The sequence below is a fragment of the Anticarsia gemmatalis genome, chromosome 7, assembly GCF_050436995.1.
Source record: "Anticarsia gemmatalis isolate Benzon Research Colony breed Stoneville strain chromosome 7, ilAntGemm2 primary, whole genome shotgun sequence".
NCBI classification, from domain to species: Eukaryota; Metazoa; Arthropoda; class Insecta; order Lepidoptera; family Erebidae; genus Anticarsia; species Anticarsia gemmatalis.
The window spans coordinates 8,763,617-8,879,901 of NC_134751.1; the positions used below are offsets into that span (position 1 = coordinate 8,763,617).

The 116,285-nt window shown below is 34.7% G+C and overlaps 8 protein-coding genes across 14 annotated transcripts; 5 read left to right on the top strand and 3 right to left on the bottom strand.

The window, feature by feature from the left end:
- Positions 1-39,025: 39,025 nt before the first annotated feature.
- On the top strand, positions 39,026-54,818 carry LOC142973941 (uncharacterized). Of its 2 annotated transcripts, none has more exons than XM_076115966.1 (4): positions 39,026-39,397; positions 50,340-52,048; positions 52,367-52,792; positions 52,935-54,818. In XM_076115966.1, exons 1-4 carry the CDS (start codon positions 39,226-39,228, stop codon positions 53,118-53,120), a joined length of 2,493 nt encoding a protein of 830 aa, XP_075972081.1. In that variant the 5' UTR covers positions 39,026-39,225; the 3' UTR covers positions 53,121-54,818. The 2 variants fall into 2 exon arrangements, with proteins under 2 accessions (XP_075972081.1, XP_075972082.1); XM_076115967.1 differs by having other exon boundaries at positions 39,027-39,397; positions 50,340-51,991.
- A 1,651-nt stretch (positions 54,819-56,469) lies between these two features.
- LOC142974168 (uncharacterized) lies at positions 56,470-63,139 on the top strand. Its single transcript, XM_076116332.1, has 2 exons — positions 56,470-56,589; positions 62,675-63,139. Exons 1-2 carry the CDS (start codon positions 56,502-56,504, stop codon positions 62,929-62,931), a joined length of 345 nt encoding a protein of 114 aa, XP_075972447.1. The 5' UTR covers positions 56,470-56,501; the 3' UTR covers positions 62,932-63,139.
- A 3,912-nt stretch (positions 63,140-67,051) lies between these two features.
- Nadsyn (NAD synthetase) lies at positions 67,052-87,485 on the bottom strand. Its single transcript, XM_076115968.1, has 13 exons — positions 87,365-87,485; positions 74,914-75,073; positions 74,115-74,370; positions 73,702-73,847; positions 73,151-73,400; positions 72,578-72,782; positions 72,127-72,273; positions 71,672-71,820; positions 71,175-71,330; positions 70,613-70,827; positions 70,018-70,240; positions 69,477-69,653; positions 67,052-69,113 (listed from the first exon to the last, which is right to left on the bottom strand). The coding sequence occupies exons 2-13, from the start codon at positions 75,057-75,059 to the stop codon at positions 68,985-68,987; spliced, it is 2,199 nt and encodes a 732-aa protein (XP_075972083.1). The 5' UTR covers positions 75,060-75,073; positions 87,365-87,485; the 3' UTR covers positions 67,052-68,984.
- Positions 79,304-86,511, top strand: Nna1 (Nna1 carboxypeptidase). Of its 3 annotated transcripts, none has more exons than XM_076116314.1 (17): positions 79,304-79,663; positions 81,184-81,359; positions 82,075-82,227; positions 82,296-82,540; positions 82,616-82,762; positions 82,943-83,201; positions 83,278-83,442; positions 83,523-83,638; positions 83,714-83,873; positions 83,947-84,266; positions 84,339-84,453; positions 84,530-84,607; positions 84,674-84,853; positions 85,088-85,236; positions 85,595-85,771; positions 85,964-86,134; positions 86,211-86,511. In XM_076116314.1, exons 1-17 carry the CDS (start codon positions 79,594-79,596, stop codon positions 86,509-86,511), a joined length of 2,982 nt encoding a protein of 993 aa, XP_075972429.1. In that variant the 5' UTR covers positions 79,304-79,593. The 3 variants fall into 3 exon arrangements, with proteins under 3 accessions (XP_075972429.1, XP_075972428.1, XP_075972430.1); XM_076116313.1 differs by lacking the exon at positions 79,304-79,663 and adding an exon at positions 80,156-80,482; XM_076116315.1 differs by lacking the exons at positions 79,304-79,663; positions 83,714-83,873; positions 83,947-84,266 and adding an exon at positions 80,156-80,482.
- A 145-nt stretch (positions 87,486-87,630) lies between the features above and the next one.
- LOC142973944 (uncharacterized) lies at positions 87,631-89,366 on the bottom strand. Of its 2 annotated transcripts, XM_076115970.1 has the most exons (7): positions 89,279-89,366; positions 88,947-89,036; positions 88,749-88,849; positions 88,528-88,639; positions 88,322-88,405; positions 88,148-88,246; positions 87,631-87,973 (listed from the first exon to the last, which is right to left on the bottom strand). In XM_076115970.1, exons 1-7 carry the CDS (start codon positions 89,315-89,317, stop codon positions 87,662-87,664), a joined length of 837 nt encoding a protein of 278 aa, XP_075972085.1. In that variant the 5' UTR covers positions 89,318-89,366; the 3' UTR covers positions 87,631-87,661. The 2 variants fall into 2 exon arrangements, with proteins under 2 accessions (XP_075972085.1, XP_075972086.1); XM_076115971.1 differs by lacking the exon at positions 88,947-89,036 and having other exon boundaries at positions 89,279-89,362.
- A 991-nt stretch (positions 89,367-90,357) lies between these two features.
- LOC142973946 (piRNA biogenesis protein EXD1) lies at positions 90,358-92,363 on the top strand. The gene is made up of 3 exons (XM_076115973.1): positions 90,358-91,089; positions 91,174-91,290; positions 91,463-92,363. Exons 1-3 carry the CDS (start codon positions 90,502-90,504, stop codon positions 91,703-91,705), a joined length of 948 nt encoding a protein of 315 aa, XP_075972088.1. The 5' UTR covers positions 90,358-90,501; the 3' UTR covers positions 91,706-92,363.
- On the bottom strand, positions 92,356-94,983 carry Vps36 (vacuolar protein sorting 36). Its single transcript, XM_076115972.1, has 7 exons — positions 94,758-94,983; positions 94,460-94,655; positions 93,809-94,170; positions 93,334-93,498; positions 93,147-93,247; positions 92,925-93,039; positions 92,356-92,758 (listed from the first exon to the last, which is right to left on the bottom strand). Exons 1-7 carry the CDS (start codon positions 94,851-94,853, stop codon positions 92,585-92,587), a joined length of 1,209 nt encoding a protein of 402 aa, XP_075972087.1. The 5' UTR covers positions 94,854-94,983; the 3' UTR covers positions 92,356-92,584.
- Positions 94,984-95,853: 870 nt separating this feature from the next.
- On the top strand, positions 95,854-103,113 carry HisRS (histidine--tRNA ligase). 3 transcript variants are annotated; one of them, XM_076115974.1, is made up of 9 exons: positions 95,854-96,128; positions 96,358-96,624; positions 97,339-97,551; positions 97,924-98,145; positions 98,462-98,668; positions 98,999-99,293; positions 99,810-99,910; positions 101,434-101,616; positions 101,942-103,113. In XM_076115974.1, the coding sequence occupies exons 1-9, from the start codon at positions 96,036-96,038 to the stop codon at positions 102,170-102,172; spliced, it is 1,812 nt and encodes a 603-aa protein (XP_075972089.1). In that variant the 5' UTR covers positions 95,854-96,035; the 3' UTR covers positions 102,173-103,113. The 3 variants fall into 3 exon arrangements, with proteins under 3 accessions (XP_075972089.1, XP_075972090.1, XP_075972091.1); XM_076115975.1 differs by lacking the exon at positions 96,358-96,624 and adding an exon at positions 96,869-97,051; XM_076115976.1 differs by lacking the exon at positions 96,358-96,624 and having other exon boundaries at positions 95,855-96,128.
- Positions 103,114-116,285: the final 13,172 nt, after the last annotated feature.

The following is a 116,285-nucleotide window of genomic DNA, read 5'->3' on the forward strand; positions in this document are numbered from 1 at the left end:
TATTTGTAGATCGCACAAATAATTGCTCCGTGTGGGAATCGAACCCACGACCTCCCTACGCAATGATTTTCGGCGTGGCAACCTAAACCACTGCGCCACGGACGCAGTCATTCGACTTCACCTTTGGCCGTTTATTGTCATGGAACATACCTAATATATCCTTAGTTAAACCAACCTGTATATAAGTATAAAAAAAAATGTTTTGTAAAGTTCAAGTTTTTATTTTCTTGTAATTACGGTGTTAAAGTATGAATTACAGTTAATTATCGCGTGGTTAAGTGTAAACTTGGACTAATAACCCTTTTAATGCATTAGTCGTTATAAATACGTAATTAAATAATGAATAATTTTAATGTCTTATTATATACTATTACGTTTTTACATATTTTTTTAGGTTTTTCAGAATTGTACTGGTCTTATAAATAAGTCAGTATTTCTACAATAAAAAAGGACATTTATAACTCAAATTGGCTTCGTAGATACATACACTTCATAATCCGATACGTTATAATTATCAATACATATAATACATTGGTAATAAATAAGGAAGAGAATGGGCAGATAGAGTCAACGAACATCATAATATCACGTACAGCAATAAATTTTAATTTCCAAGAACTACACAAAGATTTATCGTAAGCTTGGCTCGTTCATCTCAGATTCAAAAAGGTAAACCTATCTACTTGTTCTTGCAGTAATACTCGTATTTAAACGCACTATGAAATATTTTGATATATTTATTATAACATAATGATTTGTTTAAAGTCCATTGAAATTATGCTGAATTTATGTTCAAGTAAACTTGTAAGCTTTTTTATCCAACTATCAATTTAATATTAAAATATTCGTTGACATTCGTACGTAAATCTTCGATTTACTAGAAAGATATTTTTTTTTACCGTACTGCAGATTGTATTGTATAAATCACTTTACGGATTAGTCGAAAAATGCAGTCGATCAAATAAAATCAATATAGAATTCTTCACACGTTTAGCAAAATATTATTAGCCACGCATAAAATATACAAACGATTCCTCCGCGTTAAACATCGCTTAATTCAATCAAGATAACAGTGTAGCTAAATATGGACGTTAAAAATATTTATTGAGTTAAAAAATTAGAATGAAATCACTCGGCAGCATCTAGCAATGACCTCGGCGTCTAGGGACCTTCACCGAAATGTTATTGCAGTTCGATAACCCGAGCCATTGTTCCACGCGAATCATTCCCATTTTATATATCACGACTGCTCCATGATTTCCGCGTCATGACGTTCGTAATTATTAAATTAAAGTTTACGATACTCGAGGATTTATGGCGTTTTGGTCGCACAATCCCCACAAAACAGGTACGCGCAGTTTATAGGGCGTAAACAATAATTGTTCAATCATATTTAACTGGACATGTCGGATTTATGTCTGCCGCATGTATTTCTGCTCAGCCTTTTTAGCGAGATATTTATAGCCAGAGTAAATGTATCTAAAGAAAGAATAAACCAGGGTTAATTCAGTTACTTGAACATCTTTCAAAATATTTATTAAAGTTTTTTATATCCATGTTTTATTATATCAAGACTTCTAAAGTACTTTCTGTAAATAACTGTAAAAATTTGCCCAGTCAACTATCAAGATCCAACTACTCAAACTTAATCCACAAGATTATCTATTGTTCCATATCCAAATATTTGAGTCAGTCGTGCTGAGCAGTTCAAAGCCAACGTTTTAACATTGACATAAGGCACCTATTGTGATACAATATAACAAATTAGCTTGTACGTTTTAAAAGTGATAGTTTGCCCATGGCCCCCGACCACCATACCACAAAGTTAATAAACGAACGAAATAGGCACCAAATTGGAGGTCAAACCATTTAAATGTATTAAGTGCGTACATTTTCTAAAAAGGCTGTATAATGGCCGCCGCCGTTAACTCCGATATATTTCCGTTTCCACGAGCCATTGTTCAGAACTTCCTTGTGCTTTTTAAATATCATTCAACACAAGCGGATTTTGGTGCACTGCTTTAGTAACGTATGGTTCCTAATTGAAAAAAATAATTAATATTAATAAGTCTATGAATATTTATGCGAATGCATGATAATATTTTAATAAGACATTTACCGGTTCTCGCACTCAACACGTGGCTGAAGTAACGTAGAGTAATATAATTAGTAGATTTTTTATCCACACGGTTTTTACAGTGTATTATTACTAAATAATTAAACCGTTTCTTATTCTAACCTAACAGGAATTCTGTTCAAGAAAACATAAATTTTAAATTGAAGACAGCATTGAGATCACTGTGTGAACAACAGAAAAAAATTCTGCGTAAACGACCAGTGTCCACAAGTTTACAATAAAGGTACTATTCAAACGTTACTCCATTTAACATTAATACGGGCTACTGTATGCCTTTAACGTATAGTCAACGGTCATAACGTATTTCTTATAGCACCTTGTACGACTACCTGTGCGAGATTCACCCCCAACCTTTTGAATAGCGTTTATGAATTGCGGGGGATGTACAATGGTGAATATAACTCGGTCGTGGGAACGATCGAGATGAATGGGACCGTAGCACCTGTGGCTCCGTGTGAAGTTTAGCCTTATGGTGGGTTTGACTGCCTTCATTTGACGTCACTTTTTATGAGTTGGGATAATATGAATTAGTATTTTCTACCGCAACTTTAACGGAAATATATCCTTAAACAAAAGACCTACATTTGATCAATTTAGATTTGGTTTTGACTCATTATGATAAATATTTGATTTTCAATAATTCTGTTATTTAAAGAAATTAGGATTCTACGTGCCGAAACCTTGTACTTTACTGTATAAAATTATAGACATATAGTTTAGATATCTAGTTTCAAATAGGGTGGTAATAATCATTAAAATGTCATCAATATCCAAATATGGCATTGCGAATGTTAATGACCTGTGAACGTTCAAATATTTCGCTAAATGTCACGAATATTATATTACTAATACGAATTTTAAATTTGTTACTGGCAGTCAAAATTAAGGCACAATGCACTTAACACGAAAAAAAGATGATGACGTCCACAAGTGAGTTGTAAAAATATCTTTTACTTTTCAAGTTGCATCGCTAACGATAATTTGTTAGTCAAATAACATGTTACACAAATAAAAGTTCGGTACCTGTTTATTCGGAATTTTCCAGAGTAAAGTCACATGAGACATGAATCGGGGTGAATTTTGAATAAGTGGTTTATATCTCATCATTGTTTCAAGGTTTCATATCAGTCGTATAACATATTCTGAGTATGGACTATGAAGTAACGGTGACATAAACATTAGTCTAACACAATTCACGTGTGATGAATATCGTATGATACATCATACGCATGTTTGAATACTGTTTTATACCTATGTATTAACCGGTTCATGGCTAAGTGGATGTTGCATACACACTAAATGAAGAACGCGGTTAAGTATGGCATCTACAAAGCGCTTTAGATTACCTAATTAGAGATTTGCGAAACAGTAACATAATGTCAAATAAAGAAGAGTTGTACATTTGTCGACAAAAATGATTTTTGATTTTACAAATCAAGAAGTAAAAATTATTTTAGATTGAAGTGCGTGAACGCCCAATGAGTCAATCTATAAAAAATGCCTTATTCTTCTGTTTTACGATACTAAAAAATACAAAACTAAGCTTTGTTTGAATGCAATATATTGCAATTAGTCATTGCAAATAAAATATTATTGCTAGAAGATTAATATTAGAAAAACACTTTAAGAAAAAGAAAAACACACTTATTTTTGGGCCGCTCACATCAAAATTACATCAACTGGGATATCGATCAGTGAACTATTTTCCGACTCGTGTAGAGAAGAAAATATAAAGTAGTTACTTGAATCGAGTCGAACTACATACGAGATGTACTGATTTATCACATCGAGAAATTTCAAATCCTGAATAACTAGTACACTGTTGTCGCAATAGTCCCTTGGTTCATTTTCATGAATACAGTCGAAAAGTGAAATCAACATAAATCGGACGCCACATGAATTTGGGTAACAAATATGTTTGTGATGTAATAACATTCGTTTGTCACATGTTTGTCTCCTGTATAACACACTATCACGTGTATTGTTCTACAAGTCAATTCTATTAAGCATGCTTATAACGACTGAAGGCAAACGTTTGGAGTACCGTAATTGTAATCTCATATTTATGGGGTCGCTGTTAACATTGCTCCAGAAATAAATATATTCAGTAAAACAAACTCATTACACGAGATACTAACAACATCACGTGTTGTTGACATATAAGCATATCTCTTGAAACTGGAGACTCAACATCAAATAAATAAAACCTCCGGTATGTCAGAAGAAATTGCCTCAAAAATTACAATAAATTACGTTGTTAATCACGAATGAGCTATCGCTATGTCATAATTTCGAGGAGTGTTAATTTCAGCAAAAGAAAATTTAATTTATATCTATATTATTTATGAGACAGCAATAAATAACATCCTTGTAAAGAACTCTAAGTAAAATAGCAACATTTTAGAAATGCAAAATTAATAGAAGTTGTCATGTAATAAGTCAAAGGTGTAATTAAAAATGATTTAAGTTTCATAATTTGTGAAATTATAATTACTTATTAATAGGGATTTCCTAACTAGTTATGGCATTTAATCATTATATTAATGCGGTTACCGGTTTAACAAGTTATCTAATTAAAATAACTGTTTATTGTATTACGTTACAAGATATATTCGCTTTAAAGACTGCTCATTTTCATAATTAGGCATCTCTTATGTGATTTACCGTTAACGACCTGATGACAATATTAAGGCAGTCGGCTTGCTACAAACAGTCCAAATAAGCGTTAACAACAATATTCGCCAATACTCTTCAACCTCTTTATCCAAAAAAACTTTTAAAGTTACAATGTTCAAAATTAATTAGGAATTGTTGTGGAAGTTAAAGATGAGTCATTTAAGAATTAAGACTTGATTTAAGCACACGAAGAGCATCTAGTGACAAAGTGCTTAGGCCGGGTAATTTGCTTTTACGAATAAGAATATTAATCGTCGCTTTTGGAATAAGCCTAGAATGGCGTTAAGTTATACTAGTGCATTCATTTAGATGAAAATAGTGCATATAGTGCAATAGTGCACGTCATTTTGACGTAATGCACTATTTTCATCTAAAGTGCCTGGATTTTTTTGTCAAGGTATTATTTCGGACGGTATTACCTCTGGTTGTATAGTAAGTTAGCTCAATGAGTACAATTTTGGATCAATGTTCCTTACACTTGCAACTCTGAATGTTGAAGATAGTTTATCCTTATACGGGAAAATAGGTTCTCCGATTATTACAAACGTGTCAACTGCGCATCAACAGGTTAACACAGAACATTCCCCATTCATCTATCGGCCCGATACTCTATTTTAGTGTTGACAGAATTGATTATATAAGTATTCACAGTTGAAATAAATACAAATGGGGTCGGTAATAGCCACGTGACTGGCCTGTTTTGTCAATAATCCCACTTTATACAGTAGTCCACATACTTGAACACTATATTATGCAATCCAACATCAATGTTTATTGTAGGATATCGACGGAAATAACTATATTACGTATACATACTGATGGACAAAAACATATTTAGTTTTTATAAGATATTTTAATGTTAATAACAACTTATTTTACATTCAATTTTATGTTAAACTTATAAATATTTTATTTATGTACAGTTTTCGTACTCGTGCCTAGTTATTAAATTATCATTCGGATTATTATGACAATTACTTATTAGTATGATCCAACAGTTGCAAGAAAACTTAGGCGAGTGAGTAGTTCACAGACATTTGATAATAATTATTTAGAACTTTTAATACTCAGATGCGTAGAGTTTGTCATATTAAAGTGTAAAGGGCAAAGCATACATAATTAGTACATAACAGTAATAACTCTGATGAGTTGTGGTCAGAAAAATATAAAGTAAAAATACAATAATGCAGAAATATTAAAATAATTTCATATTTTAGATCGAACTTATTTATCTCATATTTAGAAATGCATAATACACAATAAAACAGAACTATGAATAATAGGGCAATTTTAAGGTCAAAGTAAAAATTAAAACAATTGAAATCTTTCAAGATTTGTTTTAATTTACAACACAATTTTGGTGTCAAAATATAAATAAATCCATCATAATTACATTAGCTCTCTGGCCTACTAACTTATTTTACAATTGCAACCAATATCTGCGAGTGTATTTCATAAGAATATATTATTATATAAATACTGAATCTTATAATTTATTCAATTGTATTGCGACAGCACCCGTGCGTCCCCGGCAAGCTGTTATTTTTCTGGATTGAAGGAAATTTTAACGAAATTTAAAAGGTCATAGTAAAACGTGACTATTATCCTTGAACAGGGTTGACAAACGTATTTTCAGGTGTTATTGTGCAAATACAGGATTATTTCAATAACTCATCAGTCAAAGAAACAGATACAACAAATTGCATAAATGATAAACAATGCATTGATGTTTACTTATCAATAAACATGAAAATCTTAAAGCGATTACAGTATAAGTTCTCTTCTACTTTTGCAAACTTCTCGCTATAGCTTCCATACAGCCCTTATCTATATATGTCAATATATCTTAATATTTGAATGGTTTTTTCCATGCATGTTATCATTTAGACACCCCTAATAGACCAACGCTAGTCGCACGTGAAACACGTGAGTCGAAAGTGTTGCGGATATTTTTCACAAATCAGAAATTCAAAGTTCATACACATTATAATTTTTAATTTCACCTTTTCACCGAATTATTGTTTCAGTAATGAGACATAAGATTATATTGTTGATTCAATTCCCCAAGCCAATGTCATCTGGGGAACCATAATATTGTTTGTAGGTTTTGTTTGGGCTCTCCATATGATGAGTACCTACTACTACCTACACAGTCAAATAGGACAAAACGTATGTATAAATCTTCATCGTGATTTCATTGAAATGTGAATAGAATACTAGAATCCGCTCAGTACCTAAGTATATTAGATTAAATATAATTATGAATGTATAATTTATTGAAATAATAATTCCCTTTCATCAATGTTAGTTAGCTATAAGTAATCTGACCTTCTACCTTAAACGTGAAGAGAGATAATGTGGCAAAAAAATATGTTCCGAACCTAAAGTTAAGTGCTTTAATTCACCTTATTGAAGTCTTGGAAATCACGAAGAATCATTATCAGCATCACTGAATACAGATAACTCTAAAATCCGGACACTCTTACATATGGATACCATGGTCGCTTCACAGCAGACTAATTAATACTTCAGATTTTAATATTATACTCCAGGTGTTGATTGTCAAACAGTGTGTTAAGCATTATGCATACATTAATATAGATGTCTTCATGAAAAATCATTTCAACGCAAATGACATAGCGGAAAATCTACAAGAGTGTATTCTGATGGTGCATTCATGCAATGCCCTGAGAAGATAACACAAGTCTAGGATTGTTTAAAGTAGAAAAAGGCAAATTGACCGAAGCACTAACTAATTGAAGGCAAAAATACGAAAGACCGAAGAAAGTCTAAAGCAAAACTCCTAAAGAAAGTAAAAACTAGATAATGTTAGAATTAACAATAGCACTAGAAACAGTTTAACGTTCCCTCGTCTATATGCTCCATCGGATATTTGTAACCAATAAAATTATTACAAGTCCTACCTACTACCTCACTACTATACTAAAAAAGGTTCTCTATGGTAAAATTTTCATCAGCTGATGTCCACATTAGGGTGACCGGGCATCACTGTCGATTACGGCGACCTAAATGTATATTCTAGAAGGTGTTCTACAAATTAAAAGATAAATAAATATACTCACGTGTAAGCAGTGAGGACGCCGGCTAAGTTTTCTTTTAGCATTGTGTTACCATGCCGTTTTGTTTTCTTCCAACACATCCTTTCACGTGACTCAATGGTAATATGTTCTTCTATTAATACATTTTAAATTAAACGTTCTGGACTGGTGTTTCGACAATTTTCCTATGAGTCACGTGTGCCTGTACGTTGTTTTACACGTAAATTACTATAAGGATCTGTCCCCACTTTTGCCAAACTGAGCTGCGATGCAGCTGTGAAAATCTTGAAATCGAACGATTACTTAAAAGTTTCAGTATAAAGAACGCCAGAGATCTCATTATTTCACTTGTATTACAATAAACTTAAGTCCAACATAAGTTTAGTGTATGTAACGATTAGCAGTGAATACATGAATGATAAAAAAATGAAATAGGCTTTCAATCAGCCATTCATCAGCCGGGCGTAAAATTTTGAGAACTTCTTTAAACACAAAAATATTCAACTTCAAAATCTTTTGATACAGTACCAATAATAATTGAAGAAGTGCACGTCATACCCAGTAACTTGTCATAACAAGTTGTTGCTACGAATGACAAATCGTTTTAAGCTTAACGCCCCGGAGTGCTATATACAGAAATCTTAATATGGTAAGTGGGGAAGGAGAGGTACTTCCGCTAATGAAATGGAAAGAATATGTATGACTCACTTAATATGTAATTATATTTTTATGTTCGTGCTTCTTTTAATATAAAGTTAAGATATATTTTGTTGCAATGTGTCAAAAGCCTTAAAAATAAAATGTAGTCTAGAGTTTTCTCTTGCGTCATAATAAATAATACTGTGGAAATTTCACAAATACCTTCTTATTGTTTTCATTTGCTTGTAATATCGTCTAAATAATACATGAAGTACATAAATGTATGAATAACTAGATTATCTGATCCTTACTCTTAAAACTTAGAGGGGATACAATGAAATTTAGACTCTATAGCTAAAGAAATACATATTATAATCGGTTATATAAGGATTAATGTTCGAGCGATCAATTGAAGCGACTTGTATTTTGAATGGAATTGATGACTTATTTTCTTGTTTACCTGCGAGGTGAATTGAGCTTTCTGTACTTGATGTTAGTATTGAATTTTGTTTAATATGTTCTCGTGTTTTATGATCTGTTGGATGGTGGTAGGGTGTATTGCGCGGAGGCCGCAGAGGGTCGATGGCTTTGCGGAGACACGTGAGCGATACCGTTAGCCTGCACACGCTTGGGCCTCAAACACATGGAAAGGAAAATCTGTAGAAGTGTAGCGTTAGCATACAAATATTTTGAACAAACAAATATTTTAATATTATTTTCAACGTGTGCACAGACTACTTATGCAAGCTTAAACATCTGGAATAAAATACTATAGGTACCAATTACAATATTTTATCGATAAAATTGATTTGTCACTGCTGATTATGATTGATTATGAGTTAATTTGCATTAGTATGCAATTTCTTCCTATAATTAAAATTACAAAATACTGTAGAATGCACGTGAAACAATTGCAATAATAATTATGGGTTAATAACAGCGCAGAATGCTACAGAATACTTATAATTTCAGCTATTTTTATAAATTATGGCAGTATCTATAGCTTACAGTATTTTTGCTTCTAGCTCAATAATTATAAAATAATGAAACTTAAATATAACATTGTACGGATACATTTTCGTTGTTGCTAACGGTACATTTTCCGCGGTTATTCAATTCAATTAGTAATTTCCGACGTTATGTCCATATAAACAAAGCTTAAACTTATTCTATCTGGATTTTGTATGTATGTGTGCGTGTGTCATACGTTTATATTCGCCAACATATAAACTTTGTTGTTTATGTCCTTATACGACCGAGATTTGGATACCCTGAATTTTTTTCTTTTAATTTGTAAATAGAGCTACATTTAAAAATAAATGTTATTTATTTTTATTTATTTATTATTAATTTGTAAATAGAGCTACATTTAAAAAGGACAATAATTAAATTTTAAAACAGGTTGATTTTATTAACTTTTATCACCTATTTTCATAATTAAATTAACTTATTATAAACTTTGAACTCAATACAGACCTGCAGAGTTGGCCAGAGGGGTGGACTTAAAGACTTAACCTAGACTTTTGCGGAAGAAGACCCTTTCCCAGTACCTAAAGAGACAAATATGGGTTAAAAAATATCAGAAAAAACGTATGGTGAAACCATGTTTTTTCTGACTACGATAGAACAAAAATTGCTATAGCAAAAAACTAAATTTTAACAAATAAGCCTAATTACTAAACGAACATGCTACGTAAAGTGCATCTTGTGTATAATTCTAGGGGCTGTTTGCAGATCACTACATTTATTTAAATGTCACCGCCTGCGATATAATAGGGAGGTTTGAAACTAGTTCTGAATAATAATAGATATGCCAATTTAATATGGATATGAGGCACGCATTAATTGAATATCAATTAATGTCTGCACTCTTTAGGCGTATGGCCTTAAAGGCTGCACGCTGATAGAGATATGAATGATTTTATGTTGCAATAGTTTGACGGCGGAAATATTTGATTTTATAAACATCGTGTAACTGCTTTAAATTATTGTGAATAATTACACGACTGTTTGGCAAAAGAATTGCCACCTAGTATAGAAGTTAAAATAATAAAGCATTATTTTTTCGTAATGAAATAATATTCAGTAAAAAGTCTGCAGACGTGTCCTTAATTAGTCAGTTTTGAATTTATTAATATTTAAGGCGAACCACTAACATTGAAAAATGGTTAATAAAATTACTTTTTCCTCTAAACCTAAATATGCATCTTTTGCTCAATCGTTGCTACGCGTCTGCATCAAGAATAAAATCTAAAAAATATTCTAAGTAACGCAATCACCAAAGTTTGTAAGAAATATAATATAATATAACGTGGTTCAAACTCGCTCTTCGTCCTGTTTATTAGTTTCGGAGGTAGTCTTATTAACCGGTTGTTAACTGACGTCACCGGCGAACTTTCAAGTGGAAATGAGGTTTGCCATTATTATAATGCCTAATGCTAAAGACGGTTTTGTTTATCTATTCGTCAATAGATCGTAGGTGTCTCGTAGGAGACGAATAATGAGGCCCAAAATAAGCAACGATTACAAGATAAGTGATGCCTACGTACTACTTTATTCGTAGTTGTTAACGAATCGATTGGTTTTTAAAACTTACAACTTACACGCAATACAATTTTTCCTATACTTCTTAATTTTCCCGTAAAATAAGACTTAAAACACACATTACAGTATGACTGCCGCGCGCCGCTTTTCCGCTGCAAAAAGAAAACTCGAGAGCGCCTTGACTTACTGTCCGCGTCAGCTTGAAAACTCGCATTTTCGTCAATTTTCTGTTGTCTTTCTTTGTTTTATCCTCATCTTCATCCTGCACATTGCAGCATTGAATTTTTATTAATTTGATCGATTTCAACTACACATTTTTGCCAAAAATCATCTACCAAAGCACAACAATTTAGCTTACATATTTCATTCTCAAAAACATTTATAGTAGCAACCAATTTATTCGTTAAAATATGCAATGCCGTGTTCAGGTTTTTTGCACACATTGCCACATTGAACAATGTCAATGAACTATCGATTCATCATTGTTATAGCCCTTATAACATCATTTTGCAAAACATCACGGAAGTAACGGTCTGAGACTAATGAAATTAGCAAGTTGTTCCGTAGCAAATGTACTACGTGTATGAACATCTTATTCATTCTACAATATTATATTGAGGTTTTCCTCAAGCTCATATATTGGTATTGTACGTGATCGGCCGAGCGCCCTCGTTGATGTCTTTCAGTAGACACGGTTGGAATTGCGCATTAATTTTGCTAGATACGATTTTATTTTGTTATTATGTGTTGATAGCTAGCGTATATCGATGATTAATTTTATGTACCAATGTAAGCTGTAGTGCGAACGTAATAATAATACACTTTTTGAAACAGCGGGATCCCACAACGGACCCGAACCGAAATTAATCACTGATATTACTTTTTATAAGGTACCTGCCAGGCTAATCTTAAAAATCATTAACGCAATTGTGTTTAAGATAATTTTAAACATCGGGCTTTCTTCTCTTCACAATACAGGGTACAGCTTTTATTAAACCCTAAACACATTTGTTATAATTTTTTTGATAAGCATCTTAACGTAAACATGTCAGTCATATCGAAATGCAAATGAAAAAAGGCTCTATATTTTTAAACGTCAAAATGTTTATCTTATACGTGGCCCAGACAGAAGACCGTCGCCATTGCGCATGCACAGATCGATGAACTGGAAATACTGAGTCGTTTTGACCACGACTCGCTGTCAGACACTAATTTGATACATCGCATAACATATCATGCAGTACCTACTTTTTTGATACTGATTTATGAATGTGCAAGATATTAGATGCTTGGTGCTTATGCATATCTAGCTTAACGACATCATATTTTTAAAATAACAGTTATGATGACTCATTGTATTCAGAGCTTTGTTAGGACCCTACTTCGCAAACTATTATAAGTTTTATAAACCAGATTGTTATTTCATTGCTTCTCAATTTTAAAGTAAATACAATACAGACTTAATTCAATGTCACCTCATGTAGCGTTATTTAAAAAACAATAAAATAAAAATACTCTACCCGTTTATTAAACATGTATTCAAACTGTCTAAAAGGATGAAGCTTATTATACACAATCGTAAGTCAAGAATCTGAATTGCCGTCTTTCAATAAGATGCAAGTAAAGTTGAATTTAGAAATTTGAATATCCTTTTTGTTGTTCGACCTTCATAACAGGAGTATCGATTGCGCAACATGTTTGTCATGAAATACGGAAAAAAACAAATCCAAGAATCGATAACTCGCCCCTGACTTCCCAAATCAAAATCAAGGTTTTTGGCACGCTCTTGTTTACAATCTTGGGACGTTTTGTTTCCATTCTGAATACGATTTTAAGGTCGTTGTCGTACTCTTCAGCGAAGTGCCGTATTAATAGGTCGCTGCGAGAATTCATAATGACATGTACCGACGATCTCATATTCGCACAGAACTGCCGCGGTCAACGTGACAGGTTTATGTTTCAACACGATGTCATGTTGGAAAAACACAATTGAATTTTCCTCCCACTTTAGTTTTAAGGAATTTATTCAAACAATAATTCTTCATCGTCATTTAAGACCTGTCTGTAGCGCAGATACTCTACCTGAACAAACACTAGGGTTACAGGAATATTTTAAGGAATTTGAATACCGATATGAAATGGAACAAATTTTGAAATTCAAAAACCATTTTGAAATTTTGTTTTGAATTACATACCTATAGTTCTTTGTTGTATAACTACAGAGTCGTGTCAGATAAATATATGAATATATAAAAATAAAAATAAATTCATACCTTGCATCATAGAAAATACATGTATGTATGTATGAAACGCAATACATGTCATCCATCCGGGAAAAACGTATCACAAACTATGCAGTGACACCTCCTACGTTAAAAATATATTATTTCGTCAGCAAAATGTAAATACCCAATTCATCATCATCACTATTATTTTTATTATTTTCTTCTGTAAAGTTTTCTTCAACTTGCATAAGGCATTGCAATGAAAATATAATAAATGAATTGTTAATTTGCTTTATTTTTCTCACGCTGATTCATAACTTAACCAAAATAAGTGAGCCGGTCTCTGTGTCCCCATTTTTTGCCACAAACAACTTCAGAGGGCATTACCCTCTTACACTCTCGAATGGAAACATCTAGCCTTGAGGCGAATGGCCAATCTATCGCTTAAATGTACCCAAAAATATTGCCATTTTATTTTTCAAAATTGCATCGTACAACTTATCAGATTAAGCAAATAAAATCCGATATTTTGCCAGAAAGTTCGAGAAGAAATTTGCAAATTCATTACATTAACGCAATTTATTTTGGTCTTTCAAATTTAAGGTGTTGAATTCTACATAAATATTAATTAATTTCATATTAAAATTAATTTTGCAACTTTAACTGTTAGAATTATTATATTCTAGGTATTTATGTACCTATAATCTAATAATTGAAGTAGCTTAGACATAATTTATTTATGTTTTAACAATTAAAATACATAAATATCTAAAATTCTGTGAATAATACTTATGCATGGTTTTCACAATAGCAAAAACGTGGACAAACACATAAAAACCTGAAATCTCGGAACACGTTCCTGATAACTGAAATTATGCAACCTCTTTTTGCATTCGACGAAAAAACCGAAGCGTGTCGAACCGCCCACGGAAACGTACCAATGGATACGGCACTCCACTTCGGGTCTATCCCACTAGTCCCGTTGAGTTGTCCCGTGACGGGACAACTGGCACTATTTTGTCCCATTTGTCCCGTGGCGGGACAAGTGACACTGTTTTGGTGCCAGTTGTCCCGTTGCAGGAAAATCACGGGACTAATGGGACAGTCGGAAGGGTCAAAGCAACTGGTTCCATTGAGTTGCTCTGTGACAACAGGTACTTGGTACTTTGGTAAGATAGCAGACGTTAAGCAAACTCGTACATTTTAACAAGGGTAGATATCTCAAATGGAATATCCACTATACTTGTGTAGATAAATTGTAAAATCAAAAGTATTTAAACCTATATCTTAGTAATAATACTCATAGTGTACACAGGGATTGTTACCGGATTGTGTCCCATTACATCTTTGTTATACTAAAACTGTCTAAAAGGGTCTCTGCGAGTTGGCTTCGTACGTGGGGACTGCCTTCCAAAAGTCCGGAACTCCATAGTCCCGAGATGGAAAGGACAAACAAATAATATGAAATTTTTTGTTTCTTAAATGTGTTGTAGTACATTTTTACTTAATTTCTAGTAGATAAGTTGAAATTACATTGTTGGGCCTGTTAACAAGACATTTTTAGTTTCCTTATATATTCCGGATAAGCATTTTACATTTCTGAAATGGACGGTCATAGATATAGTCACTCTTGTCAATTTAATTACAAAGTGAAAAGCCTAAATGGTAAAAAAAAACTTCTTGTGAATTTAAAGTTTACATAGAGTAGCGTACAATTCATCATCTGCTATCTTACCAAAGTACCAAGTACCTGTTGTCACAGAGCAACTCAATGGAACCAGTTGCTTTGACCCTTCCGTCTGTCCCATTAGTCCCGTGATTTTTCTGCAACGGGACAACTGGCACCAAAACAGTGTTACTTGTCCCGCCACGGGACAACTGGGACAAAATAGTGCCAGTTGTCCCGTCACGGGACAACTCAACGGGACTAGTGGGATAGACCCTCCACTTCGGGTCCGAGGACCTTACCCTAGACATTGGCTCATGGCACAACGCAATAAGGTTGTCGTCGGTCAACGGCCGCCCCCTCCCGCGCCCCCGCGACCTCTTTTCGCCACAATCCAACAACTTTATAATGCTCACCTTCGCCAAGAATGAGCATACTAACGAAGTACCATCTCACAATAGCAGCTTTATCTAACATAAGCGCGAGAGAATGTATGGCGTTCGCTCTATACCAAATTTAGTTGAGCAAAGCAAATCGAAACATGTATTGGGCGAAAAAATACTTTTTATTGACAGCTACACGTAAAACTACGTGTTTCATGAATTGCAGTGTACGCATATCTTTCACCTCTTATTAAAAAATGCAATTACGGGCATTACTTCAACAAAAACACCAAATGATGAGCAGCAGATTTATAGACAAAGCAATAAGGACGTAGGCTCTGGCCGCGCCACCTTTAGGAAATCTTTCACTATTACTTTATGTAGGCTTACTCGCAAATATAGTTTGGTAATTACTAATACTGAGACGGGCACTAACACAAACCTCAATTCTACTAACCTGCAGTTACAGGTGTAAAAACGAGAGTTGTATTTGAGTTCTCTCCGTTTTATACTTACATTCAAGGTTCTCGAGAAACCATACTTACGGAAGGCTTCTAATTACAGTATTTAGATCTCGAACTCTTGTTCTTGTTTATACATACGTAACTAGCGCGTAGGTATTGTAACATATGTATGTTGGCGTGTTAGCGTGGTTCGCGTTATTTAGTGGTCATTAGACTCCCCCAATATGCGCGGACACATCTCTATTCACAGAAATTAATGTTCCGGTGAATAACATTTGTCATGAACAATTTAGGGTAAGTGACTTCATAGTCTTTCGTGACTATATTGGGTATCGAATATTGCACAATATTGTTTTTAATTGGCGTTCCACAATTAGTGCGCTCACCTGATTCGCTCCAGTTGTTAACGATTAAGTTTTTACAATCCTCTGGCTAAGTCAAGTTTACAGTTAGCCTCACGGCCTGTTACCAACCTATGGCAAGAATCTGACGGCAACATATCATTAGTGGGATAAAGGACGACCAACTCGTCTCCGCTATATTTCACTGTTACCCTGAGTAGTGGAATCATTACAGTAATTAACGTAGTAATATTACACCGCCGTAATGGCGCATAATAATAATCTGACATCATTATGAAAACATTCATGAATTAACACTCATAATTGTAAAACTTGTTGCCGTTACTTTATCTCAACTTTAACCCCTAAAATATTGATCAATAAAGTGTGATTACGTGTTTCAGGAATATCTTAAAATGTAATCAGATTAACTGTATGTTTAAATAAATAAAACTTTATCCATGCAACTTTATATGAAGTAAATTCTGCTTAAACACACACATTATTTGCAAGAACCTTTTTTTCCAATATCATGGATTTTGTTTACTTACACGTGTACGGTATTTCACAAAACAATACGACCTATTTAAATGTATTTGTAACTAAAAACATACAAGAGAGAGTCATTTGTTTTGTCGCTAATCGTCAATATACATATTGTAAAATAATATAAATATACACAAAATCTTTAACGCGTATTTCTGCGCTACTGAACGCGGACTTTGAAATAACAAATATGGTATAATTTGTAGAAATGAAGCGATGAACAAATTAATTAGAGCAGTGAATTCGTAACACATTAGCTAATTACGCTATTTTCCAGGTGATAATTTGTCTTATGTAGTATTTAAAGAAACACCTGGCAACTAAAAATAAATGGTCATTAAAAAATTGAACTGAAATAGGAATATAGACGAGACATTAACATCGTCATTCATTACAAAACAAGACACATATTTTGAACGAATAAAAAATAGGTTTGCTACAAGTCATCTTATTTTAAATTGTAGAAAATAAAAGACTGTACCATCGATAGCGACGACCACCCACAACAATTCTGTACATTCTTCCAATTACTTTGTTTAAAAAAACAAAGCACTGAAGAGCAAGAAACATGTTAATTTAAATGCGCAGCACGAACTTATTTAGTTCAATGTATGTAGTTGCCGTTCTAATATCTGCATATACATTACTTCCGTCGGTTCGTCAGGGCACCCGCATCGCCGAACATTTTCACTCATGATACTATTTTTACGATTAACACTTTGTCCTTCTAGATACGGTAGTTCTTTTTGTGTGAATTCATTAACTCAAAGCAATACATTTTAAACGTAACGCATATCAAATCAGAGCTTAGGCACAGTCCACGAAACATTTACTAGATCGGCTGAAATCAGGATAATGCATGCTGTGATTTGCTTTGATTACAAGATACTTAATTTTCCCATATTCTTAGAATTTCTATTGTATTGTTGAACACAAATATTTCATAATATTCGCACACACATTGTATTGAATCAATTAGTGTTTTTAATTATTCAATTACTGAATAGCCTTAGTTAACTCGACATTGATATTGGTAGGTCGCAAATATTTTTACATACTTATGTCATTGTGTTTATTTCGTTATATAAAAGTATAATTGAATATGTAATCGAAGTTAAAGAATACAACAGCTGAAGACACAAGCAATGAAAGGATTTTAACCGTTTTTCCTCGCGAAAACAAGAAAATTCATAAAAACGTTACTATACAGTTGAATAAATTGAATAACAAACGCAACTACTAAATCTTTTCGAGTTTAATTTCGGGTGTCTTGAACTCATTTTAATTTACTTGATTAAAATCTGAGTAAGCTTTTAAATGATAAGATTTCATGGGAAACTTTGCATTTAATTGCTCGTGGTCATCCACGGACTTGAAAATTATGAGTCACCGCGACAATCGTGAGAATGAGAAAATATGAGAGCGTTTTAATGTTCATTTGCTTCTTATAATACCCTAAAATTAAATGTATGAGATGAGACTACATGGGATATGGGATAATATGGGAAGTTACGCCTCCTTTCTACGAAGAAGTAAGTAGAGCTAACAGAGATCCACTTTCCGCTAATGTTACCAGGCACAATTCCACAAATGAAAATTGTGTACTCCGGTAACGTTTTGATTGATCGAAAAATAAAACTTATGAGGACTTTTAGACAATGCAATCGACGAATCTTTCCGTTGACCAATGTATATATGTCAAGAAATAATTTATTCCTCTAAGACATAAACAATGAATCAAAAATAATTCAGGTTGCGTAGAGAAGTGCTCTTGCGCGGGCGCAACAGGTGACACCGGACGCAATCGCGTCGCTTCCGCCGGTCATTGTCACGTGAACGTGCAGTGCTTGCATCCATTACTGCTTTTTTATTGGATAGCCTGTTAGATTTTGACTTGCTTTTTACAAAGCTAACAATGGACGCAAAATCACTTCCAATTTATTTTACGACAAAAAAATAATTGCTACCAAATATTTTTGAAGCTATTCTTATTTTTGCCACAATGATATTGTGGTCAATCCTATTTTATTGAACTCTCACAATCTTTAACAATAATCTATCCTGAAGTCTGAGAAGTTGCATCAAACAATTTATTGAAATTATATTATTTTTAGTCTTGAATGCACCAGAGCGAAATGTTGCAAATGCGGAAATTTCATTTGTAAGAGAGTAATCAGTAAAACTGCCGAATCTCTTCTAAAATATACTTTTCTAATTATAATAAGCAATAATTTCTAAGTAAAATTAAGATTTTTTTGTAACGATTTTGACTTAATGTCGGAAAAACGTGAAGCAAAGCAAGTTTGTTGTAGCTATTAATATACCCATTGTCGGTATTGATAAGTATGCATTTATTATGAAACTTTAAACTTCATGTTTTTCCTAAAAAAATATATTATTATGATACAATTTACAAAACAGTTTTCGAATACAGTAAAGAGGTGTGTTGAAACTGCGTTCAAATGTCCCGGACTTATGATCATAGTTTTGCATCATCAATTATGATCGTTTCGCGAATTTTTTGTCTATATTTTTAGCAGTACTCACGTGTTGTTCTGTACTTCCACGTTAAATACGAATACACGTGAGGGTTTGACATTAACATATTCAACAAACACTCGTATGAATATGTACGTACATTCTTAATTCAGCTGTTACGAATTGCTTTATTTCATTAACGTAATAATAAATATAAATTTAACTAATTAATATCCCACTGCTGGGCAAGGGTCTTCTCCCATAATGAGGAAGGGGTTAGGCCTTGAGTCGACCACGCTGGCCAAGTGTGATTTGGGGACTTGCGACGGACGGCATGCCCTCAATAACTGTATTAAACACCGTGAGGAAACCTTGCATGCCTAAAATTTACGTAATAAGTAAATAAAAATTATAATGTGCAATGCGAAACATCTAGTCTTAATTAGATACTAGTAACTTCATCTTAAGATTACTAGTCCGCCAGCCAAGCGTAATGCGAACCGTAAATCCTCATCCAAATCGTTCGTTTGAGTAATTCACAGTGTGAGTCCGTAAGTCCGTATTATTTTTAATGGGTGTTGATCACTGGTTTCCGACAATGATTACGAATTTACGCTTGTTTATTCCACGGCTTCATCTATCAAGTAAGACCTGTTGGAAAGTAATATCGTTCTGTAAGTTTTATTTAAAAACAAAAATGCATCACTATTCATGTTACCTACAAGCTGGAACGTAGCAGGAAAATTGTTGCATAAAATTAAATAACTGATAAAATAAATAAAATAAAATTAGGTAGGGGTATTGAGTATCAGTATTTTTCCCGTTGGCAGGAGATATTACAACATAAACGAAAAGATTCAAATATATGGAATAAAAAAATATATTTTGTACTAATTTACATTATTATCTAATTTTCTTTCTAATGTACTTTTACCCAATAAATATTTGTGACCTTGGTAATGTGGAAAAATAGGGAAATACCGCAGCTCTGCGAAAATAGTCTTTAATTATTCTCACAATAATTGCTAATTTGCATTAAATTGTTTATTCAACGAATTAATGTCTCGTCACGAAAATTACAGCAGCGAGTTTGTTTTTAATCGAAAATATACTTTCAAAGATTTGATGATTAAATTCCAGCAAAAAAATGAAGTACATTACATACATTTTTGATAACATAATTCGGATAAACAGATAAGCAAAACCAAAAAAGTGACTTAGCCTACGATGAAATATAAAAATATACCTCTTAAATTAAATTTAATAAACCCTATCAGCTTTGTGCTGCTTTTTTGTGTTCTAAAACATAAATCTAAATATGCTTTAGATTAAAAATAAGCATGGTTGCAACGATTATCGACATACCAATCTTAGCAACCTACAGGATGAGTTCGTTAGACAGAACTCCATAACCCGGTAATTTTACAGAGAACAGGAACCATGAAACTGAGATTCTACTACCTCTATATTAAGCTAAAAATAATAATTAGCATGAGAACGCAATAGTTGTGTTCCGCCATCGCAATAAGTCGACGTCACATCGGTCATTCATCGCGTGATCCCTTCGCAGGTCGTTGCCATAGCTTGTGGCCAACGACCATTGCATTTCACAAAATAAAATACCTACCTTTAATTGTACAAAAAGTACTCGCACAGAAAGTAGTGAGGAGGGGAGAAGATCCGGCGAATTGCGAACCGATCACTACCTTGTGTTAATGTGCTTCTACAAAGAGGTACCACAAGGATGTATTGTGACTGCCAGTGTTAGTATACGGAAGATTTACTTTCCTCCTCTTCTGTCTCCTCCATCTAAGTAAAATCATTCTTTAATATTACCACGAGGTTCTTGTGGTTTTCTTCTCAAGAGAATTCCGAATTTTTGAAGCGGAATCCGAATCTGTTCTGCATCCTGACTGTCAGTTTCGCTTGACGAACCGCTGTGCTGATTTGATGAAATTTTGTGTCCGTGTTGTTAAAGACCTGGGAGATTTTTACAAGCATTCTCTCACCGGTCAGCCCGAAGATAATATTTTGATTTGAATTGTGTATGCATTGATCTATGATGATTTCATTGAAATCTAATAACATTTCAACATTCAACATCCCTAGAACTTTCGATACAATTGTTTAGTAAGTTACACCAACAAAAGCAAATGTAACGTAAACGTTCATTTAATATTTTAGTGTGTTGAATGTTACAACAATAGAAATAACGGTGAAAAAAAATACGTATAAAACATTTTTAATCGATTAGTACTTCGGTAACGTTCATTAGCTGATTTATATTCATGAAGAGCATATTGTATAGTAAATGTAAGGCAATGCCCTAATTAGAAACAGGCCCGTACACTTGAGTCCATTGTTGTCTCACAAACGTTAAATAAAAATGTAAAAGTAGTATTTCCAAAATAGCATATTTAAATGCGGGAATGTATAGTTCAATATAGCAGTTAGCGATTCAATAACAATAATATAATTAACCTAACCTAACCAAAACGGAATATCTGTCTCTTCTCCGTTTTATTAAACGTCTCTGTTCACCCTGAAACTTCTTTAACCGATCGTAATCGAAAAAAAAATATCAGGAAAAATAAATAATTAAACGAATAAATTTTCTTTATTATAATATGACATTATCAATTTTATAGTAGACTAGCGGACCCGACAAACGTTGTCCTGTTTAATAAATAAAAAAATAATTAAAAAACATTGTCCAGCGGACAAAATTGTGAATCTAAACCATTCTCAGATCCTCTTGAACACGCACAAAAAATTTCGTCAAAATCGGTCCAGTCGTTTAAGAGAAGTTCAGTGACATACACACTTACAGAAGAATTATAAATATAAAGATAATCAAGAATGATTTAAAGTTAACATGATCTTTTGTAATAATTTTAACCTAGGTAATGGAATGGTGAATATGGAGATCGCAGCAGGATTTGTCTTCAATAGTCAGTCAACTCTATACAGGTGAGAGTGATGCATGCTAATTTAATATTATTTCAACTTCTGTCGTAGAATTTTATTTTTGTAATTCACTTGAACTACAAGTTCATTAGAATTGTCCACTATTCAAGGGTCAAGGCGGGTCCGTTGCAGTGAGTGATTGTAACTCAAGGTACATCTTCACAATGGGCATGAGCAATAGTTTCAAAATCAAAATACTACGCACTGAAAGCGGTAATTTAAACGCAATTGTTGTTTTTTCTTTCGTAAAGTTTTTTTCTATTATGAGTTTCAGTCGGTACAAAATGTAGGTTTGTTTACTTGATATATACAAAATGATCCCTTTTGATTGAGAAGATTTGAGAACCGATTTTGATGACTTTTATCACCTAGAATCTAGATGATTCAAGAACCGGGGACATGCATAGCATAGGCTACCTTTAAGAGGAGAGTCGCCCCTGTTCAGTTCGATTTTAAATAAACTGATATGTTTATATGCAATGCCAATGCTAAGCCTGTCAATTAACACACTTGTTATACGTCACTATATATAATGATCAGATAATAGATATTTGACTTATCCCACTCGTTAATATTTACATGAAGACGTGTGATGGTGCTATATAGTAAGATGTCGTCACTCAAAACCGCTAGCTACGTGACTTCTATCAGGTGCTTGCAATGTTCAATATCTCAATGCAAATCTGAGACCAGGAAAAACGTAAGTGTATAGGATCATATCAACTCATTTAAATTCAACTTGTTACTTGTTTGACGTAGATTATAAACATTTGTTGAAACTGTTTGGTTTCAACATGCATAGAGAGCGAACTTTACTACGTAGATACGAGAATTTGTAAATAACTGCATACCTTTACCCTAAAAAGCAGGAAAATTTATCTATCTGTACGTATTTAGAAGTAGGTATATAAATATGTCAATCAGTTGTTTCATCCCCATATTTCAAGCTCTGCTTAATTTGGAAACTGATGGCCGTAAGTGAGTCTAAAGAACTAGTCTAAGAACTGAATGAATGAAACCACTTTAAGAAATCTTAGCTCTATCATTTGGCAACCACTTGCTTCACACCGCCAAAAAGCTTTTGTACGGCATTATTTAACCTGTCGTATAATAAACAAAGCATTTATTTAGGTACAGCGTCAAAGCATCTCGAATGAGTCGGCACAGTAACCGTGTCAGTGGCGGCGCGGGCGCAATTCAGCCGGGACGTTGTAAAGGGGGCGAGGAACATGAATATGCATGCTACTCTTTGTTATAGCCAACTGTTTTGAACTCGCGTACTCTACACAATTGACGTTTACTTATAGTGAGTCAGTTTAATCTTCGCGACAGGTATTTAGGAACGACTATATTTCAATGCGTTTGTCTATGAGACGTATTGTTACTTTGTTGAGGTTTGTATATAGTAGGTGTGTGCGAAGTGTTAAACATTATTATGTCATGGCGACCAATCAGCCCCGTCTTTCGTTATAAAGGCCTGGACATTGGTGGGGACTGTTTACTAATGATTGTTCTCCATTAGTAAACATGGATACTTCTCTTTTGTAAGGCCTGAGTTCTAATAGTACCTAAATATTAACTGTTACCACTATCAAAAAATGTTTATTCTATAATCTATTACATAGTAAAGAGTAAATACATTACCGTTACACCATTAAATCACCGTTTCTTATCGTTATATACTAATCGAACTTAAGAATAGCTTTAATAAAATAAAATCATTTTATAAATCCGTTAGTAAGCGCAGGCTTCATAATAACCACTAAATAATTACAACAAAAACAAATAACCGAACCAGGCGCTTCGACCCGCATCTCATTACGAACACTGATAAGATAACCCGTACTGAAAATTATTTAGCCCTCAGTATGCGCCGTGAAATTACCACCGACAGTGTAAGCATCTAATAACAGGAACCCAGGATATTAGGTTTGCCGATGATGTTATGACGTAACTCTACAACTCGATATATAAAACTAGTGATCGCGGGAAGCAAGCGGGTGTGAGGAGGTGTTTCAGCGGCAAACATGCAGCAAATGAGTTTTGTATTAGTGTCTCCCCGGTGGTCTCATATAATAGACGCAGTAATTGAGGACTATCAAATTCGCATTATCACTCACTCGCAACGCACCTGACAATGGAGAATGTTACTAGGTATGCCAAATCGCTTTAAATTTTGACACAGTATAGCCTGTGTGTATACATATAAACTAGTTTTTGTTTCAGTCAAAAATACCGAATAGTTTTGATTTTATAAGCATTCAAAGTTTCGAAAAATATCGAGTCCCGCTAACGGCCGCGTGAGTGGTTGTGACGTCATACTACTACACTTGCGCCGCGCGGGCCGCGTCCCGCTTAGTATTAAGTTGCCAGGCGTTGTTGTTGGTGTAATAACTTGCGCAGTATTTTGTTGTGTTTGCATCCGCTTATTACATTTATGGTGTAGTAATAGTAAATAGTATTCAATTAATAAAATGGATGAAGGATTTGAAAAAGGGCAATCGGATAATCTACCTAAAATAGATGAAAATAATGTTTGCGCATTATTTATCAACAAATAGAGATTTTGTTGCCTCCGAAATCCTTTTTATTATTATAAATACGAAAGTTTGTGAAAATGTATGCATGTATGTATACATACTATTGTATTATATGTATACTATTTATTCTATTTGTACTATTTACTCCGTACGTTTGGCGCAGTGGTCTAAGCGGTCACCTCGCCGCAATAACCGTAGCGCCGCGTATGGAGGTTTTGAATCCCATCCGGGACAAATCTTTGTGTGATGAGCACGAGTATTTGTTCTGGTTTTCAATTTATCTATATATTGAGAAGTATATAAGTATGTTTATCAGTTATTTGGTTACCATTGTCCAAGCTCTGCTTAGTTTGGAATCAAATGACCGTGTGTGATTTGTCCAGCAATATTTAATATTTAATTAAATATTTAATGTATGTATATAGGTATGTATGTATATATGTATGTACGTATGTATGGATGTTTGTATGTATGTATGGATGTTTGTTACTCTTTCACGCAAATGTGACTGAACCGATTACGATGATATTTGGTATATAGGTAGCTGAAGGCCCAGAATAACACATAGGCTACTTTTTATCCCAGAGTTCCCGAGGGATCGGGATTTACACGGGAAGGGTTTCCATGGCGACGAAGTCGCGGGCGGCCTCTAGTATATTATACATATTTGTAATATCTATACTAGAATATTAGAAAGCTGAAGAGTTTGTTTGTTTGAACGCGCTAATCTCAGGAACTATTGGTCCAATTTAAAAAAAACTTTCACTGTTAGCTAGTCCATTTATCGAGGAAGGCTATAGGCTATATATCATCACGCTACAACCAATAGGAGCAGCGTACTAATAAAAAATGTTACAGAAACGGGGAAAATTTTGACCCATTCTCTCTTATGTGACGCAAGCGAAGTTGCGCGAGTCAGCTAATGTTAGATATTCACGATCACGCATATTATAAAGAAACAATTTTTAATCGAAATAATCGCGTACCTACTTATAATTTTACATTTTTCCTGCCACTGTAAAAACAATAAATTCGCGATCAATCCGGTTAGAAATTGATTCATTATAAGATAAAGTTAATTATTATTACTTATATACTTACCTACATAACATTTTATTACATTTAGGCACAACATATGATTGCCTAGTATTTGAATTGAACATTTTTAAAAGTATTTAGGTATAATTTAAACGCACCGAGCGCGCGACCGCAAGCGGACTGTGTGAGCCAGACTGAGCGTAGTGTAGAGTGACGTCACACCGTCCCCGAGAGCAAGCGTCGTGCTGTTACAACTTGTTTTACTTATAAATCGGAAACTAATTGAGATATCGAAGTAATTCTTTCACTAGTATTTTTTATTTTTAACAAAGAATAAGGAGGGCTAAAAATCAAAATTTGTTAACATTCTCCATTACCGGAGTCAACGTTTTGAGATAAGTGTTTAACTACCTCAGAAGAAAAGTTCAATTTCCTGATGATGCGTTCGTTTCCTAGTAGACGTTGGTTATGTGATTTTCAGGGAATAACCATCAACTAACATTTCCTTTGATATTTTTCTGTAATTACGATTAAAAGATTATGGCGTGTGATAATCTTTATGTGAGGAATGTACAGCAGTTTCTGGAATCTATCAAAGATAGCAGAAGCATGCACAACAACTACACTTGCACTCTAGAGTGTTTATACTAAAATTTATACTTGTAAATCTGTTCGCACGACAAAGCTCTGCCTTTCGACGTGGAAACAAATGGTTTTAAGGTTTCACTTAAGGTTAAAGTGAAACACGATGAGCAAGCTGATGCCTTTTCTTTATCAGACTATCAACATTTGTTACACTAATGTCCAAAAATAAAGGAAGTCTTAAGTTTTATATTTTGCTCTGCAGGTGCAAGCATTTTATATGAAGTCATAATAATTAGAGCAAGCAATCTGCGCGGACGCATGTTGTCGAAATACTTGACAAAATCATATTCTACATTGACACAGCACCTGCTTGAGATTTCTGATAAGTTAAAAGAAAGCACAGGTTATTCTGGTTTAATACATGCACTTAGGGCTCTACAATGTTAACAAAATGTTTATAATTATTAAATTAAGTGGTCAGCACTGTAGTACCACAATCACCTATAGGTAACATGGAATAGAATAGACTACATATTCAACAACCTAAAAATTTGTCATATTCTTAGACGTTTTAAAATCACAAGAGGATACATCAGTTTTGGAAATTAAGTGGTTATTTCTAGGAAGTAAGTGCCAAGAATGCCATTCCTGCATTATTAAAATTTTCTGTAAAGGCATTCTGAGTATCCTTTAAGAAAAAAAGCGATGCTAGATGTCTAGAAGAACTTTAAGTGTACGAAGAATAAATATACCGAGGCGACTATTTAGTAGTGCCGTTTTTAAATGTCAAGTTAAAGAACAGCTTATTGAATGGTTTACGGTGATCGTCGGCTACTGACTAAGTGTCTTACACCACTTAACTGCTATTACTTTATGTGAAATACGCAGATATACGGTTCTCGTGAGATCATCACTCTTACACAGGTATTCAGTAACTGTGGTGTATTTTATCTTAATAAAGGATACTCAGTATTTTTTTGCTTTGAGATGGTTTTAATGTAAAATCGTCTGATATGGCAAATCTACCTCAACAATGCTACATATTAAATTAGTTTAAAGTAGCTCGTCCACCTGTCTTCATTGTTTTTTTTTATCATTACTAAATTTTAAATAGCTTTATTACGTAATAAATTTATTATGATTAAAAACGTATTGTTTATTTAAAACATACAAAGAAATTGATATTTTCAAGTATAATAAGCCAACAGCAAGTCATGCGCCATTACACATACTAAAGTGTTGCCATTTCACTTTAAAATTATAAGTTGAATTTATCTTTTAACTAGCAAAAACCTTCGCAGGTGGTTTATTTGATCGTAAAACTGATTAAACAAGCCTCTGACATGTGACATCAGAGATAATTGCAACTTTTGACAAATAAGCTTGTTATGTTGGCATTTCTAATTGTTTCAAATTGTTCAACGACAAAATGGTGCAGATTATTGCATACCATGCGGTGTTTATAAACATTCCAAGTTAATTTGAAGAGGAATATCTTATGAAAAAATGTAAGACTCTGTTTGAGCCCTGGATGAGATTTCAAACAATTCCTAGGTTCCTCTATCTGTAAAAACGTAGTTTATTGAGTTACCGAGTATTAGGCACTATATTTTTTTGTAACTTTAAGACGATATTTTTGGTAAGTTGTAGAGACATAGTTAGTTTGCCTTTCATCTGCCCACCAGACGCAAAATAAGTTCATAAATACTGCCATCCGAATTAATGTTACCAAGATTAGCCTTTAAGATACTGAAAATAAGGTTATTACTGGTTATTGCATTAAATATTCAACGAGGTGTTCTTTACTGTTTATACCATAAACTATATTTTAATTTGTAGTATCATTATTTGAGGCAGCTATCCATAGGTAAGAGATATCATAGGTACATAAATAATAATAAACTACACTAGGCTTCGCTCATCTAAGTTATAGCGTCTGAGTAATGAGTATAGAAGATAAATTGCACATCCGTAATCATGGTCTTACGGGAAGATTATGGGGGCGCAACATGCCATCATAAAACTGCTTGTACAATTAGTAAATTATAAGCTGTAAAATATTATTTACCATATTAAGTGGCGACTTAATTTAACTTTACTGTGGTTTATTTTCAAAACCGAGAGTTCTAAAAATGGAAACATGAGACACACCTGGTGCATCGCGTCGCATAGCAATCTAGGCTACCGTTCCCAATCCATTGAAAACTTACAACATCACACGAGCCCTGCACTACAGACACAAAACTCGTTTGGCCGATGTCCAATTTCGTAACATTTCGCCTCCGTGGGGTCTGTGTCTTGGTCAGGGCCGCGGACACGAGGGGGCAGTAAGAAAGAGGGGGGAGGAGGGGGGCGTGCGCCGGCGCAAAGCGGAACGCCAGATCGTGCTGCACCGCCAAGCGCGACCGCTAAAGCAGCCTCGACTCTTGAATTGCAACATCGCTTGCTTTGTAATAGGTTAGGTGCTGCTTAGGAATGACGTATATGTCTTGTGTGATGTATGAGCGTAATATATAATAATCATAGAAGATGACACATACAACTATCATATTCTTAACGTATTAATTGGACATAGTTTTGTTGAAAAAATATTTGTCAGTTCACCAATCTTATCTTTCTTGAATGGTTTCTCATTATCTTAGACAGTATCCTAAAGCAATCTTTAATTGAACGAACGAATTGGAGCAGCGGCATCGTCCAATGAATCTGTTAGTCTTTCATACCGATGGATATCTTGATTACTTACAATCGACCACGTTTCATGTTAACAGAAGTATAAATACTTCCTATCTTAATAAAGATTATGTGTTACTCACGTTGTAATGACTATTATGTGGAAATAATAATTTAGGAAATTGTTGAAGTAAAATATACTTGTATGTTATAATGATGAAGAATATAAGAGGAATTGACTACTCGTAACCGGTCGCGTAAGATTCGTAACGTTATCGTCACTGATGTAAGAGCGACGCATACGTGGAGGCCGAAGAAAGGAGGCGCATGCGAAACAACCATTACTTTTTTAACACAACTTATTTTAATAAAAAGATACCTCTCACGAATCGAATATTAAAGACCCAATTATAAAATACTGGCTATCAATGTTGAATAGGTGCGACGAAATTAATTTTCTATACTATTCTAAGAACACGAAAATGTATAATAATACAAATTGAAATGTTAAAGTTTTATTGTAACGCATTCAAATGTGATGAGGAAGAAAATAGGTTGAACTAAACGGAATGGTTCCCACAACTATTAATAATATAAAATATTGATCAAAGCATCGAAGTCTATCAGTCAAGTGAGGCAAGAAAAGTAATTTCCATAAGTCAAACGGCAAGCAGAGGTCGTCGATCTTACGGACCAGTGTGACCGGATCTCGGAGGAAACTTTTTATGTGACCAGCGACTCAGCGGTAACATATTTACCCAAGAACGACCGACATTACCCGACGAATTATATTCTGTTTAATTAAAGACGTGCCTTTGTATAATCGTCACATTGATGTACTTATTAGAGCCGTGAGCAAAAAAATTCATTCGGATCGAATTATACGACATAATTCAATACTGAGTTTCGAGTATAATTCTGGATACTTGTATCACTTACTATTGAGTTTATTTTTCAAATAAAAATGATTGTTGTAACTATAGGTAAGAAACTGCTGTTGTTTTCCTCTAAACATAGAGTTTAAAAAATCGTTTCAACACATGCCACTTCATGACAACGCAGATGAATACAAAAATATTGTCTTAGGTAATAAAACTGTTAGCTAATTAGCATCGTCACTTATCCGTATGTCTAAACCTGTATATCCAGACTTCCACAATTACTTAAAGCTAACATTTATTTTCTAAATATTGTGTACATAGTGTTTGACATCCAAACGACTCTTGCCACTTTGGTCATAATGTAAATTGATTCTACAGAATTCTCCTCAATTATCGCCTCGAAATAAAGATTTTAACAGTGTTTACATACTCGAGGAGTACCGGTTCTAATGTTTATTTAATATTGCAAATGAATAAAAGACGCTACGTCTCGTTTTCATACATTGAACAAATTCACTTTTTTGTTATTTAAATGCAGCCAACATAATATATAAAAGATGTTTTCTTGCAAAAAAATACAATGTACTCGTACTCAAAAAGGACACGAAGAAGTAGTAGTCCAGAAGTACAGTAAAGGCATTATGAAAAGCTTAAAAGCGCGGTCTACAGAGAATTTTAATTGTAGGAAAATTTTACTATAAATGATTTTTGTATTTGCTTACATATTCATTCCTATTTTATATTTTTTTATTAAAAAATATAATAAAGTCTATTAAAATAATTCGCCAAAATAACCTACAAAATAGAACAGCAATGACAAAAATGCAATAATGTTCGAAAATCATCAGACTCCCTTTCAATATAAATTTCACTGACTAAACTCTGTAAATCCCGCTACATGACCCGTACGCATTAGGGCAGTGTGTGTTGGTTATGCTGCAGATATACATAACTACCCACACTGGTCGCACGAACCGTCTGTATTATGCGCAAGCACAAATCGTCCGGCATTCCTGCGCAGGCGCGCCGAGCGAGACAGACACGAAGATGATGTCATGTGGTCTCGCTCTGCACTCGCAATCCTTTCCTTTCTACCTGTTGCGCTGTTACAAAAACCCGGTCCTTAGGGCCGCTACCTTACGTGAACTGAATGAGGATTGCGGGAGGCTACGGCTCGGCCCATATAAAGATAGGGCAAGGGCTATTATACATACAAGGCGACGACGCGAACCAAAGCTCGTCAAGAGTCTTGGGACATTATTTACCGTGGGGATGTCGAGCAAAAAACGCGCGTGCCTATGTGAGCTGGTTGCATAATAGCCGCTCGTTTGGGGAACGGGAACGGTGCGTGATTGGTGCTCGAACGATGAAATAATCCTTGTAGAACACATACAATGAAAAACTGTGTTACTCAATATTTGATACTTACGTACGACACAAACAACAAAATATAAGTACATGTGCAAAAATGTCTCTCGAATTTTCTTGTATTAAGAAATGGTTTCATGAATAGTATAAATTAGGTACTTATTTGAATGTTACGCCTTCAATAACGGATGCATTGGAAATGTTCATGAATACCTGCATAAGTTAGGCAACCGCGATTATCATTTCTAGAAGAGGAAATGACATGTTATATTTTTAATGTACAGACAACAAGAAATTTCGACAGTTGAATCGTGATTGCATTCAGAGTTCTAAATCCGACCGTTCCAATCGCGATAGCACGAAGCTCGATCGTGACGTGGCTGACATTCGCCGCGCATGCGCGGTCCGTGATCTTGGCAATGGTGGCTGCGCTGCGGCAACCAGCGCTATTGCGGTCGCTGTACCCGGCACCCGCCCCGCGCGCCCTGCGCACTCCCCCGCCGCCGCCCGCGCACGCCGCGCCGCAGCCTTTTGACAACCGGTATACGTAGGTAGGTAGTTAGCTACACGTGAACGAAGCTTGAGAATTTTCTGACGTTTAATTCACGTAACGAAGAGTTCTCACAATTGAACTTTTAATGGAACATATGGTACGTAGAACCTGTACACGAGTTCAAATGATTACAACACTACGTCTTTTTATGGAAATAACAATATAATTTTCATTTCGATACAGGTGTTAGACGTCAATAGAATTTACGCATAACAGTAGGTATTTCCAAATAGCGCTATGTTGTGGGCGGTTCTAAATTACCGATAGAAACATTGTAGCATGTAGAGACTATCTGTACTAATGAATAAGTAAAACTATTTATAAGCCGAGTACCGTTGGAGCCAATTTAGTATTTTAGGTCGCAGGACATGAACATGCATTATCGATATATCCTACTTCCGCATTTACGCAAATCGGATGAAAAGTCGTACAAATATGGGTTCTATGTTCCTAAACAGCTTCAATTAGTCATACAACATGTCTCACAAAATGTATAATTCAAAGTGATTTCTGAATACGATTGACAGCTCTATGTCGCAAGATTCATACTGCAGGTACTACAAAATTACAATACCTACTTAGAAATATTACATTACAATACACTCAAATCAAAAGCTCTATATATATTTTAGGTCGCCTTTCTGTGGTTGTTTTGGTTCGAATTAAGTTACATACATGTGTCTACCTTTAGCTTTTTTAAAGCTTCCATTAATGGCCTTTAAAATTATAATAATGATCGCCACCAAGTTATCATAATAATCATTTGCAAATGTTATCTACTGACCGTAAGGTAGAAGCCTCTTCCCGGTTTGACATAAGCTGAATAGTAAATATTCTTTATCAGACCATAGGAATCAACTCAGTGCCGAAACAGGTTAAATGCGTAAAAGTTAACAATATCCAAAGTGATTAAACTGAATATAAGCTTTAGTTGTGGCCGCACATAACAACATGATATCTATTTAATTTAAATTAGTTTTATAACTTAATATAAAGCCATTATAATCACCAATAGCTTGTATGACTGCCGTTAAGGATCGATACTTAAAACACATTTAAGGACGTGTTGAGTCTAACCTCGTTTGCCGAAGGTGCGGGTGATAATAACGCTTCATCGATCCACACAGCTGATATTTACAGCAGTCTATGCCAATGTCCTATAATAAGTATTGCTGTTCTAAGAAAAATCTAAATTAAGAACCCCTATGTTGTTAATCAAGCTGTCATGTGACAAGGTGGACGTAAATTAAGGAGCAGAAGCGCGATTCTCTACAATGGGAACCATCGAGTATCTATAGTTTGACATTTAAAATGTACTGCAAAATCGGCTAGAGCACTAATCAGATTTTCAATTTTGACACAAAAATTTTCGACGGCTAGCCGGTTGTAACCGGCTAACTTTTTAGTAGTAGAGAATCGGGCTACTGATGATTTTTTCTACCATTGAGCAGACAAAAGCACTGCAAAAAAATCTCAAGTAAATTCCTTAAAATAACAATAATAAATGAAAAACCTTTAATTTTTTAGCTACAAACGATACGTTGTTTATATAAATGAGCAAAACTTATTACAAAATATATTATCGGCGTCGACAGTTACGAATGACGTGTCAATAACCGGAATATTAATTATGAAATGTATTTTTCATGCAAATCTCGATACACAGACATATGATTTGCAAAACATTTGTGTAAATTGTAGATGTTTTTTAGCAAAAACTTACGAAGGAAAGTAAATAATCGTACATGTATTTTCATGAGTAAAATTTTCCATTACGTCGTCAAAACTGTTGTCTCGATATTATGCGACATCATTTTATATGTATATGAGTTATATCAGGAAAACCAATATAAAATTATTTGTATTTGTACGTATTAATTGACTTCAATAATGATCTTAAAACAGCATAGCAAGCCTTTGATTGAAAATTAAGATGACCAGTGGCAACTGATGCCAGAAGCATAAATAAGTTTAAGATTATTCCTTACGTATATTTTCACCCCGTTCATCGTGTTATTCCTAGCTATATTTGAATTGAAACTCTATCGATATTTTTCATAATACGCATGTGCTACGTATCAATAAAATAAATAGTATCAATACCGACAGTTAGAATGCAACGCTTCATAATAAAACGGCAGGCTCGTGCGACCAATTGAATAATACGAGTGTTCAGTTGAGCTGTAATCAGTGGACCGGTTCTAAACATTAATACTATTGCAATTTATTCCCTGTGATGTTACGACGCGCGTGCTCGGGGGCAATCATCGAGAATACATGGTGCTGGTACCGTTGTTCTGCGATCTATTTACACGGCACACTTGATGGAAGACGCTGAACAACTGCTGCGGGATGTTATTTACTTGGACACTTAACTTTGTGACCACTGACGTATCCGTATGTAGATGCCACTGTGAATAGAATTGGTAATTCCTTGACTGCATTTACAAGGAAGAATAAGGTTTGTTATGTTATTGATATAAGAATCTAGTTTATATTAGCTTAAATTGTTATGTCTTGTTGTGTTCTTCATATTAAAGCCAAAGCAAAATTCTTAAAGTTAAGAGAATCAGCAATAGTGCAATACAATATATACATGCAGCAATATCAAAGCACATATATGTTAACGTACAAGCGGAATAAATTCAAGGCATTTTTGTAATTCCAAGACCTGTTATTGGTGGAGCTCCACGCTGGTCCACTGTCATGCTCTATAATTAACAAATTTATTAAGTTAGTTTCTCCATTTTAGTTCCACATCCGCAGTTCTGAAGTCGCCTCGTCGCTTATAAATAAAATTTTGAGAATAGACGAGAACGACGAAAGACTACAAAAGAAGAAGAGAAGACGTTGCTGTCTGTCTGTTTTCATGTTTTTGTAGAAGTCCTACAGGCCATCACGATTAGGTTCATTATTATTGAAGCGTTCAATCAAAAAATATGAGTTGCAAGCTTTAAAACGAAATGAACAGCGTAAAAAACTAGAAGCATAAGCATAGGCTTACTACAGATAGACTTTGATTCTAGCTTAGAATATGCAATAACTATAACTAATATTATACTGCCCAGAAAACAGAGAACGTTTACTTACCAAAATATGACAAAGAATGTTCAACTATTATAGCATATGAGTCACTTTCGTCAACAGATATTATACTTTTATTGATACCACTCCTCCGCGAAGAACCTGGGACAACAAACATTGAAAATTAATCTACTTAACGGATTTTGAACACAACCGTTATTATTGTTGGCTCTAAAAGATAAAATACACATCCATTCGTTTAAATAATATTTAAGAATTTCGCATAAGACCTTCATAAATAATTCAAAAAGCGTTTATCTCGAAATGTTTTAAAACCTGACTCTGATATCTTTTAACGCCAATCGTTCTAATTTGAAAGAAATACGGGCAATTGTTTAACACTTTGGTAAATAATGTTGAGGTAGTAGCAAATATACTTAGCGAGATCTAAATTGACAATTCAAACTGTCACCATATCTATATTTACGCACATTTTTACGCGTAAAATATACCTCTTCATAAGTATTGAGCTTTGCGAGTTTGTTAATTTGCATAACCCTTTAAGAACACAGGCCAGTTCACACATTCTGGCGGTTCGCATATACTCGCTGTTTATGTTCTGTTTTCGTCTTATGGCTTAAAAGTTGAAATAATAATTCCAGTTAAATCACTGATATTTGAATCTTAAATCTTTTAGTTCATTAGCGGTTACATTACAACCAAGCAATCCATACCAGTTTGAAGGGAATACCTACCAGTCAGTAAAGAACAACTCAAACGAAGTTCTGGGAGGATGGCAGTAAAGAATAAAATAACTGAACAAATATTGGCAACAAATAAATATTTCAATGGTCAGCAGCGGCGGCCGGCAGTGGTTTAGACTTGAAAGAGGTTATCGTTGCCGAGAACTTGAAGCGGGTTACCGGCGTGGAACCGGCGCGCGCCCGCCGCGCAACCAATCGTTGCGCAATCGACGCACACGCACCACTCGCCGTTCACAACAACGATCTATGAAAAGAAAAACATTATTTTACTTAGAAATTTTATTTAACATTTCTACCGGGAATTAAATAAAATAATACAGCATTCTACAAAACAAACAATAGTATCCAAATGCGCTTACAATTAATACTACAATTACGGCTTTTACTAATCCTCAAAGATAAATAGATTAGAGAACAATGCGACAGTTAATGGTAACTGTGTTCGTTCGGAGCAAGGACTCTATCTTAGAATAAGAGGGATTAGTCTATTGTCTTTTGTGTACATTGTTTCACTTTACTCTCATTTTTATCTTATACCCATTTTTTCAACAGAAAAATGTATTTTACTAATTTTTGTTGTCTACAAATGGCATATCCATTTCTCGGATTGCTTTATGAGATCGGTGGTATCATCTCCGTAGATGGAAAAGAACTCGCACGATGATGGTGCGCACGATTCCCAAACACGTGCACTCGTCGGTCCGCCCTACACAATTATTGAACAACTCGAATGTCCCACATTGAATGCATTTTAATTTAAAGACTATAAAAGGCGAAGGAGAAAAATACTTAATAATGAAATAGGAGGATATACATTTTCTACATTTTAAGCCGAACTAATTGCAATGTGGTAAAGGGTGACAAACTTCTGTCTTTTGCATCGTCTACGTCAGAAAATATTCCTTGGTTTACTGGATACTTCTCGTAACAATGTTTTTAAGTATCCTATTTTGATAGTTTCGAACATTATGCGTTGCCTGTGAACTTGAAGTTCAGTTTTGAATATTATACCAGACATATGCACCATGTTCAAAAAACCAGAACCTCTATCAATAAAAAAAGAACAGTAACCAATACAGCCTTCTAAAAATAATTTGGCTATTTAACGATCACTTGTTACAAAGACCTACAAAAAATATACGCAGCCGACGCAAAATCACTACATTTTTTATTTAAAAAACGCCCGGGACCAATTCGGTAGCTTAGTACAGTTTTGTTTTATTTGTGTTAGGAAAAGGCTTGGCAATTTATGGTATTTTACGATTTGGACAGGATCGTTTTTTAATGAAAAATGATTTATGATCACTAAAACGAGGCTAATTCAACCGTGGAAATCGAATTAGTTTTTAATCTTATGTTATATGGGTTGAGAGATTCTTAAGTTGGACCTTCTAATTTCATGACTTATTATATAGCGCTCCGTACGGATCTTTAGAGATTTTAAATAAATTGTCAATGTAAAATTAGAAACAAACAAATATTACTCTGCTTTATCATCTTAAAGTCTTCAAATATAACGGTTGATAGACGTATCGGAGTCTCTCCAAAGTCCAAATTGTTACGTCATTTTAGGAACAAAGATCAAAGGTTTAATTAAGTCAATAAATTCGAATATATCTGCCAAATTGAACTTGTATTGGACTTTGGTTTAAATAAAAATGTATTGGGTGCAAGTTTGAGCCACTTTTCATGACAGCGGGGAAGGCCCAAACACAAAAAAATGAAAGAACGCATTCAAACGAGAGCTGGAGGTCACTAAAGATAACATCGCATGAATATTAGGAGACATTTCTTCTTTGACAAAATACCTCAAAAAAATAATAAATAATACAAAGTTAGCGAAGCGTTACAGTTTGATAATATGTTACTATATCAGTCATTAATTTTGCTATATTAAACTCTAGCATTTTGTAGACATTTAATAGGATGAAAATTGCTTGTAATATCCTCCCGTTATCTCCGGGCTAAATACAATAATAATTTTGAAAAAGCTGTTAGACGTAGCTTAAAAAATTAATCCTACCTGTGGCCAAACAGACTAAATTCATCAAATCTCAAAATCTTTTTATTCTTCTAAACCCTTAAATGAATAATCACCTTCTTTAGTCCATACTTAAGTTGCGGTTAACAAAAAATGCTAGGACAGCTTTCTCGGGATTGTCTCTTAAAATATCGGGCCAGATAATCTCTTCTTTGGCACTGATAATTCTCGAGATTGTTATCCTCAAGCTAGGGGTTATGAATATCTTTTTCCTCGAAATCTTTGTCCTCCTTATTTGTAAACATATTATAATAAGCAAAACGCGTTAAATGCATATCTTCGAAGTAAGCCAGTACATCCGCTGCTATGGAAACTGCCGGAAACATAAACGAAAAAGAAGGAAGTGCGTGTATTGTACTAAGGTGTTCAGAAAAGTAAAAACGGCGTGAGTAATCTGGATGCGGCATCCGACAAACTATGCACAATATTGTGTACAACTATGAGTATAACTGTTTAAGGAAAAGTAATAAAATATCCATCCAAAGGATGGCGTCAAGAACATGTGACATGAATGCCAAAGACGCCGACGCTGAACATAACTAAAATATATTTCCTAAAGTCCGTCTAAACAATTCAAGTTGTAAAGTTTATTGACGTTGTTTCATAACTATTTTGTAAATCCCTATTCCTTTACAGTGATTGCTCTCAGCCTTTGGGTTCCATTGTTTTGCAAATCCGCCTGTTAATTGAAAGGCTGCCGACAACAGACGTTGTGAGGTCCTTACCTGGACTTAAATGTTTACGCTGAAATTTAATTACTGATGAATATGTATTTTTCATTATTAATATTCAATAATAGAGAGAATATGAATACTTAATTACATCTGCGCCAGTGTTATGGTAATGACAATATATAGAGAAAATACATGACAATTGTTGAGCGATTCAATTTTAATACTCAAGTGGCAGAAACATGTGTAACATCATTATATACGCATAGTACCTAATTTTTATTGTAAAAGCTGACAGTATGAACTGATATATTACGCAGGTATTTTTAGCATAAATACATTGTATAAGAACTTCCAATTATTCCATAAAATTATATTATAATAAAATTTCCTATTAATTTAATGTCATTTGTGCTATGAAGTCTTAAGATAAATATAGCCGTTATGATAATTAGGTTCAATGTATAACTTCAGAAATATGTTTCTATAAACTAGTGTCAGTATTGAATAGTAAGTATAACGAGGAGAGTAAATAAAAGGAGGCCTAAGTATTGTTAGAACAATGTGAGACAGAACAACTGGTACGATACACAAAATAGCACTTTTACTGGTTGTGTGGCTGTGTGGCTGTGTGCATGGAGCGGTGGTTGTGCGGAGGTGCCGGTGTGGCGGCGGTGTGTTCGGTTCGGTGCGCGGACGCACGGGGCCGGGCGGGCGGCGCCGGCGCGGGCGGGGGCGGACCTGTTCGGGCAACGGTGTCGCGGGCACCGCACACTAGTCTCAGTCCTTTCGCAGCGGCCAACGGTACCACATGTGCCGCTAGCTTCTACGCACAAAATAAACATCAACAACGCGAGGAAATTTAACGTGCAGTGTGATATGATGCTGACCTGTGAATTTTAAAAGACCAAGTGACATAGACGAACAGAAGGATCGAGTGTAGTGTTGAATAGCGCCCGAAGATGCCGAAAATCTTCTGGATCAAGAAGCGGCTGCATGAGCAGCAGCTGGGGTTATTGGAACAGCAGGAATGGCAGGAATTGCTTGCGAGCAAAACCGACCCGCTCTACCCTGGCTTCCCGATTGATATTGGCCCAATTCCGCTCATCTACAAGAAGGATAAAGAATGTGCCGGTAAGTCTTCAGATATTCACAATAACCTTACTTGTTACATTTCTTCTTCTTAGATCAATTTCATCAATAGTTGTTAGAGGTTTCAAACTATTAGCTATCCCTTCTGTTTCGTTTGTATTTTGGCATTTCTTAGAGTAGTAGTCAATTAATCAATTTCTGTTTCAAAGTTATTTCTTCGCCTGACAATCCACTTTCTTCAGATGCATGCGGTGCATCATATTCGTTAGTCTTATATTCATCTAAGTCATCTTTGTCGTTTTGTCCAACGCTTGTATTTTTATTTATCGCTTCCTTCTTAACGGCCACTTGCTTATCCAAAAAAAAGATACTCGCACTTGAACAGAATCCAGTTCTCGGCTCCGCTCCGCTAACAAATGTCTACCTGCGATCATTTGTGTGTCTTGCGTGATCCTAATCTGTCGCTGGTTTTGTCAAAATGAAAATAACATTATTTATTTTGAATTTTACATACTTAAAATCACATTGCCCCAAAATGCATTTCAAATGGTCATATTTTACGTGTCTACGCAAATGTTTTAAAAACCCATAAGATAGTTAAAAACATAAGGTTTTTTACTTTGTTATGTTTTTTATAATGTCAATTATTAAGAACATAAATGTCAGCCTCACCGTCATGGGACAGTTTAACGGTCTCAGGTAGTTACCGACAGTGAATCACTGATATAACTGTCATGTTTTTGCGTTTTTCCACGAATTGTTTATTCTCATAGACGTGCTAAAATTTTGCTTCATGTTTCCTTCTTAAAATGATAGTTCACCTTCTCACACACATTGATGACGGTATATTCAATAAATCTTTTTGCCTAAACGATGTTGTCGCTATCTGTTTTGAATTCAAATGGTAACAACATTGAATAGGTTATTTAAATTTCCGAACTATTGGAACAGTTCCAGACAAGCGAAGAACCAGGCTAGATAAGGACTTAATATTCTAGACCTTATTCGTTTCAAGAACTGGATCTGCAATGCATTTAAAGGTCAATATAGTATTTAAAGAAAATCTTTTTCATTTTATATTTCCTTTTGCTGTCGCAACTCAACTAAAGAAACAGCTACATAAGGAAAACGTATTAGCAAGTTTACATAGACGACGTTCACGTGTTTTGATGTGGATTTTATTCGGAGGCGTGTCTTTATAAATGTTTGAGCAAACATGAGAGGCGTGACGTGTGATGAAATATTTTTTGAAGTGTGGAGAGTAGACACACAGTACGGGAATGACCGGATGATAGGTACCGAGGTGTCAATGGTTGCGGGACAATGGCGCGACTTCCGGCCGCCAGCCATCGCCGCGCGCTTTGTATTTAGGTTAGTCACCGCAATCTCGACTGTCATTTCAATATAATTAACTCGCGTGACGTGTATGTCCCGTATTTGCATAAATTTTGCTCTGCGTCCAATTACTAAACGTTTACGATTGTTACGCTCAGACATTTACTGTTCCGATTTAAGATTTATTTTGAATCTGATCTAGATCTAATCTGGTTGCCTACTTGTGTATTACGTATATTACGAGTATAGGTATAAAGAGACACCAAACTAAGACTTACTTCTAAACTAAGACTACACTTTTTTTACTAGAATAATTGTATTTTTGAACAAAACAGTAAATAATTACACCTGCCTTTTATATTGATGTATCGCAGATAACGGACACGGGTTATGAAATAATAATAAAATGTGTACAATTTTAAACAGAAGGCTATGTAACATAATACCGTTACCCCGCATGTAGTAAAATAAAATATTTTAAAGCCTTAAAACTAGAGTAACGACGAATAAAGTAATTACAGGTGTGTAGGCACCTGTGGGTAAAAGGGCACGGATGACTTGCCGAAGGTCGGACGACCCCAACCTGTAGTGCAAGTGCGCTATAAATAAGATGGGGAGCAAATAGGGCTACTTTACGCACAGTAGAAGCGAGCAATTCAATTTAAAGAAACATACTTTAATGCATTCATCTGATATGATCTGTTCTACAACGGAAAGGAAGCTACATTTCATAATAATTATATCATTTGAACTTGAAAAATACAAGTTGCAATTTTAACTGTTACAGCAATTATGTTATAATGAAATAACAATGCTAAAAATTTATTAGTAACGTAACATAATAAAGAAATTAATTTATTCAAGTTATGTTTGCATACATCCGTTACGTTAGTACAAAAGACATCAACGGGTTGCCTGCTACGCGTCCCGATGGGAATTACTTTAGGCACAGAAGGCGGTTTTAATCTATAGGCACTATAAATACATTCGTAAATAAAATATTTTCTTGATATTTTAATAGTCGTCCTCCCCCCACACCTCAGCGGCAACCGTGAGAATCATACGGTTAATGTTGTCGACCTTCGTCGGTCATTAACAATACCCGTTACCGAAAAAGTTAATGAATTATGCAATTCTCACATTCTTAGAGAATTTAAACAAAACATTATTTCTAGAGTATAATTACCGTAATGTGTTTATTCTAAATATATCAAAAATTACGCAATAATATTAATAACTTGATGATATTGATGGATGTTAGACAATGATCAGGTGTGACGTTGCACGCAACATTCACGTGAATAATTAAGAATGACCGTGCGGTTTGCCGCTGTACGATCGTGCGAATCTGAGCTGCGTGCAACTACGTCAGTAAGATATACACCACGCATCACACACACTATACAACTTACCGTGTATCTGCTTGTCAAGTGTCAATTTCGTATTTTCCGTACAAAGCTTTTGAAACGTGTTTGCAGAAACCTCGTCATTGGACATTTCATTGTAAGTTTCTTAACAAATATTAGTTTAAAAAGCCTTTACATACAATAGCTCATCACCTTCTATAATAATTTCTTCATTAGCTCACATGCAGAATACTTAGCACGGCCTATTTAATGAGATAACCCAATATGTGATGTACAACGACTAACAAATAACACTTGCAGAACATAATACGTTTAATTAAGCACCGCTTCAGCGATGAATCGTGCGCATCAATTAACATACGCGCTGTTGACGTTCACATTAAGGCCAAGGGTTCGACTCTGTTGTTTCGCCTCTTATGCACAATATGCACCCAACCGCACCTCGAAATTACATAGTTTTGTCTTATTATAACCATTGTGGTCACCCAAACCTTCAACAACATTACATAACCAAACATTATTCATATCTCAACATATATTATTACAATTAATTATTGTCAAAATACAACGTAATCCCCATTTATAACTGTTAGACTAAATCTTAAATAATAATCGTATTCATGGTCAAAATCATTGTACAAACGTGACCGAAAACAAAAACAAGAGTCGTGTGCGTTATCGCGTGTTGCCATAATATATGTGAACAGTAAATCTGCATCTTTACGAGTTACCAAAAAAGAAGAAACGTATTTCGCCATGTGGCCGTGGCTATTGTATCCTTACCCCATTGTACTGCAGCTACCTTTTTAAGGTTTTGCCTTTTTAAAGATTGGCGATCATAAAAAAAGCGATTACATTCAGAATAGGCGCAGAAAATCTGTTCTCAGAACGACTATGGCTCGTATAATTGTTATTAATGGCATTTCAATCGCCTGCAATGCCGTTTACTTGTAAATGTTTATATTTAACTTCAGTTTTTCTCAATTTACAATTCGGTTGCTTTGTTGTCCAAATTAACTTGTCGTGACCCTCCCTACGGCGCAGGACACCCGTTGATATTACGTTTTATGGTGACGCTTTAATATGATTCACTGTGAAAAAACACTTATACGTTTCGAAACGCAAGCCATGAGTATTCCCAGGTACATGTTACAAGGAAATTGACTTAAAGAGTCAACATCCGATGTTGCCTCACTTGAGTGATGGCGAGTCAAGGGCTCGCTGTATTTTTTTTCCAAAGATGTTCTGCACGTGACCGCCAGTTGTTCTAAGAACTATTCCGTACACATGTCCTGGCAAATAAGTTGCCAATGGCGCTGTGAATAATATTGTGATGAATACGGGCGCTTTTAATTGCCAATAAACCTGTTTTTAATGCCTCTTATGTGCATGCATCTGCTTTTCTTTATATACTTTGTTGTAACAACTGGTTCCTCTCATAAAAATAATTTAAAAGAAACTATTGAAACTATCGTACGACTAGATATATTTATCTACAACACAAGTATCCTTAAGGTAAAAGATTCAATAGTGGTTTACGCAATTTGACGAAATTTTGCTGAAATCGATAAGATTTTTTTGGCAAAGCAATTGACATGGTGATTCACCGATAATTCCTAGAAATAGAGGAACTTGAATCGCATTAGTCATAAAACCAACGAGATTGTATCATAAGATAACTAGAATCTTGTAGGTCATCGGATTATAAAATTAATTAAACATCTAGACAAGGCGATTTTAACTATTTTTAACATCGTCTTAACAGTTACTTTGATTGGTGCTATTATAAATAAAACAGCAGTAGACACCGCAAAAACATTTCTTAAAAGTATCCATCATTAAGCCGGTAGGTAACATAGCAGGGGATGACAAGATGCGGGGGGCGAGGCGGCGGCCGCTGCGGCTGTGTCCAATCGCCTATATTGCGGAAACAATAAAACTCAACGTCGATGCTCGCGTGATAGATATTATAAAATTCTATGAGAACACCGTCAAAGATAAACCGCAACGCTATTCTGCAATTTTATGCGCTTCATCGAAGATAACGGGATTCTAATTACGAAAGAACCACTTCAAAAAGTAACAAATACATTCTCATCATTGCTAAACTTTTTCCTGAAGGTTGGTTTACCAAAAAGCGATACATAACTTAAAATTTGTTTCTTTAGTGAGTAAAAATATTAACTGCGTTCACCACTCGATTTACTATCATATATAAAAAAAACATGAGACCGTCCTAAATAGCTCTTTAAACATACTACAAAAATACATAACTTATGTACATGAACAATTGGCATGTTAAACGGTAATTTCAACAAATACAGACGTGACGTGGACGCGTCCGTCTCGCGAGTGACGCCACGCGCAAGCACCGTGCTCTTGACAAATTGCACCACTACAACAAACTTAGTTCTATACTTAGTCATAATATATGTAAGTATATATACTAATGTTTATAAACCTTAGTCGTTCAGGATTTTTTAACTGTTCTTATAGCTTATGGATCACAATCAAGCTATCAATAACAACTGAACACCTGTTTGTGTGGAAAATGTAACTTAATGTTCATATACACTCACTTCTAATAGTTTTGTTACAATAACAGTAGATACATACATAAAACCAAAAAGGTAATACACTATTACCATTAATATCAATACCTGACAAATGGACGTGATATACATAATGGGGGTCGGTATTTTCGATAAAACATACGTCATCGAACCCTCCGCTACTTATCACAAACATTTACGACCACCTAGAACTGCTGTCATTTTTATCTCAACTTACATATCAAGTTACTTCAGAATACCCTTTATTTTTAAACTTTAAACTGTACTCAGTAACAAAAACCCCCAAAAAGCATATTTACGCAGTAAAAAATGTCGTTTAATATATAAGTAAAATGAATAGCGAGCGGTAAAACGAGGCTTAAATCTCGATCGTAAGGTCATCTCCTCCATTGTTGTGTCATGCCGCAATAAAAGATAATCATTTCGTGTGTTTTGGAGCAATTTGCTGTGGACCGCCCACGAATTTGTAACTTCTATAGAACATATGCTCACGAATGTTCAGTTTAATATGCACCGAATTCGCCCATACATACGTAAAACCAAACACAACTATCTGTCCATATCTACGTCACTCCTCTTCCAATACAAATGTCAATCGTTCAAATCACTCCTGAATTTTTTATTGACTGTATAATTTGTAGGTACCCATTTTAATTCAAGGATTATCTGACCTATTTGACTGCCCAAACTGAAATACAGGATGTTCCAAATACATTGTTTATTTGAAGTCTGATTCGATAAATATTCGAAAGAAGATTGCTAAGTTACCTATATTAAGTTTTATAATTGACTAGCCCTTACAAAATTTAAATAACGGTATAGTTTTTAACGGATAAACCAGTAATAAAATCCGCGCTACCTCTAATAAAATGGAAATCATATGTATTAAATAAGTGATTGCCGTCTTAGATACCGGATTTTTTCTATTAGTTAGTCGAATTAGTCGACGCTAGCCTTGAACACTTCGCTAAACATATTTGGGTCATTAACCCTCGCCAAATCTGGTTGTGATTCACGCCGTGATCAAAATAATAATAAAGCGTTGAACAGTTTTTGCGACCGTTGGTTGAGAGACGACGTATTAGAATTGGTTTTTTGTATCAGAGGTGGTATTGAAAAATATACGGAAGGTTAAATAATTACATTTGTAGGCGTACTGGGCGTAGGAAGGTAGGTATTCGTGTTGGACTGCGCCAATTCATAGGTAGATAACGTACATGCGAACATAACAAAGATTGGCTGGAAAACAATGACGTTGCAAATTTTGCAGCTTTTTCTTCATATTGTCAATGTCAGACTCACACGTGAGTGTTTTTGCAAAAATATTGTAAAAGGAAACGACCATAAAACTTTAAGTAGCTGTAAAATATATTTAGTCATCCGATACTATTCGTTGAATTTTGAAATGTTTGCAGATTTGTAGTGTGTAACACGCTTACATATGGTCGAAACGGTGTTCACATGCGGTCGCGCCCACGATAAATAATTCAAAACAAAAAATGTCCTTCGAGGCGACCTTTTAACCGATTCTTCAGTGCGATCGGCGCAGGCGCAGCTATGTACCGTGTGCTATCGGTACTTATGCTTATGGAAAAAAGGCTTCAACGGAATTTTATGTGCTCTCCGACCGGAGCGGTTCTTCATAGCTGTCTTACGTTTTATAATACGTTAAATGCTAACAGCGTCCGATAACCCCGCCGCAAGGTCATACTAGTCCGCCCCGCTGCCTCGCTAGTTTTTATTAATGCCTCGGGCAAGTTTTACTGCCGCCTCTACATGTGTGTATGTGTGCGTATCTGCCTGTCTAATAAATAGTTTACCAACTGATATTTAACTTAATATAAGCTTCAATTAGATATTCAAAAGCATATCAAGCAACCGTCATTTGTAAATAATGATGTTAGACAAGAGTTCGTTATGGCAATTTATAGACAATATTACAATTAGTACTTGCAATACGATGCAAAAAAATCATAAGAGCTAAGTTATAAAGAAATGTATTTTTAATTACAATAATGCAGGACAACGAATAATTAATCAAAAATAATATATCACTACCGGAGGTTTATGTATTGTTATGCGTTAAATTGTATCAGTGTAACGTAACAGTTCGAACAACCAGTAATTAATCATTTTGGATAATATTTTGTCGATGATTAATGTGTCGATAATTACTAGGAACAAGAGTCGTAATGGTGCAAGCCGCAAAATGTGTTAAGGTTATTAATGTCTTACATAGTTACTCGGCGATTGCTTGATATACAATTGTAATTTAATAAACAGGTACGCGTTACCGAAACATGCCTCAGTAATTGTGTCCAAATACTTATAAGCGACCGTGAAATAGCAATAGCCGCTCATTACGTTCGGTAAACTCTTTGTTTCCACCTCTAACTCAATTCTAGAGATACGAATAAAGAAATAAACGTGCGTAGAGGAAAAACTAAAGGAAACATTTGAACTTTGAAGAAATAAGGATCACATTTCATTATCGCTATTAGATTGAAATTCTGCTGACGTAAAAGGAAAAACAGCTCGATGTTACTTGATACCTAACAGTGAATAAAAAACAACAAACTATATAGGTACATTAGTACAAAATTGTATGAACTCAAGTAGCGCAACCACTCGAAAATCGCTAATTATTGCCAAAATGTGATGCGGAGAAGGCTGCCGTTAATGGCCAAATAATGAGTGTTCGTATTCAAGGTTGCACCGCACTGTTCCTCGACAGGAAACACTGAGTAACTGAATAGATATGGACGCGGTAATTACGGGGCCTTGACTTACCGTTTTAGAATAAAAACCGCGCTATTTAAATGTGTAGCACATATATTTTTCTATGTTTGTTTTAATCGCAACAAGCATAAAAATATCGATTATTTAGAGCTAGACAAGCCACTATTTTAGAGAATCGACAATTAAAATTTAAAGTGGTGCATTATTAGAACAATTGAATCAAAATTCAAGTATTTAGAAGGTAACAAATGGTCAACCATTCGAAAATGTATTATTCTTGTTCTTTTCATCGTTTTTACAACGTGTTTTGATTATACAAAAAGTGTAATTATGACGCATTATGCTGAGAACATATCAATCAGCGAATATGACGTCAGCATAATTCGCTAACGGTGATCATCTAAGTGCTGATGTAACCGTGACCGTGGTTGAAGTACAGTAAGTAATGATATTAAACACGGCATTAACTACTATCGGTATTGTGATGTTATGACCTGTGTATATGCGTTGATATGAAACTGATCTAAACTGTTACGATTTCATAGATTATAAACAAATGTTGGTAATCCCAAAATCAGAACATTCATATCCGCTTACGTATTAAGTAAGTTTATTTGATTATTTTCCCTGTATCGAACAATTCACTCATTTACTGGGTCAAGTTTTCTTTCTCTAATATACGTATGTCTTGATTGTATGGAAATTTGCGAAGGGTCACCAAGTCTAAGTTGACGAAATTGATTATTTTAAATGTCTTTATTTAACTTTTGATACATTATTTTGTTTTAAACCATTTCTGTACTAAGTAAAAAAATACACAAATATTATGTTATATTAAATTCCTCGTTATAATTATTACGTGTTTAATATCATGTTGTTTGATTAGATTATTAATAATGAAACCGATCTGGTTTTCAAATGTCAAATAGATATAATCTAGTAATTCTCCTTTGTTCTATGTAAGTACATCAAATTTTAAACAAAGAAAAACAATTAGGTACCTACATACAAACACAAGGAGAGTGAACGTTTTAATTAAAGCATTATTTAAAAAACAATATTCGTATTCAAACAAAATTATGTTTAAAAAATATATTGGCATTAAATTACTGAGTAACATCGGAAATAATTAAGTCTAAGATAATACTAATGAGTCTAAGTACTCAAGCGTGTATATTTTCCATGGCAAGCTGATATTTCGTACTAATTGATACTGTAACACAACCTTGTCTAGAGGGCATGCAGTGTTGATCTAACTAAGTATATTTGTAGTGATCTTGAGTATGCAAATTAAAATTGTATCAAACTACAGCTGCTCAATGCTCATAAATCTTCTCTTCTACATCACCTTCCTTTTATATTAAGTAACTAGATAATGCTTCTTAGTATTACAACATTCTAGTTACTTGGATGTCATCTGGATAACAAAATGTCGATTAAAATACTATTTTTACTATTTCTTTTGGCGTAAAGATGCTAATTTACATTAAGACATACCTCAAACCGCTTTAATATATCTCTGTCACACGTTTTAACGTTATCATTTCCATCTTCGCCATATAAAGTGTGCCGGCTACGGCATACCGCTCCATCTGCAGCAAATTTTATTCCAAATTCGTGAGCTGTCTCAAAGTCGAGACGTATTTTTTGCTGACAAATGTTTTTAAAGTGTATTTACATAAACTTATACACACATAGCGATTTCATTAAGAACACATTACCGATGTTTTAGGTGTGACTGCATAAGAACATTAAAACTTTTATTAGCATTGGCTTATTAACAATATTTTACAGAGCTGTTATTCAGCTATTATGCAAGCAATTTACGTGCTAACTCTAAATAAAGTACGCATGTGATAATGCAGGTATTTTGCCCAGCATTTTAACAAAACACAGCCCCATCACAATTATGCAAACCGCGCGTCAAAGCATTTAGTACTGCTTTATAAATTATTCATCGGCTACTGTAGGTTAGAGCTTTATCCAATACCAGGACAGCAAGAGGACAAATATAAGATACTAAGAATCCAATGGCATACAAAAAAATCGTAAAATATTTAAGATCTCTAAAGGCTTGTTGATGAATTCATCCTAACAAATATTTCCAAAAACCGAAAGCAATAGATTCGTGCCCTATGGCCGATGAGATTCAAAACGAGAGTCCTCGTTTCACGCCTGGCTGCGCAGACGCATACAATTACAAGCACCGCACAAAAAAAGTCAACAATGCCAGGCTTCGTCCTTGGGTCCCTAACAAAAGCCGAGAAAGGGCAAAGAAACTCGTTTGGACCAACCTTGGGACTTTCACTGACTACCTACGCATATTTTGCTATTAGGGAGTTTTTTTTTTTAGGGAAATTTAACTTTCTTAGTGTTTTGTTCTCACTCGCTCTTTGCAGTATGAAAGTACCAAGAATAAAAACAATATACATTTTGTAGCCATTCATGTTAATTACAGATATTACTAGGTACTCTATACTCGCAATCTATTTTAGGATTTTCAAATAATATACCTACTATGATCCCCGTCACCTGTCATTACAAGCAGACAGGAAATATTCAACACTGACAAAACTATTAAAACTGCGGCGTCAATGGCTGGCAGATTTGGGTCGAGATTGATTTTGTCACTTTGTGTGCGCACCAATTACAATAATGCGACAAACACGCACAAAAACACTTACATACACACGTATAATATATCTGTATATAATGCTGTGAGCGTATATGTGGAGGCGAGTATTACCGTTATGGAGGCACATACCAGTGACGTCAACGAGGCCTCATGCCTCCGACGCCACATGAATACGTTAGTAAAAAGCCGAGGACGAATAGTTATTATTTTATAACTTGTTTTATCTCCATTGTAAAAAAAGCTTTAGTGAAGTTTCTTAAATAAAACAAAATAAAACTCCTTTTAAAAACTAGTTAAAGAATGCATTAATCAATGTTTATTTTTCATTTTTTCAGAACGCGATGTTTTCGGCGAAAGCAAGAAAGAAGGAGAAAAGTCTTCAAAAGAACTCAGATTTGTGTCATCAATACTTGGTGGTGATGTCCCATATGGCAGCAGAGGACACGTCCTCACACAAGCAGAACGCAAACAATATTTACCAGTAATCGCAGAAGAAAAGAAAACTGATGACAAACCTCTAATAAAGGAAGAAAAAGATTCCTTGGATAGTGACCCAGTAGTACTACCCTCCAGAAGTAGCCCATCACCCGAAGCAGCGCCATCACCTGGTATAGACAACAGTGTCACATGCCAAAAAGTTTCAGTTATACAGAGAACACCTTCACAATCACAATTCCAAAACAACAAAAAAGACTTATCTGATGTGAGCATTCCGCAAACTTTACCCGCGCCTGAACCCGAACAAGACCAACCTATAGATTATGTGATTGCCAAGAAACGTGGCGAATCGGAAGATGAAGAAACGGAAAAGAAAATAAGAGAACAAAGAAGAACAAGCAGTTCTAAAATTGCTAACGGAATCTTAGCTAGACCATCTCTAGTACTCCGAAATTGTCCAGGAAATAAGCTTCCTGGTATAATGACTGCTGCAGCTGGTCATGGCAGATCAACGGGTAACAACAGCTCAAGTGGTAGTTCACAAGGAAGCGGTGGCTCAGGCAGCTTCAGTTCAGGCGGTGGTAGCACGGCGCCCTCCTCTGGCGGTGGTGGTGCAATTGGAGGCGGCTCAGGCAGTGGTGGAAACGGCCGTGATGGCCGCTCAAACTATGGACCCAATAGTCCTCCTACAGGGAGCCTTCCACCGTTCTACGAAACTTTAGGGCCATCCACAAAGGGAGGCCAGAATTCTTTCAATGCCAATAGCACCTTTTCTAATGAATTTAACATGATTAACGGATTCAACATGGATTGCGAAAATAATGATAACGCTACTAATTTTCCGGAACAAAGCAAACAATATTCATTAATGCAGAATGCCCATTATGGATTAGCGTTAAAAGATGAGGAAATAGATTACGAAAACAAATCGCTAGAAAATATAGGCGCTATTGGTAATTATGGAAGCAATTTCGATGATACTATGATGGTAGATATGGGGGAAGATGTCATAGACAACTATCAGTTTAGTAATACTTTAACGTTCCCTGGACCAAATGAAGGAATTTTAGGGAACCTATCTGATTCAGCGGAAGATTTTGCTAGCTTATTAAATAATCATGTAGAATCCATCACAGATTCGGACATCAGAGAATCTTCGTCAATCACCCCAGATTCAGTACACAATCCTGTTGACATTGAATCATTAGCAGAGCAAGTTAATTTAAGTAGACAATACTATGAAAAAAACTATTTATTCAGCCAAGAAAACAATGGTTCCTCCTACAACTTCGCAAAAGAACGATCAGATTTATTGATGCAGTTACCTCCAGCACTACTGCAACATGGCGAAGGTCAAATGCAGCAACTACAAATCCACGTGCAGCTTCAACAAAGACAACAAATACTATCTCCGGCCTTCCCCTTCACTAGTCACCCCGCCTTGGACCTCGACTCGCCAACGGGTACATCTCTCCCATCGCCCGGCGGCAACAACTCGCTGGATGGAAGCAGCCACATCGAGAATGCGTCGCTCAGCCCTGCCGCTGCTGTAAGTCTCAAGAAAGGCTCTGCCTCCGATGGCAAAATTCAAATCTTGCAACAAAGGGTAAGCATTATTTGATTTTAAGGCGAAGCTTTGATTTATTTCCTTTCTTCAATGTCGTCTAATATAAATATAATATCATATGACGACATAGAAAGTAATAATAAAGTCAGTATATGACGCCGAGCCTAAATCAACTTATGCTTTAACTTACTGCACTTGAATTCTAAGTATTAGTGTCACAAAAAAAGTAAGCTTTGTCTTATAATTCAATAATGGATTACTGTCTTTTCTTTTGACACGATACCCTTTTAGAATCATGATTTTACCATTTTTGTGATTATTCTACGTAAATCTAATAATATCTTTGTTTATTTGCAGTTGGGTCTACCAGCAGAACTGCCGTTAGAATTCATTAACGGCGGACATGGCGTCAAGAATCCACTTGCGACCGAAGCCAATGCGCGGCAAAGAGAAGAGGAAAAGAACAAACAAGTATTAGTTAGTGAAGACGACCCTACAAAGTTTGTTTGCAGAGTCTGCTCAAAGAACTTCAGTTTACAAAGGCTTCTGAACAGACACATGAAATGTCACTCCGATGTGAAGAGATACCTGTGCACTTTCTGTGGTAAAGGGTTCAATGACACGTTTGATTTAAAACGGCATACGAGGACACATACCGGAGTTCGACCCTACAAATGCAACCTCTGCGAGAAATCGTTTACCCAAAGATGCTCTCTCGAATCGCACTGCCTGAAAGTACACGGAGTTCAACACACCTACGCCTATAAAGAGAGGAGGACAAAGGTAATTTCCACATTCAAGTTATAACCGAAATCTAAATTTAAAAAATCATAGAATTCTTTGCAACTGATAAAATATTCTACATAAACCAATTTAGTTCAATCTTTTTTTCTTATATGTTCTAATCTAACTTATTTAATTTCAGATGTACGTATGTGAAGAATGTGGACACACAACATCAGAGCCGGAAGAGCACTACATGCATTTAAAAAAACAGCACCCTTATTCCCCTGCGCTGCTAAAGTTCTACGACAAGCGACACTTCAAGTTCACAAACGCGTCGTTCGCGAACCAGCTACTTGGACAGCTGCCTATGCCAGTACACAATTAAATGATTATAATTATTGATCATTACAGAACTGTTACTATTAGTACTTGCAATCATTAATGACATATTTTGTACTATGCCTCAAAAGGAACTCAGGGACTCGCATTACGAGTATTAAACTATATGTAATGCGTTTACTTCAAGTCCAACACATGAGAACATTTTGTCTCTAATGAATACAAGTGTCAAAGAACAGGTACCAATTAAGGTATCGGATTTTTTCAACAACATGGTCATCAAATCGAATGAATATGACATTAGAAATGTACTTAACAATACGAATTTATTCCGTCCGTTTTTAAGTAATACAATGTTTTATCTAAACAACCCAGTTCTTAATTTAGTTCAAATTGAGCCTGCACACTCGAAATTCCTCTTAGTTACGTAGTCGATGTTGTCTTCCAAACTATTATTGTAAACATTCCGTGATTAAGAGAAAATCATATTTAATACGGTTTGTATTAACTACGGAACAGTATCCATGTTTTGTTCCATTGAAAAAATACCTTAATTTTTTAACAGTCAATGTGAAATAATCCACTAGGCCTATGAAGTAAGGCATGACTGCAATTAAAAAATCAAAGTATCGGGTATTATGTGCAATCTTTGGTGATGGTACGGGATTATCATAAGTCTAGATTAAGTTAGGCTAAAATATTAGCTTTAGTCCGTTTGTCTGATAGATAACGATTGTAAGTTTCATTTCAAACCAGCCAGGGTAGACATATGAGATTGTTGTAATTACAGCGTTGAATTTTATTTGGATGGTGCTAGAAGCGATATTTAAGATGCTGACTTGAAATGAAACAATTTATGGATCGGATGACACTTCTTGTCCGATCCATAACCAAATATCAAAGAAGTATGCTTTGGTATAAATTAAATCCGCGGTAAGGAATCTCTTTCCTCGTTTTAGTGATACTAGCTCCTAATTATTTCTCAAATTAATAACACAAATTGTGTCACAATTTTAATTTGTATTGTACCTATAGAAAAATGTTATGTTTGTTTTTTGTTTGTACTTATTAATAATGACAAAATTGTTTAAATTCGATAGTGGCGCCCAACGTCGGCGTCACGGTATGTCGTACCAAGTTGAACTGCATTTCTAGAAGTATTTATATTATTTAAATAAAAATATTGATCGGTTACAGTTTGTGCTGTGAGTGTGTGTGAGAATATGTATTGTATTGTGTAAATGTGTTATTTAATGCGTCAATTGTTATAATTTTAATAAGACATCAAGGCCGGCTTGATGAAGCGCTTCCGAGACAGAAAGAGGGTTTTAAAGACTATGATGCTCAATTGATACATTTGCGCTTTCACAGCGAAGCTTGTGGATAAAATTAGGTACGAGAATTGTAAATATGTCTAAATTTAGAAAATAGTAGTAAAATTTTGAGAAAGTAATATTACCTAATATGTTAGTAGTACCTACTTAGCATTTATGAGATTTTTAAAAAAGATAATTGTTAAAGTATTTTGTACAATTTGGTAAGATATATAGATCTGAACTTTTATATTGGCTTATCATTGGTCGATACGTCGACGGCGGTCCGTAACAATTGTGATAGCGCAATGCCTTCGTTATACAATACTTGTCTGTTGCATTTATTAGCATTTCGATACGATTTCAATCTGTATTTTAAGAAACAAACAATTTGTTACTCTGTATTGATAAGCAATATATCATGAATAAAATGTCTTATGTTTTATTTTATTTATTAAAATCTGAGGGCAAAGAAGAACATTTTTCCGAAGTCATCAAGTATGTGTCCACATCAAAATTCCATCAGCATAATGTTTTTGATATTAATATTACCATTAAAAACGAAGCAAATCGATAGGATTTTATTATTCCGATATTGATCAAAACCCTTGAGTGTAATTTGAAAAGCCTATGTCACTCTTGGGACAACTAGATTATTATCATTAATGAATTCCAAAACACCAATAATAATCTACGTATCATTAATGACAATGTACTAAATGACACGAAGTCAATCGTAGAACTTTATACGAGAACCACGTATATCAGAAAAATGGCTGACTCCGAAAGAGATAACCTTATGAAAGAATACGCTCAAAGATTTTTTACGACATTTAGAATTTTGGAAGTGACAGGTTTTTGTCGATTTGTAATTAGAAACGGCAAAATAGTACCAAGAAGCTGGATTGGAATGGTTTACAATATGCTTATCGTGGTCATGATAGATCTTGGAGCCTTCACCATTCTGTGGACCGCTAACCTCAGTGAAGAAACACTAAGTACCGTGGAATTTGGAGCAATCTTACACTTCTCAGTGTTCTCAAACTTGTTATTATGTCAAATTACTTTCGGAGATAAGTACAGAGGATCCGATTTAATCAAAAATTGCATAGAACTCGATCAATTCCTTGGAGCCAAAGAAACGGAGTTTCTGCGCGTATTAACGATCAGGATATACATTGTTTTAGTAATATTAGTAGGGTTCTCTCAGATTCTAATTGTGACTTATATGTACTGCGTTTTTAAAGTAACAATAATAATTCATATAATAGGAAGTGCTTATTTCTTCTGGATATTCTTTGCGTACGATGACTTTTGCTTCTTTTTATTCTCCTGCATGTTTCTATCGACAAGAGCTCAGTATTTAAACGTGGCGTTAGTAAAAGTCTCAAATATGAAAATGGAGTACATTCCAAAACAATTGCTGTTTCATCGATTATTCTGGAAAGATCAGTACAATGATAGGATTACTTTTCACTCTAGAGTTCCACATAAAGATTTTAGCATCGCTTTCAAAATTCTTTTCAAGCAGTTACGTCATATTGAACGATGCTACAGGTTTACTGTAAGTATAAAAAACTGAGATATATAAAAAAAATAGAAGTGATATTACTTATAGTTAAGAATTATAACCTCAAAATCTTATATTTTCAGATTACTTTAGGAGTGTTCACTGTGATGATGGGTTCCTTTGTAACTGTCCAAACATTCATTATGTACATCGAAGCTTCGGTAAGTAAATGTATAGTATTCGATGCATTTTTAAGTATGTACTATATCCTACTAACATTATAAATGCCAAAGTTTGTGAGAATGTATATTTATATAGATGTTTGTTACTCTTTCACGCAAATACTACTGAACAGATTACGATGATATTTGGTATATAGGTATCTGAAGACCCAGAATAAAACAAAGGCCACTTTTATCCTTTTATCCATGACTGATAAACATACTTATATTCTGCTAAATACATACTAATAATATAGAAATAAATATAACCAGATATGGCTTGACGTCTATGACTAAGTTTGAAACTATTGTTCCAGACGGGAATGACACGTGCCAGCGTTATAACGAGTTGGGCTATCGCCAGTTGGTTCTACATACTCGCAATGAGTTTACTCACTGACATGTTTTACAGGCAGATAGAGCAGACTAAACTTATATGCGCCTACATACAACTGAAGCCTACGAGTTCTGGTTAGTTAATATTTTGATATTAATCACGACTTAGGGTTCCCGCACACGGGCCACGGGCCACAACCAAAAACGCCGCCACTGGCATATTTCCTGAAATTTTCATACATTTTATATGGACGCCGCACACGGTTTGCGCCGGTGGCGGCCACACGCTACAAATCGTCACAGCTTGCTTCTTGTGGCCCACACCGGCCACTAATTAACGTCGACACAAAAAGCCGCCACACGCCACTCGCCCCCCTCTCTTTCTCACACGCACGTAGTCTGTGGTTCATACAGGTGGAGATAAACAATCGACAGCAAGTGTCAACCATCGGCCACAAGTGGCTGTCGCGCGCTTCAGCTACTTTTGTGGCTGTTTCTTGCCTCTTGGGGCGGCGTTTGTGGCTGTCGCGTGTTGCCCGGTGCGGCCACACTTAATGATATAACGTTAGTAAGCGCAATTTAGAGTAACTCGATTCTCTACTAAATATATCGACTACCGACTAAAGGCAAGCTATCGAGAAATTTGGCACGAAAATCTGATCAGCGCCTCTAGCGGGATCCGTAAGAACTACTTTGGCAGTACATTTTACATGTCTAACTCTCGCTACTCGATAGTACCGACTGTAGAGATTTGCGCTACTGAATTCTTAACGAAAACGTGTTCGAAATTCATTCAAATTAGTTTTTAGTCCCTAAAGCATTATTACAGTATTCAGTGCTAACATTAAAGGAATTTAGATATTGTTCTTAAAGTGAAAAGACAATGAAATTCTGCGGAATAACACCCGTAGAAATTCTCTCTCCCCTGAATAACATAGGTATGTCTCACATAACTATGGAAAAACACAGTCAGAGCATTAGGAAAAGTGTATCAACACGACCGAATACAAGAGCAAAATATAAAAATAAGTATACAGGGTGTGGCGTAAATAATGGATAATCCTTTACCAGCGGATGGGCGACCACCCAACTGATCTAAATATCAAAATTTACCTCTGGCAGAAGTATCATAGTTTTTGAGATTTTGGCCATTTTGTGTGTTTTTTAAAAAAGCGATTTACGCTCGATCTTTTTGATGCTGTGATCACAATTTAAGGCTTTTTTTAAATCCGTTTTTTGCAAATAAATCCTGAATAGATGTGCTATTGAATCTACAATCTTGTTTTGTTATTACTACTTGTTTTTTATTTAAATTATGCATTGAAAGTTAAATTTTATAATCTTTCACAACTTTTGTGCAACTTTGAGCACTTGTGGTGAAAAAAAAATGTATGGTGGCTTTACTGCCCACGCCATAAATAATTTCTAAATTTTATTAGAATTCTAAATTGGTATAACATGCAGCATTAATACCGATTATTGTCAAAATATTACAACGAACTTAAATTATTAACACTTTTGGCGGTCGCCTAATTTTATTTTATCAGCGCGTTTAAGCTAAGTTTGCTTTCAAATATTCATGTTTATAGGGTTATTACACTATTAAAGATTATTTAGATGATAAAAAAGTTTGGAACTGTGCTGCTTCTACCAAGTCTATTTCAAAATAATGTATTACAATTTGATGAAAAATGATTTTTTTGTCAACAGAGTAGTTCTCTTTAGATTTCTAATTATCTTTATTATTTGAATAGTATTTATGTTTCGTATTTCTTTTTTTTTTTTCAACTCTGCACACAAGTGCTCAAAGTTGCACAAAAGTGTTGAAAAATTATAAAATTTAACTTTGAATGCATAGTTTAAATAAAAGACAAGTAGTAATAACAAAACAAGATATTAGGTTAAATAGTACATCAATTTAGGATTTATTAGCAAAAAATTTTGGTCATTATGTGTGTTTAAGAAAGCGATTTACGCTCGTACTTTTTGGTGCTGTGATCACAAATTAAGACTTTTTTTGAATCCGTGTTTTGCAATTAAATCCTGAATAGATGTGCTATTGAATCTAGAACGCGCTTAGCGTGAAAAAAAAAAATAGTCGACCGGCAAAAGTGTTAAAAATTTAAGTTCTTTCTAATATTTTGACAATAATCGGTATTAATGCTGCATGTTATACCAATTTAGAATTCTAATAAAATTTAGAAATTATTTATGGCGTGGGCAGTAAAGCCACCATACATTTTTTTTTCACCGCAAGTGCTCAAAGTTGCACAAATGTTGTGAAAGATTATAAAATTCAACTTTGAATGCATAATTTAAATAAAAAATAAGTAGTAATAACAAAACAAGATTGTAGATTCAATAGCACATTTATTCAGGATTTATTTGCAAAAAACGGATTTAAAAAAAGCCTTAAATTGTGATCACAGCATCAAAAAGATCGAGCGTAAATCGCTTTTTTAAAAAACACACAAAATGGCCAAAATCTCAAAAACTATGGACTACAAAACGAAACTTCGACAAATTCTTGTACGACACTACTCTACTCCGACAAAATGGCACTCCGATGCGTTTTAATTTAGACAATACTAGAGTTCGATATACCTAGTCTCAGACACTATTGTACACCGACAAACCGTTTCTTCGACATAACTTTAATAAGAAACAATGCGACTTCGACAACATACTCCTTCGAAAATAATGCTAGGTCGACAGCAGTAAACTTCGAAGTACTCTTCTCAGGCATGTTGTACTTCGACAATATCGTAAATCGACGTGACACATCTAAGCCACCAATGTATATCAAATTTTTTTTAAATGTATTTTAATGAACTATTTTTACAGCATATTTTTATTTTTCATAGCAGTGATAGCCGAGTGGTAGGGTAAGGATGCCTATTATGAGATACCATTTTTATTTTTGTTTATGAAAATAAAACTGTTTCATTTGAATTTTAAGATTTATCTTCACCGTTTCACCGTTGGAACATGTGATAATTATTTCTAATACACACATAACTTCGAAAAGTCATTGGTGTGTTGCCTCGGATTTTAACCAGCGACCACTTGCTTGGGAGGTGTCAACTTATACAGGGTGTCCCAAAACTCAACGATAATCCGAGACAGGATGAAAGGCCAAGTCATACCGGTTATAGGAAAAATAAAAAAAAAATTCCATAGCACTTAGTTCAGCAATAATAGACACTTTTCAAAAAAGTTGAAATTCCACACCCTTTGTCGCATTTTCAAGTCCTGTGATCACCAATGTCACAATTTCGCTGTGTTTTTTTTACTTTCGTGATCTTAATTAAATATGCTATTAATCGTATAACAAATTAATGCACAAAACATTGTTAATTTAATAAAAAAAGTTAAGTTTTAGTGAGTCATCTTTCTCAAAAATATCGTTAGTCAACTTTGACGCTTCATACTGAAAAAAAAATGTACTACACTACCCGTGGCAAGTTATTTCAAAAGTTGGCGCATTTAATCAAGATTTCAAAATGGAATAACACTTGCCACTTTTCTTGCCATTAAAAATGTTATTTTTATTTGAACGAAGAGTATCCTCGCAAATGGATCGGACGCAGTGGTACAATTTTATGGCCTCCTCGTTCTCCCGATCTAAATCCAGTAGATATTTTTTACTGGGAATGCATAAAAGAAAAAGTATATTCGAAATCAATACAAAATCTATCAGAACTTCGCCAGAAAGTTGACACAGCGTCAGAGGAAATAAATGCAAGGAATTTTGATTGACTGGTGCAAAGGTCTTTTGTAAGGCGTTGCAGAGCCTGAATTCATGCTAGAGGAAAACAATTCAAAATTACTTTAGTTTAAGGAGAATAATTAAATAAGATCGATGGTTCGTTCATTGTTTTTTTTTATTATTATAACCTATTATGTTTATTACATTAAATATTTGTTATGGACTGACTCAATTACCTCTTTACTAAAAATAATTGCTTTCCTCTGGCACGAATACAGGCTCTGCAACGGCGTACAAAAGATTTTTTCACCAGTCAAGCAAAATTCCTTGCATTTATTTCCTCTGACGCTGTGTCAATTTTCTGGCGAAGTTCTGATAGATTTTGTATTGATTTCGAATATACTTTTTCTTTTATGCATTCCCAGTAAAAAATATCTACTGGATTTAGATCGGGAGAACGAGGAGGCCATAAAATTGTACCACTGCGTCCGATCCATTTGCGAGGATACTCTTCGTTCAAATAAAAATAACATTTTTAATGGCAAGAAAAGTGGCAAGTGTTATACCATTTTGAAATCTTGATTAAATGCGCCAACTTTTGAAATAACTTGCCACGGGTAGTGTAGTACATTTTTTTTCAGTATGAAGCGTCAAAGTTGACTAACGATATTTTTGAGAAAGATGACTCACTAAAACTTAACTTTTTTTATTAAATTAACAATGTTTTGTGCATTAATTTGTTATACGATTAATAGCATATTTAATTAAGATCACGAAAGTAAAAAAAACACAGCGAAATTGTGACATTGGTGATCACAGGACTTGAAAATGCGACAAAGTGTGTGGAATTTCAACTTTTTTGAAAAGTGTCAATTATTGCTGAACTAAGTGATATGGATTTTTTTTTTTATTTTTCCTATAACCGGTATGACTTAGCCTTTCATCCTGTCTCGGATTATCGTTGAGTTTTGGGACACCCTGTATACCACTCGGCTATCACTGCTATGAAAAATAAAAATATGCTGTAAAAATAGTTCATTAAAATACATTTAAAAAAAATTTGATATACATTGGTGGCTTAGATGTGTCACGTCGATTTACGATATTGTCGAAGTACAACATGCCTGAGAAGAGTACTTCGAAGTTTACTGCTGTCGACCTAGCATTATTTTCGAAGGAGTATGTTGTCGAAGTCGCATTGTTTCTTATTAAAGTTATGTCGAAGAAACGGTTTGTCGGTGTACAATAGTGTCTGAGACTAGGTATATCGAACTCTAGTATTGTCTAAATTAAAACGCATCGGAGTGCCATTTTGTCGGAGTAGAGTAGTGTCGTACAAGAATTTGTCGAAGTTCCGTTTTGTAGTCAAAACTATGATACTTGTGCCAGAGGTAAATTTTGATATTTAGATCAGTTGGGTGGTCGCCCATCCGCTGGTAAAGGAGTATCCATTATTTACGCCACACCCTGTATACTTATTTACGATTGACTTGTACCTATGTCACATTCTATGTGTGCAATCAAAATATGGACATGAATACAGTTACCTACTTTAAAACAGTCACTTTTATGGCACAATAAATATCATCACTTTATTATTTCATACATTTTATTAGCCAAACACGTATAAGTAGTTCAGCATGCTTCGTTGTAAAGCCCTGTACGTGACACGATTGGAAATGGTTACAGCCATTCATAAAGACGTTCTACGTAATACTTTCTTTTGACATGCTAAAGTAACAAATTATTCGCATTTTTACTTCACGGTATAGTTTAAAATCGGTAACATTTAAACCATACATCATGGTTCTTTGAAAGTCATTCTCTCTATCTATACTAATATTATAAAGCTGAAGAGTTTGTTTGTTTGTTTGTTTGAACGCGCTAATCTCAGGAACTCCTGGTCCGATTTGAAAAAATCTTTCAGTGTTAGATAGACCATTTATCGAGGAAGGCTTTATGCTATATAACATCACGTTACGGCCATTAGGAGCGGAGTAGCAACGAAAACTGTTACGAAAACGGGGAATTTTTTTTTCATGTGACGCAAGCGAAGTCGCGCGGTTCAGCTAGTTCCTAATATAGTTAATTGATTCGTTTTAATTCACTTATTGATGGTTTATTTGTTAAATAGATCATCATTAATTAACTAACCCCCGGTTTCTGAGGCACATTTAGCGGTACTTTATCTATTCAAACTGCTTTTTATGACTTTAAACGCTATTGAATAAATAAACTACCGCTAAATGTTCCTCAAAAACCAGAGTAATTTATGCTGTATTTATAACATAACATGACCGTCCTCAACTAACAATTAATTATACCAATCTTTAAAAACACCTTTCATCAAAATTAGGCCTTACATAAAGCGTAACGTAACGACGCGACGTCCTTACATCAATGTACCCATTAGCTTTGCATGAACAAATTTTCGTGTTATTCTCGTAGGTAAATAAGAACAAAATTTCTAAGAATTGAGAACAAAAGAATGCTAATTGCTAATTTTTCCAGCGGCGATGGTCAAGCTAACGAAAGACGTTATCGCGACATTGGAAGTGAGAGATGCTCGTGCGTCTCTCTATGATGTCTTCTTCTTTGACACCGGCCTTGTATTCAAACTCGTCGCTTCGACGTTCGTATATATCACTGTACAACTACAATTGGCTTTCCCCAATTTAGAAGATGGACACAAAGTCGAGAATATCACTAAGCCTGCCGAATTTGTTTTAAACCAAAATGCTGTGAAAGAATTTATGTTTCTTTATTAATGCACTGTTTTTAACAACAATTCGTCAACTATGTTAAGTTACGTATATCATTAAGTAAATAAATAAAATAGGTATCATCTGCGGTTTTATTCTAGAAACCTCTACGATGCTCTACGTGACAAAATTATCATATTGTTTTGGCACATGTAATAAAGCACTTTTGTTCTAATGTAATGTTTAAAAGATATAAGTACACATAATTAAAAGATCCTTCACGTGCAATGAGTATTAGAATGTCAAATAACAAAAAAGTATTAAATATCGAAACAAAGAATAAAATATTTAAAAAAACTAACATTATTTTCTTATAGACATTAATGATATTATGAAGATCGCATAAAATCTACGCGGACAAGGTTATAGGCGGAGGCTATGCAGTAAAATATAAATAGCCGAGTGTGAAATTTAGCATTTACAGACATTACACTATAAATAGAACGAATATATGGGCACTTATGTGTAAACATGTTTTGGCCATAGCAACATAATGTTATTATGACGGTAAAATGAGGAAAATTTAACTTATGTTACAAAATATTGATATAAAGTTATATGTACACAATTAAATTAACAGAAAATTTAAACTGTTTTATTAACAATACTCCCCTAATCATGTTAGTTGGTATTATTTCACTGTCTAATAATATTGAAGATCTATGCAAAAGCTACGACAATGCTTAAATAAGTTAAGCATATGTTTATTTCTTGTGCTTCATTTTTACAGATCAATTATTGGATCCAAAAGTATTAGTTTAATAACTTAGATAGTCTTGAGACTGGTTTGTAACCAAAGAACTAAAAAAAATGGAAATATGCATGACAAAAAATTAGAATTCGAGAATAATCTTCATGATAAAAATCTATATCTAGGTGTTCGCGAGATCTATATATAATAGACAGCTTAGGACATGTAATACCTAGGTATTAGGTACTGAGGTGTTAGACATTTAGAAAATCACACCGATAAAGACGTGTACACGAGTGCACGTCATAAAAAAATATCTGGATCAATTTAATTTTAATAGCCAGTCTGCTCCACTCTTAACTGGCGAAATTAGGCGTATACGTACGTCATCAATGACTAAGTTTTAGAGAAAAACAGACATTGACTTATTCGACTACTGAAGGTAATAAGTAGAAAACAATATAAGTGTGAATAACAATTACTGAAACAATTGTTCAAATTTACGTAACACAATTTGTCTAAAATGTTTGGTCAAAGTGACTGAACACCAGATTTCATATATAATAACGTCTGGATTGTACTCAACGCTAGTGCTGTATCGGCAATTCTGAAAGTCGGATCGATAGAAAAGTGAAATAACTAAAAGAAAAATGAAGTACTTTCTGATTTTCTTCGCAGTTGCTGCACTTTTCGTCAACGTAGTAAGTACTCCATTTTACCGCAAATTTATATTACCCGAAGCGGCATGGTGTTTAAATTAACGATAAAACATACTTTATTGCTGCTACAAGAATGTTTTACGTTTTTTTTTGTTTTTTTCTTTAAATTTCAAACTTACTGATACAAAAAAATATAACTAAATTTACCGACCACAGAATTAAATATTAGTTTTACATTACAGTACGCTAAACCAGCCGATCCAGCGCCAGCAGCTGGTAAGTCCATTTTAACAAATTATAATAAACTTTACAAGTGGTATAAGACAGTAGACCCTCCGGGTTTCGAAAACATATAATAGGGGGAAAATTCGAATAAATGCGAAAATATCGTGCTGATTTCACATTAAAAAAACGTAACCTAACGTGTTAGATAAACGGATTTATATTTTGGTTCTCAATTACGACTATTGAAAATGTTAGTTAGTATCTTTCATTAAAACTTCAAAAAATAATGTTGTACTTTAAGCCTGTAGTCAAAAATCATTATTTTATTACTAGAGTAGGTATGTACGACTAACAAAAACATTGAGAATTCTTAGACAGACGCTACTTTGCATTCGAAACACAACAGTTTTAGGAACGGTACAACAACGCGCGTTAAGGAATTTTAATGCATTCCTATTATTTAAATTAAACAGCTAACTAGCATGCAATAGCATGGATTCAGTCAATCTTAGGTATTTAGGAAACAATTAGTTAATTTAATACATAAAGCCTTAATAGCATTGTAGTTTCTGCGAACTTTGTAGAAGCTCGAAAACGAAAGTACTAAGAACCAATAGAAAGTGCCTAAACCCACGAACGTAGTTTAATGCAGCGTTGAAAAACAAAATCGTCCTTAGAAAAAGCAAAACAAGGTTAGGCAGAGTGCTTATTATACTTCATGATAGCTATCATTTTCAATAGCTCGATACGAATAATATAGTGATACTTACATTCTCGTGCTAATACAGCTGCCGGGGCAGCAGAGACGGCAGCTGCGGGGGCAGCGGCAGGAGCAGCCCAGACTGCAGCAGCAGGAACCCCAGCTGGTAAATAACGAATTACCATTTTAAATTTATTTATTTATTTAGACGCTCCACCTACTGTACCGCGCCCCGTCGCTAAACTTACTTACAAGTTAAACTTCTTATACCAAAAAATGTATAAAGTCGGACTTAATGAGAAAGGCATTTTCTGCCGGTCTACTTTGTAATAGGTGTTTAAAATAAATAATGTTAAAAAGTTAGGAACTGAGTCTCTGGATTTCGAAATATTTTTACTTTTGTTGCTAACAGCAACTTTTAAAATTGCTAATTAAGTAGGCAGTTTAACACCGTATCAATTTTAGCTATGAGTCTAGTAATCATTAAAAGATTGGAAGAAATGTAATATACATACTTTATGTTGAATATTGTATGTAATAATCTCCTTTTCATATCTGAACCTCAGCCGCACCGGGAGCAGCTAATCCAGCGGATGCCGCCACAGATCCCATAACTAAAATGTTCCAATTCGGCATGACTGTTGTGGACGACGGAGTGAAAGCATTCGGTCAAATGGCCAAAGGTATTTTTGACGATGAAGATCATACGCTGAAAGTAGAACTCGATTAAATCTGCTTAACGTTTCTCATAAATGAAAGATGTGAAATATGATAACTAAAGGCAGGTTTCACAACTTATAGATCAATGTTTTATACACCAACAGGCATATACTCAAAAAACACTCAATTTAAAGTCATGCTCAAAACAATACACGTTGAATATGACTTAAAATTCAGTGTCGTTTAAGAAGTCAGGAAATTACGAAATTAAAATGTTGAAGAATTTTTGTCCGATTTAGCATATTGATATTGATTTGCAAAACACATTTGAAAGAGTTCTAAAAGTCCAAGAAGCATCTTTCTAAAATAAAATAAAGCCACCTCTGTAATCTTAGCGGGACTAATTCATTTGACTTCGGTAGAGCGTTAACTAACTAAACTTAGTTGAAGGGTGAAAACTAGCCCTTGATATATTAATAATTTTAAACTTTTCCACCGACTAACAAAAAACCACCGTTACTAATATTATATTGTTGGTATATGATACTTTTACAGGTTTTGGAAAATAAGAAATCTTATGTGCAAGCGACCACTAGGAACAAGGCATGTTGAAACATTCATATTTAGATTATATCTAATGACTGATCATGTATAACCTGTAGATTTTTATTTTTGTAATACATAAATAGTATCATTGCATTTATTTGTTTTATTTCATAGAGTGTTAACAACTATAAAAATAAGAATATTTTAACCCATTAAGGTGTGCACTGACAAGCGACTTCTATCCACAGACAAAAATCGCTGAATCACGAGTAAAATACAGTAAGTACTTTTAATGATTTGATGTTGTTAGTCAATACAGTAAAGCGATCTATTTGAAGGACGAAAAAGTACGTCCGTACGTAAGTACTTTTGTGCTAAGCACGGTTATCCTTGCAGAGTAAAACAACAATTATGTCAAAAAGAGAAGTACAAACTTATAATTGGATTAACTGTTCCTGTGTAGCCCTGTAGAAATATTTTTGTATAGAAATTCAACAAGAGGTAGAACTATGAATTATGTCTATCGAAAGTCGAAAGATCATTCTGGAATATTTTTGCACTATTCGTTAATTCACAATTGTGTTAACATTTAACCAGTTGGTTAGAGTTAATTCAACAATTTCAACAAAAGCAAATAAAAAACAGTTGTAACATCAGTGTTTATTGTCGAAATAAAGTTAACAACGATTTGTACGCGCATTGTGAAATGCTTACTAATTTGAGCCGTTTTGTTCGTGTTATTGCTTTAAATTGATGATATATATGTTACTGTAAAAGCCCGGACTGTGGTAAATCCTAAGATTTTCCGGTATAATCTAAGATTTACCAACTCTCAATGGTAAAAGTCCGAACAATTCTTTTATTTCGAACTTTTACCCCTATTCACTTGGTAAATCTTAGGATATACCTCAAGGGCAGGTAAATGTAGCTAATATAAAATAATTTTATAGTTATAAAGAAGGAGTTTTGGGCAAACCGACATGGGTAGGTTAGGTTAGAAGGCTGAGGTGGGAGCGAGCGAAGCGAAGCTCCCACCTCAGCCTTCGTGGTTATTTTTTTTTTAAACCACCGAGAAGGAGGAGCCCCGCGAAGCGGGGCTCCGGCGACATCTTCAAACTCTTATTATAACTATATTACGGCATATAATTATATCCCTAGCAATATCATTATATTACGGCTCAAACACATGATAATCAACTTTTACCGTGTCGTTATGTAAATCCTAAGATTTGCCAATTAAATGGTGGTAAAAGTTCGAAATAAAAGAACGTTCGGACTTTTACCATTGAGAGTTGGTAAATCTTAGGTTTTACCGGAAAATCTTAGCATATACCACAGTTCGGGCTTTTACAGTAACATATACAAATATTTCTGTAAGTATTAAAATATAATTATACATAAATATTGTATTATTAAACTCATGTCTTAGGAATAATAAGTTAAGTTATAGGCACGACATTATTACCGAATACTTCTAAATCTGTAAAATAATCATGATTTTTGTAACATCATATTATCACGCTTGTTAGCCCCTGTATCTATAGACAAGTTTAGTAAACTTATGCATCGTCAAAATTTCACTATATAAAAGAAGCCAAGTTTAAGACTAATATCGGAAAAATGGTAGAAGAATCAAATAATCCTTAAATTAAATTACAACCAAGTTTGGAACATATTCATACAAATAATTAAAAATTACGTAAGTATTAGCTTTCAACTTGGGGTAGAAACACTAAGAAGCACCCTTTCTCATTCTAAAAGCAAAGACGTTACATAAATACTTAACTTAGAGTACAGAAAACCCTACTATATTGTGCATTTTATTAAAGAACGAACGAATGAATCTCACATAATTCATAATTGATAATAAATAAACACATTTTCAATAGCGATATAGAAGTCACATTATTACAAAATTTGATTAAGGCAATTATAGGACGTATATTATTTATTCTAGAACTTACGATTACAACAAAAAATAGGCTTTTTATAATTACTATTTCGTGTACTAATTGTGATACATTTTCTCTTAGTTACTATTTGTGTATTAACGTGTATTACAAGCTACATTAAATTATAGGAAGCCGACAAACTACAGCTACTTAAAAGGAGCTTTTTGGCGTCTCTTATTTCTATGACTGTCTTTACTGCGACGCTAATTCAGTCGAACGCACCGTGGATGCGTATTACAAATAGTTCAACGATTTTGTAGAGAGCCTTGTACGCAAGGGTCGCAGCTGTCGGAAGTATACAAAATTTAGATTATAGAACATCAGTAACCGGCAGGCCAATGCAGTAGAACTCATGTCTGATCCATCGTTTTCATTTTGGAAACACACACCAGTATCAATTGCAATCTAGATAAATCGTCCACGTCAACACTCTCTACTAAGTTGTCGGACTATAGAAATATCTGCCACACATCAGCGTGACTGCGCAGTGTCTCATAGAACATCGTGCATATTCGTACGGCTCGACCGAAGCACGCGACTGACGTAAGCGAGGCAGAAAGAGCAACCTAAAACCAGCATTACTAATCTACAGTTTATCACATTAATCAATGAGAGCTAGGAACATTTTAAATAAGGACTCCCTTCCTCCTCATGAAGTGTGAGTTAATGTTAGAAGTGGAAGCACTAGCCAGTTTGTTGAGCTCCGCTGGCCGGTCCGTTGTAGAGCCGCGTTTGTCTTTCGTCATTTGTGCCACCTGTTAATATAAAACATTCAATATCTTTTTTCAAGTAATATTTACATTACATTTACCCGAGTTCAAAGATTTAATGAAATTTCAAAGATATGTGTGGACAGGCAAACAAAAATAGCGTTATGCGGCCAAGCAAAAGTAAAGCACATTTTTTTTTAATATTAAACACTGAACGTGCACGAATATGTATACGTAACGAGCACGTAACGATTACACACCGGTCTGTTAAAAAAAACGAAACCAGATTTTACCAAAAAAAAAAAAATATAAGAGAGCTGTGGATAGGGTGGCACAATCTAAACACAACATTAAAAGTCATTTAGGTAACTGAGTACGTGAAAAATACCATAGTTTTATAATACTTACAGAATCATCAATAGCTTTGAACTGCCAGGGCCAGTGAACTCGGTACAAGAATGGCCGGTGATCGAAGCGGTTGTCGTCGGGGCTGTATGTCTCCGCGTGGTAGGACGGCGTCAGCACTGTCATCTTGTGACGATTGATGGCGTAGCAACGGAAGAAGTGCTTCACTTTCTCTGCCACCTGCGAATGATGTGTGTGTAAATGTGTACCAGTATAGTAGTTTTATAGTTACCTAGGCCACCTAAAGACTTTTGACATGGCTCAATGACAATTATGTTAACATCCTGACTACCAAGACCGACTTCTTAGTTTTAATTTCTAGTACAAGTTTAACAGAAATACATTTGCCGCTACATCTTTGTAAGAATAACCTCCTTAAAAGTTTCTTAGCTCTTCGGTCAGTGTGGGAGGCATCATGTTTTCAAAAAATTAATAGTTTTTAATTTAATTGTATTATTATCCTTGATTTACATTTAATAAAAGCTAACCGAAAAAAATTGAAACCATACAGAAATGTACTAAACAAGATATTGTTGTACATTACCTCTTGTGGAGGACATTTATCACTCCACGCGTGTACTAGTTTATGGAACATAGTAAACGGTCCACAGTGATGTGTCTTCCTCAATCTACCGAACTCTGAGAGTTCAGCGTACGTCATGCCCATGTCTTGCTCGTCTGTCTGTGTGATCTGACCGTCAGTCAACGGCTCCAGCTCAGCTGTGGGAGGCGCTTGGAGAATCTCTGACAGGGATGGCAGGAAAAATCTAAAACAAATGTGACGTAATTAGCAAGTTTAGGTATGTCCTGATCACATTGACCATCCAAAGAATAAATTATACCCAGAGAAGTATTTAAACTATCAAGCATCGTATTTAAACTATTAAGCATCTTAAGAAAACCAAAATCTGGATTTATCGCTGTTACTAAGCTATAGTTATAATGAAAGTAATTATTATATTTATTTTTATATATTTGTTGATACATGTCTGTTAGGTTACTCAGCTGACAATATTTAAGTTATCGTGTGTTTATATTACAAATATCTGTTATACTTTTTACCCAAGACCTTTCGAAACGAAGAATACGGTCGTAGTAAATGGCTAGATAAAAAAACACATAATTAATAAATTTCTTACCTATTCTTAGCATATTGCAGGAACGCTTTAAGATCGTTCTTGGAAATCCCTCCAATAGGGTTGACATCGGCACTGGAGCAGTCATACTTTGTCATGTATCCGCGTAGCGCTTCGTCAACATTGGAAGAACCGAGGACTAACAGCCCACCGGGACGACCGCGCACCCATAGCATCAATTGAGCGAATAAGTAGGAAAGAACCATGCGAAGACGTGCCTGAAATTACATACAATATTTAATTTTAATACGAAATAATATGGATTGTAACTGGTTGCATTGACACTTTTAACATTGCCTTGGAACAAATAAAATGAATTGTAATGTATTACATAAAATTAGGCACACAATTAATACCTCATGTGGTGAATTACTAGAATATAATTTATTGCTTGGTTGCTAGTTTTTTTATTCAAAGAACGAACATAATACATGGCGTTAGAAGACTTATAAAAGGTTTGCCATTACGTAGTGGCTTTACTCATTGGTTATTTAGACAAAATAAGTAAATGATGACGTCATTGTTTTTTGTAACAACAACAATTACAATTGATTAATTGAATTACCTGTATATTCTGCAAAGCTAAATTCTGTCGTGGGCAGCCGCCATTGCTCCTGAATTTAGGAACCATGCCGGTAGCCGTAGTGAATATACCGATGACCGCACTCACTGCCGAGTCGATGACTATCGGAAAGTGATAACTACCAATTTCACTGGCTAACTGAAAAGGAAATATGATTTAGCTTACATCGGCCCTCTTACTAAATAAGCATTAGTATTTGTTTTAATAAGCATATTTTTTTATAATTTCTTTAACACAATTTGATATTTAAAAGCAGGGATCTCAAATTTTGATTCTATTTGGTGTGTCAGTGCATCTAAGTAACATTTTTTTTAGTATAGGGTCTTATCAGAACTAAATGGGACACATTTTCTGTTTACCTGTCTTCTTTTTTTGTTAATTTTTTTGTAGTTGACCCAAAAATATATTAGCTATCTAGGTATGGTCTATCTCTACTTTCAAAATACCTAGTTGAAGAGAAGAATATAATTAATTTATACCTGTGAAGCACGTTGTTTCGTCTCCACGCTTGAATTCTCCGTCGCCATATAACATGTGACTAACAAACGATTGCACAGCTCCATCGGGTCTGAGGGTGTGTAGTCAGACTGACACAATATCTTGCGCACATCGTACAGCACTTGGCTTTCTGAAAATAAACAAAAAGTGTAAGAAAATGTGCGAGAAGAGTACTTACACAGAAATTATTGTTTTACAGGAGCAGCAAATTTAAAGAAAATATAAGTAAGATTTTCGACTAATAGGCGCATATCTGAAATCTATTGAAAACAGTTAATTTATAAATATGACATATTGAAAAAATATGACACATATTGAAAAAAATTGATTTACTTTTGTTAAGTTAGGATGTCTGCAGTATTTGAAGTAATTTACCTCCATGAGTCCATTTTTTTTCACCCGGATAATGGAGTTATTATGATAGTGATATACATACCTCCTTTTTGAATAGCATCGCAGATCTGCGTGCACATTGAAAAGACAATACAAGCAGTACTGGTTGAGTCGACACCGCCACTAAGTGGTAGAAAGAATCCACCTTGACCGGACCGACGGAGGTAGTCCCATAGCCAACATGCTGGACCTGTGTAAAAAAAAATAATAGAAATCTTAATACGTTTCTGCTTATCGTTGTTATTTAGTCAAAAATGTTATCGAATGAAGCCATAAAGATTTGAATTAAAGACTTTATTTTAAAGCATCAGCACTTAGTGCATTTTCATTGCACGTATCACACAATTTTTTTTTTAAGAATAAAATCAGACCCATACGGCGCGCAAGGTGACCATTTGAACCACCAACCGTTGCCGAAAATGTGTGATGGAGTATTATATTATACGACTTGTAGGCTTTTTCTTAACGGAACTACAAAAATAACTCCCTCTTACCTAATTCAATTTCCTCTTCAGGCGTCAAATACTGCCAATCAATCGGCGGGCTGGTAATAAGGAACACATCGTCATCATCACTCAGCGCGAAGTCCACAGTAATCCTCGGGAACGGTGGGTTGGAGGCAGCCAAGTGGGTTCGTGAACGAAGATGCGTGCGATACGAACGAATGTCTTCGAGATCAATCGTCGCTGTCACTACTTCCTGAAAACATTACTGTTTTAATATTACATGTAGTTTGTACACAAGTTAGTTTAAAAAAAAAGTGGCCAAAGTTGCAACGTTAAATAGCATTGATGATTAACGATTGATTGACGATTAGTCTTGGTCAGGTTGACTTCAAATGATATTCAGGCTAAATTCATGCTTTTGCCAGGAGTTAAGGTAGCAGTTGCCTGATTATGATATTGTACAATAAAGGAAGGAAAACAGAACCGTAACGGAATTTTCATTCTTTCTTAAACCAATGTACGTCGATTTCTTTTGTGACTGTTGTTTATTGTCGCTTAGACAGTCACAATAAAATAACGTTTCAGTATTGGGCCCTAAAACAATCCAGATTTTCTACTAACCACATCATGCAACGCGAACTGTAGTCCCCTGCTAACGATTTCTCCATTAACAGCTACACAAGAGCACCCATTGAAGTAAATCCTTTGTCCATCGCAGCCTCTGAGATTACTGAACAAATAAGCACCCCCGCTTTTGAATGTAGCGCTCTTCACAAGGTCCACTGTGACGTAAGCTTTACGGAGTTCCATGTAACTGCCAGAACCATTTGCTATGATTTCTACGCCGTCTAAACTTAGGGGAATGTGACGACTGAAATGTAAAATACAAATTAATTTTTATTACAATTTTGAAGAAAGTTGTAGAGTACCTAAAGTAGAACTTGTGGACACAACTAGTATGAATATATCAAAATAATTGTTAGGTACATGCTTGAATAAGTATTTGCTATGTTGATTAGTTATTTTCGGATAAGTTCTGCACATACATGTACATCTATAAACTTCTAAGCAGAAGGATGAATAAAAATCAATTGCTTTTAATTTACTAACAACAGTAATAACGATTAGATTTAAACCTATTAGACTTTGATAAATAGATATTGTATACTCACCTTTGTGGATTCCACAGCTCTTCGCATATCTCGAAACCAATGCACGTATCTTTGGTGGCGATAACTGCGTCACCAATCGGCACTGTGGATTGACCTGTTATTGCCGTGATCTTTCTTGGTAAATAATATTCTTCAGTCTGTCGTTCCTGGTCACAATAGAAAATATTCAGCGTATTTTAATTAGACTCAGATAAATATTTACCAATGTTTAGAAAAGTAGACTCAAAAAAAAATTATTGCATATGATGCTATTCTTTGGCATAGTATATATTGCTAGCTTATTTCATTAAGAGGATAATTCAGATAACTCTTTTCATATAAATGACGAATTATCATTTTTACAAGAAGCAGTAATCGAGGCCCTCAATACTTATAGATGATTCATTATATTTTGTTTTTCTTATAGTACTTACTTTGGTCCAAGGAGAAAACCACCTAGTCTCCCGGTAGTTCCCGTCTTCGCACAACATCATCTTTGGTCTGATCAGCAGTATCTTTTTATTAAGGAACGCTACTCGGCAGTTGTAGAGTACATTTCTGTGTTGAACGGGCATGCCGACATCGATCAACATGTCCTTACATGTGGGCGATTTGAGCAGCTCACCGAGTACTTGCCAGCTATGAAGGTATGTATCTGGCTCGTAGAAGTGGTCTTCGCAGCTGTAACCGCTATAGAAAAAAATATCCGATTATATTATGTTGAAAAAGTTGATTGCTCCTCAAAGATAATTTTTCATCAGACAGTGACTACATGCAGTGTTTATACTCGGTTCCATTTGATCCTACTACTAGCGTGGTCAATCAACTAGGCGATGAATCATAAATGAATGACCGTATAAAGATGTCACGTAGGCTGGCGTGCTATAAAAAATACCTTAGAGACTAAGCCCCAAGAGTCATCCGCTGGTTGAAAATGACACCAAGAGAATGGAATGCAAGCATAAGAAGATTAAAATCATTTTTTGTTTTTATTTTCAAGACAGCTCCCGCACTTGCTCTTATGTCACGGGGACACCGGACAATGGACACAAAGTAGAAACGGACTCGAAACAACAATTTGTGGATCGCATAAATAATTATTTCGTGTGGGAATTGAATCCACGACTACCCGACGCAATAGTAGAAGTATGGCGACCAAAATAACTGCGCCAGAGAGGCAGTCATCGAAAAGTTTAAGTAACTGAACAATTACTTGTACGTTGATTCACTTACCATATCTCCAGCTCCGGTCCAGTTCGATATAGAGCTCCCATTTCTTTGGCCTCCTGAATTGACTGGAGGATTCTGCTCAAATTGCCTTCGAAGTCGAGTGCCCATTGGTTCAGCGTAGTCACTGCTACAGTGACTTTTCGACCCATAGCTGTAGATTTACCTGCAAAAATAATTACTTACAATAATATTTTTTGAGTCCATTTCATTATATTTGTAATATTTTTTTAGTCCTCAACTTTGTTTTCGATTTGACGGAATTAATTCAAGGACAAATTAATATTCCGTCTTATCCAATCGTAAAAGAAGTCAACCATAACATACTCGTAATGGTACCCTGCATCACAAAGAATTTCGTAATAGGTATTCGCATATACGAAAACAGAAGTAATGAAACCCATGTCAGCCAGTAAAGAGGTTGTAAATCATCATGAGATCCCAGTATACGGTATTTTCTTTTTATTTTTCGTAATATCAATATCCAAAAGCCATCTTATACAAAACGTAAATACTACGTTGAAGTGCTCAAACAAAAGTTTCTTGTATAATTTCCATTATTGCTTAAGTTCAAACTATTCTCAAAATACAAACTGAAGCGCCTGGTGCCGTTAACAGTTCTTTGACTCCGCAATAAGTCTTACTTGAAACTACTTCAGCAGGGGTAAAACAAGGGAGAATAATGACGAAACACGCACATTCTTTGAGCACTAAACAAACATATAAAGAAAAAGTTATTGGTGTTTATATTTCCGTTCGAGCAAAGTAAAAGTTGTACGTTCTTTATAAGTATAGTTTCCTTAGTAACTGAAGTCTTCCGCTTTGCTGCGTGAGACTTTTCCCGTGTCACTTTTTAGTTAAGTTGTAGTTAGTTAGGTATTCATTTTTGTATACATTTTATCTTGAAATATTATGAAAAGTTTTCACACGAGAAGTTGTTAAGCCTTTGTGCATAGTTATGTCATTCATATTGCTGTTACTAAAAGACTGTTTTATAAACTAAACTCTGATAAAATTTTCGACAAAACATTTAGGTATGTTACATAGCTTCAGTCCAGATTCACGTTTTTCTATTTTCTGAAAATCAAAACGAAAAAAATCAGATCACCAACTGAAAAACTAGTGAAAGTGTACCAGTGTATCTTCAGTTATTTCAGACATCCATGTCCAAAAAATAGATCTATTCGGACTAACTATTTCGCAATTTGTATACCTGCTTGTTAGAACTTTATGAATATTCATAACGCATAAAGAACAAAGCCGCCGGGCGATTGATGAATGACAAAAGACAATAAGATCGGCCGTCTAGTATGGAATCGATCCGCGCCAGGCGGTGCTAAGGCCCGGCCAATCACCCCACAACCCTTACTTGACACGTAGTTCACGCGTTTTGTGAATAAAGAAATATGTAACATACCCCCGACATCATTAGACATACCACACGTATAATTAATGATACAAAAGTTGATTATGCAGTTTCGAAAATCGATGTAACGTTTTCCATGTTTTCGATTGAAACTTTGTGTCTTGTAGACTTTAGAAAAAGTAATTTCAATAAATAGAAACGACAATGATTAAGCTATCCAACGCTATGAAATCTGTGAACACTGATTTTACCTCTTTCAATAATCCATATTGAACAACTAGTATTTTGCTGACGTAGTGAGTAATACAAAATATAAACGTACCGAAGTATGAAGAAAACTGTTAAGTTTTTGAAAAATGCGAGAACTACCCGATACTGTTATAAACGCTTCCATTCCTTTTTTCTTGTGTCTACGTCGTACTTCACTCGCTATACGCCGAAAACAATTCACGAAAAAAGTGATTCAACTTCGCAGAACAAAAAATACCTTTTATAGTGTCTACTTGTATCATAAAATATGTCATATTTATAAGGTTCTCTAACTATAACATGACAGATTCCAAAGTTGAAATGAGTTTTGTACAGTTGTAGGGAATATGTTACCATTTTATATTAGCCACATGAAATTCAAATGAAGTCATGTTGAATTGATTTTATTACGTGAGTTCATGACGGCCATTACTTACGTTGACGATTAGGTGATCGCTATCGGAGACATTGTACAAATAATCTGGATACCTATTTGGAAACTAGGAATTGTACGTTTATAGTCACGAGGTTAAAGTGTAGGTACAGTAACTTATATTAGGTACGACCAGAAATGAGTAGATACTTATTAATCAAAAGGATATATTATTAGCAAATTAACGAAGATAATACAACAAATTAAAAAGATAAAATGAGTTTTCCACGTAATAAAAAAATAACTAAAGAATAAAGCAAACCTTCGATACTTGTCTCTATCACTACAAGCCTTTTTAGGTCACCGATATAGCAATATAAAAACCACCTGCATATACGAAAATAGCAGTATTAGCAAGTACTGTACAGAACCAAAATTATAAGCACTAAACAGAATACAGTTAAAACAACTAGCTACCACAGCAACTAGGAACATGAATCACGAACTAATCCATTACGTAACGATGAAAAATTCAGCAAGAACAACTATTTCATACAAAAGCAAGATGTACTAACGAGATAACAATAATGCCTAGTGCTTAATTTAGAGAAAGAAAAGCAGTAATAAATCTTACCGGTTTATTCTGTGAATACGTTTTCTTTAAGCAGCGAGATCGATTTTACTTGACAAGTTGCCTAGGTAACACCATGGGCAACTTCGTGTGTGTACTTAAGTTCAAGTGATTAATAAACCTGAATTATATTTTGAACACGATTGCTTTCTCTATCAATGTTTTGTTTTTCGAATATTATCTTAACAATACGTATTAAAAATTAAGTAGTTTATACAAACAAGCACACGTAGCAATGATGAATGCTGACTTCCTTTTAGAGATAATAGGTATATTCTGTACCGGGTCAATGACACGCACAATACAACCAATCTGAAGAATATTGGCCATCATCGAGTTGAATTCGAAGCGAATGGTATTCACCATAAAAACCATAGAGCAACAACCCCTTATCCTCTAGTCAGGGTTGACGCTGTATGCAAAAAAGCGAGACCTTCAAGGATATAAGCATAATTCTTAATGTCAGTCGTAGAATTTACTTTCTCTTTCATAAGGTTGACAATATTAATGAGGGGTGATAGGTCAAAGTAATGCATGCGCATTCTGACTTCATAACCGTTGAGAACTGTTGCGAAAACTTGAAAGCATGCAACTTTTCTTACAGTACATTCCTTAGCAGTTAAAGCAAGTGTCAACTAGTGGCTGATATCAACACAACTTCAGAATATCACACGCGCCTAATGTGGAATTGTTCGCCAAAAAACAAGTATATTACTGTTTATACACAATACACAAAATCACGCCTTTTCCCATAAGGGTAAGCAAGGAACGCAATCTAGTAGAATTAATTTCGTCTCTGCACTTATTTTCAGTTAAATAAAAACTTTCAACCCTCGCTTATGTCTTAACAAAAAGGAAACTACAGTAAATCCAGACAGTATTGGAACAATAAATATTCTGCCTAATATCCAATATTGACGACCACGCGAGGTTACCGAGGGTAGTTGTAATTATTTCAGCAGACTATAATAATAAATTCTAGTACTTTTACCTATTTTTGTCTATCGGTACGTTGGGAACAATAAACAATATGGGCTGCACAGCAAAATATAGAGCAGAGGCTTGTAAAAATAATAAAATAGATCGGGAATGTCGTACAAAATTTACATAAAGGCCTTTATTTACTATTTATATTGTTTTTGTTATCTTTACCAAAAAACTGTTACTATGCATGTTTCTTAACGATTGTATAATCAGTATATTGCAAGCGTAACTATGTGAGCGCAATTTTCTTGTTGAGGACAAACGATCGAAAGAATAGACCTGCCAAATTGTCAATAAACTAAGTAGTACGCAGGCTAAGTTCACGTCACCTTAATGTGCTTAGGTGTAATTGAATATTTGACGAAATGCTGAGTCAATTTTTGAATCACACAAGTCGTTAAAAATAAAATAAAAACAGAACCCTAAAAAGTGCTCCTATTCTTGTCATAAGCATTAAATTATTTGAACTAATATATCAACAACATACTTAATTAAGTCATTAAACGAATTAACCAAAAGCTCTTACACACTCCTCATATTCCTAATACAATTTGCCGAATCCAAAAACACAAGACAAAGACATAAATAAATAAACCAACAATATGCTCAACTATTTTTATTAAAGGAAAATCTAAGCATTGCAAAGTCTACGAGGACATTAAAGTTTACGGCCATGATTGAGGCCAGTGGTAAAGTTTTCCACAGAAACGCTACAACTTACCACCTCACTACGTAGAAGTGCAGTCACCTTTTAAGCCTTCGTAGAATCGTTATCAGCTATGGTGAATAATCCCAGTATTATATTAACTATGCAATTTCATACACTATTCCCTTCAAAAGAAACGAGAAACAAGTACTCTCGCCGTACGTTCGTATGCGTTACAATGCAATGTTGAAACAGCTGACACCATAACTCTACGTAATACATGCAGTCTTGTCTAGACAGAGGTGCCATGCCGGCTGGAATTTGTAAGAGCTAAGCACCCCAGACCGACACACGCCTACGTAACACGATAACACCATGTGTACTAGTAATTAGATTCGCAGTGTTTTGAGTGATTCAAAGTATACTTTTTTATAAATATGAGTAATACAGGTGAAAGCGTAGATAAAGTTCCAGAAAAAGAAAATAATCCCGATATAAGCAACCAAGGTATGTATCACGAGTCCTTATCACGGTTTCCATCTACTTATATATGCACATATTTAATGGAATTTACAACCAGGAAAACCTAGTTCATAGTCTAACTACTACTTATAGGAATAATAAAACCCCTAAATGTTTACTACACGTATACTGGTTCTGCGGCTAATCCGAGCAATAAAATCTCTATATATCCGCGAGTCATAATTTTCAGAACCTCCACTTGACTACCATCGGAAAGCATCGATAAATCAAATCAAAATTTGACCTCTATCAAAGGTTTCCGACATTCAAATTTCCATAATCCTAAATTTCGCATGAATAACCATTTGACGTCACCAATCACCTGATAAGCTTTATACGGTTGAAGCATGACATTACGGGGCAATCGTCTTCCAATAACCGAAAGCGTGTACCCCTGTTTTGATGTCGTCAGTTTAGTTCGGAGCGCCGCGCAACCCACCAGGTTACACGCCAAAAATTGAAACCCGACGACTAACATTCAAACAGTTGTGTAGCCATGGTGACCGTATACTTGACATCACCAACTATAGAAATACTCACGACAGAGATTAATTTGTGCTAGCGAATGGCGAGAGTCGCCGTTCGTAAACTTTTCTAACATGTTATGGTGGAAACAAATAGAAAGCGTTCAAGAAAACATAATGATGTTCGAAAGAGAAGAACAAAAGAAGGAGTTTATTGAAAACGCGACGGTAACGCTTACACTTCCTTCAATCAATCCGGTATTGCAAGATAATTTATTTATAGCAAACATAGAGCAAGTTAAATCGCTACAAGCATCATTGTTTCCAATATGCAGTAAAGGTAAATGTACTACATATTTCGGCACCTACAGTCCAAATTAAAATCGTAAAACGATGTATAAAACTAGTTGTGTTTTCCAATTGTTTGTTTACCTAACTTTGCAAACTTTCCTACGTTAGTTCATGTTCAACCTACTTAAAATGTAACTATGTTCATTGTTCAGTAATAATAGACATGTTACGAAATGGGGCCTATAGTAATTGAAGCATCGTAATCGAAATGACAACATTATGCTAGAATGTTTACATCTAGCTTATTTGAATACATTGCAAAGATAATATCACGAACATGCGCCTATTTACTAGATATCGCGTGATTTATATGGACTGTGTATTTTCAACCAAGATAGCTATCTTTCATCATTTCCGTAATAACTAATTCGTCGTTTAGAATTCGCGTGCTTATTGATGTAATTTGTAAAGCATGAAATGCTTTCAAATACGCAAGCTGCCATGAACAGTATGATAGGCAGTTAATTCAACCAAACTAGGTCATGTCACACGTAATTATCAAATCATAAAACTTTTAAGTATTAATAAAAATATATTCCGTTTTACCAAATTTTATTAGGTAAAAGTTTCTGACTCATTTCACTACTAATTCTATGACCTTCTGTACTTTCTTGTTATAATTTAATTTGTCAAAAGCAAGGACGCTGTGATTGACAAGTAATTCTAACTTGGTTATTTTTCTTGGCACAGGAACATTTATATCAAACTTCTTACAAAATAATATTAAGACAAACCAATTAGAGATCAACACGGATATCAAAACATTTCGAACGACAGCCAAGTTAAAAGAACCGAGAGATTTGTTTGCACTTCCGAAAGAACTTGATTGTCCACAACAAGCACCCCGGTGGCCTTCAGAATGTCAAGTGAGTGTTGTAGTCTTAGAAATTATTCAACACCATACTAGTGAAGCATACACCGTATCACATTAGTAGTATCTAAGTATTTTGTGTTAATTGCGTGACCCCTCTTTGAATACCCTGTATGTCACTTGTAGTATCTCAACCTAAAGGTACCTGGGCCAAATATGGCCACGTACTATTCTTCTAAACCTCACGCATGTTTTACTTTAACCGACACCGGTACCTTACATGGTATTACCAAAATAGGTAAGATTAATGTTACAAATGATATGTATTGCTGATTATTTGTCCAGTAATGTTGTAAAAGTGTGTCCGTAGTCCTTACAATGCTTAAAAGAAGTACGATTTAAGTATACCTACCTACCTACGCTTTTCGAACAATCATACTACCGTATTGCCGTCAATTACAAGGCAAAATGACTAGCGCCTGAACAAAACTTGGGTATCGCCCTACGGTCTTCGCCTTTCAGTTTAATCGCTTCCATAATTAACACCTCTATCTATCTTCAAATCTAGTCTGTAAACCGTCAATCTATACATAGCGATACAAAACTTGTTCGTTGATATAGGTTCATTTAAAATAGGTGAACCTATTGGATTTGTTAATTTCACTTTTATACAGTACATAAAGTCTAATACATAAAAATCTATTCCTATGTCAGAATCACCAGAAAATTCAAAGTGAAATTGCGATGCTCATTTGCAAAATATTCTTCAGGTTGTCGAAGAGAAAATACAACACCTAACATGGAGTCCCGCGTCACCAGAACCCTATTATATCTCAACAGGGAAAGAACTGAAACCACAACCGGTAGGCGAAGACGCTGGGACTGTCATATTTCAATACTACCCCATGAGCGCTGTTAACTACGTAAGTGACAAAAACACCGTAGTGTCTAGAGTAATAAGAACCAGACTAATAGTTAACCTGCATTTCAGTTCAGCCGTTCTACCGTAGGAGGTTCACGCTTGTATATATCAGCATGTGCTAGTGCAGGTGCCGGATCTGGCGCCGATGATGAACTACGATTCGAATCTAGATTCGAGAGTGGGAACCTAGCCAAAGCAATACGCATTACATCAGCCTATTACGAATTGCATTTACGAACAGACCTCTATACAAATAGACACATGCAATGGTTTTATTTTAGGGTCACCAATACAAAAAAACAAATGATGTACAGGTAATAGCTGTTGCATGGTTACTCATCGTTACATACTGTTTCCTAAAAAAATTATACACACGCAAAATGTTACAGATTTTCCATAGTGAACTTATCAAAAGCCGAAAGCTTATACAACGAGGGCATGCGACCTCTATTATACTCAACCAAGGACGCACAGTTGCATTCGATCGGTTGGAGGCGGTGCGGTGATAACATCGCGTACTATAAAAATGATTCGACGTGAGTAATATAAACTTTTGAAGTCAAATTAAAGGGATATTTATGGTTTGGGAATCTTTAGGCTTCTGTTACTGTTAATGCGGCACACGTATAAATGTTCAATGCTCAGAAGCAACAAGATTTCGAAAATATAAAAACTTAAAGTAAACAAAGTATCTTACATTTTTTTATATATTTCAGATGCGAGGAAGAAGAGCAATTTCCAAGTTACACACTGACGTTTAATATCGAATTTCCACATACAGACGATGCAGTGTACATTGCCCACTGTTATCCTTACACATACTCAGATCTCCAAGAATACCTGTCTAAACTACAGTCACATCCAGTCAAATCAACTTATGCTAAACTCAGGCTTCTTTGCCGAACATTGGCTGGAAATAATGTGTATTATCTAACTGTGACTGCTCCGCCAAATCCGAATGAAATGGAACAAAGGGTAATTTATCGTTTAAAATATTCTACCTTTTCAATGTTCCAACTAAAGCGAATCTTATGAATTACAAATTTTCCAGAAAAAGAAAGCTGTCGTAATAACTGCCAGAGTTCACCCGGGAGAAAGTCCTTCATCGTGGATGATGAAAGGTTTTATGGATTACTTAACGGGAGACTCAAATCAAGCACGCGAACTAAGAGAAAAGTTTATTTTCAAACTTGTACCTATGCTGAATCCAGATGGTGTGAGTGACTCAAACATGTGCACTTTAAACTAAATCGAACTATTCTATGGTATAATACAAATATTTCTACATTATTGCAGGTAATTGTTGGTAACAATCGGTGTTCGCTGACCGGAAAGGACTTGAATAGACAATATCGAACTGTAATAAGAGAAACGTATCCACCAGTCTGGCACACCAAAGTGATGATACGGAGGTTAGTAAATAGCAACTATATTTTGATACAAAATGCTCTTCATACTTTACAACTATATTAATCGAATTTTGTTAGACTACAGGAGGAATGTGGAGTCGCTATGTACGTAGACCTCCACGCGCATTCCCGCAAACATAATGTGTTCATTTACGGATGCGAAAGTCGAAAAACTTCTGACAAACGGTTACAGGAACAAGTATTTCCTTTGATGCTTCATAAAAATGCTGCTGATAAGGTATAAAAGAAAAGGTATACTTGCATTTGTAGTACTTCTATAGCACTGGTTTAAACGACTTCCATTTTTGCAGTTCTCTTTTGAAAACTGTAAATTTAGGATACAACGTAGTAAAGAAGGCACTGGAAGAGTAGTTGTATGGATGTTAGGAGTAGCAAACAGCTACACGATGGAGGCTTCTTTTGGCGGATCGGAGTTAGGAAGTAGAATGTCCACTCATTTCTCAGTTCAAGATTATGAAAGTCTGGGGCGAACATTTTGTGAAACATTGTTAGATTTTTACGATGAAGATCCTAGTAAAGAGAGGCTAAGAACGAAAATTGTCACAAGGCTTTTAAAAGAAGGATCAAATGCTGATGAACCAACAAATATAGATCTATCGGACTATTCCAGGTTGGTTCATTTCAATATTAATCAGGTAGCTAAACTTTCGCATGATTGCTATAACTTTAATTATCTTTCTAGTGATGAAGGAGATACATCAAGCAGCAGTTCAGAAGCTGGGCATAGAGAAAAGACTAAACAAGCTGCACCACCGCCGTCACCGATTTTTCCAGATATCAACAAAAACTCAGCCGATGTAAGTTTAAAATCAATAAACATGAGAAGCGATCAAATGCATAAGAATTTGAGATAAAACAAATTGTATATTACAGAAACCTAGAAAGCAACGCCCGAAACTAGAAAAGATGAAACGAATTGAAAAGAAGAAAACTAAGCGTGAGACTTTACAGGTAGGTTTAAATATTCTATTTATTCTTATTTCTTCCTGCGTCCTTTTAAATGCTTTCTTTTCGCAGGTGTCACGAGCTACAATAGATTTAACTTCAGATGCCATGACCGACATGTCTTCTGACGCTGATTCCGACGGCAACCATAGTCCGATGAGAAGAGTACAAAAATTGATACATACATCGGCCAAAGTTAAACCAAAGCGAAAAAAGAAAATGCCGCCTGAACTGAAGATAATAAGAGCTCCGGTAACTATTTCAATTTTACTTCTGTCTTAAGTAAGGGTGTGACTCGCCAAATGCACCAGTGTAACAATTTCTATATAGTTATAAAAAAACAATACTTTTAGAATCTCTCTGCAGTCTGCTGTAAAATAATTCCTAATGTATTTCTTTATGAGGATAAATAATAGAAGTATGTACCTATCGCCTTAAGGAAATAACAAGAAAAATCGTATAAGTAATGTTTGTTATTGTTTTCAGACTAGTGACTCACCATACCACTCAGACCATGAAAAAAAAGCCTTGAGGTGCAGAAGACCAAGAAGTGTGTCAATGTTTAACGACGCTACAGAGAAATCGAGACTGAACCCAGCATCGTGGCATCAATTTAGATGTTTGCCACCTGCAAAGTATGGAATCCCATATTTATCAAACTAGTCTAACCCCCGATTTCTGAGTAAATTTAGCGGTAGTTTATCTATTCAATAGTGTTTTTTTATATGAGTTTATAGAATTTATATGAATAGATAAACTACCGATAAATTTTCCTCAGAAACCGGGAATAAGTCGGCCATTACGTCTGCGTATTATTCAACTTTATACATATATGTCAAAAATTGTCCAAGGTTTTGTAGTTAACTTTTTAGAAATAGTAAAATAAACGAGTTTTAAAAGTATGAAATCTCAGAGATGTTTCTGAGACAAATAAACAGACTATTGAAATATAGCTCAAACTCGAAATATTAATTGTATATGTTTTATTCTTAGGTGCTTGTCAGATGTGAAAAGCAGAAGCTCTCAACCGTCAGAGCTTCAAGTAAAATTGAGCTCACTTAAAAGAAATATATGGACAGGTGTTCAAAATGAAGAGAAAGGGCCGTTATCATGGGGCATATCTAGTTTTGCTATGAACTCATATTTCACAGACAGTGAAGCTTTACTGAGGTATGTGTTATTTAATTCTAAGAAAGTGCAATCTTTAATCGAAGGAATAGCTTGCTTAGATTCAGTAAGGGACAACCGATATTGGAAATAGACATAAACACCAAAGATTTTTTTAATACATCTATATGTAGTACCTATATTATGGTATACTAAAGTGGTCAGTTCTATTCAATGACTAATCATCATGTTCAGGTCATGCTCTCAAAAATTAGAAGAGCTTGAGGGAGAACAACAGAAGATCAAGGATGAGAAAAAGAAGAAGAAATCAAAGACAAAGAAACTAACACTAAAAGTGCCAAACTCTATGAATGAAATCTTAGAACCTATGAACAAACTACCTAAAACTTGGAAGAAAAAGGGAAAGTAAGTACAAATAAAACATAGTAACAAAATAATAACTAGTTTTGTGAGGTTAATTATAAATTTATGTCATTTCCAGATTAAAACATACAAAATCAGAAAGTTCTCCATACCTTAATAATACAAGCTTTACTGATATTCCGAGGAATACACAAGCACAGAAAACAAACTCCTCGGAGAACAGACAAGCTAAATCCCGTTTTAAAAAAGGTGCCATAGTTACAACAGCAGTACAGACGAAGAAATCAAATGCCAAAGCTATTATGTCAGACAACTCTGACTCAGATTCTATTCAATCATCCAAGAAAATAAAAAAGAAAACTAAAACCACAAAAGCCAAGTTTTGTAAAGCTGTTTCTGAAAATAAATCTAAAAACTGAGGGCTTGATTTTTATTGGTGTATGTATTCACTTAGGTTACTTTATTCAATAAATACAATTTATTTAAGAGATTTTGTAGCAACTCTAATGGTATAAGATGGTATTCAATAAAGGTAGCAAGTTTTAGATGAATAGAAAAACGGTAAATAGAGGCCAATAGAGTAGATTTTAACCTACTTTCACATTTTATAGGGTTGTTTAACCAACTAATTAGAGAAGTTGGTTTTCAAGCTATCATTTTTGACAGACTCTATTTGTGTTAATTATTAAAAGTAAACTTAAGACATTGTGTGGCCTTTGTCATATTATTATCTCTAGTTATATCAAACTTGACCTTGTTTCTATTCTCTTTACAACTTTATCTCAAGTGTCTTTACCTAAACATCTTTCTTGATATGATAATATAGAACTATACCTACAAACAGTGCTACAAAAATAGTCTAAATTTCAATTTTTTCTTATCCCTTTATTGGATATACCTAAAATTGTTTTTAACTTGGTTTTTAAACTCAGATAAAATCTAAGTGATGAATAACAGAGTCAACCAAACGTAAGTTGCGTTTGAATGTGTAAATAAAAATAACTTAAGTTTTAAATAAAACTTTTATTCAAGACCTAAAGTAAGTAGGCAACTATATCACAGATGTAGATTATTATTTATCAGTTATCTTAAAGTCGGCCAGACCATTTATTATATTTTTCACATTATAGGTATTCAAGGTCAATAACAAAACTCCATGAACTAACCCTGCTAAGATTTGAATTTTCACTCGAGGGAGCCGGTGAAGATAAAGGTTTCAATGTAGGATTATCATAACATATTTTTTTACAATGTATAAACTCATGAACTTACTGTTGAGATTTTTTCACAGACGCCAGTAATACACTGCACTAGTCAATTATTAACTTATTTTATATTTTCTTTTTGAATCTTCAGTTCAAGTTTGCACGTTCGTTTGACAATTTTGACGTTGATGACAATTTTGACATATTTATAATAAAAATAATCTGACATGTCACACTGTCTATTGAGGCAAAGACATAAGATAAACAGCCTAGAATACAGCAAAAAGTTTATAAAACCATATTAACAGTAACTTTATAATAAAAACTATATTCCTTACGTTTCACGCTTAGCTTAAAAAAGCTGTTAACAAACATTCGTTAGCCAAGTTGTTTGTGTTAAGTTAGGTGATATTGTACAAAATGAATTCGTAACTGGAGTATTAGCCGAAAAAGATATCACACGTAATTCTCTTTTATCTGAGAATTGAAGAGCATTGCTGACTCTAGCTCCAGATGCCGTGTAGCCCGGAATTTGGGGTTCTCCAGTGATTGGATTATAGCTACCGCATCTTGATTTAGCCAATATACAGGACGTAACATTTTTATAAAACCGAGTGTTGTCTGCGTCCAGAGTTATATTAACGCCCGTTCTTGCTTCTCTCGTGCACTGTGTGATCTGAAAATACAAATGCACGTTTTGTAACATCAGCAATTTGATGAAAACAAGGAAAACTTAATTGTATTTACGCTCTTATTAATAATTGTCATATACTAGTGAAGAATAAGGAATATGTGTGGCTCACTACTCTTAACACAAAATTCCATAAGATTAAAATACAAAATTAGATACCAAATTTTCAGAATTTGCTCTTCTGAGACACCGGACGAAATCACAATACCCCATGAAGCAACCCGATGGCTGTACGTTTAAGGCCGATGTAGACAATACCTATAAAATTGAAATTTAAAATCACCTTTAACCATTCACATACTTCATTTTCGCTAAATGCAATAAAAAGTTTACCATCAATGATGTAGCACATGTTGCATATCCACCGGTAAAATATTGTACAGCGCAAACACTCAGAGCATTCAATTCTTGGGGTCCCTGTAATTAAACTAGTTAAATATTAGGTACACCGGTATAGAATAATAATGTTTATAAAGATAACTTTAAAGACCGCTTTAAGATAATACTATAATTGTCATGATAACGGAATTTATAAATACCTCAGGCATCGAAGTTACTCTAGAAAAGCAACTGATGCAAGAGTCTCTGAGTGTCACGTTGGTTGGTTGCGCTGTGCTGCATACAATATTTAACAAATTTTGCAATTGGGCACTGTAAAAATAGGACGTACAACGAATTAATACGTACATAAAAATCGAAATAAGCAGTAGGTAGATGTTAATGTTTATTTAAGATTATCCTGAATATTTATATGACTTACGCATTTGATGGGCATAATGCGGCTAATTTTTGTGTTTTCCATTGCAGTATTTTATTTTTGACGTCACTAAAGTCGAAAACTCCGTTGGGCGCAACACCAATCTATTTAAAATAAATGAAAAAGTAAAAATTTCACTAATTTTCATTAATCCAACCCACCACCTATTTAATACCTAGTATAGGTACAGTAGACTCAAACCTCGCTAAAATTGAGCAAGTTCTGGTTCTTCCATTGTAAAATATTTTTTTGAACTTCATTTAAATCAAGTAAAGTACTATTTGACCCGATCTGTAGATGAAGGTAATTCAATGTAAGTAACTTATAATTATCAATATTTTTATAGCACATTAAGAAAATAGAAAAGGCGGCTTGACATCAGGTAGGCGGTCGGTCGTAAAACCATCAGCCAAATCTCTAAACAGAATATTTTTCAGAAAGAAAACATGTTGTACCGACCCCACTCAAAGTGGCTGGACAAGATAGAGAAGAGAAGAAAAGAAAACGAAATGATATAAGCCAAAAATACTTACAAACAGCATTATTAAAATACTAGATTGAAAATTGTACATTTTATATATTTTTTTAAATATATCTCTATAAACTACAAGCACGTTCAAAACCGAAACCTGTTTTGACGATGATACCTACTCCCGTTTACAAATTTATAAACGTTGAAACTTGTTAAAATCATTGTTATCCCTACAATGCAGTCATTTTCATTGTTTATCCTTTGGTGGGCAAGTACCGTGAAGCAGCGAAAGTGTTAATAGCAACGAACACAAAGAAATAATATAAAAAAGAATTTATATCACAGGTAGTTAGGAACTTATTTCACTATTATTATCATTGATGCGCAATTTTTAGATAAATTAACCAACTTTTACGCGCCCTTACAATAATTTGAAAAATAAAAGTTTGATATCGCAATTAATGGCGTTTTTATTTACAAAAGCTGTATTCTGAGTAGGTAATTCATTACTTAATAGGTACAGTCAGCTCCAAAAGAAGCTGATCATACTCAATCTTTTGAATGCCTGTATACTAAAGTGTGCACATTATTCCACAACAAAATCAGGTAGAATGAGTTAGAGTTAAACATTTCAATCATTTCAAGCAATTTTCTTTTATATGGTTGTTCTAGTGTTCCGGAAGTAAAATGGCATCACTATTTCCCAAACATGAAAAAGAAAATATAGGAAAAGTCTATGCTTTACTTTTGATTCGTTCGCGACATTCATTCAATAGTTCATTAATTCACTCTTGTGGCTGATGAAGCTTGTGACTAGCGATAATTTTTTGCTCAGATATTAAATTATTTTCTTTTCTTTTTGTTTTATGATGATTGAAGGACGTGCAAATGTAAGTAAATCATAGTATTAATCAATAAAATAAGTAGCCTTTCTGTTATAGTTGTTTCATAGCGGTAACCTCCATCTAATGCTATCTAACCTGTTTTCAGGAACTACCCGATTTCCAAGTGTTTCGGACGGTGATTAAATATTGCCTGATCATTATCGTTGTACCCGTGTTCTGTTTCTTCACTGCAAAGACAGTTATATTCGATGGCGTCCTTCGATTGGAGCCCATTACGAGCAGTGTCTACTCCGCAGTAGTTGCCGTTGTCGTCCTACATGTTACGCTAGGTCTCTATATCTACAGAGCGTATAGCGAAGCAGAGAAACCAACGAAACCTGTGAAAGAAGACTAAAATATATAAACATCGATTACTTCCGCATTATCAACATCACACAAAATGGACAACTTATACATGAAAGGCGAACTGTTACAAGTTCATACCAAGAACAGTGAAATTTATGAAGGCCGGTTTTACGAAATAACAAATGACAAATCCAAAATATCTCTTTACAATGTTAAAGAATTACCTCAAGGCAACCCCAGTGACGGTGTCTTTCACTATTATGATTCTGAAATAAGTGACATTATAAAAATGAAAGAACCAAATGAACAAAAGCATTTAAAGATATCTGAAAAGGAATGTGAAAGAATCGTAATGATCTCTAAGAAGTATATGTATATCAATCAAGTTGACAACAGTTTCCATGATGCTCTGGAAGATTTATACACCTACAATTATATTGGAGTAAGTACCGATGGTGCAAGTATGGGGCGAAAATGCAAAATGCCATTTTTAGTACTATCTACACCCCAACAGATCTACATTTTTGACACTCAAGTTATGCAGTATCATGCATTTGATGCTGGTCTCAAGAAAGTCCTAGAATCTGAGAGCCCTAAGAAAATTGTCCATGATTCAAGGAAGATATCAGATTGTTTATATCACAAACACAATGTTAAACTTAATGCTGTATTTGACACTCAGGTATGGATATTCATCTTCAATACTTTTTTTAGTACCTGCTGATAATTAGACAATAAAATATCCTTATACTTTTATTATTTTCAGGTTGGTGATCTGCTCATCACAAGAAACAAAGCAGGTTGTCTGCCTACCAGAGTAAAGAGTTTGTCAGAGTGTCTCAACCTTTACCTTGGTCTACAATTGACAGCTGTTGATGAAAAAGTAAGATTTCACTGTGTTTTTTCTACCATACTTGTTGCAATGATAAAATATTCTGTAATATTGTCAATTTTCTTAGTTTTGGATTATGTTTATTGCAGTCTTTGATAATTCCTAATATTTTATTTTTCTAAAACTTACCACTCTCTGTTACTAATCTAAGGATTTTTTTCAGCTGGACATTGTGCAATGTACTGAACGCCCCTTATCTACTAAAATCAAGGACAGTCTTGCTAAAAATGTAGCTTTTCTTCATCGTTTATCAGAAATGATCAATGATGAAATGTTGCTGCCATTTGTAAGAGGGGTGGAGTGCTTTGTTGAAAATCTTCGCTCATGTGATGATTTTAAGGCTTGGGAACTCTGTGGCAAGCACAATCAATTACCAAAGGATTTCAAGAGTGCTATTGAGTATTAAAAATACTGTCTAAACGCACATTCCAAGATAAAGTTGATGAGGACAAAAAAGTAGATTAGATTTTTTTTCTTTTCTGGCACCTATTGGTTTCATGCTAATTTTGGCTTTAATTTAGTCTTAAATTACAATATTAAATGACATAGAGGTTTATAATTAATTATGTAGATGTACTCATAAGTAAAGTACTTATTCTGCTTCAATTACTACAAATGACTATACCTGTTATGATAGAAACACATTACAATAATAACTGCTTCAGTGTTTGATGTATCTGTGATCACTCAACGCAAGTGTCTAAATAGCTTTTTAAACTTTCATAAAATTAGTTTTATTTTTATATTTATGGAATGATGTTAAGATAAGGCTTTATCACATTAGGATTACTATTGATTGAAGTTTAATGTCTTGTGTATTGTATATGTTTGTTAAGGTCTAATGTATGAAGTAAATGTTTTTCATCATATCTTGTATTAGATATCTAATGGAACTATTTATCTTTTATGTAAGATTGAAGAATATTTTGAGAGAAGGTTTACAGAAATGGATTGATAACAATAAGGTGTGCTGTAATGTAATTATAAACTTTAATATCACTTTCAACAAGCCAGCTTTTGTGAAGTTAAAGCCAAGCTTTTAATAAAACCTGTATGTGCTTGAATGTAATTGTTTTTATTTCCCTGATAACAACTAATATACTAGGAACTTTTGCATAGCAACTAGTTTATCAATGTCTGTAATTTAGTAACACAGTAATAATAATGGTACCAATTTAAAGGTCACGTGATTCGCTTACGACATAACTGACAAAATAAAATGCATATTTGTTAAAAAATAAGTGTAATAAACTCTTAATGTTAGTAACAGCATTTAACAATAATCCTAAGAGGCTTCTCTTAGAAATAGGTTGGGGTAGAACGCCAAGCCTTCAACAGATTCGTCGCGGCACGCAAGGCCGAGGCGCTCCGTCGTAAACAAGCGTTCACGAGCTAATAGGACGGACATGTTTGCGATTTGTGACAACTTCACAGGAGTAAGGGAACCATTTTCTTCAAGCTGGAATAAAAATAAGTGTTTTATACTTAATAATTAAACATCTCTAACTGTGCTAGTCAAAGCCATGGGCAGGATAATTTTTTTATGAATAAAATAATCCTCATGTAACAATGTTCAATTATTTGGTTAGGTAGCTTTAAATTAGAAAACAGTAACAGATACATACCAATTGACTAGTAGTCCTAGCAACTTCATCATCCTGATGACTATTCAATTGAAGCACACAAGCACCACTTGGGAATTTTCTTAGAGACATTGGAGCATCAATAGTTTGTAGCAGTCTGAAAAATCAAACAAATCATCAACTACAAAATTATTATCTAGCCACTAAAAGATTAGGTAAATATTAAAAGTCAGGTAGAATAATTTGGATTGAATTTTTACTAACTTGCAAGCATTGAGAAGATCTTCAGGAGAGATGAGTTCTAACCCTCTAGCTCTGTTGACTCTGCACCATACATCAGCTAAAGACATTATGCCACCACAATCCTGTGCAAAAAAATAAAATATAATGTAAATAAAAAAAGGTGCACGTCTATATGTATGTTGTGTACTTTATTTGACAAAGTTCTTACCATTAGTACAGCAATCATCATGTCAGAAATTTGTTGGGCAAGTCCTAAGTAATAATCCGAATCTGATCTAAAAGCATCTCTAGTAACTGGGTCATCTATACCTAAACTCATGAGGTAGGATTTAAATCTAACTGTGTCATCTTCAGAAATGTCACCTTGCTTTTCCTGCAACATAAGAAAACATAAATGGTCAATTTTGTTAGATAGGTGGTCTCAAAAATGAATGTCCCCAACAAAGAATATTTTCCTTGTCCAATATAACACTTAACAATGACATAGTTTAGTCAGAACATGTAAGCAATTTTTTTCAACCAGGTAAGCAATAAAATTTATATGAGGAATCACAGGCAGAATGTAAAGATCGTTTAAATCGTTTTATATATAACTTTAAGTAAGGAAGACCTTCTATGGAGTTTCTCTGTTAGACTATACTATTAAGGTATGTTTTTGAAAAATTAGTAGTAAATATTCTTACCCTAATCTTTGTAGAAATATTCTTAGAAATGGCCACCATATCTTTAGCTTTTTCCATAAGTTTTGTTAAGTCCTTAAATGCTACAGTAATACTTTCATCAGTTTGTCTGTGTTGTTCTTCTATACTTCTTTCAATGCCTACTATTCCTGATCTGATCTTAGAATTGACAGGTTGTACTGATGGTTTGGGAGATGCATTAGGGCTGGCCATACTAAGTGAGGTTGGAATGGGAGCTTGCCTCTCCCAGGCTTTGGCAGCAACAGCATCACTAAGAGCTTTGTAAAAGACTTGATCAATACCATCCTTAAATGAAAACTTGACAAAATGAAACGGGCTCACAACAGCTGGACCTGGTCTTTTCCCTGAAAATAAAAAGAAACATAAGATATAAGAAGTCTGATAAAAAGTAAAAAAAAACATACTAACAGCAATCTACTAGTTAATTGATACAGAGTTGATGACATAACCCTAATAATATGCCACACAGAAAAATAATCAGATTAAACTAATTTGTGTTATACTAAGCAAAGTTTAGAAACACATTATATTTCAACTCAATCTTATCTATGCTTAAATTTGCTCAGGTTAGAAGCAAAAGTATCCAGCATTTGTTTATATTCAGATAAAGACATTAGGTCTGCTAATAGCTACCTGGAAGTGCAGGTCCTAAATGCAGGATAATTCTTTTAGGTCCGCCTAGGCCAAATACTCCTCCACTTTCTTCTTCTATACAAAACACGTAATATAAATAGAGTGACAAGCAGACAAGCCCTTTAGGTATATCACCAGGTTTTCCCCATAAAATCCTATGAGATGTTAACACTACTTCACCATCAGTGTACTGAGTCTGAAATCAGAAGAACATACACAATTACGCTCCGACAACAGACCACACAACGAAATAAATTCATATTACCCTGTGATTCAAAGTATTACAAAAATAAACAACCTTATCATCACCATCGTATATTTTAACATTTTTATCGCGCTTAAGGTATTCTTCGCCTTCAAATAAGCGCGCCTCTATGTACTCAAAGCGGTCCATTTTATAACAATTTCATTTAAAATATCTAACTATAAAGTTATAAAGGATAAAACAGAAAATTAAAAATTTATTGTTCGATCAGCTCGAGTTCGACAGCAATTGCTTTGACATTGACATGACTTGTTATGAGCTCTTATCTGCCAAATTTGACAATAAGGTAGTGTTGTAGTAGACTTTGTCGAGTTATTAAGTTGCCTTTTTTATTAATTATTATTTCCGTGCTTTTATGAAGACATTTATATATAGGTAGATAGGTAAGTAGGTACTCGAGCTTCTGTATAGAGTATTTAAATTTTTTATTCAATTATTACTTATCACAAAATTTTTTTTTCTCTCTTTTAACTGCACGTTTGGCGCAGTGGTTTAAGCGGTCACCTCGCCGCAACACCTGTAGCGCCGCGTGTGGCGGGTTCGAATCCCACCCGGGACAAATCTTTGTGTGATGACCACGAGTATTTGTTCTGAGCCTGGATGTTAATTTATCTATATGTATAAGTAGGTATGTATTTAGAAGTATATAAGTATGTTTATCAGTTATTTGGTTACCATAGTACAAGCTCTGCTTAGTTTGGAATCAAATGACAGTGTGTGAGTTGTCCAATAATATTTATTTATTTTATTTAAATATCTATAATTCACCGACCAACCCTTTTATAATCAAGATCGAAAACATTAAAAAAATAAAAACGTTAAAATAGTGCCATGCAAATGACAAATTTTACGAGCAGTAACTAACATGATAACGTGGTTTAATTATCTTAATATTCTATAACAATACAATAATTACAATAATACTATATAATATGTGAGCACGACACTAAAACCGACAGACAGATGACATGTCAATACGTCAATACCGTTCACACTGCGTTCCAGCTACTAACAATGTCGACTATTCTGACTTTGACTAAAGTATATGAGCGCATCAGAATTTGCATATGAGCAAAAGAGATAAATGACAACTTAAGCTCCATTCTACTTACTTAACTGTCAACTTGTATATAACCTCCAATGTAAACTTGGGGAGTGTGCAAAATTACTTGCTCACTATTTGCTACTGGTAAAATGAAAGGTACGAAACCGAGAGACTAGTAATTACTTCTTTGCCAGTACTCAAGCACTTTTACTGGGAAGCCTTGAGCGGATATACACATTTTTTAATAGATAATTCAAGCTATAATTATGGCAGATAACCAAGAAGCACTACTTTTAAAAATTAAAGAACAAGGTGATCTCGTCAGAAAACTGAAAGCTGCTAAAGAGTCCAGTGATAAGGTTAGTTTATTTGTAATACCAAACTAGATGCTAAGTACCATATTGTTAACATGACAACTAATATTATAATGCAACGGGTCTTATACGCGATTGAAAATTTAAAGGTTTGGATACCTTATTTGCTGCCCGACGTTTCGATCGCATTACAACGACCGTGGTCACGAGCTGACATGACAACTGTTCTAACATTGCATCATTGCTTAAATCTAAATTCATTTATATATTATAGGGCAAGAGGAATAACGTAAAGTATGATTTAGCGGCAATTGATAAACATTTTAGTCAGTACAGTTACGTATGTCGCTTTACTCCTTGTTGTTGTGACATAGACTTGATGAGAAGTCTAAAAAAAATTAACTTGCGAAAATACAAACATCTCAAGAGGTGGTGGTACCATATGCAGAGTTTCAGTGAGACTGAGATATCATTACTTCCTAGATTGGATCCTCCACAAGAGTGGAAAAACATGACAGATGATAGTAAACATGATCAGCAGGTGTGTTCATTATCCATGTATCGGTGTTTGTCATCTGCCCTGTAATTTATGCTGTAATTAATTTGACTGCAAAGGTTTTTGGTACACCCCTCGTTGATTGTTTTTGTTTAAATGTAGTTAAATCTCTACATGTTGCTGTTTCGTCACCACAACCATGATATAAAATGTTCATTATATTCTAAAATGATCTACTGACTATCCAGACTAACATGATTTTTATTTTTTTCTTTTTCCGGTATAAAAGTATTAATGCAGTCTGTGGTGACGAGATATCATATTGTTTGAAATTGTGAAGAGATAAAACTAGTCAAGCATGTCTTACAAAGTCTTGCGGTTCTTAAAGAACCATGCCACTGTGATGAGATTACACAACTCAGTAGTCAGCACCAATTTCACTAAAAGTATTGCAACATCATCTCAGTGCAAGGTATTGGCCTACTTACTGCTTGTTTATTATTTATGAGCAATTGTCTTGCTTTGGTTAAGTTTTAATTAGTTAATTGTATAAATATATTATAGTTTTGTAGATGTGGAGGTTTTGAGGAACATATTTTTGTAGTTGGTTTTGCATGAACTCTTTTATTTTAAAATCAAAACTTCTACTGATATTATCAACTACAATACTCTACATCTAAGACAATATTCTAGAATATTATGAACCACGAAATAAGTAACTAAAAACAAATAAAATAAATAGTTTAATTTATTTTCTAGATTCAAGAGGAAGTAGCAAAGTTACTAGCACTGAAGGCACAGATCACGACAGAAGATGCTGCGCCCCAGAAGTTCACTCTTAAGACTCCTAAAGGGACCAGGGACTACAACCCACAACAGATGTCTATCAGGAATGGAGTCCTACAGAAAATTATCAATGTTTTCAAGAGACACGGAGCAGAGTGTATTGACACACCTGTGTTTGAATTAAAGGTTTGTGTTGTTAATAATTTTATGACATATTAATAACAGGGGGCAAATTGTCACAGCAGGGCCTTTTTTTCTTCTGTACAATGGGTGCAAGAGGACCTATTCAGACCGATGGTGGACATCCCTAAGGTTTAAAAAAATGGAACATAACAAAGTATAGATCAACATGATAATTGAGACCTGCAGTTGACATTATCAAAAAGTCAGTGGAATTGATGCAGTCAATGTGAAACCAGAATTTTGTTGTATCATATTGTATCTTTTAATTGCATTAAGAGCATTGCAAAGAGAAAAAATGCCATTACTGGAGATAAATTGCGTGAATTTGCGAGTTAACGCTAATAAGGTTAATCATATTTTTTAATAAATTTCTAGGAAGTCTTAACCGGCAAATATGGTGAAGATTCAAAACTAATTTACGACTTGAAAGACCAAGGTGGTGAGATCCTTTCTCTGAGATACGACCTGACCGTTCCACTCGCTCGTTATTTGGCGATGAACAAGATAAACACGCTGAAGCGCTATCACATCGCGAAGGTGTACCGGCGCGATAACCCCGCGATGACCAGGGGCAGATACAGGGAATTCTATCAATGCGTAAGTAGTATTATATCATTGACAATTTAGTAAACATTCAATCTGTACCTATTTTTAAATAGTATTGATTAGGTAGCTTTCATACTTACGTACATTTGTCATCCATAATTGCACACACCGTTTTGGGTATTGAAACAAAAATGTAGTTTGATTTTATTAAGTGGCGACAATTTATTGCAATCTCATGCAAAAAAAACCGGCGGTCTGCAAATATCCCACAGCTGCACCATAATGTTTTGTTAGAAATCGTAATACAAGTAAGAAAAAAACAATAAATTTGATCATTTGTTTAATTTTGATCAATGAAATATTGCAGGATTTCGACATTGCCGGCCAATACGACCCGATGGTACCTGACGCGGAATGCCTAAAAGTTGTGACAGAGATATTGGACGCTTTGGAAATCGGCCACTACGTACTGAAGGTGAACCACCGGCGGCTGTTGGATGGCATGTTTGAAGCTTGCGGCGTACCTGCTGACAAGTTCCGTACCACGTGTTCTACTGTTGATAAACTTGATAAGGTGAGGAACTAGCAAGCAACAGTTACAACTGAAGATTATAGATCGCTTATGTACTATGTGTACTGCTTATTTTGCATTAAATTTTTATTATATCATTTAGGTACTTGGTATTTTACCTGATATTTTTTAATCTTGTGTCTATCGGTATGTCGTGTTGCGCTAGATATTTTTTTTTTAATGAATATTAATTAACTATTTCTGATACTTAATTGTGTTGTTCAAAGCGAAAGTTTAAAATTACAGATTTTGAAGATTGCATACATTCTTGTATTACAAATTAACGCTATATTTGGCATTAATATAAAACCTCTTTTACTTTATTCTTTACAGTCACCCTGGGATGAGGTCAGAACAGAAATGATCAATGAGAAAGGCGTCACACCCGAAGCGGCCGACAGGATAGGCGAATACGTTCGTCTCAACGGCGGCGTAGAGCTTGCTGACCAGCTACTACAAGACGAGAAACTTTCCAAAACAAAAGCAGCAGTGGAAGGCTTACAGGGAATCAAGTTGCTGTTGGAGTACTGTGAACTGTTCGGAATTAAGGATAAGATCCTGTTTGATCTGAGCCTTGCGAGAGGCTTGGATTATTACACTGGAGTTATTTACGAAGCTGTTTTAACACGTAAGTAGTTTTATTGTCATATTCTTGCTAGCACATGCAGTTTCTAACGTTTATGTGAAAAAAAAAATGCCGTATTTTCGCTTTCTAATGTTTAAATTACTATCTGGTCTTTTGATTAATGTGTCTGATTGGGATTAAATAAAAAAAGGCATTTGTAACATTCCTACTGTAACTTTGACTTTACATTGTTTATAAAACGAGCTTTGCAACCGCGTTAGAAATAAAATATTCGACAGGCTGAAGGTCTAAAATCGACATGTATATTTTGTAGTAATCTGTTCATTGTTTCAGCTATACTTAGACACGCATTGTAAGTTTGTAGGTCTACTATTAAAAGCATTAGCATTTAAAATGTTCTGAATGTTTCTCCTAAATTAAATCATTCAATTTAAAATTAGATCCAATTATTCTTAATTAAAAACGAATTTCGTCGCCGTAAAACGCCAATCAGTACACCTTGGTTTGCCAATTACATTGATTGTTGACTTGTTAATGAGAGTTGGCGTTTCCTTTCAGAGCCAATTAAAATCGGCAATGAAGAACAAACTGTCGGTTCCATCGCTGGCGGTGGAAGATACGATAATCTTGTGGGAATGTTCGACTCGAAAAATAAACAGGTATGGTATAATTTTCAGATTCATATTCGTCGCCTATTAACCAATGTTAAACCATATTAACGCGATCAGGCATTTGTGCTTTAGGTTTGAGAGCATGGGTAAGCAAAGCAAGTTCTTCCCCGTTAAATATTAGGTATAGGATAGAGTTCTTAAACAGTATTATACAGACGATTTTTAAAAAGCCCATGTATGGGCGTGTTGTCCCGAGTAATAAAATATTTCGGTCAGTTTAACCACTTCCCAAGTACCTAACAGTTAAATAAGAGAAATCTTGACAGTATATTGGTCTTAATTTTCCGGTACGTTTTCTCTGGTATATTCTGTGTGTGAGCGTATCTACAATATTGTTGTCTACAATATTAAACCTAATTTAGTGTATTATTGTTGGCACTCGCACTCTAACGACCAGTCTTTTCAAGAGTGATTACGTGATGTTGCGACATACATAATCCTCGTACCGTGAAAATTTTGCAATTTTTTTTTTGCTAAAAAACCAAAAACTAATTAGTGCTATGCAACCTCTATAGTTGTCGTCAGTCAGGTTTCCGCAGGAGCAGTAGCAGTCATCCTACTAATATTATAAATGCGAAAGTTTGTGAGAATGTATGTACCTATATATGTATGTTTGATACTCTTTCACGTAAATACTACTGAACCGATTATGATGAAATTTCGTATATAGGTAGCTGAAGACCCAGAATAACACATAGGCTACCTTTTATCTCAGAGTTCCCGAGGGATCGGGATTAACACGGGAAGGGTTTCCACGCAGACGAAGTCGCGGGCGGCCTCTTTTCTTTTATAATTTATCTTTATAAGGGGAATACCTCATCAACCTACAATGACGTTTAATTAAGTAGCAAACGTTGCTGTTTGCGGTCTACCGGTAGTGTATAAAATAAATATTTTGCAAAAAGGCATGAAACTTATTAAATAGAAACGATATTTTTTTCCCAACTTACTAATTGAATCATTATCATATTCATTCATGCATTAGGCGTTACAAAGTAGACTTATCAACAATTAAATCTTAATTAGAACTTGTAACCACACTTCGTTCCGATGTCGTTCACAGTAGTATGTTTTGTTATTCAATTGCAACTTATGAATTATTGAACAGATAAACTCAGTGTTGCGGTAAAATTGATACATATCTGATGATGGTATGATGATGATTGATTGTTTTGTTGGATTATTATTGAAGAATACTTTACGACTGCTTCTATATTTTTTGTATGCTCCGGCATAACTCGTTAATAGTATTTTTTTAACTCGTTACATTAAGTAGTTCACGAAGTTTAACTTTGCAACATCAATTAAATTGTTTTTGACTACTATAAAGGACAATAATGTTAATAAGTAAAGTGGATACCCAAGCCCAATCTATCATTTAGTTAAATAAATTAATATATAACAAATTCGAGTGACACACAAAATACCAAATTTTTGTGCAGGCGACTAATGTCCCGTACTCCTTAAAAGCCTCAATATGGTTACTTATCTTCGTTTATTTCTACCTTCAGGTGCCCTGCGTGGGTGTTAGTATCGGCGTTGAGCGCATATTCTCAGTCCTGGAAGCCAAGTTGGCCGCGGGCGACATCAGCGTGCGAACCAGTGACGTAGACGTGTACGTCGCGTCCGCGCAGAAGAACTTCCTTGAAGAGAGGATGAAGATCTGCGCTGAGTTATGGAACGCTGGCATCAAGGTAATAATAACGAATTAGATTTATTTTATTAAGATAGGTATCCTTTGCAACTATCTCTATCACAATAAAAGATAATGTTAACCTTTAACAATGGAGAGAATGTCTAATATAAAGTCGCGGTATTTCAAAATATCTGGATAAGAATCAATAACGAGTTTGTAAACATTTCCTGAATGTTATATTAAAAAGCTAGGTAAGTTTTGGTTTTTGTGTCAGCTAAGGTTTAGGGACAAAGCGACCGTTTTCTTTGTTATGATCGTTCAATTTACGAAGTAAACAAAATATATCCAAGTAATTATATTATTTAATTTTTTTACATTTACAGACTGAGCAATCTTACAAGAAAAACCCTAAGATGTTGACCCAGTTACAACATTGCGAAGAGAATGGTATTCCTCTGGCCGTCGTTCTGGGCGAGTCTGAGCTCAAACGTGGCGTCGTTAAAGTGAGAAACATTTCTGCGAGGCAGGAAGACGAAGTACCGAGGGAAAACCTCGTACAAGAACTGAAAACAAGAATCGCCGCGCTGAGTGTTAAGGAGAACGGGACCGCGTAATACTGTTAAATATGTTACGATATGACTATAATAGGTTTTAACTGACTTTATAGGATAAAAGACAAGTGAACTGCCTCATAAAGGCTGGTGCAGATTGCGTGTACGTGCGTGTGCGTGCACGTTGAATACAACGTATGAAACTTTAAATATGTATGTATATTAAATGTCTATAGGCCTGTGCCGGTCTTTAGTCTCTCAAAATTGATACTTGCCAATGAGTATTTCTTAACGGGATCTCGCAAAGAACATTTTATTCGTCCAAATTGTTCACACTCACATAACATTACATTCTCTAGGAACTTTACTTGTCATGTACAAATTTCATATTTTATTAAACTAGAACTACACATTCGTACGTCTGTACTCTGTCAATCCACAAAGATATACTAACATAATGTTAAAGTGGGCATTGTCCTGTATTGTAGGTAAAATCTAAATTATTACTGGTCACAATAAAAAGTATTATTACATGGGTTACCTCCATGGTTGTCTCATTCCTTTACTACCTGCTACTGTAATCTGGGAATTTGTTTTCACTGCCTTCCAGGGTGCATAGGACACCGAGTATTTTACCCACAATACAGGGTTTAACCCAGGCTAGATATCCAGATAAATAGTTTAACAATAAATCTTAATAGTTCTTGCATGTTACACTTCTTAAACACATAATATTAGGTACTTAAATATTACAATAGATTCCTACACTACTGCATTTTGTTTCTAAATTAAAATAAATTACGTATTTATTTTATGAATGTTAAGTTAGCATTAGTGTTGTACTCATTTCAGTAGTAATTTATTATAGATTTCAGACACCATGATTGTATTACAAATATTTTTGCTTTTATTTAATAAATGGATGTTAGCCTTATTTACCTGTAACAATTTTTTGTATATCTGAGTGACGTTATTACTAAAAATAAAGTTGATAATATTATGAAGCTTTGAACGTTTTATTTTGATTATTTTCCTGACAAGTTATTTAGGTTTACATGCATAGGTTTTACCTATACGTAAGACTTAATGTAGATAATAAGGCATACCTACTCCAAGTATCTATTTATACTCTGTCGATCATTCTGTTGCATCGATATCTAGTAAAAATCTTTTTACTACGAAAAAAACTAATTAAAATTGGGTGCATATTTTAAATTTAGCGGAAATTAATTAACTAACTTGAGAGTATTAAGTGCCTACCCCTGTGCTAATTTAAAATTTTGGCGTGAAGAAATCAGTAATTATGAACTACCTTCTTAATAATGGCTATGATATATTATTATTCTCATTATTCTCTTTCAGATTTTTATATCTGGGAAAAATATATTATCTAATGTGGTGGTACTTCAATGACTTTTTTTCAAATTATTTTTCATGTTATCTTTTTAAGGTGTTCTTTTCGCGCGCAGGTGTTTTCTGTTACAACTACTTCTAAACATTACCGTTGTAGCTAATGTACTTAGAGGGTGATCAATGACCTTCTAGTCAACGTTCCCGTTCGGATTCCATTGACCTCGATCGGTTTGTCCTACAGTACGTCCGCATGCCTCTAGTTCGATAATGTCATGTCACGGACGCGCCGGCCACTTGTTTGGCTCATTGTTCCAACCACAGCTTCTGTGGTTCCTGTCATTGTGCCCTGATTCACCATGAAGTCCAACACGATTTTCATCGATATAAAACTCTTTATACCACCCAACTCCCGCTTATTATCAGTTTTAACCGTTTACTGTCAACATCTATCGCTTATTCTGTGATGAGATGATTCGCCGACACAAATACTGTTTTAGTTTAGTAACGTGTGTGCTACTATTAACATCAGAACTCAGTGCATCGGTGATAAAGGAGGGACTAGAAGAACATTTGAAAGATGTGTCACACAAAGAAGGTGCAGAGTCGATCAAACATGACAAACATAAGGGTGAAAAGGTGCTCCAAGAACAGAGTCAAATCAACGACAGTCATAAAAACCAGTTTTCGAAAGCTAACGACGAGGCAAAATACTTGAAGAAAGAACATGACACAAATTCAGCATCAGAAAGCGACGCTTACAAGGGATACAATAGCCAACAGGACAAAGCGGAGGATAGTCAAGCTAAGGGATACAAGAGAGGACATAAAAAAGGCCACCATAAGCAAGGTTTCCAAAATTCGTATCATAAAGATGAGTCGTCAAATAAGAGTACATTTTTTGATGATTTTAATGATGAAGGCGATCAAGCGGCTTACAACAGCAGACTTAACTCGCACGATAATCAAGGGGGTAGGAGTTATCAGGGGTCTCACAATAAGGGACAAGAATACGTAAGAGATAATTATCACGGCGGTGGTCACAACAGGTACGGTGATTCAGCAGTAAAACATCTGGATCATCAAAACTACGGCAAAAAGTATCATTTGGACGACACGCTAGACCACAACAAGTATCATAATGCACACAATAACTACGATAGAGATAATATACACAACCGCCACGAGTATCACGTCCCGCAGGTTCATCATCCCGAACCTGGATGGGATTGGCAAAAGTGGGAAGATAAGAGAGGCTGGGAACGTCCTGGATGGCAACGGGACGACGGATGGCAAAGGGATCCTGGGTGGCAACGAGATCCTGGGTGGCAAAGAGATCCTGGCTGGCAAAGAGATCCTGGCTGGCAAGCAGATCCAGGTTGGCAAAGGGATCGGGGTTGGGAAAGAGAAGCCAACTGGCAAAGAGGAAATGGTTGGGAAAGGGAACCAAACTGGCAAAGAGATCCAGGCTGGGAGAGAGACTACGGTGGCCCCGGATATTATGATGATAAGGGCTACCGACATGATGGTGGATATGGTTATGGTCCCAATCATGGCTACGGTTACGGCTATGGCGAATCACAAGTGAATCCAGTTGCTGAAATACCCAAAAACGCACCCGTAGTAGCGCATAGAAAACAGACTATAACGATATACGAAGATCCGAGATACGACGGAAAGGATAAGGGTCAATTGAGACGAGAGGAAGGTGATTACCTACAACTGGAGTATAAGCCGAGCAGTCATCGATACGCTAGTTACGACAATACCTACTATAACGCACCCGTAACCCGAGAAGGAGCCGTCGAAGCTAGCAAAATTAATAGATTAGTTTACAACTATAAGAGACAGTGACGGGTAACAGGCAATTTACTATACATCTATATATTTGTACACCTTGTACCTCTTAGATCTTCGAAACTGTAAGTGCATTCCTATTTGTAAGATTAAGTTTTGTTCTAAGTAATTTAAATAAGTCGGTACCTACTAATGTAAATAGTTTTTAACTTCTGACAATAATGTTATTTATTTGACGAACTAATTGAAAATTTTGTAGGAAGCAATTTATTTTGTTTAAAAATAAGTTACTTATCTACTGATTGGGCGGGAAAAGTAAGCTTTGGGAATGGTGGTGGGTAATTATATTTATAAGTATTTATTGGGCTCGGAAGATTTGTTAAAAGTATTTGGATATACTTTTCTCCTTATTTTTATTGAATAAATAATGCCGAAGTTTTGGACACTGTTTTATTTTATTTAATTTCGTCTTCTTCCGAGGTGTCTATTTGAAATATGTGGATATTAAATATGGATATTGACGGATCTTCATTGAAGCGTGAAAGGCAAATAGGTAGCGCTTTGAAGGGAAGATTCCTTGGGGCAGTTGCTACGTGACGGTCGGATGGCCGGTCAGTCGGGCGCCATATTTCAATATGCTACATGTGGCACAGCTGAGTGGGTTGAGCTTTCGACCGTGACGACGCCAGGAGCGTGCTAAATCGGTGTCATTGGTCCGGGAAAAAACTGTCACCATGTAGCTGAGTATTTACGTTTTTGCAGAACTCGATATTTCATTATCCTATAAGCTATATTTTAAATATGCAGACAAACGAAATAATATTCTGTCTTCGTTTTAATTTATTGAGTCAGTTTCAAAAGGGCGGGAAATAAACAGTTAAGCGAAGTTATATTTTGCTCTACCTTTCTAACTTAACTTCACAATTTGTTCAGTGCGGCGTGAACTCACAAAATTCGCAAAACTCGTGGGTGTGTTTCACGATAATTTCGACCAAGTTTCTGAATTAAGTCGTTTTATTACCCCTTCCGCTTTAATTAAAAGACATCGTTATTGAGCCACTACCCACTCGTAGATATTTTTCAGTGCTTTTATTTGTAATTTAAATTTTGCAACCCTTAGTCGCGGTTCCGCTTTAGGGGGATAAACTAATTTAAACGTTAAGCTCCGGACAAAGTCTCCTTTTATAATATGTATGGTCTGGGCAACATTTTAAAATTGGATTAGAACAGCGCGCATTCGAAATAAAGAGCCGCTTGTTTTTATTTTTTTTTGTGAAGATAAACCCGTTGTTTTGCGAAAGAGGTTAATTATGAATACCAGCGTACTGCGTGGATATGGCGTGGATCGTATGTAGAGTATAGTAGAGCAAAAGCGAACGAATATGGATATTGGTACTTACTTAAGAAATAATTGGAGCATTAAAACTGAATAATAAAAAAATATAATGAGATTAAATTTTTAGTTTCGTTACAATTTAAGTTTGATCTTCTGATTAATAAATGACAAATATTTCAACTCTAACTACTTGTTGTTCGGCGTCTGTATCTATGTAAGTAGTTTTTCAAGATCGGATAGTTTTTTATATTTTAGATCTACCATTTTCGTCGATGAGTGAGTGCTTAATATTATAATAAAATTCATATATATTTTATGATTCACAGGTAGATTAATTAATTCAAGCAAAATTTATTATAAGTGGAGTTATCAGAGCTATGCATATTAGCAGCCAATCTGCAATTTAAAAAATAACCAACCTCTCGTGTTGCTTTGTGGTGAAAATGAATAGTCTCTGCATTTAGTTTATCTCGCCTCGTTGAATTAATTAAGAGAGTGCTCGGTTTACATAATTCCCTTTGTTTTGGAAACTGATATTCAGTAGTTTGATCTGTAAACAAATAAATTAAGCGAAGTGGTTTGAGTCAATACATAGTCACAAGTAGGAAAAGTATGTCCAAAAAAATCTGGACTGGATTTAGTTAAGTCCTTTTATTACTAAAAGTGTTGAGTGCATGACTCTCAGAAAGGAAAACGGTCCCCAAAGTTACCTACAGTGAACGATCACCTCGAAACTAATCACTGTGCCCTCACTTTTTATTGTACTTCCAAACGACTTGTAGACACTAAAGCAATTTCAAAATGGCACCCGAATAACACGCCAATAATCGTTAGCAGCGATTGGAAAACAAAACTGTGATTATAGGGTATTATCTAGTCTTCCCTTTCTCTTTCTAGCTCGTTAATAAAAGTAATGTCGTCTCATTTGTCTCGTGAGGGGACCGACGAGATAGAGTGACATTACTTTAACGAACTTTCGATGGTCCACGACGGGATGGGGTTCCCAATTTTCTAGTTAGTTTTGATCAGATACAGCTAAGCTTTGTATAATTGCATACAAATTGGGTTTTGAGGAACACAATAAATAAAATAGGGTTTGTTTTCATCTCTATCACTGGTATCAAGAACCCTTTTTTAAAAGCTCTATATAATTTTTACTAACTTGTGCGAATCTACTATCTATCTGTTAGTATCGACTTTATAAATGATGTATCCCTTTTTTTTATATGTTTGTACTTAGAGGTAAAAAACGAGGGCTCCGCGCTAAAGCAGCGGGACGTAGGTTTGCGGTTTTTTAGGTTTTAGGTTGGACATTAGTCGACCACAATTCTGACAGAATTTCAAGCGTCGAGATCCTAGCCCTAACCATGCTGTCTGTTCTAGTATTCTACTTAGACATACAACTTCAACAAATATTCTATCCCACTCCACTCTCTCTTGTTATTGCAATAAAAAATCTACAGACATTAAGCAAAGCAGTAGTTTTACGTTGCAGCGTTTAGACTGCTATTTATAAACCCTAAAACTATTACAATCATTTGTGGTTAACTAGAGGAGAATATCAACGTAGTACAATCGTCCGTTTCAATATCAGTTTCTCACCTCACAAATCGTAGCTCAAGTTATTTTCCAAGCAGTCGGCTCGTCGCCCACAAAGTTGTATCAACAAAGCGAACTCGACAACTCTGTTATCTGCGACTGTTTATTGTCTGAAGTTGGCTGGATGGCCGTTTTGTTACTGATTCCCCGGCTCGGCTTAGATGAGCGAGTTTGAGTAGCTTTGTACCGTTTATAAGGTACGATTTGGGTTTCCGATCCGATAAATTAATCGTTTAGTCTGAGTTTTCAACAATCCAATTTATTATCCGTAGTATATTTCTACATAGTTACGATACTTATAATAAAAATTTTGCGTGTACGACTCTTGACTGCGGATTTATTTTTCAAAGACCTGCTTCCGGTATTTCCAGTCTTATCTTCATGTCTTCTTCTAGATTTGCATCTTTAAAAAATAATCATCAATGAAGGCAAATTATTATGCAATGTAAAAGAAATCCATCCATTGAGTGCTTTAAAACAATAACTTAAATATTTATTTTACGATCTTTCTAATGAGCATTGTACTAAATCGTGTAGAAAAATAGATCAAAAGTCTTAATTAAAAAATATCGATCGTAACATGTAATGGCATTATCTAAAGGGGTATTCATTCACTCGTGACGAATCCACTGCCTGTAGCTAACTAATTGCTATAAAATGAACCGCTCCCATGGGATTCAGCCCCGATTTTGTTTTAATCGAAATTTTCTGCACAAAGTGTCGGCTGCGGGATGAATTGTCACAATTCTCAACATCCAATTAAACATTACGCTTTGTTAAACATAATTTATGACGTTCTATCCGCTATACCTATTAAGATATTCAAAAGGTAATATTTAAGGAAAATTATTTAAGAAAGAAAAGAGGTAGGTCGACAATCGGTTTTTTAAGCTTCTAAGATTCGCTGATTTTTTGTGGCTTCACATTGTCTTTTAGTTATACCACCAACTATATCTATAATAGCTAAGTAAAGTACTCCAAGTAAGGGGTACTTTGTATATTGCCCTCTTATTATGGACAGTACATATTACATACATGCAACTACTTCGTGCTCATCGTAGTTACAAATAAATCGGTAAAAAATATTTATCAACATTAATATTTTCAATTGACTCGCAAATACCCGTCAGAATCAACTAACTTGTAACTCATAGTCATCTAATCGCTAAGCAATCTCTAAACAGGACAAGCCAGTTAACGAATGCAACAAATAAATCATCATTGTATACATTTGGCGTTACAAACGTCGAGTACGGTTCATAAGTTACGACTACGGCAGGTCTGCTAGTGTTTGCGAACGCGCCAATATGTTCCACAAACAGCCTTCAGGTAAGTTATGGCGGCCCCTGTGTGTAGTTTTGCTTATTAACGAGACCAACATGGCGGGCGTTTGATAAGATTTCGGTTTGTCTTGGCATTCGTGCCTCGAGGCGGCCTTCGGGCATTTGGAGTTGAGACCACTGAAGGTGTATAGTGCTTGCTAGGGAAACGTGCTCTACTTCAGATTACTCACTATGGAAACACTGAGTATGATCTTAAATGTTATGGATCATAAAGCATATTTTCCAAAATCTGGAAGAATTATTTAGATCAAATGAAATTATTTTATGCATTGAATGTATCAACTGCATTTGTAGTTTACTTATTAGCTCCACCAAAGCTTCACCAAAAGCGTCGATTAAAACAAGTAAGCAATAGAAAAACATATAGTAATCAACGGCGGGCGTGTTTCTCAATGAAGATCTAAATATTATAATACTTACTTACGGATATGTGATATTCGTCCGAATGCCTATTGACTTATAGCAGCTAAATATGCAACTATTGCACTCGCTCCCGAAAACAGTAAAGCATTAATGCTACTAAAGTGTTAATATAACTCAAGATAGAGCATCTATCTCGGAATTTGGCTAAGAAATTTGGTTGCAGCGTGTATGGCGCGCGGCGCATAGCTGAAGCCAGGCGCAAATCGCCCGACTGCCTCGGATAACTGGCGGCGTGATGTGTGTACATAACATACTGGGAATTATAACACTGTTATATTAACAACTATTTGATACTTTGTAACTATCACATCCTAAAACAAGACAAAATAATGTGATAATGCTTTAATTGTAGAGCAAAAATGTTGATAAGAATGATTTTATTTAGAAAACGCTACTACGCTAACCAAGTAATACTTCAATAACCGACTTAAGTCTGGACATCTGCTGTCTCTTTAAAAGTAGTTATTTGAAAAATAAATTACTACGATTTAGGCAGTAAGCCTATAGCTTTCTTAATTAAAATTATATATTATTTCAGAAAGAAGGTACTTTGTAATACATTAACTTCAGCACCGTGTTCTGATGCTATTAAATATTTAATGCGTTAAAACAACAACACGTCTAGTAAACAGTGGAGGCTCGAAGGAGGAGCTTAGTACGGTAGGCTTAGGCGAGGCGTGTTATCTCTGTAAAGTTCACAATTTGCGCCTCGAGCTCCTCGCGGAATATGAGAGCGCTTTACAACTTTGAAACGCCTGACAGTGAAATACTGATACGATTATGTTATCACGAAAACAACAACAGTATACATAAGAAAACCTACATTTATATTTAAATAAGCTTTAAAGAATATTTATGTGTAGAACTCCAATGGCAAGAGATAGATTCGCTTGTATGTTATAACACAAGAGAATAAAATTACTTGACAATTAATAAAGGTTTTAGTCTATAAATAAGTGTTATATAACCTATCTGATGTTAAAATTCCATCTGATACTTGCTATTGATGCTCGGCTTTAAATGTACATACTATACTCAAATAAACTAATTTGCTCAAATATTTATTTAGTAAAAAGTTGTCAATTACTTAAATCAAATAAATAACTTCGCGAATTACCTATCATTACCCTCGATTTACTTAACAGTCGATTACTTTCTCTAGTTAATTCGATTCAGTCTTCGCTCTTAAGGGAGGAGGAAAAGAAACTGATAGATTGGTGATCGGATTAGGGGCGGACAATTAGATGCGTCGCTCGTCCGATCTAATCTGTTTCCAAGTTAGCCATTTGTTCCAGATCCACAGATTAGTTGCTTAAGCTTCGGTTTATTTATGTTGGAAGGATTAGTTTAGTTCTTGTTAAGTCGTAATCCAGATTTAACAAGAAGGACGTTAGGTACACTTAAGGTTAAAGTAGTATCTTATAGTGGTCTACCCTTAAGAATACTATAGACTCAAGTGTCAATATAACAACTTTTTTCTTACGAAGAAGTCGTCGTCGAAGACAGGGCGAAGTAGAAGAAGAGTGTTAGGAAGGCTAGCTTATCCCATCGCTATATAGGACGAACAGCCAGGAAGAGAGAGAGGATTTACTTCTAAAAACGGATGGATTCGCACTTCGACTTTAGAGAAATATATTAAAAGATAAAATTTTGAATTAATATCAAAGCTTCCACGGCAAACCACAATTAAAATAATTACGTCATAATATCATCATCTAAAATTAAATTTTCATCCCTTCGCTCAGCGAAAGGTATCAAGTTGAACATCGAATAAATGCGACCATTTCTCATTTCAACCGAAGCAAAACTTAATAACCCTACTGGAAACGCAATAATTACGAACGTTCAGTACGAGATTCGGGAGAGAAATAAATGAGAGCCATTAAGAGACTCGCGTTTAGATATTTCATCCCCCTTGAAGAAGACGTTAGCGGGGCCACCAGCACGCCACCGGTGTGGATTGTTCCCACGCAACACACCAAAGAAAAACCAACACCACTTTAATGCCTACAAGTATCGTCCTTTAAGTAATAAAATAATGGATGTCCTTAAGTAGTTTCAGAAACGCTCATTTCACTCTACGTACGTAGAGTTGGGTAAATTACCGAGATAGATTCTACAAATCAGCCAATTCAACTAAAGTATTTGATTGGCTACTTTATTTAGATGTTAAGTAAAATAGCAAATCAAATACTTTAGTAAAAGCAGATTAAATCCATTAGCATCATTGAATGGTAAATCATGTCAGTTCCATATGTAGAAAGAGGTATAACTTTAAGGTGTGGGGTGAAACTTAATAAATACTTATTGCTATCAATGCTTCATTTCCTTTACGTTGCTAGAAAATAATATATGTATTTTAAATACATGTGTTTTTGTACACTATTTTGCTCTATTAGATCTGCCGCGGACACATGTGATCAGAACAATAGTACAATATAATGATAGGCAAACAAAAAGCACGTGTCGTATCTAATCAGTTCGGAGACTTGATTGTTCTTTGAGCGCGGAGCACCTGACAAATTATCGCCGCTCAGTAGCAATCCTCACGTTTGTTTTTGTTGAATGTTCATGTGTTTTGCGGCCTGAGACTAATGTGCTATGTAATCGCCTGTACCTTGCAACACACTATGTTTACAGGAAAAGTAAGACATGATTTAAGAATGTTTTCAAGAAAGTAAATGACAGTTACGTTGTTTATTTATTTTGTCACGTGCTTGCTATGTGTAAGTGATCGGATTTGGAACATAATTATCGTTATCTACAAAACGAAAATTGATATAGCAATTTAAGTTAATTTTAAAGACTGATATGATAATATTTATTCTGCTGCGTTTTAAAGACTGTTTTGTTTCAGTAAAATTTATGGAAATGCAATTACAGTCTGTGTCAAATACGAGTATCACGTATCGTTGGTCTGATTTGTAAAACTATTGTAAATATGAAACACAATGTGTGCAAGCGTGGCGCGTGTTGACAGCGGGCCGCGATTGCGGACGCGGCCGTTCACGCAGAAGCAACCCTGTTCCCAGCGCAAATACCAATCCGCGCTATTCATTCATTCTATTCGATTTTATTCGCGCTAGTGTTGGATTTATTACACTAGTTTATCGATATTTAATTGTTCGATCAGTACAGTGAAAAACAACAGCGAACTTTTTGAGTTGGAATTCAACTTTAAATCTTCGATTGGTGTTTCGTTAAATTTTGTATCATTAATTAAACCTTACTCGATTGTTATTATTAACCGCGTTTATCTCTCTCAGTGTCTTTCAAATGCGTTGATCAAAGTTTTTTTCAAAAGTAAATATGAAACTGAAATAAATAAATACGCACATCGATGTCGTTTTAAAAATAAATCGTCACTATTGGCATCCGTGAGGCACGACTCATATCAGATTGCGGTGCGTTCCGCATATAGAGCGGGAGATTTTTTTCACAAAGCCCTATCAAATCGACACCTACACGCTTGAATTTTCCTCTATGTCTAACGTAACATGAATTTATAAAGAATATTTTATGTATCAGTAAACTAAATATATTTTGGAGCTCGAAGTAACATTATATTTACAAAAAAAAGTCTTAAAGGTGTGTACCTATATTTGGTTTATTAAACTGTATTCTAAGATAGTCTTAGAATACAGTTTATTCCCAAAATGAATGGTAATTTATCGTTGCTACAATTAATAATCTTTGTTACCTACTGACGCATTCTTAGATTTTGCAATAGACATAGTACCTAATTTGCAATAAAATTAGTTAGCATAATTAATTCTATTGGAAGATATTGATGACTCTTCCAGTCTATAACAAATGTAACACGAAACCCATAATCATAACTGCACATCTCAATTTCATCTAATAAAATTACAAGAAATAATAATATTCAAAGATATACTTACGTGCATATCTTTATATAACGAGGTAAAGGAGTCGTGAAAATCCTTCGGCTTTATCTGCTCCCTTTAATTGTTGGCTGGAGTACTATCTGGAGGTTTACTGGCGCCGATTGCACGCAATAAAATGTAACAGCCCTTTTGTTGTGGCTGTTCATATCGTGCTTTTGTCGCCTGTGACGCTTCTTTGTAGATTAAGGAAACATACATTGCTCTTGTTTGAGGATGTTTGGAAACATGCGGGTCTTTTTTCTGGATGTAATAAATTCTTGTTTAAGTCTTTTTTGTTGATTTAAAAAGAGATGATTTATCCGGAAAGTATTTTTTCAATCTCCGTGATGTTGCGTAAAATAAAAAAAAAATTAACGTAATAATAACTCGTGAAACAAAATTCGTCAAATATTAAAAGAATTCGTAAATTTTTTATGATGTTATTTCAAGAAATACAAGTGTTATAAATATTTAAAAAATGCAGTTTATTTATTTGAAGCACATGTTTGTATGTACACGATGTTCCTTCTTAAATTCAAGAAAGATAAGGGGTTATTTTGATTCTGGCTTGAACATTTGCTATTGTAAACACGCACAGATATTTTGAATAATTTAGTGCGTGGAAATTTTCACGCACTTCCTTCTCAAATCTCGGCAGGATAAACTAAGTTTGATATGCGATTGAAACGTGACTATAATACAATGATACTATTATATAAAAAGCTCCCTTTTTACCAAAAAAACAAGTACCTAAGTAATTAAATAAAAATGTTGTCTCTAAACAACATATATTATGTATACTTCTTGATGGCCATGCAAAGTCTAGAACCCGCACTTGCTCAGCGTGGTGCATTTAAGGATCTACCCCATTCTCAATTGCAGCAATAGGACAGTGATGGACTAAAAAATTCACGATTTTTTAGATTTGAAGGGACAAAAGATAATTAAGGTATACCACTAGGAACTAACTACAGCACCTTTATTTCTAAAGCCGCAACACACGAAACAGTTTGACTTGTATATTACAGCTCTTAACCATTACTTGTAAAGTTTTCGTGGCACGTCACTCGCAAGTCTGTGTTGCAACATTATCGTGTTTGCTGTAATTATGCTTTGCAACACCACAGTGTAAATGACCGGAAATTATATTTTTGGTTGCAATCTGATACTGCAAGTACTTTATTTTTACTATTTCAAAGTTTATTCAAGTTCCATTATTCCACCATTGCCATAACTGCACATACATGCTTTCTTTGCAGTTCGTAATTTTATAAAAATGTATTTATCTATTTAACACATAATAATTTATCATTTACATACATCACTGTATCATACCCTAATTAGAATGAATATTTATATTTAAATATCCCTATTTTTTAATCAAAGCATTCAAACAAAATTTTCCTTTGCTATTGCCATAGGAAGATGACAATACGGTTGAATCAAAATGTTACCCATTAGTCCAGGACAAAGAAGGCAGTTAAATCCATTATCTTCAATAAATTCCTATAGCAGAGGCAATTTGCATGAGCGTGGACCAATGACGCTAATTTCATTCGGATTGTACGTGTAATAAAATTTTATCAAACATCGATTTCCCTTTTTCAATGTGAATGGGTTCGGTCATTTTGTGAGGGGCGTAAGAGGTAAAATAGATATAACGAGTGTTATTACTTAAAGGATATTTATATTTATTAAATATAAATATCCTTTAAGTAGTATTATCTTGCTGAAATACGCCTATTTTCTTGCTGAAATATTGCTTATAGGCGTAATGATTTACAATAAGTTCTTTTATTCGCCTTTTGTACTACTTAATTAATCATTAAACAGTATAATGCGACCCATAATTTATGAAACTTTATGCAAATTGAGGAAGTCGCATTCCCCTAAGAGTTACCAAACAAACAGACTTTGTTATTTTGTATTTAACGAAATCATCGTATTGGAAGTTCATGTCATTGCGGGGTGAGCGGTGGCTTTGTCGTGTTGTCACCGTGAAAATCACTCATTAGGAAAACCCACAGGAAAACGCCGGTTTAAAGGGTTCCTCGCTCCACATCTCCTCTTAATTGTAACACATTTTTCAATTGAGTTCACTCCATTTTTGGAGATAAAATGATTTCGGTTAAAGTATATTCAACAAAGTCATTATGATTTACGGATGGAACAATTTGGGGCGATGGAAAGATAAAACAAATAAATGATGTTAAACATTTAAACAATTCTATCACAGGGAACGTATAATATACAGCCTTGCTCATAAGTATTAGGCACCCTATAATTTTGAGTCTTATGAATAATTAGGTTGAAAAATGAAACGAATTTGGTAATAAATATTCATTTATTAATAAATAATTATAAAATATACTAATATTTTGTGTGTCTGCCCATCGCTTTGATCACTGCAGCAATCCTGCTAGGCAGGCTACGTACAAGCT

Excerpts from the sequence above, each read along its gene's own strand:
- LOC142973941 (XM_076115966.1), top strand. The coding sequence starts at position 39,226 with ATGCCGAAAATCTTCTGGATCAAGAAGCGGCTGCATGAGCAGCAGCTG. Across the intron at positions 39,398-50,339 it reads GAAGGATAAAGAATGTGCCG|AACGCGATGTTTTCGGCGAA; the intron begins GTAAGTCTTCAG and ends TCATTTTTTCAG. Across the intron at positions 52,793-52,934 it reads ATAAAGAGAGGAGGACAAAG|ATGTACGTATGTGAAGAATG; the intron begins GTAATTTCCACA and ends ATTTAATTTCAG.
- LOC142974168 (XM_076116332.1), top strand. The coding sequence starts at position 56,502 with ATGAGTTTACTCACTGACATGTTTTACAGGCAGATAGAGCAGACTAAA. Across the intron at positions 56,590-62,674 it reads ACTGAAGCCTACGAGTTCTG|CGGCGATGGTCAAGCTAACG; the intron begins GTTAGTTAATAT and ends TAATTTTTCCAG.
- Nadsyn (XM_076115968.1), bottom strand. The coding sequence starts at position 75,059 with ATGGGTCGAAAAGTCACTGTAGCAGTGACTACGCTGAACCAATGGGCA. Across the intron at positions 74,371-74,913 it reads GGACCGGAGCTGGAGATATG|CGGTTACAGCTGCGAAGACC; the intron begins GTAAGTGAATCA and ends TTTTTTCTATAG. Across the intron at positions 69,654-70,017 it reads ATAAATGTCCTCCACAAGAG|GTGGCAGAGAAAGTGAAGCA; the intron begins GTAATGTACAAC and ends CATCATTCGCAG.
- Nna1 (XM_076116313.1), top strand. The coding sequence starts at position 80,278 with ATGTTATGGTGGAAACAAATAGAAAGCGTTCAAGAAAACATAATGATG. Across the intron at positions 84,854-85,087 it reads TGAAGATAATAAGAGCTCCG|ACTAGTGACTCACCATACCA; the intron begins GTAACTATTTCA and ends TATTGTTTTCAG. Across the intron at positions 85,772-85,963 it reads GACAGTGAAGCTTTACTGAG|GTCATGCTCTCAAAAATTAG; the intron begins GTATGTGTTATT and ends CATCATGTTCAG.
- LOC142973944 (XM_076115970.1), bottom strand. The coding sequence starts at position 89,317 with ATGTACAATTTTCAATCTAGTATTTTAATAATGCTGTTT. Across the intron at positions 88,640-88,748 it reads GCATTATGCCCATCAAATGC|TGCCCAATTGCAAAATTTGT; the intron begins GTAAGTCATATA and ends CTATTTTTACAG. Across the intron at positions 87,974-88,147 it reads GAGCAAATTCTGAAAATTTG|ATCACACAGTGCACGAGAGA; the intron begins GTATCTAATTTT and ends TTGTATTTTCAG.
- LOC142973946 (XM_076115973.1), top strand. The coding sequence starts at position 90,502 with ATGGACAACTTATACATGAAAGGCGAACTGTTACAAGTTCATACCAAG. Across the intron at positions 91,090-91,173 it reads ATGCTGTATTTGACACTCAG|GTTGGTGATCTGCTCATCAC; the intron begins GTATGGATATTC and ends TATTATTTTCAG. Across the intron at positions 91,291-91,462 it reads TGACAGCTGTTGATGAAAAA|CTGGACATTGTGCAATGTAC; the intron begins GTAAGATTTCAC and ends GATTTTTTTCAG.
- Vps36 (XM_076115972.1), bottom strand. The coding sequence starts at position 94,853 with ATGGACCGCTTTGAGTACATAGAGGCGCGCTTATTTGAAGGCGAAGAA. Across the intron at positions 94,171-94,459 it reads TTTAGGACCTGCACTTCCAG|GGAAAAGACCAGGTCCAGCT; the intron begins GTAGCTATTAGC and ends TTTTATTTTCAG. Across the intron at positions 92,759-92,924 it reads CTAGGACTACTAGTCAATTG|CTTGAAGAAAATGGTTCCCT; the intron begins GTATGTATCTGT and ends TTTTTATTCCAG.
- HisRS (XM_076115974.1), top strand. The coding sequence starts at position 96,036 with ATGGCAGATAACCAAGAAGCACTACTTTTAAAAATTAAAGAACAAGGT. Across the intron at positions 98,146-98,461 it reads ACAGGGAATTCTATCAATGC|GATTTCGACATTGCCGGCCA; the intron begins GTAAGTAGTATT and ends GAAATATTGCAG. Across the intron at positions 99,294-99,809 it reads TTACGAAGCTGTTTTAACAC|AGCCAATTAAAATCGGCAAT; the intron begins GTAAGTAGTTTT and ends GTTTCCTTTCAG.